Below are 144,179 nucleotides of genomic sequence, written 5' to 3'. Positions count from 1 at the left end.
AGCCGTACACTCCACAGAGCTGGGCTTTACGGAAGAGTGGCCAGAAAAAAGCCATTCCTTAAAGATAAAAATAAGCAAACATGTTTGGTGTTTGCCAAAAGACATGTGGGAGACTCCCCAATCATATGGAAGAAGGTACTCTGGTCAGATAAGACTAAAATTTAGCTTTTTGGCCATCAAGGAAAACGCTATGACTGACGCAAACCCAACACCTCTCATCACCCCGAGAACATGATTTTCATCCGCAGGAACTGGGAAACTGGTCAGAATTGAAGGAATGATGGATGGCGCTAAATACAAGGAAATTCTTGATTGAAACCTGTTTCAATCTTCCAAAAATTTAAGACTGGGACGGAGGTTCACCTTCCAGCAGGACAATGACCCTAAGCATACTGATAAAGCAACACTTGAGTGGTTTAAGGGGAAACATTTAAATGTCTTGGAATGGCCTAGTCAAAGTCCAGGCCTCAATCCAATTGAGAATCTGTGGCATGACTTAAAGATTGCTGTACACCAGCAGAACCCATCCAACTTGAAGGATCTGGAACAGTTTTGCCTTGAAGACTGGGCAAAAATCCCAGTGGCTAGATGTGCCAAGCTTAGAGACATAACCCAAGAGACTTGCAGCTGTAATTGCTGCCAAAGGTGGCTCTATAAAGTATTGATTTTGGGGGGGTGAATAGTTCTGTTTTTTTGTCTTATTTCTGGTTTGTTTCACAATCAAAAATATTTTACATCTTCAAAGTGGTAGGCATGTTGTGTAAATCCAATGATAATAACCCCCAACAAATCTATTTTAATTCCAGGTTGTAAGGCAACAAAATATGAAAAATACCAAGGTGGGGAATACTTTTGCAAGCCACTGTAGCTTCTGCGTGATGGGGTTGTGCAATCAAATGCCTATAACAAGCCTACATACAGAGTGGAATTCACTAATACAACAGTCAAAAGGCCTACTGTCTGTTCTCCCAAATACTGGAAAAAGTGTGTTTCGTTAGGTTACATGATCACCACAGTAGCCCCACGCAGCTATACAAATAAATGATGCAATTATGGCCATTAAATAACACACAGCATGGCATATTTAGATAGCATAATAGGCCTAGCCTACATCATATTTACTTCCTATTTTGCAGCTCATGTGGTTATTCTAGACAAGGCTCTTTATCATTCTCACACAAGTCATTTGCTGAAGGCCCAAGCCTAGACTACGTCATCTACAGGTGTAACGTTGTTATTGAATGCAGTTCTAAAACAAGCTCTAGACTTTTATTTCGGATATGAAACTAACGTCTGGGCTAGAGTTGCTTGATTGACTAGCTACGTTCGCTTTTTATAAAGTAGGTTTGAGATTTAATTTTGGTACTGTGATTCAAATTGTTCACAGATTAATGAAAAGAAGGCACATAGAGCCAATGTCAATTTAGAAGAGTATTTTATTGCATTTGAGAATGTTTTGAGATTTCAAGAACAAGGTTTGGCAGTGAGAGTAGACTTCTGAAGGTGAGGGCTCGAGTCATGGTATATTTACTAGCAAGTGAGGTGATGAGAGGTTAAATGTTAGCTAAGTGTTGAGACAGGGTTATATAGCAAACACCTGAACACATAAAGCCATGATTTTAAATATGTTTTTAGAGAAAATACCTTGTCTGTAAAAAGTAATATGATTATTTACTAATGAGTTGATGGGGTTTTATCTTCTTTTTTTTTAAACCACACGCTATTGCATAAATGCATGTTCTAATTTGTAAATCAGTTAATGCTGTGACTTGCAGTCTAGGATGCAAATGGCCTCATCTACACTCCTGGGGCGGCAGGGTAGCCTAGTGGTTAGAGCGTTGGGCTAGTAACCGGAAGGTTTCGAGTTCAAACCCCCGAGCTGACAAGGTACAAATCTGTCGTTCTGCACCTGAACAGGCAGTTAACCCACTGTTCCCAGGTCGTCATTGAAAATAAGAATTTGTTCTTAACTGACTTGCCTGGTTAAATAAAGGTTAAAAATAAATAAAAAATCTATGGGCAGACCCATGACTGGAGCTGTACAGGTGTGAGCATCAGTATTCAGTTCCTCTGGTTTGCACACTGGTTGAATCAACTTCATTTACACGTCCTTTCTATGACGTTGAACTAATGTGGAATATATGTTGAATTGACGTCCGTCCTCAGTGGGTGGATTCTAATATCTCGTGAACTGGTACCGTAGCGTCAGTCAACAGACTGTGGGATAAGACAACTAACGAGGAACTTTATTCCGGTGCAGCTCGGCCTACAGTATGACTGCAGTCAGAACAGCAGGCTACTCTTCAGCCATGACCAGAGGGGAGTTGACCAGGGAGGGAGAGGGCTGTGTGTTGGTCACATTCACTAGTTTATTGGAGACCACAAGTATAGAACGTGATATCAAAACCTGTTTCTTATATTTTCAGGTTCTGCATTTGACCCACTGGGTCAGTCCAAAGGACCAGCTTCTCCAGGCCAGATAAGAAGGCGAAGGTCCTGAAGAAGAAGGTGAATGACCTGATAGAGGAGAGCTGCCTGGTGCACAGCTGTGGAGTCCTACAGTTGGTCAGTGTACTGTACCCCTGCCTCTTACCTGTACAGAATGACTTAGAGACATCACAGACTCAGGAATGTGTAATGCTTTACCTCTAACATTGTTATTTCTACCATTGTTATTACAGTCCCTAGATCAGCGGTTCCCAAACCAGGGGTCGTGGCCCCATTTGAGAATTTTCAAAATCCTCGTAAAAAAATAAAAATAAATTATAATATCATCTTTGTCTCTCAAAATCATTTAAAATGTGGTTAACCTTAAAAATATAAATTAAAATCTAAAAGTAAAAACCAGAGAGCACTTGACGGTTGGTCGCACTTGACGGTTGGACTTGATTCATTCCCACAGTGAATGGCTGAGCCCAGCACGATATAAAACCACACGCAAATTGCAGAGACTGATATGGTGAAAACAACGTGTGGAAAGGCAGAGGCACAGAAACTCACATCAATACCTTTGTCAGAAAACACAGTGAAACTAAGAATTGATGCTATAGCTTGCAATCAGGAGGAAACTCTTGACTGATGGACTCAAATTCCTCACCTTATGCCCTCTAAATGAACGTTAGCTGTGAGGGCCGAGACCCATTGACTTATGTTCACTACATGTCGGGGGATGCTATTCACGAGGACATATTGTTCTGTCTCAAGATTCTCAACCACACTGCACACTGCCCTAACCCATCTGGACAAGAGGAATACCTATGTGAGAATGCTGTTCATCGACTACAGTTCGGCATTTAACACCATAGTACCCTCCAAGCTCGTCATCAAGCTCGAGACCCTGGGTCTCGACCCCGCCCTGTGCAACTGGGTACTGGACTTTCTGACGGGCCGCCCCCAGATGGTGAGGGTAGGGAACAACACCCCACTGATCCTCAACACTGGGGCCCCACAAGCCTCAGGAGGCTGAAGAAATTCAGCTTGTCACCAAAAGAACTCACAAACTTCTACAGATGCACAATCGAGAGCATCCTGGCGGGCTGTATCACCGCCTGGTATGGCAACTGCTCCGCCCACAACCGTAAGGCTCTCCAGAGGGTAGAGAGGTCTGCACAACGCATCACCGGGGGCAAACTACCTGCCCTCCAGGACACCTACACCACCCGATGTTACAGGAAGGCCATAAAGATCATCAAGGACAACAACCACCCGAGCCACTGCCTGTTCACCACGTTACCATCCAGAAGGCGAGGTCAGTACAGGTGCATCAAAGCTGGGACCGAGAGACTGAAAAACAGCTTCTATCTCAAGGCCATCAGACTGTTAAACAGTAACCACTAACATTGAGTGTCTGCTGCCAACACACTGACTCAACTCCAGCCACTTTAATAATGGGAATTGATGGGAAATTATGTAAAATATATCTCTAGCCACTTTAAACAATGATACCTAATATAATGTTTACATACCCTACATTATTCATCTCATATGTATACGTATATACTGTACTCTATCTCATCTACTGCATCTTTATGTAATACATGTATCACTAGCCACTTTAACTATGCCACTTTGTTTACATACTCATCTCATATGTATATACTGTACTCGATACCATCTACTGTATCTTGCCTATGCTGCTCTGTACCATCACTCATTCATATATCTTTATGTACATATTCTTTATCCCCTTACACTTTTGGAATTGTTAGTTAGATTACTTGTTGGTTATTACTGCATTGTCGGAACTAGAAGCACAAGCATTTCGCTACACTCGCATTAACATCTGCTAACCATGTGTATGTGACAAATAAAGTTTGATTTGAGCATGAAACAGTACAAGGGATGCGTGGCTATTTTGACGAAAAACAGATTCCATGGGATCGAATGGTGGGCTTTTGCACAGGTGCTCCTCCATCCATCACCGGACGGCGGGCAGGCCTCTGCACTCTGGTTATGAATGTGTCTCCCTCTGCCATGTGAACGCATTGTATGATACACCGACTGAGCTATAATAGATACACCGAGAGCAACGGGCGGCAGAAGAGCTGAGCGCAGATCTCGGACATATGCAGTACAGGTAAGTGCGGTTGTAAACTAAATCGGACACGCCTGTTCGCAAAACTATCAGATCGTGTTGGAAAGATTTTTCGAATTGAGAGAGAAACTGTTGTCATTCGCAATGGATACAACTTTAAAAAAAATGTAAACAGACTTACACTTTCTGTGTAATGAAAACAAAATGTGTCTCCTTGCCTATCTAACATATATATTTGGAAAACTGAACGAACTGAACGCAAGCATGCAGCGGAAATAAAAAAAAACAATTCTACAGATGAGTGACCGAATCAGCGAAATCCGTTAGACTGTGATCCTGGCTCAGTTAACATGCCGGTAAATTAAGTCGATCAGCTGCTTGAGCTGTCATGTAATATGGTGCCGTCTCCCCCCGAGCATTAAAACTCATGGTACGCTGATTCAGTGCTCTCGTCTGCATTAAAAACCATTATTGATCAAGTTTGGATGTGACCGGAGAGATGCCCCATGTACTTTGAGAAGCTCCGACGCGATATGCATCAAGGACACCCATCTCATTAATGGTGGTGAGATAAGATAAATTATATATGATGGTGAGTTGAGTATACAATCAGAAATACTGTTAGAATGTTTTGCAAATGATTGCCATGGCCCCAATTAAAAAACGAATCATTGGCTGTTAATTACATAATTATTTTTCCGCATGGTTGGGGTCACGAGAATTTTCAGATATTAAAATGGGGTCATGGGCCAAAAAAGTTTTGGAACCCTTGCCCTAGATAGAGGCAGAGGAAGGACAGAGCATTGGTGAGACAGAGGGAGCAATCAGGCAATGCAGACCACATCAACCTGGACCTCACCTGCTCTGTGAGTACAATAACAACTGTCAATAGAAATACTAATCAGTCCACATCACCTGGACTTCACCTGCTTGTGAGACGCAATGTATTTAAGGTCAATTTTGGTCCGATCATGGGGATCAGAGTTGATATTTTGGTATTTTATTAACTTGGCGACTCAATACACTAACAATGACATGTACGCAGAGGCCCTGAACACTTACCAGGTCATCGTAAAGAACAAGATGTTCAGTAATGCAGGTGGGTGGGAGAAGATGTCTTATTTTAGATTAGCCCCTGAAATGACAGACCAGCACTGATGAGCATTACTAGACCAAAAACCTGTTTGTCAGAAAACTATTTTTTACTTTCTTTCCAGGAAGGTTAAAAGTGAACATGACCAACATCTGCTTCAAGCAGAAGGATAAAGGTCATGCAGAACATCAATGTCGTCATCATCCCCATGGGCAAGTACTACGACGCCCTGAGCGAGAGCCCCAACAGCTTTAACTTGATCATGTGTGTTACCACGCCATTGGAGACATAGAAAGGATGAAGAAGGCTTTTCAGAAGCTCATCTGTGTCTTCTGGGGGATCGATAAGTACATCCCACCCAACATGAGCACTTCTATTCTGTTCTCAAACCGAACAGTCAGCACAGTGAAGTGTACACTACACTAGGAGTCCAGTCTGCACGCTTCACAACATGGTAAGTTCTAGGCTTTATTGTAGTAGCACTTACTGCATGTTATGCTTCTAAAGTCATCCACGTTAGATTTGTTTTCAGGATGACACCCATGCCAACCTGGTGTTTGAAGCCATCAAGAACGACAAGCTTCACCAGATGGAGAGAGAACGGTAACAGTCTTGTTTATACATTATACAAAACATCACTGTTCATCTGTATGAAATGTTTCAGTCATTGTATTTGGCCACTGGAATCTGTTCTCTTGACTGCAGGAAAAAGCCCTGGCTGAGAAGTTCATCATGGCATCAGCCAAGCTCATCTCCCCGACATTCGCTGCTGGATCTGACTAGTGTTTTTCCAAACCTCAACACTAGAGGGCAATACAGGGTAAATGTGGCCTGGCGTCCCCTTGGTACAGTAATGGCAATACTCGGTGTGGTTGTTTCTGTAGGTGTGTGAACATGGTGAAGAGTTTCCAGTAAAACGACCTAGAGATCACCAAAGCCATCACCTACCTGAGACCGAGGGACTTCAATCAGGTTGGTGTGTGTCACCGACTGTGAACAGTCTTCCCTTGTACCACATGAAGGAAATGGCATTTTCCCCCTTTTCACTCCATCCTGGCTGTATGTGTATACGCTGTATTTTCTGTCTATGTATCTGTTTCTCCCTTCGGCTGTTTCACCACAGCTTTTCTCCTCTTCACTCCCTCCATTTTTTTTTGCCTTTATTTTACTAGGCAAGTCAGTTAAGAACAAATTCTTATTTTCAATGACGGCCTAGGAACAGTGGGTTAACTGCCTGTTCAGGGGCAGAACGACAGATTTGTACCTTGTCAGCTCGGGGATTCGAACTTGCAACCTTTCGGTTACTAGTCCAACGCTCTAACCACTAGGCTACCCTGCCACCCCATGGCTCTTAAGCTTGAGGTATGTGTTACAAACAAATGAGTATATGTGTAATGCCCTTGTCAGATGTTGTGAGGTGTGTGTTTGTATGCAATATGAGTGTGTAAATGTTATAGTGATGCTAAGTGATTGGGTTCCTTCCACAGGCTGAGGAGACTCTGAAGACGTTTGAGAAGATAGACAGCAGAGTGAAGAGTGCTGCAGCCACGAAGCTCTCCTTCCTGGCAAGACCCTCTCATTCTGATTATCAATATTATATAGTCATATTAGGGAAATACTCCTATGTTCAATCATCATTAGCGTACTTCCTTGAACTGTATGGCATATGTAGATCTCTTGTTGAGATTAGCTCTGATACATCACAAGAAGGACTATGACCAGGCTGACCACTATACTGACCTGGCCATGACGGCCGACCGCTACAACCCAGCGGCGCTCATCAACAAGGACGATACAGTGTTTGTGAAGGACTATGAGAAGGCTACAGAGTTCTAAAAGGAGGCTCTCCGGAACGACTTGTCCTGCACTGAGGCCCTACTGTATATAACCTGGGTAAATAAAAGAGTCAGGACTCAGCAAGATCATTGGGAGCTCAGGGATCTGTTTAATATGCTATTATTAATCTTGCGCAGTAGCCTTCCTTTTCCCACAGAATGTGCTTTTTCCTCAGGTCTGACCTATAAGCGTCTGGGGCATCTGGAGGAGTCTCTAGACTGTTTCCTGAAGCTCAAAGCCATCCTGAGGAACAGCGCTCAGGTCATGTGGCAGCTTGCCAATCTGTATCCTCACAGAATACTGGGTCTTTGAGCATTGCCTAAAAACAATGTTATTTAAGGAGCGCTTGTCTACAACTTAGAGCGTTATTATAATATATAGAAGGCTACATGTTTTGCGTATAAGTGATCCTTGACTGCAGCTCAGCTTTGAGATGTTGGAGGACCCCCATCAGACCATAGAGTGGCTGCTGCAGCTGATCCGTGTGACACCCACAGACCTCCAGGTGATGGCCGAACTGGGAGAGCTCTACGACAGCGAGGGAGACAAGTTTAAGGCCTTCCAGTACTACTACGAGGTCAGTCTCTCTCAACGCAGTACGGGGACTTTCTATCATCAGATAATCATGATATACTTCTAAGTTTCAAAGCGTATCTGTATTATTTTGATTCACAAGTCTAAATTGTAGGAACTCCTGTAGTTGATTACAAAAATCAGTCGCATGAAGACTGGGTGAAATCTGTACTGTCTCCATGGTCTTTGTTCTTGTTCTATCCTTGAGGTATTCCCCCTCCAACATTGACGTTATTGAGTGGCTGGGGGCCTACTACATTGACACTCAGTTCTGTGAGAAGGCCGTCCAGTACTTTGAGAGAGCCACACTAATCCAGTGAGTCTGTAGTCCTCATCTCACTATAATATTGCTGTGTATGTGTCTTGAGTTTTTACATCATCATTTAACAAGTGATATGCTTTGTTTGTTGTGCCTCTATTCCGGCATATCTGTCCAGTAGCCTGGAGACAAAAGTAATGTTGTATCATGCCCCTGCAGTATTGATAACTTGACAAGTCGTTTCATGCGAACTCAAGTGAAGTGGCAGTTTATGGTGACCAGCTGCTACAGGAGAAATGGTGAGTTTATCATCCACGTCAAAGTGAGTTATTATGTAAATAAAAACATTTAGTCAGAATGAATATCACCCTTACCAAGAGAGAAATAATCCCATGTGCAATAACCTGAACACTGCTGCTCCTTGTTCCTTCATCCCCAGGAAACTACCAGAAAGCCCCGGAGACTTACAAAGACATCCACCGGAAATTCCTGGAAAACGTTGAATGTAATCCACCCAATCCCTTCTTGTCCTCTCAGCATTACTTCTCTAATGTAACGGTTTATAAACAATTATGTATTGATGCTGATCTATGGGTGTGTGTTTTTCCCATGTCCCCCTACAGGCCTGGGTTTTCTGGTGAGGCTGTGCACACACGAGTCTGAAAGAGGTCCAGGACTACGCCACCAAACTGAAGAGGGTGGAGAAGATGAAGGAGATCAGAGATCAGGTACTCTACTTACTCACTACACTCTTGTCTAAGGCTACAGACAGTGACACAACACCATTTGAGGCCACTGGAGACTGGCTTCACTGTGTCTTTCCTACGTAAAACAGACAGAGAATACCGACATCTCACTGAATCAGAACCATCTGCTCCTAAATCGGCACTGAGATTTTCTTGGATCGGAACGGTCCTTCTAAGGAGCGAATCTCTCATTCCTGCTCTGTTGTTAACTGGCCCAGGCTTTGCTGACATGATCAACTCTAATGTCTGTGGCTGTTTTTGCTCTCTGCAAGTCTCTTTGTTTTCACTATAGAAACCAACAAACAGTTGGATAAATCAGAGTGTATGTGTTGTTGTTTTGGTTGATGTTGGATTTGAACAGAGACATCTCTCTCTCTCTCCACTCTAGCGGGTTAAGTCGCCAAGGGAGGGCAGTGCTAGAGGGGCCCGGAGAGAGGGCAGCGCCAGCAGTGGTGATTGACCCGGCTAGAACAGGACCCTGAACACCTCCATATGTCGACACACATTTTCAACCCTGTTTAGTTATATTTGGATTGTAATCACTCACAAAAATTAATTTAACCAATTATCTATGTTCTCTTCACTGCTGTCTTGAAATTGGGAACCCCGAACCCTGTCCGCACCCCCCAAAGAAGGCATTGGTCCGAATAGACATTAGATAGTAAAAGAAAAAGAGCTGTTTGACTTTCAGTATGACATGATGTTTATCTGTCTAATCCCACTGTTGCTAATCCTAACCCAATACATTTCCATTACATCTCTGACCCGGAGTTTCTCTTCTGATGGTAACCCTTTCCTACCTATTCAATTAACCTTTTCTAAATCGCTCTTTGCCCCACTGTTGTACCTGGGTGTGTTTCGACAAGGGGTACTTCTGACCCGGTCTGCACCCCACCTATGAAGGTCATCAGTACACGCCTTCTCTGTGTAGATACAGTATATGCCCCTTTCCAATACTTTTAATCCAGCTGTTACTTTTCTGTACTAACTAGAACAAGTTAAAACAACATTGTTATTCTGGCTTGACCATGTGAAAACAATTATTACTACGAACCCATCATTGTCATTGGCACATAAAGGGTCAAAGGCTTTTGATTTGACTACATACTACTTGCCCAAAGAATCTCTGAAATTTGTCCATGACCAGACTAGTTATTGTGGTTTCCTACACTAGATATGCTCTGCCATTTTATGTTATAATAGTAATTGCTTAGTTCTACAGTATGCAGTATACTTGCTGATGTTTTCAGTGTTGAAGCAATAATTATCATGCCATGTTCTTCAAACAACACAGCTAATCCTCCATCAGCACTCGGTAGTGAAGTGGAATTGTACAAATGTTTACACAAGCTTAGTCTTTCAGTCATTTACTCCTCTTTTTTAATTCTCTCATGGCCCTTCAGTGATGGATAACAAAGCAGATGAGTAGGGCACTGGTACACTTTGTGTGTGGCAGATTGGTCTGGCATTTGGTGTTTTATTAGGATCCTCATTAGATCACACACAGTGTGCTAACCCTTCACACAAAGACACACCACACAATCTCATGGGCTACTTAATTAGCCATATATACTCTAAGCCAAACATCTGTACAGATTTATATATATATATAATATATATATATATATATATATATATATATCCCATTTAGCAGACGCTTTTGTCCAAAGCGACTTACAAGTCGGCTGGGGCCACTACTTTTACATATGTGTGGTCCCAGTGGGTGGTCCCAGTGGGAATCGAACCCACGACGCTTGGCGTTGCAAGCGCCATGCTCTACCGACTGAGCCACACAGGATTTCCTATCTTTTCATTCAAAATCTCTCTCGAGCTGCCAGTACTGGTTATAGACCGCACGTACACGGACTCAGAGATGTATAGAGGACACACTTGCCACTTGCTATCACAGTAGCGATCAATGGCAAAGATCAGAGATGCACCCTCCTATACATTTCTATGGACAGCAGCTGTCATGACATTTCTCTAAACACCCTAATTTCTCTGCTCCCTCGAGCTAAATGAGGAAACAAGTGGAGATGGGATCATGGAAACGCGTTGTTTGACAAAGTAACTGTAATAATGCTACCCAATTTGAAAAAGTCACGCATTACTTTACTCCATTTCTCATGAAAGTAATGACTACATCATTTTTTTTGTTGTTTGTCAAATACACAAAGCCAGGTGACAGTGTTAAGGTATAAAGTAACTGTTTAGGTAAAAGTGAAGGAATTAAACTTTTCCAGTATGTTAGAAAAAGAAACACCAACATTTTAATTCTCAAATTCAATGGCTGAACTACAGTCTAGCTCTACATTCCCAATTCACAGCGTCCAAGAAGTCTTCTAGCAGGCTGCTGTTAGCTATGTATGCCAGGAATGACTCCCTCCTGTAACTCACCACCTCAAGAGAATGTTTGCACTGATCACATTGCAAAGAGAGAGCTGAAAATGCTCTCCAATATGAGAGAACCTCCCTTCTTGCATACACCCCTAAGAGTTTCCCCACTTTTGACCCCCTTGACTACTAACTCTGAATACATAGTGCTTGTACACGCACATTTTGGAGTGGTCGTTATTAAAAACTGGGGTTGTTATTACGGTTATTTTACTTCAGCAAAGTCATCTACTTATGACTACTCTGTAACTGAGGATCCAGTATGATTTAAAAGCACTTCTCAGACACTTCCAAATCAATGGTTCCCTTTGATCTAAACGTGTAAGCTGATCCTCTTCTTGCACAGGGAGGTCTGATCGCACCAACAGTTGACAGCTGACCCTTTGACAGGGAAATACATACCTAGACACTCATGGTATGTGCAGTACATTTTTTTCCCTCCGTTTTGAGGCAGAAAAAGGGGCTGCTTTTCCACTGGAAATCTCACTGAATTTTTTTGGGTGAGTGAGGCCTTTGAAAGGCTGTGATTTGAGGATTGTGAGGGCCAACGGAATATTGGGCCTCCTCCTCTTCCTGTTTTTGTGGTTGGAGTGGTTTCCATGACTACCTGGTTGCCAGATGTGAGTGTCTCTTGCCTGTCCCCCACTTTTCTGGACCGCCATACGGACCTATCATCTGAGCCTAGAGCTGCCACACATTCCCTCTCCCTCCTTTCTCTCAAATACACACAGAGGACAGAGAAGCATGTGGTATTAAACAGCCTCTCATTGTTTATCCCTCTCTAACAGAGTGTAACAATTATTGCTAAATGTGATCCATGCAGTTACAGGGTATTGAAGGGGCCAGTTCCAACAGTAGGCAAGCAGGTTCATCCTGTGCCTGTGTTTTCTCAGACAGTGGGCACCGCAGCCATGGCACCAGAGCCAAGGCTGAGAGCCAAGATGAAGGCACTGGCTGGCACCAATGAACCCTACGAGGTCAGCAGCCAGTGAGACATAGATGAGACACACACACTGCCTCCCACTTTCAACAGTGAAGACTTGCAGTGTAGGTTTTTTGTCTTCCATTTTACAGATCTACCGCAGTCTTTCAATGGTGTTCCAACTCTTTCCTCTTTGCCATCATTTTCACGTCAGGCCCCTGATCCATCTTAACACCTTGTGGACAGAAGCATGACAGAGGCCCAGACTAAACAGACAGACTTATATAGAGAGAAGCAGTATGCCATCCATCTGTCTATAGGCAGTGGACCATAGACCACACACTCTACCTCTCTGTCAGCACTGACACAGCTGTCACCTTCATGAAGTAACTTACCCTCTCTTTCCAAGCATTTATTTTCAGGGGATTGGTCTTGTGTTCCCCTTACAATATTTTTAGTCTGTGCTGCTACGATAGTTTATACATTTCGCTTACAGTGGAGTTCTAACGTGGGTTTCACTGTGGACACCCCACAGTATCTGCAGGGAGTGTGGTACACAGTTGCCAAATATGGCGAGTGATCATGTGTGCAATATGATAATCAATAGTAACTGAATGTGTTTGTGTCCGTGTAGATGCCTCCTATGTGGATCCACCAAAGACTGCACCCAAGAAGCACATAGAGGATGACGACTTTGCTGATGAAGAGTTGGGAGACGACCTACTACCAGAGTAGCCAGTTCCAAATACCCCTGATTTCCTCCTCCCCTCCTTGACAGTAAGGGCGTTTTCACATATGAAATTCGGTACACTCTGGTTCAGTTTCCTGGAGCGTTTTGTGAGAATTCTACAGAACATGTTTTGCTTCACAAGACCTGAAAATAACAGTTTCAGGGTGCGATTAGCAAGCCGCACATTCTACATGATGTTAGTGAGCTAGCTAGGTAGCTTGTTTACAATGGGCAAAAAAGTTCCATGCGACACGCGCTGACTCATTACAATACCTGGTACTCTGGTCCTGGATCTTGGACCCGCTACTATAGCATGGATCCGGATCATATATGTGAACAACAAGTTCAAAGAATCTATACATCGCATTCCACCAGAGTGGTGCAAACTGAGATGATTATTTTCCCATATGCTAGCCTTGATGCATTTTATCACCTGGAAACTTTCTGGGAAAATCCATTGTTATTAACTCTATGGTAACCTCAGGACAGTAATACAGTTTTAACCCGGTTTAGAGGCTCCTCATTTAAATGTATACTTTATAAAAGATGTTTAAATTGCAAAGCACTATTTATTTTTATCCGAAAGTCTTCCCTGGCTTTTTGTGTTCTGACTGAGGCAAAGAAGTACATATATGCATATGATTTGTCTATTTTCAGATAATAAAAAAAAAGTCACCATACCATACATTTGTGCTCTTGTTAATTTTGGATGCATGGATTTGGGTGTTAAAAAGATTAATTATAAACCAGATTGTTCGAGCCCTGAATGCTGATTTTCTGAAAGCTGTGGTATATCAGACTGTATAACACGGATTTGACAAAACATTTATTTTTACTCTTCTAGTTATGTTAACCAGTTTATAATTGCAATAAGGCACCTCTGGGATCTATGGCCAATATACCACAGTTAAGGGCTGTATCCAGGCACTCCGCATTATACAACACAACTCCACCTTTAAAATATTGCATTGTAGATACGGAAAGTTGAAAGTATGAACCTTGCCGAGCGCAGGTGGATGAATTCTTGTCATAATCAACCAAACATTTCCTATTACGGCTATCCATTCTATCCCGAAAATATTTCAGAGTGGGAAATAGCTGTATGAGTACCTGCAGTTCGGCAACCATTCGAGTGACTCAGAGCGCAGTGCAATGTTTTCATCTGCGCAACAAGAATTACATGGGAGGACCCGACAACAGACGGAAGTTTTCGCAGACGTCAAAAACTATATAAGGGGTTCTAAACCAATGCTGTATAGCCCGACGATACATTTTTTCTCTCTTTGCAGTAAAAGTTTACAATTTCGTGTCCAACAGAAGTGCGCAACAATGTTTGGTCGAGTATCTTTCGTGTGTTTGCTTCTGGTGCTGTTATGCGATGTGGCATCGGTAGCCAAGGTGTCCAAGAAGTCCACCCGGGGCCGACAGTGTTTGGACTTACCGGAAGAAATCCTCGAGCAGATGTTTGGGCGGCTTTCGGTGGGCGTCCTGAGTGCGTTCCACCACACTCTGCAGCTTGCACCATTGGAGCGGAAGAATCTCACCTGCCCATCAGGGGGACGCCCTGTCCCCGACAGGAAATCTCGGATTCCCGTCAACCTTCTCAGCCTGTCTCCCTGGGCATACAGGTAGGAATACCTGGGTCTAAATGTCAAGTGGGCCACAGTAATTATGAATGGGTCAATATAATTATATATGGTTCCCCTTCAACAGGATCTCCCACGACCCAGCCAGGTATCCCAGGTTCATACCCGAGGCATATTGCTTGTGTAAAGGCTGTCTGATAGGACCGTTTGGTCAGGAGAGCGACCAGTACCGCAGCACCCCCGTGTACATGCCCTCCGTCATCCTGCGACGCACAGGTTCCTGCGTTGGGGGGCGCCACTCATACACAGAGAGCTACGTATCTGTGGCAGTGGGGTGCACCTGTGTTCCCCTGCTGGAGAAGGATAGGGATGCGCAGAGCAGTAACCAGAGCCTGGAGAGAGAACAGACAAAAGCTGACGAGCTCAGCTCCAACGACAAGAACATATAAAACATACATGGAAAGCAAGGCAATAGAATAAAGGGCTGTATGGAAATGTATGGTTGACTGTATAACACACCACGGTGTACCTAGCAGCAGCAGCAGCAGCTTTAGAACAGTAATATAACTCTACACACACTGCCACCTGCTGGTGAATGGAATTATATTTCATGATCATCTAAGCATGTTTCCAGGCTTTCATAAATGTGTATTTTCTTTGTGTGTATATGAAATATTATTTACACTGAGGTCAAGCATACATGAATACCATTATTCACTTCAGAATTCTGTCATAAGGGACAAGAAATCATTAAAAACCATCCCCCGAGTCTTTGTTATCATGGTCCCCAAAATGAAATGTTGGAAGTCTTGACAGGCAATGGACATTGCCCAACATGTTGGCCTTCCTTGCGACAGTCACAGACAACATCAATCAAGTCCGTTCTGTGGGATGGATGAATGTCAGACATCACCAGCCAGTAAGGACATTTATAAACAAAGGGTTGCAGTAGCAGCCAGCTTGTGGTTAGGGAGGAAGCTGCATATAGTCAGACCCATAAGTGTGTCTGAACCATAATGGTTCCTGATGAGGGAGGGAGAGCGGTGGAGCAGGAGGGATTAGATCAAAAAGCTGCAGAGAACCATTAATATGTATGAATACAATGTGTACTGTTTCAGGTGTGGAGAAGGACACAAGCTAAAGTGCACAGCTATGTGAGGTTCACCAGTGCAGAGCAGCACCCTGCCCTTGGCCAGGTACTTGACAGTCTGGGCGACCTTGGTAAGGCTCGTTCTATAAACCGGAATGCTTTACCAGTAGGGTTGGACATATTACGATAGTATCGTCTATCGACGATGATTGACAGCCATTGTCGATGGTGACGACATCGTGATGTGATAGATGATGGTTTAGCCTATTTGATCTTCACTGGCACAGCGCAGTAAAAAACAGAGTCAGCAGTGCACAGCAGGGCAGCACTCGAGTAATTTTCCTATTCCCGATAGTTTATTTAAATATGTTATATACAGAACGCAAGAGAGGAATGTAGTCGAGAGCGGATGCATGGGCCTCATAGCCTAAACCTATTCCTAACTATATTGTGTCTAGTGGTTATAAAAAAACAAGCTATATTCCCTTCTCTCTCCATTTGATAGGCTTTGTATGACTTTGGGCTATCCACGTTCATCATTTTATGCATGGTTTTCTCCTGATAAAACGATGAATAAAGAATCCCTCTCAAACATTGTTTGAATAGCCTAAAAACATAATGTAGCCAAGGAACTAATAATAAGCTAGAACAAATAACATTAATAGCCTATAGAAACATTGAATGACAACTTTAATAAAGTTTTAGCTTATTAAGAAATAAATTATCCGTGCGGGGCAGGAAAACGTCGACCCTCCATGCGAGGTTTAAAACTAAATGACCAATAACCTATCCTCCTACTAGGCCTATCATAAAAGCTTTAAGACAAGTTAAAATGATCAACAATATCAATCAATTAATCACATGTATTTATAAAGCCCTTTTTACATTATCAGATGTCACAAAGTGCTATACAGAAACCCAGCCTAAAACCCCAAACCGCAAGTTTAAGTTAAGACAAGTTAAAATGATCAACAATATCAATCAATTAATCACATGTATTTATAAAGCCCTTTTTACATCAGCAGATGTCACAAAGTGCTATACAGAAACCCAGCCTAAAACCCCAAACCGCAAGCAATGAAGCACGGTGGCTAGGAAAAACTCTCTAGAAAAGCAGGAACCTAGGAAGAAACCTAGAGAGGAACCAGTCCTCTTCTGGCTGTGCCAGGTAGAGATTATAAGAGTACATGCATTAAGGCCAGATTGTTCTTCAAGATGTTCAAACGTTCATAGATGACCAGCAGGGTTGTAGAGGGTGCAACAGGTCAGTAACTCAGGAGTAAATGTCGGTTGGCTTTTCATAGCCGAGCATTCAGAGGTCGAGACAGCAAGTGCGATAGAGAGAGAGAGAGGGTCGAAAACTGCAGGTCCGGGACAAGGTAGCACGTCCGGTGAAAAGGTCAGGGTTCCATAGCCGCAGGCAGAACAGTTGAAACTGGAGCAGCAGCACAACCAGGTGGACAGGGGACAGCAAAGAGTCATCAGGCCAGGTAATCATGAGGCATGGTCCTAGGGCTCAGGTCCTCTGGGGGAGGGGGGTAGAGAGGAAGAGAGAGAGAATTAGAGGGAACATTCTTAAATTCACACAGGACAACAGATAACACAGGAGAAATACACCAGATATAACAGACTGACCTATTTTGCCAAAGCACAGCCCCAACAACACTAGAGGGATATCAACAGACCATCAACTTACTACCCTGAGACAAGGCTGAGAATAGCCCACGAAAGATCCCCTCCACCACACAAGATCTCCTCCACCAAGGGGGCACAAAACCAGACAGGAAGATCACGTCTGACTCAACCCACTCATGTGACGCACCCCTCCTATTTTATTTATTTCACCTTCATTTAACCAGGTAGGCCAGGTGAGAACAAGTTCTCATTTACAACTGCGACCTGGCCAAGATAAAGCAAAACAGTGTGACAAAAACAACACAGAGTTACACATAAACAAACATACAGTCAATGACACAGAAAAATCTATGTACAGTGTGTGCAAATGTAGAAAGATTAGGGAGTTATGGCAATAAATAGGCTATAGAGGCAAAATATTTACAATTTAGCATTAACACTGGAGTGGTGGATGTGCAGATGATGATGTGCAAGTGAAGATACTGGGTTGCAAAAGAGCAAGAGGATAAATAAGAATATGCGGAGGAGTTAGTTGGGTGTACTATTTACAGATTGGCTTTGTACAGGTACAGTGATCGGTAAGGTGCTCTGACAGCTGATGCTTAAAGTTACAGAGGGAGATATAAGACTCCAGCTTCAGTGATTTTTGCAATTTGTTCCAGTCAATGGCAGCAGAGAACTGGGGCTTTACCTAGCAAAGACTTATAGATGACCTGGGGCCAGTGGATTTGGCGACGAATATGTAGTGAGGGCCAACCAACGAGAGCATACAGGTAGCAGTGGTGGGTGGTATATGGGGTTTTGGTGACAAAACGGGTGGCAGTGTGATAGACTACATCCAGTTTGCTGAGTAGAGTGCCTGTTCACCCCGCTATCATCCAGAAGGCGAGGTCAGTACAGGTGCATCAAAGCTGGAGAGACTGAGAGACTGAAAAACAGCTTCTATCTCAAGGCCATCAGATTGTTAAACAGCCACCACTAACATTGAGTGGCTGCTGCCAACACACTGACTCAACTCCAGCCACTTTAATAATGGGAATTGATGGGAATTGATGTCAAATATATCACTAGCCACTTTAAACAATGCTACTTAATATAATGTTTACATACCCTACATTATTTATCTCATATGTATACATATATACTGTACTCTATATCATCTACTGCATCTTTATGTAATACATGTATCACTAGCCACTTTGAACTATGCCACTTTGTTTACATACTCATCTCATATGTATATACAGTGCCTTGCGAAAGTATTCGGCCCCCTTGAACTTTGCGACCTTTTGCCACATTTCATGCTTCAAACATAAAGATATAAAACTGTATTTTTTTGTGAAGAATCAACAACAAGTGGGACACAATTATGAAGTGGAACGACATTTATTGGATATTTCAAACTTTTTTAAATCAAAAACTGAAAAATTGGGCGTGCAAAATTAATCAGCCCCTTTACTTTCAGTGCAGCAAACTCTCTCCAGAAGTTCAGTGAGGATCTCTGAATGATCCAATGTTGACCTAAATGACTAATGATGATAAATACAATCCACCTGTGTGTAATCAAGTCTCCGTATAAATGCACCTGCACTGTGAAAGTCTCAGAGGTCCGTTAAAAGCGCAGAGAGCATCATGAAGAACAAGGAACACACCAGGCAGGTCCGAGATACTGTTGTGAAGAAGTTTAAAGCCGGATTTGGATACAAAAAGATTTCCCAAGCTTTAAACATCCCAAGGAGAACTGTGCAAGCGATAATATTGAAATGGAAGGAGTATCAGACCACTGCAAATCTACCAAGACCTGGCCGTCACTCTAAACTTTCAGCTCATACAAGGAGAAGACTGATCAGAGATGCAGCCAAGAGGCCCATGATCACTCTGGATGAACTGCAGAGATCTACAGCTGAGGTGGGAGACTGTCCATAGGACAACAATCAGTCGTATATTGCACAAATCTGGCCTTTATGGAAGTGGCAAGAAGAAAGCCATTTCTTAAAGATATCCATAAAAAGTGTCGTTTAAAGTTTGCCACAAGCCACCTGGGAGACACACCAAACATGTGGAAGAAGGTGCTCTGGTCAGATGAAACCAAAATTGAACTTTTTGGCAACAATGCAAAACGTTATGTTTGGCGTAAAAGCAACACAGCTCATCACAATGAACACACCATTCCCACTGTCAAACATGGTGGTGGCAGCATCATGGTTTGGGCCTGCGTTTCTTCAGCAGGGACAGGGAAGATGGTCAAAATTGATGGGAAGATGGATGGAGCCAAATACAGGACCATTCTGGAAGAAAACATGATGGAGTCTGCAAAAAACCTGAGACTGGGACGGAGATTTGTCTTCCAACAAGACGACGATCCAAAACATAAAGCAAAATCTACAATGGAATGGTTCAAAAATAAACATATCCTGGTGTTAGAATGGCCAAGTCAAAGTTCAGACCTGAATCCAATCGAGAATCTGTGGAAAGAACTGAAAACTGCTGTTCAGAAATGCTCTCCATCCAACCTCACTGAGCTCGAGCTGTTTTGCAAGGCGGAATGGGAAAAAATGTCAGTCTCTCGATGTGCAAAACTGATAGAGACATACCCCAAGCGACTTACAGCTGTAATCGCAGCAAAAGGTGGCGCTACAAAGTATTAACTTAAGGGGGCTGAATAATTTTGCACGCCCAATATTTCAGTTTTCCATTTGTTAAAAAAGTTTGAAATATCCAATAAATGTTGTTCCACTTCATGATTGTGTCCCACTTGTTGTTGATTCATCACAAAAAAATACAGTTTTATATCTTTATGTTTGAAGCCTGAAATGTGGCAAAAGGTCGCAAAGTTCAAGGGGGCCGAATACTTTCGCAAGGCACTGTACTGTACTCGATACCATCTACTGCATCTTGCCTATGCCGCTCTGTACCATCACTCATTCATATATCTTTATGTACATATTCTTTATCCCTTTACACTTGTGTGTATAAGGTAGTAGTTTTGGAATTGTTAGCTAGATTACTCGTTGCTTATTACTGTATTGTTGGAACTAGAAGCACAAGCATTTCGCTACACTCACATTAACATTTGCTAACCATGTGTATGTGATAAATAAAATTTGATTTGAGGCTATTTTGTAAATGACATCGCCGTAGTCAAGGATCGGTAGGATAGTCAGTTTTACAAGGGTATGTTTGGCAGCATGAGTAAAGGAGGCTTTGTTTGCGAAATAGGAAGCCAATTCTAGATTTAATTTTGGATTGGAGATGCTTAATGTGAGTCTGGAAGGAGAGTTTACAGTCTAACCAGACACCTAGGTATTTGTAGTTGTCCACATATTCTAAGTCAGAATCATCCAGAGTAGTAATGCTAGTCGAGCGGGCGGGTGCCAGCAACAATTGGTTGAAGAGCATGCATTTAGTTTTACTAGCATTTAAAAGCAGTTGGAGGCCATGGCAGGAGGGTTGTATGGCATTGAAGCTCGTTTGGAGGTTTGTTAACACGGTGTCCAAAGAAAGGCCAGATGTATGCAGAATCGTGTTGTCTGCGTAGAGCTGGATCAGAGAAACAGCAGTAAGAGCGACATCATTAATATAAACAGAGAAAAGAGTCGGCCCGAGAATTGAACCCTGTGGCACCCCATAGAGACTGCCAGAGGTCCGGACAACAGCCCCTCTGATTTGACACACTGAACTCTGCCTGAGAAGTAGTTGGCGAACCAGGCTAGGCAGTCATTTGAGAAACCAAGGCTATTGAGTCTGCCGATAAGAACGCGGTTATTGACAAGAGTCGAAAGCCTTGGCCAGGTCGATGAAGATCTGGGTCCAGAGTAACGCGGAGGTCCTTCACAGTTTTATTTGAGACGACTGTACCATCAAGATTAATTGTCAGATCCAACAGCAGATCACTTTGTTTCTTGGAACCTAGAACTAGCATCTCTGTTTTGTCCGAGTTTAAAAGTAAAACATTTGCCACCATCCACTTCCTTATGTCTGAAACACAGGCTTCTAGTACAGGCGATTTTAAGGCTTCACCATGTTTAATAAAAATGTACAGCTGTGTGTCGTCCACATAGCGGTGAAAGTTCTGTTTCCGAATGACGTCACCAAGAGGTAGAACATATAGTGAAAACCATAGCGGTCCTAAAACTGAACTATCCACAAAGACGAAATATATCTTTCTGACAGATAAGATCTAAACCAGGCAAGAACTTGTAGACCAATTAGGTCTACAAGACCAATTAGGGTTTCCAATCTCTCATTACTGGCTTCCGGGTTTAGCGAGCAGTGTGTCAAGAAGCAGTGTGGCATTGGCAGGATCATGTTTTGGAGGATGCATGGCTCCTTCGCCTCTCCTGAGTCCGTACGGGAGTTGCAGTGATGGGACAAGACTGTAACTACCAATAGGATATCACAAAATTGGGGAGAAAAATAGGTAGAAAAATATATATATATCAAAAATACGCAAGAGTCTATTTGACTGACACTTTACTCCATCATGGCATGTGCTACATATAATATCTGTAGTTGTAGTAGTAGTCTTCTGTGGACTTTATATGTCAGTTGGCAACCAACTTTAAGGCACATTACAACCAACTGGACTGGAGTGTGGACCACAGTTCATCTTTCAATCACCCACGTGGTATATGCTCCTAAAATCCTATGAGATGGGTGTGGCGGGACTTGCAGTGCTTGTTGATGCGCGCAAGCATAATATGGTAAGGGAAGCCAGCGAGCATGAAAGAGAAGAGGATGGCATTGGCGTTTCTATACAAGTAGGTTGAGTCAATATGTTTTTCTACTTGCACGAACGCAAACATATAAATCAGAACCATGGACAGCCACATATTAAGCTTACGTTGATTGGACCAAATTGATTTGGGTATCTTTTAGTTTTCGTTGTATTAGACTCCCTGACTACACCGCTCATGGCGCAAAATACATTTAAGAATCTATGTTATTGAATTATTGCACCACACAGATCGCGAGTGTCTGCGTTGCCAAGGGCTAATATAGAAGTCATTCCTATTTCTGGCGCAGATCGCGCCAGAAGTCCTGCATCTCCCATCTCCTCATTGGTTTATAGAAGCAGGTACCTACGTGCCATCTCCTCATTGGTTATACCCACGTGGGTGATTGAAATACAAACTTTGTTGCTGGTCGTTGTGGTAATACAATTAAAGTTTAGAGGCCAATCACCATATACAGTGGGGCAAAAAAGTATTTAGTCAGCCACCAATTGTGCAAGTTCTCCCACTTAAAAAGATGAGAGGCCTATAAATCTTCATCATAGGTACACTTCAACTATGACAGACAAAATGAGAAGAAAAAAATCCAGAAAATCACATTGTAGGATTTTTAATGAATTTATTTGCAAATTATGGTGGAAAATAAGTATTTGATCAATAACAAAAGTTTATCTCAATACTTTGTTATATACCCTTTGTTGCCAATGACAGAGGTCAAACGTTTTCTGTAAGTCTTCACAAGGTTTTCACACACTGTTGCTGGTATTTTGGCCCATTCCTCCATGCAGATCTCCTCTAGAGCAGTGATGTTTTGGGGCTGTTGCTGGGCAATGCAGACTTTCAACTCCCTCCAAAGATTTTCTATGGGGTTGAGATCTGGAGACTGGCTAGGCCACTCCAGGACCTTGAAATGCTTCTTACGAAGCCACTCCTTCATTGCCCGGGCGGTGTGTTTGGGATAATTGTCATGCTGAAAGACCCAGACACGTTTCATCTTCAATGCCCTTGCTTCACTCAAAATCTAACGATACATGGCCCCATTCATTCTTTCCTTTACACGGCTCAGTCGTCCTGGTCCCTTTGCAGAAAAACAGCCCCAAAGCATGATGTTTCCACCCCCATGCTTCACAGTAGGTATTGTGTTCTTTGGATGCAACTCAGCATTCTTTGTCCTCCAAACACTACGAGTTGAGTTTTTACCAAAAAGTTATATTTTGGTTTCATCTGACCATATGACATTCTCCCAATCTTCTTCTGGATCATCCAAATGCTCTTTAGCAAACTTCAGACGGGCCTGGACATGTACTGGGCTGAAGGGGGAGGGGGGGTTCCCAGTTGGGAACCCCTAGCCCCATCAGGTAGCAGGGGGACACGTCTGGAACTGCAGGATTTGAGTCCCTGGCGGCGTAGTGTTACTGATGGTAGGCTTTGTTACTTTGGTCCCAGCTCTCTGCAGGTCATTCACTAGGTCCCCCCGTGTGGTTCTGGGATTTTTGCTCACTGTTCTTGTGATCATTTTGACCACACGGGGTGAGATCTTGCATGGAGCCCCAGATCGAGGGAGATTATCAGTGGTCTTGTATGTCTTCCATGTCCTAATAATTGCTCCCACAGTTGATTTATTCAAACCAAGCTGCTTACCTATTGCAGATTCAGTCTTCCCAGCCTGGTGCAGGTCTACAATTTTGTTTCTGGTATCCTTTGACAGCTCTTTGGTCTTGGCCATAGTGGAGTTTGGAGTGTGACTGTTTGAGGTTGTGGACAGGTGTCTTTTATACTGATAACAAGTTCAAACAGGTGCCATTAATACAGGTAACGAGTGGAGGACAGAGGAACCTCTTAAAGAAGAAGATTCAGGTCTGTGAGAGCCAGAAATCTTGCTTGTTTGTAGGTGACCAATTACTTATTTTCCACCATAATTTGCAAATAAATTCATTAAAAATCCTACAATGTGATTTTCTGGATTTTATTTCTCATTTTGTCTTTCATAGTTGAAGTGTACCTATGATGAAAATTACAGGCCTCTCACCTTTTTAAGTGGGAGAACTTGCACAATTAGTGGCTGACTAAATACTTTTTTGCCCCACTGTAAGTTCAAAGATGAAAAAGCCTTGAAGGAGGAGAGATGACTAGAAACGATTCGGTTGACCGTTTTATGTGTGGTTTAATTGTCGGAGCAGAGGACCTTGTGCATTTCAGGTAAAATAACAACTCAATGTTTATATCCCAGGACAAATTAGCTAGCAACAGCAAGCTAGCTAAATAGGACAAATTAGCAAGCATGTGCAAGCTAACTAGCTAAATTGCCATACATGTTTTAATGCTTTTCGACCTATCCCCAAATTAATGTAATTGGTTCAGAGTTTGTTTTGATATTTTAACCTGCATGTCGTGATCGCGTTTGGTGTAGGGGGACAAAAGAAATGTACGCACAATGGCGCAGCCGGTTTGGGTTCCATGTTAGACTTAATTATTTGCAAAGAGGGACAGTTTCATTGCAAACAAGACACACTGATTTGGTGTTGGAGATAAGATGAACACAGGCATATCTATGTTGATTCTTAGCCTGTAATTTGTGTGGTATTAAAGTGTAAAATGACTAGAATTGCATGAAATGTTAAGCATTTTTCCACCCTTACTCGTCTGTCCATTGTGGTCTGTGAACCAACAACCTTCTGGCCCACAGCGCTATCAAAATTCCTGCGTTGCCATGTAATGCTTACAGGATGAAGAGATTCTAAAGCTTCATAAGGCTCTGGTCTGTCCAAGAAGTGAGGAAAAATGGTAGGCATTTTCTCAATTCACTTAATTATTGTTTAATATATAGGGGAAGGTCACTTCAGAGTTCAGGGAGGATTAGGTTAAATATATTTTGCTGAAGGGAGGGGCCATACGTTTTCATTTCAGGGAGGTCCGATTTTTTTCCATGTAACAATTATAAATAACTTTCACTTTAAAGGAGTAGTTCTCTATTTTACAACTTGATGTTCGATGGTCCCTCCCCCTGAGAAACTGTAATCCATGGTTCAGTTATCTTTAAACAGCCACTACAAACTAAAGCTAACATTAGCCACCACCTGCTAACAATCAATGGAAGTGATAATGTTCAAATCACTGAAAATCTATTCAATCAAACTCTGTATTTGGTTTGATGTTACTTAAGGTGATTTGGAGACTTTAACAAAAACTAGCTTGTGTTGTGGTGGCTAAAGTTAGCTGAAGTTTGTAGTGGCTGTTTAAAGAACTGAACAATGGATTATGGTTTATCCTGGCCCATAGACTACTTTCAGGGTGAGGAACCATCTAACATCGTTTTAAAATCGCGAACTACACCTTTAACACGTGCAGATGGGAATGGTACTGATGATTGTCAGTGTGCTTTTAAAACATGTTTGGTATACTACTTATACTTTTCACATTATAACCATATTAGAAAACCCAATGCATTTCAGGGGCCATATACTTTAATGGGGAAAACTCTGGTCATCACTAGTCTGTTGGAAGATGGAAATGCCATTTAAACTATAAAACATGCAGACTGGTCTGGAATGGTGTGCTTGTATACAGCTTATATTTTTTTTGTATAAAGCTACATAAGTATTTGGATTCACCACTTGTGTTGAACTGTTAAGGTACAAACTCCAAACCAACTTTGACATGTATAAAACTAACAACTTGCATTGCTTGTCAAAAGATTTGATTCCATTATTGAACTATAACTTTCAAATTAGCATAGAAGCTCCAGACTTCTAAAGGCTAAATTTGTATTCACCATTGACTGTTCTGAAGCATTTCAGCTACAAAGACCACCAATGTTCACATGTGCAGACTGGCTCATCTTAATGGCTTCACAGGTTTTTTACCATTCCTACTTCAAACTAAAACGCGTGTTGTATCCCCATTCATTTCAATGGCAGAATGCAAGCTTTAACATTCTAAACCTAAATCACTGCCACAAATGATTGAGTGCTCAAACTAAAACATTTTGAAAGCTTAAAAACGTATGGTTTTAGTACTCTCTAGCCTACTATAACCACCTTAAAGTAGGTCACTATAACAAACAGCCTACAAAAACTCTATTCCTACCATTTCACAACCATAAACACTTCAACACTAGCAAGCACACCACGTTTACTTCAGTGAATGTCATTTTCTGAAAATAATTTCTAAATTTCAACTATTTTTATTTCAGAGATATTGAAAGCACTTTTGGGTTTTATGTTGACAAGAATGATCAAAACTGGATGTGGAACTTGTTTGCATATTCTGTAGAACAGGACATTGAGATAGAAAAAAAACTTTATACAGAAGAGGAAAAACAACTCCATATTTTATATAATAAGTTTATGTACACTTTTACATTTCAATACAATTCAGTCAGGCATTCCAAAAGAACCAGGGTAGTGGTCTAAACAGAGGGAGGGCAGTGAGTCCACCTCAAATGCCATGGTTACAACAAGTGGCTCTGTTCCTTTTTTGGTTTGTTATTGCTTCCATTCAGTGTGTTTTGAAATGGAGATAGTGGCTGTGACATAGAAAAATATAACTAGAGAGAAGATTGCTAAACTTCAGGGGCCCAAACTTCCTAAGGCCTCCAATTTTCTGGATATCGGCTGTGGGCAGTCAGGACTGAGACAAAAGGGTGGCATAGAATAAAATTACAATCTAGAACAATAAAGAAATCAAAATCCAAAGTTTTCAAACTTGCCCCCTTTTTCTTCAAGTGATCATAACCATAAAAATTCAGCTCCACTGCCATCTTATAAAAACTTTGCAGTCATTGTTTTAAAATTTCCCCCACTTTTTGGGAAAACATATATACACACTTGATGAGGACGAAGTGAATCGTTTTTTGTCATCGGCCCTCCAGTTAACAGGTTCAGCAACCTGAAGGTGGTGGGATCTAGCCTCTCGTGGTCATGGAGATGTGTGTGTGTGTGTGTGTGCTTCCACTGTGTTTTTGGTGTGTGTGACAGGCACAGTTGTTGCTGTAAGACACCTCTCAGCTTGGCCACACAGACACACTGGAGTCGACACACGACACAAACAAGAAAACCAAGGCACTCTGGGAGGGGAGAGAGGGTATGGGCATGGGGAGAGATGGAGGGGCATAGCGTTCTCAGAACAGATTGGCCCCTCCTCCTGTGTTCATCCCAACCCTCCCACTGGCAAACGTAAACAATGATTGGATGATGGGACAGAGGGGTACAGCGGGCAAGTTCATCCCTCTCTGACCCCCCCACCACCAAATCGTAATCCCCGAAGCCACTGTACGTTTGTGCTTGGGGCCTTTGAGGAAAAAGGAGGGGTTAGGGGGAGGAGCGGGTGTGAACCTGCCCAAACCACACCCTAGTCCAGTCCACACCACAGCTCCCGTCAGTGTCTCAACCTCACCTATTTTTTTTCCACACAGTCTAACAGTGCAGCTCATCAGCTCAGTCTGTCTGTCTGTCTTCTCAATGGTTTGGCTTGGTCAGATGTGGTCAAGGTAGGTAGGTAGATCTGTGAGCGGGTTGGATATAGAGGGGCTAGGAGGGAGGGGAGCTAATAGTTATTTGACACAAAGTAGCCCCCCTACATTGGACACAAACTCCTCCAGACTCTTGAGGAAGGCCACCTTCTGCTTGCGGTCCATGCTGGGCGGCGTGCTGCTGGCCGTCAGCTTGTTGAAGGCGTCGGCCAGTCTCTGGTAGATGACGGCGTCTCGCTGGGTGGCGAGCAGAGACTCTACCAGCTCCTGGTACTCCGCCTGGAGAGAGAATAGGAAATTACATCATCATATGAAGCCGACAGGAGGTACAACGTCCAGATCACCAGAGCCAATAAAAAGAATGAGATAGATGTGTGCAGGAAGTTTAAAAACAAAGGATACTCACTTGATGCAGGCACACTAGTGTATAGAGAGCTTCTCCCGCTGCCACTGTGATCTCTGTGTTGTGTTTCTGCAGTACCAGCATGTCAAACACCAACTGGAGAGGGAGAGATTTTCCATTACAAAACATTTCCTCTTTTTGAGTATAATGGAATGAAGTAGACCTTGTAGTTAGGAGGAAAACCCAGGAGGGGGTGTCTCACCTTGAGGAAGTGGCGTGTGGCGATGAAGAGGGGCGTGTCTTTCTCCTGGGTCTTGGCACACTGCTCGGCCAGAGGAGACAGAGCCTCCAGACACAGCTGGCTGACCTCTGAACTCATGGATGTCATGCCCAGCTCTAGGGAGTACATGAGACTCTTAAACAGCTCCTCTGGTAACTGGGGGATCTTCTCAGGGAAGATCTCACAGATGAACGTGATAAGCTTGTAATACTGGTTACACAGAGACGGGAACTGAAAACACAGACAAACCAGTTTAACAATAGTTTGTAGTACAGTGACAATGTACATCAGTGATTACTTCGAGGAAGGAAGAAGCATTGTTTAACAATTGAGACTGGGCCCTGGGTCTTACCTTGAGTAGGTCCTGAGACATGAGAGGCAGAATAATGTTGACTCCAAACAGAACTACGTCTGCAGCTGACACCGACCGACCTGCCGCTCCCGAACCCTGCTCCTGCCCCCGGAAAACCTCATCTGTTCCACCATCAACACACACACAAACCAGAGGATTCTGTAAGTTGACTATAGCTCAGCCTTCAACACCATAGTACCCGCCAAGCTCATCAAGCTCAGGACCTGAAATCCACCCTATGCAACTGGGTCCTGGACTTCCTGATGGGCCGCCCCCCAGGTGCTGAAGGTAGGAAACAACACCTCCACTTCACTTATCCTCAACACAGGCCCGACAAGGGTGCGTGCTCAGCCCCCTTCTGTACTCCCTGTTCACTCTTGACTGCGTGGCCACACACGCCTCCAACTCAAATCATCAAGTTTGCAGAAGACACAACAGTAGTACGCCTGATTACCAACAATGACGAGACGGCCTACAGGGAGGCAGAGTAGTGCCAGGAAAACAACCTCTCCTCAATGTCAAAACAAAGGAGCTGATCGTGGACTTTAAGAAAAAGCAGCGTGAGCACATCCATATAAACATCGACAGGACCGCAGTGGAAGTTCCTCAGTGTATACGTCACTGACAATCTGAAATGGTCCACCCACAGACAATGTGGTGAAGAAGGTGCAACAGTGCCTACGGCTTAGCCACTAAGACCCTCAGAAACTTTTGCAGATGCACAATTGAGAGCATCCTGTTGGGCTGTATCACCACCTGGTATTTGCACTTATCCTACAACCGCAGGGCTCTCCAGAGGGTGGTGCGGTTTGCCCACCGCATCACCGGAGGCACACTGCCTGCTCTCCAGGACACCTACAGGGAGGCCAAAAAGATCATCAAGGACAACAACCACCTGAGACACGGCTTATTTATCCCGCTAACATCCAGAAGGCGAAGTCAGTACAGGTGCATCAAAGCTGGGACTGAGAGACTGAAAAACACCTATCAAGGCCATCAGACTGTTAAATAGCCACCACTAGCCGGCTACCACCCGGTTGGTTACTCAGTTCTGCACCTTAGAGGCTGCTGCTCTATGTACTTATAATCACTGGCCACTTTAATAATGGAACACTAGTCACTTTAATGTTTACATACTGCTTTACTCATCTCATATGGATATATTGTATTTAGTCAATGCCACTTCAACATTGCTTGTCCTAATTTATATATTTCTTAATTCCATTATTTTACTTTTAGATGTGTGTATTGTTAGATATTACTGCACTGCCTAAGAGCTAGAAACACAGGCATTTCGCAACACCCGTAATAACATCTGCTAAATATGTGTATGTGATCAATAAAATTTGATAAGTATTGAAAACTAACTAGGAACTGAAAGTATCATACATAAATGCAGACTAATGTCATTGGGGATGGTGGAGATGTACAAACACCCACCGTCCACACCTGTGTCTGAGAAGTCAATGAACTCCTTAGAGAGCAGGTTGGTGAGCAGCTCCATGATGAGCAGCAGGTCCTGGTACTGGTCCTCCTCAGCAGCCACATCAGCCCTCTTCCTGCCCAGGTTGTTCTTAGAGTAGACCTGTAGCAGCGTCAGGCACACCTCGTACAGCTTCATAGACTTAGACTGGGGGTCAGAGAGGGAGAAGAGGTGTCTGTTAACTCTTTCCAGTGGAAGCCCCGTATCCGATTACATTACTCTACACATAATACAAGTGTAGGGATTTGTAATTCTAAGTGTGTTGTTATTATTAAAGTGATTAAGTGTTTTTGCTATCTTCACCTCTCCAAGGTAGCAGATCTGTTTGTGGGCGACCTCCACGAACACCTCAATGATGAGGTTGATCGTCTCGGGCGTGTTGCGGTACACCTCCATCAGGCCGATGCAACTGGACAGGAAGTCCATGAGGAAGCTGAAGAGAGACGCCACGTTGTCGATCTGCGTTGCCTCGGCGATGCCACATAGAGCCTCCAGGGTGGCAACGATCTCCCGCTTCACACTCTCCTCCTGACAAATCTGAGGAAAGTTCTCCTGGTTGATCAGGTTGAGGAAGCGCTGCTGGAGGGGGTGCAGCACCTGGAGGAAGAGGAAGGGAGGGAGAGAGGTGATCAATCAACATTTGTAACAAAGTGCTTTACAGTAACCTGGCCAAAGATTAGCTGCAGGCTATTTTCATTCCCACTTCTTCTTGAATGGTCTACTGTACTGTACACACTAGTCACAGCAGCTGGAAGGCAAGACAGCTGCCACCTCATTCATAGATCTCTACTAATGGCTTTGGAGTCGTCTTGCATTACTATAGAATGGCCTTCAAGATCATTATGAGGATCATTATCAAACACAGACTCTCGGGAGGTCTAATGGTTTTGGCTAAATCATTTGGCTTCGCCGTATGTTACTACTGAAGTCTATAGGGAGAGTGGTTAAATAGAATCACCATAGTAGGGAAAATACATTTAATCGCACAACTTGTTATCAACTAAAGTCTATGGGAAAGAGAGTCTATATAGAGGAAATCTGAAGGGAAATGACACTTGAGAGCTTTAAGTTATAGCTCTGGGTCCTTGGAAAGGCGTGTGTGTGCAAGTTAGTTCCATTCAGGGATTCAGAGTGTAGGGGTGTGACATTTAAACGAATTTGGGATCTGTAACACTTAGAAGAAATAAATAATGATTTGCCACAGATAGTCGTTAATAGTCGTAAAAATGGAAGAGAGTGAGACAGGGAAGCGACAGCTGCGAAGATCTGTATGGCAGTACTTTGAGAAGTTAAATGAGAAGGTGATGAAATGCAAACTCTGCAAGGTAGAATTGAGCTACAGCAGCAGTACAGGTGCAATGCTGAAAGAGGCACTGTGAGAGCCAAACCATTTCTGTCAGAAGTGCGATTATGGGCGGATCATCAACTAGATTCAGCCGAGGGCCAATTTTTTCTTGAGCGGATGGTCAGGGGGCCAGAACATACAGTTGAAGTCTGGAGTTCACATACACTTAGGTTGGAGTCATTAACTTGTTTTTCAATTTTCAACCACTCCACAAATTTCTTGTTAATAACCTCTTGATGCTCTGGGGACGCTATTTCATTTTTGGATGAAAAACGTTCCCGTTTTAAACAAGATATTTTGTCACAAAAAGATGCTCGACTATGCATATAATTGATAGCTTTCGAAAGAAAACACTCTGACGTGTCCAGAACTACCAAGATATTTTCTGTGCGTGCCCTAGAACGTGAGCTTCAGGCAAAACCAAGATGAGACGGCATCCAGGAAATGAGCAGGATTTGAGGCTCTGTTTTCCATTGTCTCCTTATATGGCTGTGAATGCGAGAGGAGTAAGTCTGCCCTTTCTGTCGTTTCCCCAAGGTGTCTGCAGCATTGTGACGTATTTGTAGGCAGATCATTGGAAGATTGACCATAAGAGACCACATTTACCAGGTGTCCGCCCGGTGTCCTGCGCCGAAATTGGTGCGCAAAAGTCAGCTGCAAGTATTTTTCCATGGGATTCAGAGAGGAAAGCAAGCTTCCACGAACGATATATCAATGAAGAGATATGTGAAAAAACACCTTGAGGATTGATTCCAAACAACGTTTGCCATGTTTCGGTCGATATTATGGAGTTAATTCGGAAAAAGTTTGACGACGTAGGTGACTGAATTTTCGGTTCGTTTCGGTAGCCAGATGCGATGTACAAAACGGAACGATTTCTCCTACACACAGACGCTTTCAGGAAAAACTGCGCATTTGGTATGTAACTGAGAGTCTCCTCATTGAAAACATCCGAAGCTCTTCAAAGGTAAATGATTTTATTTATTTGGTTATCTGGTTTTTGTGAAAATGTTGCGTGCTAAATGCTACTCAAAATGCTAAGCTAGCTTTGCATACTCTTACACAAATTAGTCAATTTCTATGGTTCAAAAGCATATTTTGAAAATCTGAGATGACAGTGTTGTTAAGAAAAGGCTAAGCTTGAGAGCAGACGCATTATTTTCATTTTATTTGCGATTTTCAGAAATCGTTAACGTTGCGTTATGCTAATGAGCCTGAGGCTTTAGTCACGATCCCGGATCCGGGATGGGGAGTTTCAAGAGGTTTTAACAAACTATAGTTTTTGCAAGTCAGTTTGGACATCTAATTTGTGCATGACACAAGTCATTTATCCAACAACTGTTTACAGACATATTATTTAACTTATAATTCACTCTATCACAATTCCAATGGGTCAGAAGTCAACATACAGTAAGTTGACTGTGTCTTTAAACAGCTTGGAAAATTATGTCATGGCTTTAGAAGCTTCTGATAGGCTAATTGACATCCCTTGAGTCAATTGGAGGTGTACCTGTGGATGTATTTCAAGGCCTACCTTCAAACTCAGTGCCTGACATCATGGGAAAATCAAAAGAAATCAGTCAAGGCAAGTATGGTTCATCCTTGGGAGCATTTTCCAAACACCTGGAGGGACCACGTTCATCTGTACAAACAATAGTACGCAAATATAAACACCATGGGACCATGCAGCCTTCATACCGCTCAGAAAGGAGACACATTCTGTCTCCTAGAGATGAACTTTCTTTGGTGCGAAAAGTGCAAATCAATCCCAGAACAACAGCAAAGGACCTTGTGAAGATGCTGGAGGAAACAGGTACAAAAGTATCTATATCCACAGTAAAGTCCTATATCGACATAACCTGAAAGGCCGCTCAGCAAGGAAGAAGCCACTGCTCCAAAACCGCCATAAACAAGCCACACTACGGTTTGCAACTGCACATGGGGACAAAGATCGTACTTTTTGGAGAAATGTCCTCTGGTCTGATGAAACAAAAATAGAACTGTTTGGTCATAATGACCATCATTATGTTTGGAGGAGAAAGGGGGAGGTTTGCAAGCCGAAGAACACCATCCCAACCGTGAAGCACAGGGATGGCAGCATCATGTTGTGGGGGTGCTTTACTGCAGGAGGGACTGGTGCACTTCACAAAATAGATAGCATCATGAGGTAGGAAAATTATGTGGATATAATGAAGCAATATCTTAAGACCTCAGTCAGGAAGTTAAAGCTTGGTCGCAAATGGGTCCTCCAAATGGACAATGACCCCAAGCATACTTCCAAAATTGTGGCAAAATTGCTTAAGGACAACAAAGTCAAGGTATTGGAATGGCCATCACAAAGCCCTGATCTCAATCCTATAGAAGATTTGTGGGCAGAACTGAAAAGGTGTCTGCAAGCAAGGAGGCCTACAAACCTGACTCAGTTACACCTGTCAGGAGGAATGGGCCCAAATTCACCCAACTTATTGTGGGAAGCTTGTGGAAGGCTAGCTGAAACGTTTGACCCAAGTTAAACAATTTAAAGGCAATGCTTTCAAATACTAACTGAGTGTATGTAAACTACTGACCCACTGGGAATGTGATGAAAGAAATAAAAGTTGAAATAAATCACTACTATTATTCTGACATTTCACATTCTTAAAATAAAAGTGGTGATCCTAACTGACCTTAGACAGGACATTTTTACTAGGATTAAATGTCAGGAATTGTGAAAAACTGAGTTTAAATGTATTTGGCTAAGGTGTATGTAAATTTCCGACTAACTGTAATTACATATTGACCACAAGAAGCCCAAACAGAGATGAATTTCAAACCTTGCTTACATTTGTATACAATCACATATCTCTTATGTGTGGGAATACTTTGGAACATAATTCCAAAATGTAAAAAAGTTACTTAGACTAAAAACACCAGCAAATCAGCTCTATGTAAAAAAAAGAAAACATTTACGGGCTAAGAAAACATGGGGGGCCAAATGAAACCACCCGCGGGCCAAATTCGTCCCGCGGGCTACCAGTTGGGGAACCTTGCCCTAATGGCATATCTAGAACCAGAATACAAGATGCCATGTGGAAAAACTGACAGCCCTGATGAAGAAATATTACAATTATTGCTCTGCAAGTACAAAGCGTGAGCTCTCAAACACGATACATGGCGTTAACAACAGATTGTTGGACGTCTATGAACACCCTGTCATACATTACTGCAACAATTGATGAGATGTGGGACATTAAGTACGTACTGACAAGATGGAAGGACACAACAGTACCTAAAACATAATTAGTTAATACCATCGTTGCTGACTGGGTGGGTGACAGCAGTAAGGTGAGCATTGTTTGGTAGGGTTTTCAAGAGGTACCATGGACACAAAATCCAAATTGGCAGATTGTAAAAATTCATGAAAACATTTTTGCATTTTTGGTCTTAATTTAAATGTAAAGTTAGGCTTAAGGTTATCAGTATGGTTAGGTTTAAAATCACATTTTAATAAGATACATTTTAGAAATAGGCAGGCTCTGTGTTCTTTGGGGTTCTATAGGATTCCCTACCTCGGTCCAGTATTGCTGCTTGGTGTCTGAGTCCATGTGTGCGAAGCCCCCCAGAACCAGGGCCTTCATCAGGGTCCTTTGTACTGAGCTGGACAGCAGGTCCAGGGGAGGGCTGCGGCTGGCAAACTGCTTTGCTAAGTTCCACCAGTTCTCACACTGCACCACTATGTTGGCCCTGAGAGAGGAGGGATGGAGAAAGGTTTGTTGGCATGTGATAATCATTGGCGAGATACATTTTCTCATCTACTATCACTCCACCACAAGGGGTAGTTGTTTCAAGCACCAACGTTTAGGCTCATTTGCTAACTAGATGTGTGTGTGCATTGTTCAAGTTGGTATACATAAGTCAGTGTCAGACCTCTCCCTCTTCTCCACCAGACAGACCAGTAGCTCCACCGTGTCGTTAGCCAGTTCAGGTTCAGAGCTCCACACAGACAGGTTGTTGATCACTTTCTCCAGCAGGTATCCCACAATCCACTGGGCCCCCTCTGTGTCGGCCCCGAACGCAGTGCTCAGGGGTATACTGATCTGAAGGAGGAATGAAAAGAGTGAGAAAGATAGGTGTGAAATGGTTTGAGGCATAGATGAAAATCACTGCAACACTTGAACAGATCACATCATAAATAGCCATGGCAGCTGATGTCAGTCAACTGGCTGTACAGTCCAGTCCAGTGGTATACTGCACTGCTCCACACCATGCCACGACCCACAGCAAACCCGGTTTTACAAGACACACTTCCAGAGAGTACACTGGTGTTAAGGTGAAATTACACTGGTGGTGTAAACATAACATAACTCTACAAGGAGGCCTTTACAGGGATACTTTAAGAACACTTAAGAGAGCTCTCAGAGCTTAGCTACTGTAGACAGTGATGGAGGACAATCCCTGGCATTTTCACCTCAAGTGTCCAGTGGCCGCCTCCTCATCAGTTAATGTCACAAAGACTATTTATGAAGTCATCTGTCAAATCCATGCCAAGTCCATTACCATGCCAGTGTTATTGTTATATTTAAACTTTGTTTAACTAGGCAAGTCAGTAAAGAACAAATTCTTATTTACAATGACAGCCTAGGAACAATGGGTTAACTGCCTTGTTCAGGGTCAGAATGACAGGCCCTATAACATGGTGCGGCAGGTAGCCTAGTGGTTAGAGCGTTGGGCCAGTAACCGGAAGGTTGCTCGACCTTGTCAGCTTTGGGATTCGATCGAGCAACCTTCCGGTTACTGGCCCAACGCTCTAACCACTAGGCTACCTGCCGCACCATGTTATAGGGCCTTCACACTCAGGAGGGTTGGAGTGAGAAGTGTTATTATGGACGACCACATTAAGACAAATCAGACAGTGGTGTCTGGTGTATGGGGTGTGAACGTTTCAACAAAATTGTGATCTTTAACGTTCAGAGAAAAAAAAAACTAACTGAATATACACTACCGTCCAAAGGTTTGGGGACACTTAGAAATGTCCTTGTTGTTTTAAGAAAAGCTATTTTTTTGTCCATTAAAATAACATCAAATTGATCAGAAACAGTGTAGATGTTAATGTTGTTAATGTTGTAAATGACTATTGTAGCTGGAAACGGCAGATTTTTTATGGAATATCTACATTGGCGTACAGAGGTCATTTATCATTTATCTGTGTTCCAATGCCACGTTGTGTTAGTGAATCAAAGTTTATCATTTGAAAAGGCTAATTGATCATTAGAAAACCATTTTGCAATTATGTTAGCACAGTTGAAAACTGTTGTTCTGATTAAAGAAGCAATAAAACTGGCCTTCTTTAGACTAGTTGAGTATCTGGAGCATCAGCATTTGTGGGTTCGATTACAGGCTCAAAATGGCCAGAAACAAAGAACTTTCTTCCGAAACTCGTCAGACTATTCTTGTTCTGAGAAATGAAGGCGATGAATTGCCAAGAAACTGAAGATCTCGTACAACGCTGTGTACTACTCCCTTCACAGAACAGTGCAAACTGGCTCAAACCAGAATATAAAGAGTGGGAGGCCCCGGTGCACAACTGAGCAAGAGGACAAGTACATTAGAGTGTCTAGTTTGAGAAACAGACGCTTCACAAATCCTCAACTGGCAGCTTCATTAAATAGTACCTGCAAAACACCCATCTCAACATCAACAGTGAAGAGGCAACTCCGGGATGCTGGCCTTCTAGGCAGAGTTGCAAAGAAAAAGCCATATCTCAGACTGGCCAATAAAAATAAACAATTAAGATGGGCAAAAGAACACCGACACTAGATGGAGCAAGATTGGAAAAAAGTGTTATGGACAGACCAATCTAAGTTTGAGGTGTTCGGATCACAAAGAAGAACATTCGTGAGACGCAGAAAAAATGAAAAGATACAGGAGGACTGCTTGACGCCATCTGTCAAGAATGGTGGAGGCAATATGATGGTCTGGGGGTGATTTGGTGGTGGTAAAGTGCGAGATTTGTACAGGGTTAAAGGGATCTTGAAGAAGGAAGACTATCACTCCATTTTGCAACACCATACCCTGTGGACAGCGCTTAATTGGAGCCAATTTCCTCCTACAACAGGACAATGACCCAAAGCACAGCTCCAAACTATGCAATAACTATTTAAGGAAGAAGCAGTCAGCTGGTATTCTGTCTATAAAGGAGTGGCCAGCACAATCACCGGATCTCAACCATATTGAGCTGTTGTGGGAGCAACTTGACCGTATGGTACGTAAGAAGTGCCCATCAAGCCAATCCAACTTGTGGGGGGTGCTTCAGGACGCATGGGGTGAAATCTCTTCAGATTATCTCAACAAATTGTCAAATAGAATTTCAAAGGTCTGCAAGGCTGTAATTGCTGCAAATGGAAGATTATTTGACAAAAGCAAAGTTTGAAGGACAAAATTATTATTAATTAAAAATGATTTATAACCTTGTCAGTCTTGACTATTTCCTAATAATTTTGCACCTCATTTCATGTATGTTTTCATGAAAAACAAAGACATTTCTTAGTGACCCCAAACTTTTTAATGGTAGTGTATATATTTGTTTATTACAAAATGAATATCACAAAACTACCACTAACAGGTACCGATCATCATCATAAAGTGAAAATAAAAATGTTACAAATACCTAATGAAACAATCATGTAACGTTAGGAGGAAAAAGCTACTTTATTTATTTACCTAGGCAAGTCAGTTAAGAACAAATTCTTATTTACAATGACTGCCTACTACACCGGCCAAACCCGGACAACGCTGTGCCAATTGCCCTATGGGACTCCCAATCACGGCCGGTTGAGATAATGCAGGGTGTCTGTAGTGATGCCTCTAGCAATGAGAATTTACCACAAGTTGTAGAAACATTTCAAGGATGATCAATGGAAACAGGATGCACTGGAGCTCAATTTCAAGTCTCATAGCAAAGGGTCTGAATACTTATAAGATGTTTTTAACTTTTTCTAAATTTGCAAACATTTCTAAACCTGTTTTCACTGTCATTAAGGATTGTTTGTAGATTGAGGGGGAAAAAAACTATTTAATCCATTTTAGGACAAGGCTGTAACGTAACAAAATGTGGATAAAGTTAACAGGTCTGAATACTTTCCGAAAGCACTGTATTTATCATCTCATCTGATTACATAGTATCACTGTCTTGACTGCCTAAAACTGAGATAAGGAGCTCGCTAATGTTAGCTAGGGTGATTGAGACTACATAACTTTCTCCCCTTCCGAATCCTACAGTGAATAACAAAAAATCCATTCAAATTATTACTACCTGTTGGCTCTTGGTGTTGTAGCTGGTCTTTCTCATTTAACTTTTTAACATTTAACTTTTTTAATTCCATCTTCCATTGATTAGCCTAGAAATATCCTAATAACTTGCCACTTGGAGGATCTAGCTCTATGACTGAAGCCTTGTGCCGGTTTGATGACTTGTGATTGGACGACAACAAGCTACACGCGCTACACTCCTGAAAAGAACCAGCAGCATAAATAATGTATTCTGTCAGCGGGAAGCGCGATATAGACCATCTGCATTGTGAATTCACATGGAACTGTGTGAATTTGTCTTATTGTTTCAACGGAAAACCGTTTAAAAAAATGGCAGCTTAAACATTAAGATTTTTTTCTCCATTTGTCACATCCCTAGTCTGGTGGTAGTTGTACCTGTCCATAGAGTTTCTCGTCCACCAGTAGGTAAGTCTTAGCCCAGCGTTTGAGGAACCAGACAATGTCCTTCCCCATCTGAGGGCTGAGCAGCTCTGTCAGACTGGCCCTGGTGGCCCTGGACTCTACCTCTGACGTCCTCAACACCGCTGACAACAACCTGAGAGAGGGGACAGGGAGAGTGAAGGAATGATAGAGGTTAAAGAGAAAGAAATGGCAAAAGAGAGAAGGAAAAAAGGAGAGTGTGATAGCAAGGGAAGTGAGAGGAGGAAAAAGAGGTGGATGAATTGTAATAAGAAGCCAAGGCCAGGATGAGCAAGAGGAGGGAAGGGGAAGAACAAAAGAAAGAGGTAGGGATTTAGTCTGTTCATTTCAGTAATGACCACGTTGACCCACACACACACACACACACGTGACAAAGTCCAGAGAGATAGAGGGCTTAGTGCAGCTTAGTGTTCTGTATGTAAGAGATGGGCCTCAGTACGTGCCCACGCAGCATGACAGTGCACTGTTTCACATTGTTTGCAAAAACAAAAGCCCATTGACATTAACAGAGCCGGGGTCGCACAGTGTTATTAGGAAATCTGATGCCCGGCCTCTTGCCTTTCCATTCCTCTGTGCCCCCTCGCCCCCACAAAGAACAATCCAGAGCCCACTATCACGACCCCCACCACCTCAAATTCCCTATATGATTGCCCATGTACCCCCGACACCAAAAGCACGCGTGCAGACACGCACACACTAGTCTTAGCAGCACCTGGCCATGCCTTAAATTAATGTTGGGGAGTGGTGGTCTGGGGCTGGTGCTGCTCTAAGGCTGGCTCGGCCTCTACACCATCATGTGTGTGTCCAAGATCCTGTGTGTGTGTGTGTGTGTGTGTGTGAGTGGCTAGCATGGCTCGGTCTGTACCAGGGCATTCCCCCTCTGTGGCGCTGGCACCACACCCCCAGGGGGCCACTCCCAAAAGGGTGTGGCCACACCCACGGGTGGCTCATTGGCCCTGCACTGTACGTAATATTCCCCCTACCATTGTACTGTACTGGTGGTGCGAGGAACCAATACCTAGATCTGTTGCCGCTTAAAAAAGCCTTCTGTTGGCTTCAATGGACAGTTTCTGTGCCAGATGGCTTGTGTAGTGATATGTGGACCTTTGTGCCCCGTCTGGAAAATACTATAAGGGAAAGGCTGCTGCCATGCCACGGGACAGTAGGTTTTTACAAGGCACACTCCGGACAGACAGCGCACTGGTGTGAACGTGACAGAGCACTACAACCAGTTAACAAGTACACAACTTAGAGCTCAGCTTCTGTAGACAGTGGGGGGAGCTGTTCATTAGATCACTGACTGAGACAATGAGGGGAGACTGTCCAAGCTGTTCATTAGATCACTGACAGACAATGAGGGGAGACTGTCCAAGCTGTTCATTAGATCAGTGACTGAGACAGTGATGGGAGACTGTCCAAGCTGTTCATTAGATCACTGACTGAGACAGTGATGGGAGACTGTCCAAGCTGTTCATTAGATCACTGACTGAGACAGTGATGGGAGACTGTCCAAGCTGTTCATTAGATCACTGACTGAGACAGTGATGGGAGACTGTCCAAGCTGTTCATTAGATCACTGACTGAGACAGTGCGTTTTTGACCCATTAGTTGATGGATTTATAGCGGAGATGAGCAACTCTGGTCCACTGACGAGGGCCTGAGTGTCTGTTGGTTTTAGTCATTCCTTTCAAACCAGCCATCCAATTTAGATCTGGGAATTTGATACGAAACTAGGTGTTTGCAATTAAGTAGTCCCTCTCTTACCTGATGACAGAGTCTGTCCTGTTGCATCCTGGGATAGAGGAGGCCTTCTCTCCAGGGGAGCCCAGTATCTGCAAGGTGGTGTTGATGTCTACCTCAGTAGAGTGGTTGATAGAATACTCCATCACCTCAGCCGGGATCAGAGGAGTCTCACCCTGAGGGTCATCTGCCAGCAGGTAGCCTGGAACACACACACAAATCACTTGCATTCACAATTACAACTAGGACCAGCCAGAAACAATCCATTATGGAGGCACTGAATAAGAAAACGTTGTCAAACAGAGCAAACATCAAACTCTGAGCACACTAAGAGAGAACCAACTAGGGGTGCAAATTGAGTTATGCACTGAAGGGGAATTCTGTAGCCAATGGGAATGCTAAAATGTACTATACAGCAAAGCAGTTGGTTCGTGGAGGGCCAGGCCACCAGTTGTGCAACATTCCTGCCATGCACTAATACACAAGCGCAGTGTGCCTCCCAGTCTAAATTTAGTCCCCAAAAACAACTTAGGAGATCTAAGGACATAGTTGATGCCCCCCAGAGTGCAGTTAGGTTTCATTTTATGCTAATGGTCAATAAAACGGACTGAATGCTAAAAAGATATGTTACACAATAAATCCATTCTTTAAAACAACAAGGGACCACTGATGGAAATGAGCATGTAAACAACACTAGGTTCTGTTTTAGGACCACTACACACACACACCCTCCCTCTTGAATGTCATCCGGGAAAATAATGTCAACTTTCACTATGTGGACGACACACAGCTGTACATTTGGATGAAACATGGTGAAGCCCCAATATTCCCTACCCTGGATCCCTGTGTTTCAGACATAAGGATGGAGCGGGAGGTAGCCTAGTGTCTAGAGCGTTGGGCCAGTAACCAAAAGGTTGCTCGATCGAATCCCCGAGCTGACAAGGTAAAAATAATCTGTCTGCCCATGAACAAGGCAGTGCACACTGTTCCTAGGCTGTCATTGTAAATCATTGTAAATAATCATTTGTTCTTAACTGACTTGCCTAGTGAAATAAAGGTTTAAAAAACATTTTTAAAAAATAAAGTGGTTGGAGGCAATTTTTCTCTCGTTTAAACTTTGACAAAACAGAGAAGTTAGTTCTAGGCCCCAAAAAATAATGAAATCTGCTGTTGGAGCTGACAAAAATGCAGAACTAAAAACAGATAAAGCACTTGGTTCACTCCAGACCTGACTGCCCTCAACCAGCACAAAAACATCCTGTGGCGGACTGCACTGGCATCGAATAGTCCCCGCGATATGCAACTTTTCAGGGAAGTCAGGAACCAATACACGCAGTCAGTCAGGAAAGCAAAGGCTAGCTTTTTAGAATAGAAATTTGCATCCTGTAGCACTAATTCCAAAAAGTTTTGGGACACAAAAGTCCAAGGAGAATAAGAGCACCTCCACCCAGTTGCCCACTGCATTGAAGCTAGGTAACATTGTCACCACTGATAAATCCACGATAATTGAGAATTTCAATAAGCACTTCTCTACGGCTGGCCATGCGTTCCTCCTGGCTACCCCAACCAACAGTGCCGCACCCCCCGCAGCTACTTGCCCAAGCCTCCCTAGCTTCTCCTTCACCCAAATCCCGAAAGCAGATGTTCTGAAAGAGCTGCAAAACCTGGACCGTACAAATCAGCTGGGCTGGACAATCTGGACCGTCTCTTTCTAAAATTATCCACCGTCATTGTTGCAACTCCTATTACCAGTCTGTTCAACCTCTCTTTCGTATCGTCTGAGATCCCTAAAGATTGGAAAGCTGCCGTGGTCATCCCCCTCTTCAAAGGGGGTGACACTCTAGACCCAAACTGTTACAGACCTATATCCATCCTGCCTTGCCTTTCTAAAGTTTTCGAAAGCCAAGTTAATAAACAGATCACTGACCATTTCGAAATTCACCGTACCTTCTCCGTTGTGCTATCCGGTTTCCGAGCTGGTCACGGGTGCACCTCAGCCACGCGCAAGGTACTAAACGATATCATAACCGCCATCGATAAAAGACAATACTGTGCAGCCGTATTCAACAACCTGGCCAAGGCTTTCGACTCTGTCAATCCCCGCATTCTTATCGGCAGACTCAACAGCCTTGGTTTCTCAAATGGTTGCCTCGCCTGGTTCACCAACTACTTCTCAGGCAGAGTTCAGTGTGTCAAATCGGAGGGCCTGTTGTCCGGACCTCCGCAGTCTCGATGGGGGTACTACAGGGTTCAATTCTCGGGCCGACTCTTTTCTCTGTATATATCAACTATGTCGCTCTTGCTGCGAGTGATTCCCTCTAGTAATCGAGTAATCCACCTCTACGCAGACAACACCATTCTGTATACATCTGGCCCTTCTTTGGACACTGTGTTAACAAACCTCCAAACGAGCTTCAATGCCATACAACAATCCTTCCGTGGCCTCCAACTGCTCTTAAAACGCTAGTAAAACTAAATGCATGCTTTTCAACCGTTCGCTGCCCGCACCCGCCCGCCCGACGAGCATCACAACTCTGGACGGTTCTGAATTAGAATATGTGGAAAACTACAAATACCTAGGTGCCTGGCTAGACTGTAAACTCTCCCTCCAGACTCATATTAAACATCTCCAATCCAAAATTAAATCTAGAATCAGCTTCCTATTTCACAACAAAGCCTCCTTCACTCACGCCGCCAAACATACCCTCGTAAAACTGACTCTCCTACCGATCCTCGACTTCAGCGATGTCATTTACAAAATAGCCTCCAACACCCTACTCAGAAAACTGGATTCAGTCTATCACAGTGACATCCGTTTCGTCATCAAAGCCCCATATACCAACCACCACTGCGACCTGTATGCTCTAGTCGGCAGGCCCTCGCTACATATTCGTTGCCATACCCACTGGCTCCAGGTCATCTATAAGTCTTTGCTAGGTAAAGCTCCGCCTTATCTCAGCTCACTGGTCACGATAACACCCACCCGTAGCACGCGCTCCAGCAGGTATCTCTCACTGGTCATCCCCAAAGCCAATACCTCCTTCGGCCGCCTTTCCTTCCAGTTCTCTGCTGCCAATGACTGGAACGGATTGCAACAATTGCGGAAACTGGAGACTTATATTTCCCACACTAACTTTAAACATCAGCTATCTGAGCATCGAACCGATCGCTGCAGCTGTACATAGCCCATCTGTAAATAGCACATTCAATATACCTACCTCATCCCCATAGTTTTTATGTACTTTTCTGCTTTTTTGCACACCAGTATTTCTACTTGCACATCTATCACTCCAGTGTTAATTTGCTAAATTGTAATTACTTTGCTACTATGGCCAATTTATTGCCTTACCTCCTCACGCCATTTGCACACTGTATATAGACTCTTTTTTTCTATTGTGTTATTGACCGTAGGCTTGTTTATTCCATGTAACTCTGTGCTGTTGTTTGTTGCATTGCTTTGCTTTATCTTGGCCAGGTCGCAGTGTGTGAAATAAATAAGGTGAAATAAAAAAATAATACTCGATGGTGTCGTCTCAAATAAAACTGAAGGACCTCGGCGTTCATCGGGACCCTGATCTCTCTCTTGACGAACATATCAAGAATATTGCAAAAAATCTGAAACATTTTGTCCCAAAATTATGCAGAAAAGCTTTTGTCACTTCTAGATTAGACTAGGGCAATACTCCTAACTAATCTCCGATTTGGTCCTGTCGTACGTACCTATGCGTTTGCTACAGTCACAAGACGCAGGCCTCCTTATTGTCCTTTTCTAAGCAAGCAGCTGGAGGCAGGGCTTTCTCCTATAGAGCTCCATTTTTATGGAATGGTCTGCCTATCCATGTGAGAGATGCAGACTGTCTAAACTTTTAAGTCTTTACTGATGACTCGTCACTTCAATAGGTCCTATGGTTGAGTGTAGTCGAGCCCTGGGGTGTGAAGGTGAATGGCAAGGCACTGGGGAGTGACAAACCACCCTTGCTGTCTCTTCCTTGTTGGCTCCCCTCACTCCACTTGGATCTGCCTCTGACCCTTTTACGTGGGCTGACTCACTAGTGCTCTTCCATACTGTCCTTAGGAGGGGTGTGTAACTTTAGTCACACATTGGATCTTCCCGTCCGGTTTTGTGCCCCCTCGGGCTTGTGTGGTGGAGGAGAACTTCGTAGGCTATACTCAGCCTTGTCTCAGGGTAGTAAGTTCGTGGTCTGTTGATATCCGTCTAGTGGTGTGGGGACTGTGCTTTGGCAAAGTGGGTGGGGTTATGTCCTGCCTGGTTGGCACTGTCCAGGGGTTTCGTGGGACGGGGACACAGTGACCTGACCCCACCCGTCTCAGCCTCCATTATCTATGCTGCAATATCTCTCTCTCACCCAGAGGACCTGGGCCCTATCACCATGCCTCAGGACTACCTAGCCTGATGACTCCTTGCTGTCCCCAGTCCACCTGGTCGTGCTGCTGCTCCAGTTTCAACTGTCCTGCCTGCGGCTATGGAACCCTGACCTGTTCACCGGACGTGCTACCTTATCTTGGACCTGCTGTTTTCGACATGCTCTCTTTCTACCGCACCTGCTGTCTCTAACTCTGAATGCTCAGCTATGAAAAGTCAACTGACATTTATTCCTGAGGTGCTGACCTGTTGCACCCTCTACAACCACTGTGATTTTATTTGACCCTGCTGGTCATCTATGAACGTTTGAAAATCTTGAAGAACAATCTGTCCTTAATGCATGTATTATTATAATCTCCACCCGGCACAGCCAGAAGAGGACAGGCAACCCCTCAGAGCCTGGTTCCACTCTAGGTTCCTGCCTTTCTAGGGAGTTTGTCCTAGCCTCCATGCTTCTACATCTGCATTGCTTGGAGTTCTAGGCTGGGGTTCTGTATAGCACTGTGACATCTGCTGATGTAAAAAAGGCTTTATAAATACATTAGTGATTGATAGTGCCTTATGTTGGGAATCGTGCATAATAAATAAACAAATAAAATATTTTCTGGAATGGACTATTCTGAGTAAATATGATCACAGTGATCCACTGACCTGAGACCAGTATGAGCCAGTGGATGTCTTCGTAGAGGTCATCCAGGACCTTGCGGTCCACTGATTCAGGGTTAGAGGAGTTCATGAGGTGCTGCTGGGTCCTCTGGAGCTGGCCGTGGAGCCGCGTCACCCGCTCCTCCAACAGACTGACCAACCACACACACACACACACACAGGTCAGACTCATGTTTACAGAGCTAGGGGATAGTCTAATAGCAAGAGGTGTGTGTGGAGTTTTTCAACCAATTTGTGTAGTGGTTGAAAAACGAGTTTTAATGACTCCAACTTAAGAAGTGTTTGTAAACTTTCGACTTCAACTGTACATATACATACATATATGTACCGTTGAAGTCGGAAGTTTACATAGGCTGGAGTCATTAAAACTCGTTTTTCAACCACTTCACAAATTTCTTGTTAACAAACTGTAGTTTTGGCAAGTCGGTAAGGACATCTACTTTGTGCATAACAAGTAATTTTTCCAACAATTGTATGCAGACAGATTATTTCACTTATAATTCACTGTATCACAATTCCAGTGGGTCAGAAGTTAACATACACTAAGTTGACTGTGCCTTTAAACTAGAGGTCAACCGAATATGATTTTTCAACGCCGATACCGATTATTGGAGGACCAAAAAAGCCGATGCCGATTAAATCGTCCGATTTATTTATTTTATTCATTTGTAATAATGACAATTACAACAATATTGAATGAACACTTTTATTTTAACTTAATATAATACATCAATAAAATCAATTTAGCCTCAAGTAAATAATGAAACATGTTCAATTTGGTTTAAATAATGCAAAACCAGTTTTGGAGAAGAAAGTAAAAGTGCAATATGTGCCATGTAAAAAAGCTATTGGATGTTCTTATAGGCACTTTAGTATTGCAAGTGTAACAGTATAGCTTCCGCCCCGCTCCTCGCCCCTACCTGGGCTCGAACCAGGAACACATCGACAACAGCCAACCTCGAAGCATCGTTACCCATTGCTCCACAAAAGCCGCGGAGAAGGGGAACAACTACTTCAAGGTCTCAGAGCGAGTGACGTCACCGATTGAAATGCTATTAGCGCGCACCCCGCTAACTAGCTAGCCATTTCACATCGGTTACACCAGTCTAATCTCGGGAGTTGATAGGCTTGAAGTAATAAACAGCTCAATGCTTGAAGCACAGCAAAGAGCTGCTGGCAAACGCATGAAAGTGCTGTTTGAATGAACGCTTACGTGCCTGCTGCTGCCTACCACCGCTCAGTCAGACTACTCTATCAAATCTTAGACTTAATTATAACATAACACACAAAAATATGAGCCTTAGGTCATTAATATGGTAAAATCCGGAAACGATCATTTCGAAAACGTTTATTCTTTCAGTGAAATACGGAACCGTTATGCATTTTATCTAAGGCGTGGCATCCATGAGTCTAAATATTCCAGTTACATTGCACAACCTTCAATGTTATGTCATAATTACGTACAATTCTGGCAAATTAGTTGCGCCAGACAGCCCAAACTGTTGCATATACTCTGACTCTGCGTGCAATGAACGCAAGAGAAGTGACACAATTTCCATAGTTAATATTGCCTGCTAACATGAATTTCTTTTAACTAAATATGCAGGTTTAAATATATATACTTCTGTGTATTGATTTTAAGAAAGACATTGATGTTTATGTACATTCGTGCAACAATTGTGCTTTTTTTCACAAATATGCTTTTGTTAAATCATCCCCCGTTTGGCAAAGTTGGCTGTCTTTGTTAGGAACAAACAGTTTTCACACAGTTTGCAACGAGCCAGGCAACCAAACTGCCGCACATACACTGACTCTGTTGCACAGAACACAAGAGAAGTGACACAATTTCCCTAGTTAAAAGAAATTAATGTTAGCAGGCAGTATTAACTAAATATGCAGGTTTAAAAATATATACTTATGTATTGATTTTAAGAAAGGTGTTGATGTTTATAGTTAGGTACACATTGGTGCAACAAGTGCTTTTTTCACAAATGTGCTTGTTAAATCACCCGTTTGACGAAGTAGGTTATGATTCAATGACAAATTAACAGACACTGCATCGATTATATGCAACGCAGGACAAGCTAGATAAACTAGTAATATCATCAACCATGTGTAGTTAACATAATCACTAGTTAAGATTGATTGTTTTTAATATGATACATTTAATGCTGGCGAGCACCTTACCTTGCTCCTTGCTGCACTCGAATAACAGGTAGTCAGCCTGCCACGCAGTCTCCTCGTGGAGTGCAATGTAATCGGCCATAATCGGTGTCCAAAAATGCAGATTACCGATTGTTATGAAAACTTGAAGTCGGCCCTAATTAAAATCGGCCATTCCGATTAAATCGGTCGTCCTCTACTTTAAAACAGCTTGGGAAATTCCAGAAAATTATGACATGGCTATAGAAGCTTCTGATAGGCTAATTGACATCATTTGAGTCAATTGGAGGTGTACCTGTGGATGTATTTCAAGGCCGACCTTCAAACTCAGTGCCTCTTTGCTTAACATCAAGGGAAAATCAAAAGAAATCAGCCAAGACCTCAAAAAAAATTGTAGACCTCCACAAGTCTGGTTCATCCTTGGGAGCAATTTCCAAACGCCTGAAGGTACCACGTTCATCTGTACAAACAATAGTACGCAAGTATAAACACCATGTGACCACACAGCCGTCATACCGCTCAGGAAGGAGATTCTGTCTCCTGGAGATGAACACACTTTGTTGCGAAAAGTGCAAATCAATCCCAGAACAACAGCAAAGGACCCTGTGAAGATGCTGGAGGAAACAGGTACAAAAGTATCTATATACACAGTAAAACGAGTCCTATATTGACATAACCTGAAAGGCCACTCAGCAAGGAAGAGGCCGCTGCTTCTGCCATAGAAAAGCCAGACTACGGTTTGCAACTGCACATGGGGACAAAGATGGTACTTTTTGTAGAAATGTCCTCTGGTCTGATGAAACAAAAATACAACTGTTTGGTCATAATGAATGTTTGGAGGAGAAAGGGGATGCTTGCAAGCCGAAGAACACCATCCCAACCATGAAGCACGGGGGTGGCAGCATCATGTTGTGGGGGTGCTTTGCTGCAGGAGGGACTGGTGCACTTCACAAAATACATGGCATCATGAGGGATGAAAATTATGTGGATATATTGAAGCAACATCTCAAGACATCATTCAGGAAGTTAAAGCTTGGTCGCAAATGTGTCTTCCAAAATGGACCATGACCCCAAGCATACTTCCAATGTTGTTGCAAATGGCCTAAAGACAACAAAGTCAAGGTATTGGAGTGGTCATCACAAAGCCCTGACCTAAATCCTATAGAACATTTGTGGGCTGAACTGAAAAAGCATGTGCGAGCAAGGATGCCTACAAACCTGACTCAGTTACACCAGCTGTCAGGAGGAATGGGCCAAAATTCACCCAACTTATTGTGGGAAGCTTGTGGAAGGCTACCCAAAACATTTGACCCAAGTTAACTTCGAGGGTAGGGGGCAGCATTCGGAATTTTGGATGAAAAGCAAGCCCAATTTAAAATGTCTGCTACTTGGGCCCAGAAGATATGATATGCATATAACTGGTAGATTTGTATAGAAAACACTCTAAAGTTCCCAAAACTGTTAAATTAGTGTCTGTGAGTATAACAGAACTGATTTGGCAGGCGAAAACCTGAAAAAAATTCATTCAGGAAGTCGTTTTTTGCTGTTTTGTTTTTGTAGTTTTCTATTCAATGCCATTACAGTATCCATTGACTTAGGACTCAAATTGCAGTTCCTATGCCTTCCACTAGATGTCAACAGTCTTTAGAAATGGTTTCAAGCTTGTATTCTGATAAATGAGGGAGTAAGACCAGTCTGAATGGTGTCCAGTCTGAGTGGACCCTGACACGTCACAGAGCTTTTTCATGCGCAATCCCGAGAGAGAGCCTTTCTTGTTTACTTTTTATATTGACAACGTTATTGTCCGGTTGAAATATTATAGATAATTTAGGCTAAAAACAACCTGAGGCTTGAATATAAACATTGTTTAACATGTTTCTATGAACTTTATGGATATAATTTGGATTTTTGTCTGCCTGCGTTTGAGCCTGTGGATTACTGAAGAAAACGCGACCAAAACGGAGGTTTTTGGATATAAAGAGACTTTATCGAACAAAAGGAACATTTATTGTGTAAATGAATGTCTTCTGAGTGCAACCATATGAAGATCAAAGGTAAGGGATTAATTTTCTCTTTCCGAGTTGTGTAACTCTTCTGCTTGGCTGGTTACTGTTTGTAATGATTTGTCTACTGGGCTATGTTCTCAAATAATCGTGAGGTATGCTTTCGCCGTAATGCATTATTTATTTATTTTTTAATTACATTTTTTATTTTTAAATCTGACACCGTGGTTTGATTCACAAGAAATGAATGTAAAATGTGTTTTTTTCCTGAATTTTTATAATGAGCATTTCTGTATTTGAATTTGGCGCTCTGCAATCTCACTGGATGTTACACTAGCGTCCCACATACCCTAGAGAGGTTAGACAATTTAAAAGCAATGCTACCAAATACTAATTGAGTGCATGTAAACTTCTGACCCACTGGGAATGTGATGAAAGAAATAAAAGCTGAAATAAATCACTCTACTATTATTCTGACATTTCACATTCTTAAAATAAAGTGGTGATCCTAACTGACCTAAAACAGGGAATTTCTATTAGGATTAAAGATCAGGAATTGTGAAAAAATGAGTTTAAATGTATTTAGCTAAGGTGTATGTAAACTTCCAACTTCAACTGTACATACACACATTTGAGAGAAACTTTTGTTATTGACCAAATACTTATTTTCCACCATAATTTGCAAATAAATTCATTAAAAATCCTACAAAGTGATTTTCTGGATTTTTTCCCCCTCGTTTTTTCTGTCAAAGTTGAAGTGTACCTATGATGAAAATTACAGGCCTCTCTCATCTTTTTAAGTGGGAGAACTTGCACAATTGGTGGCTGACTAAATACTTTTTTGCCCCACTGTACATGCCCGACTGAAGTTTGCCAATGAACATCTGAATGATTCAGAGGACAACTGGTTGAAAGTGTTGTGGTCAGATGAGACCAACATGGAGCTCTTTGGCATCAACTCAACTCACCGTGTTTGGAGGAGGAGGAATGCTGACTATGACCCCAAGAACACCATCCCCACTGTCAAACACGCAGGTGGAAACATTATGCTTTGGGGTGTTTTTCTGCTATGGGTGACAGGACAACTTCACCGCATCAAAGGGATGATGGACGGGGCCATGTACCGTCAAATCTTGGGTGAGAACCTCCTTCCCTCAGCCAGGGCATTGAAAATGGGTCGTGGATGGGTATTCCAGCATGACAATGACCCAAAACACACAGCCAAGGCAACAAAGGAGTGGCTCAAGAAGAAGCACATTAAGGTCCTGGAGAGGCCTAGCCAGTCTCCAGACCTTAATCTCATAGAAAATCTGTGGAGGGAACTGAAGGTTCGAGTTGCCAAACGTCAGCCTCGAAACCTTAATGACTTGGAGAAGATCTACAAAGAGGAGTGGGACAAAATCCCTCCTGAGATGTGTGCAAACCTGGTGGCCAACTACAAGAAACGTCTGACCTCTGATTGCCAACAAGGGTTTTTTCACCAAGTACTAAGTCATGTTTTGCAGAGGGGTCAAATACTTATTTCCCTCATTAAAATGCAAATCAATTTATAACATTTTTGACATGCGTTTTTCTGGATATTTTTTGTTGTTATTCTGTCTCTCACTGTTCAAATAAACCTACCATTAAAATTATAGACTGATAATTTCTTTGTCAGTAGGCTAATGTACAAAATCAGCAGGGGATCAAATACACACACACACACACACCTGGTAGAGGTCGACCGATTAATTGGAATGGCCGATTAATTAGGACCGATTTCAAGTTTTCATAACAATCGGAAATTGTTATTTTTGGGTGCCGATTTTGCCGATTTTTATATATATTTTTTACACCTTTATTTAATCTTTATTTAACTAGGCAAGTCAGTTAAGAACACATTCTTATTTTCAATGACGGCCTAGGAACGGTGGGTTAACTGCCTTGTTCAGGGGCAGAACGACAGATTTTTACCTTGTCAGCTCAGGGGATTCAATCTTGCAACCTTACAGTTAACTAGTCCAACGCTCTAACCACCTGCCTCACGAGGAGCCTGCCTGTTACGCGAATGCAGTAAGCCAAGATAAGTTGCTAGCTAGCATTAAACTTATCTTATAAAAAACAATCAATCAACGACTGTCGTTGCTTCAATGTGTACCGAACCATAAACATCAATGTCTTTCTTAAAATCAATCCACAAGTATATATTTTTTAAACCTGCATATTTAGCTAAAAGAAATCCAGGTTAGCAGGCAATATTAACCAGGTGAAATTGTGTCATTTCTCTTGCGTTCATTGCACGCAGAGTCAGGGTACATGCAACAGTTTGGGCAGCCTGGCTTGCTGCGAACTAATTTGTCAGAATTTTATGTAATTATGACATAACATTTAAGGTTGTGCAATGTAACAGGAATATTTAGACTGATGGATGCCACCCGTTAGATAAAATACGGAACGGAATAAACTTTTTGTTTTCAAGGTGATAGTTTACGGATTTGACCTAGGGCTCCTATTTCTGTGTTTATTATAGTTAAGTCTATGATTTGATATTTGATAGAGCAGTCTGACTGAGGGGTGGTAGGCAGCAGCAGGCTCGTAATAGTCAAAGCTATATGGTTTAGAGCGAAATAGTCAACGTTATAATTCCTGTAATAACTTGCGGCTGAACTTGATAGGGGTTCCTTCTTTATTTTACCGTTCATGTCTTCCATAGAGAATGTCTCGATCTACTTCAAATAAGGTCTGTGTTTCGTGCAGGCTTAAACCGCCTCAGTGTTTTGATACCGTGTAAATCTCACTAGGATAAGGTAACGTTTGTCAAAATATTTTCATAAATCCACTCTACAATTTTTTTATCTTTGCTTATATTTAGCCAATTGATCAGAGTTACCTTGTCCTATGGATATCTACACAGTTATAAAATTGGCACGGTGGTGTAAGCCTACACGAAACACAGACCTTATTTTAAGTGAATCTAAAAATATCCTATGGAATAAATGAATGAAGGAACCGCTTTTCAGATTTTGCTAGAAGGTGTCATGGGAATTATGACTCGCACTTTGGTAGTCAATTCTTACCATGTCCATTATTAAAATAGGATTTCCTGCATATAGAAATTACAGTTTTTGTTTTCAACATTCATCACAGGTAACTTAAACTCTTTATTTTTATTCAAACAGCTGCGAGTATTTGTCTCCGTATCACTCTTCAGTATCGTTGTCACTTCAGAGCTGTGTGTGTTTTACAGATGGCAGAGAAAAGCAGAGCACCAGTGTGGGACTATTACATGGAATTGGCACCAGGGAAAGCAAGGTGTCTTATTTGTGATAAAGATGTAAACATGGGGTCAGCAAAGGCTAAATAAAAAAATACCACCAACCTGTGGAATCACCTTGAGAACACCCATCCAAAAGCCCATATGTATTATATTAAGTTAAAATAAAAGTGTTCATTGTTCATTCAGTATTGTTGCAATTGTCATTATTACAAAAATCTGTAAATTTCAAAAAAATGCGTACATTTCAAAAAAATTGGCCGATTAATCGGTATCGGCTGTTTTTGTCCTCAAATAATCGGTATCGGTATTGAAAAATCATAATCGGTCGACCTCTAATACCTGGTCAGTAGGGGGATACAGTGGTTGGCTGCTATGCGTCCTAACATGCCGATGCTGGCCAGCTGATCTGAGAACAGCTCTCTGTCATCCTCCTGTAACTCGTTAATCTCATCCTCCTCATGAGATGCCACGCCGTTCACCGTCTGGAGGGAGGGAGAGAGACCATGACATTAAAGAGGGACCGAGACTAAGGACAGAGAAGAGTCAGATGAAGAGAGAGTGAGCGAGGAAGAAAGAAAACAGAAAGAAAGAGTGATGAATGTATGACAAAGGAGTGAGGAGATGTGGATCATGGTGGATTGACTGTTGAAAGTGCTGACATATCATTTACCCATAAAAACAATTGACTGACTGCTTCTTTTTTGTTGTTTTTTGTTAGCTTTTTTTATTTTATTTTACCCCCCTTTTTCTCCCCAATTTCTTGGTATCCAATTGTTAGTAGCTACTATCTTGTCTCATCGCTACAACTACCGTACGGGCTTGGGAGAGACGAAGGTTGAAAGTCATGCGTCCTCCGATACACAACCCAACCAAGCCAAGGATATCCCTACCGGCCAAACCCTCCCTAACCCGGACGACGCTAGGCCAATTGTGCGTCGCCCCACGGACCTCCCGGCTGCGGCTAGTTACGACAGAGCCTGGGCGCAAACCCAGAGTCTCTGGTGGCACAGCTGGCGCTGCAGTACAGCACCCTTAACTACTGTGCCACCTGGGAGGCCGACTGACTGCTTATTTGAGACTAGATTGAAGCGTGTGTGTGTCTCACCAGATTGCGGGTGCCGTCAGGTGCAGCCAGGTGACACTGGATGTAGGAATTGAAGACCTGAACAGCGGGCTGGACGAAGCAGCCGCGGGGGAAATGTTCATCATCCTGAACCAGGGTCAGCCATGACTCTAACAGCTTGTCATACGCCTCCATGTATACCATGTCATCCTTATCCAGCTGGAGGAGAGAGACAAAAAGAGAGCGAGAGAAGGGGGAGAGTAGAGAGACTCATTGAATGTGTGTTTTCAAAGCAACAGAACGAAAAATAAAATGGATCAACTATGTAATGTTCCTGCAGTAAGGATTGAGTGCAATGCTGACCACTTCCTCCAGGGCGGCGCTGCGTCCGAAGGAGCAGGTGAGGAGGGTGAGACAGTTGATGAAGGAGGTGAAGAGCTCGCTGGGCAGGGCAGTCAGGATGACACGGGGAAATGTGCTGATCAGGTTGGAGATGATGTTAGAGATGCCCACCGCCTCAGAGTCCTCAATCTCTATCCTGGTGGAGGGACACAAACAAAACACAACCTTAAAGGAATGTTGGCTAATTTCATTCAAAATCTGGAAAAGTATTTTTAATATAAAAAATAAAAAAGTATTTTAGAAATATATATGTTTGAAACAGGCATGGTATGAAACCAGACGCAGTGCTGCCCAGTGTGTGAGCACTGAGCAGTACCTGTTGCCCGGGTAGGGCCATGTTTCCACAGCCCCAGTTAGAGTACTGTCTTTGAGGCCTGCCTGTCGTAGCTAGCCTACTGCCTAGAACAGTGCGGCTCGCTAAACCTTATCAGATAGATTTCAATAGCAAGCAGAGCTGTTCAACCACTGCAGATTGGCCATCCTGCCTGCATGGTTTTCCGATGATGCAACTGGAAAAAAGCTCCAGGAATAGGTGATTACGGAGAGATAGAGCGAGCCCCTAACTCACTCCGCCTACTGAGTCACGAGTTCCGAGCACAAGTGTGGGTGTGTGTGTTTTATTTATACATTCGAGCAGAGCCCTGTTTATTCAGTTAAGTACTACTTCAACTGAGAGGACACACAAGTCGATTACATACAAATCACATCCTTCATGCTACCAGCCTCCAGTCCAAATAATCCGACTAACACACATACAGGCCGTCATAATAATCATGCAGTACATGATATAAAGGCCCAAGTATCAAATTCAATTAGAGCTTCTTGCATGCAGAGGGCAGCAGTGTTTCTAGCCCTGGATTGGGTCCATTGAAACCAACCAGAATTAGTTTAACGCTCTGACAGACTCACCCATTGATCATGCTGAGAAGCCCCTCCACCAGGTGGGCCAGGTAGGAGACCTGGGCACTCTCATCAGGGAAGATTGGGCCGTGCATGGAGGCCAGCTGGGCCAGGCACTGCAGGGAGTCCTGGGCCATGTCTGAGTCCTCACGGATCTTTATGTGGACCTGAGTGGAGGGGAGCATGGAAGGTTATAACTAAATAGTTGTTCTTTTGAGCAAGGGAGATATAATAACATACAAGCTCTTGCCCATGTTAGTTTTAAAGGACAGAATATATTTTTTCTGATGACGATTATGATGATTGTGTGAGACCATGAATGTAAAATGAGCAGAGCGGTGAAAGCATCTGGATGAAAATCTATCCAGGTTATTTATCTACAAAGACTGTGCTGTAATGGAATAGACCCCAAACAGGATTTGTACCTCCCGTACGACATTGTGCATCTCAGACAAAGTAACACGGCTCATACACACACCTGAACAGGGCCGGTTATGCCACGGGTACAACTGACTGAGCCACAACTCTCAATGCAGTTTCAGTAGTTTCTGTTTACATCCAGAAAAAGACAGCATTATGAGACAAACTGAAGTGACAGACTCACCGTGTTCTGAAGCAAAGGGAACAGAGAATGAATGCTCAAAATGCCAGCCACTGGACCCAGACACAGTAACTCTGGATGTCAACACAGACAATACCAATCGATCACAGAGCCAGTCTGAAACTTGCTGAGGCCGTCTCAATCAAACCCAGAGTCAGTCAGTAGTCAGAGAGAACCTGTAATTCTCTGTCAGAGAAGTTGTATGGTGAATCGGATGTGAAATAACCGGGCAGTGAGGCAGTTTCAGCTCCACTGTGGAGCAACGTGTGCTTTCACTGACAGGCAGCGCAATGAGGACTCCTGGCTCTGAATGCTCACTCAGAGCTCTGTCTATTCTCTCAGTCTGCTTTTTCTCCCATTCTCTTACTGTTATCGACCCTGAAAAAGCCTGGGTGCTAGCCACACAATCCCTACGCAACCCCAAACAGCTCTAGAACACTCTCCCCACCTCAAGTATCCTTTTTTCCTCTGAGAAACTCCTTCTCTCAACCTCCCTGTCTCACTCCCTTTCTGGCTTTCCCTCCCTCCCTCAGCTGTAGTGGTTGGTTGTCGGCCACGGTGTTCCAAGGACTCTGATGCTAATGTAGCGTAGCAAAGAGATCTCTGCTGTTGGTGAGTGCTGCTACTGCCCTCTCCAGAGTCTGAAGTCATTCTCTGGAGGAGTAGAGTGGAGGGAAGGAAAGGAAAGAGGGAGGGAGGGAGAGAAAAAGAACGCAAGGCCAAAGATCGCACACCGCACACGCTCTAAAAACAGCTGCACCAACGAACATCCGCGCAGCGCTAGCTATGCCAATTGCCTTGAGTACGACTATAGTTAGAGACAGGCAGGGGGTAGAGGGGGGATTCAAAACAAGACTGGGTACTCCTCTGCGGAGAGAGAATGAATCTCCTATTTATAGCAGGAGACAAAGCCTGGTGTCTGTTTCCTCAGGGGGATTGAAGGCTCCCCTTTCTGTTTTTTTAAATTAACTGAGCGCTTCCGTATGATTGTCTCCCCCCTCTCCTTTTCTCACTCCCTCGTTTGTCAGACTCAGTTACTGCCGCCCAGGGTAGAATCAGCCATCATCACATCATCATAGACTCAGCTCTACAGACGCAGCCCTGATTGGGTTTACTGGGCAAACAGAGCTGGAGTGTACGTGTGAGAATGACAAATTAAAGGCACTCTCACAAGCCAAAACCAACGCAAACCACAAACAAAAACAGTCGTAGACCCAAATTACAGCTGGTGGGGAAAATGTTAACTTAGAGCTCATTTCGCTAGGTGTCAAAAGAACAGAGGGGATGGATACGATGTATTTTGAGGGTGGCGTCATTCCCATCGCTGATTTATCCTCCCTGGCCTAGACCAATGTCTCAAGAGTGGAACTGAGAACGCTATTCATTCAAATTACCTCGAACATTTGTTATTTCTTTCAGATCTGTTAGTCACTGAACTGAAGCTTCAATTTCGCAATGTAAAGGACATAGGTGATTCTATGTACCTGGAGGGAGACCTCTTTTGCCAAATTCTGCCCCTCTCCAAACCTCCTAGACCACTTCACCTCCAGAGTAGGGTCATTTAAAGGGAGATTGACACATACAAAAGGGGAGATGGACCCCCTCAAGGTCCTTACAGTATGCGAGGGGTGTTAACGGGGCCCCGTAATCTAGGGCCCTATAAAATCAGTCTTATTTTCCCCCAAAATTCTGTTTTCTCCTGGGTTTCCATTTCTACCTGTTTTTGCCTCTCAAAATCATACGTTTTAAATAGAAAAACAACAGAATTGGATGTTCTAAATCCACAACCATGCTTAAACCACATAAGGAGACCACTTTTTAGGTCTGGGGAAAAACGAAGACATCAGAATTTTGGGTGTAGTTGAAAGTGGGCACCAGCCAGATACCGTTGTTTGGTTAGCAATGTTTCTGTAGCGCTCATGTGATTGCAGAATCATGATACAATTTTGCCAGGTAGGCATAGGCTACTGTGTATTTAACATTTAATTGAGAAGGTTTTTGGGAAAGCCTTTCCATCTACCAGAAGGTTATCATTAGCATCATTGGTAAAGGATACACAAAGTGTAGCCATGCGCGGGCACAGGCACGCACACATTCCTGTGTCGTTTCAGAAAGTTGCAGGAAAATACAAATCACTGATGCATTTTGTTCATGTCTTATGACTTAAAAAATAAAATGCTTGAATTCCACTTGTCTGGATTCCATGATCCCGTCCGCAACATCGATTTTATAAGGCCCTAATAATGCCAAGGTTAGCGTGTAATCCTGCCATCGCTCTGTTTGAACTCTGACCCTGGCGGCACGTGTCTGGACGGCCCCTTCCATGGGCCTTCACCCTCACAGCTGAGGATTGAGGAGCAGCAGCTGAGCACCCACCAAAACACACACACACACAACGAACAGTTGCACTACAGCAGTCTTACAATAACAAACACCCCATCCACCACAAATACCACAGAGTGAGGTAAGAGACACTAGCCCTCTGTTAGAACAATATACTGGTCAGTGGTCAGACAATACGATAGATCTTCTGGTCTCAAACCACTCCATAAAACGAGAGGGGGTTACACATAACTTTGCAGAGATGCTGAACAAAAAAAGACCATAATACAAAAGATATCTTCCAGGGCCAAACCACTCAACCTCAGTCATCCAACAACATATTTCATGTCAATTGTAGAAATTGAGAGATGCAGAATAGAGAGAAGCCTCCAGGTTGGGGATATTGCCTGGAGGAGAAGGGATCAGTATTTGGCAGAGAGAGCCTGGATGCTGAGGGAGAGTTGACTGATTTGTTCCACACTCAGACACAGACACAAACACTTTATAAAAACAAGTTTCACTACTATATCTACACGTCACCTAGGAAAAATACTACTACATTGCAATAAAGATAATTTTTAATACATGCCTCACTATAAAATGTCATATGTTTCACATGCCTCATAAAATACACAGTTCAAACCCTCCCTCTCCAAATCTGTGGTAAGAACTACAAGAGAAGACAAATGGTCAAAGAACAGTCAGCAGGACACAAGGATATTCTAGCTACAGAGAGACGAAGAGGAGAGAAAGCTAAGACTCACGGTGAAGAAGAGGTCCATGACGCGGGTGTCAAGCAGGGCTTCTCTCCAGGTCTCTGTGGGCTTCAGCATCACGTTCTGGGTGGACTCAAACATGGCGATGTAGTGGCGCCCCAGTGACCCCCAGGTTAAGGCCAACAACATAAGGAACGCTGACTCTCTCACACGGAGTACCTGTCACTAGGGCCCTCTCTGTCAGTCACAGTGGAATCTGGTCTCTCAGCCCTCTCTTTCTCCTCTCTGAGGTCTGAGTGCAGTGGAAACTTGTGGTTCCTAACTCACTAGTTCTCGCTCATCAAGTCTGCCACGCTCTCCCTCCCCAACCCTCTTGCCCTCTTTTTTACACTCAAGGCTGTCTCTCTCTTTCCTTCACTCTGTCGTTTTCTCTCCCTGTCTGTGCTGAGGCCCAGTGAGGAAACTCCCACAGAAAAGCCAGTCACTGGCACAGACCAAGCATTCCACTGGGCAGGACCAACAGTCACTCCCAAACACACCCTACACAATCGTGCTACCGAGACAGGTGCATTTTTGTGCCCCTCACCCCACAGCAGCCTTGCCTTTTTGCCCATTTAAACAGCTCTGGTTCACAAGAACGTTAAATGAACAGACCGAGAGAGAGAGAGCGTGTGAGAAGCCTCTTGGGAAAAGTGTGGAAACATGAGTATTAACTCTAGAGCCCAACCACCACAGTGTTCATATGTGTGAGAGATTTACCTTACTTACTGACAACCTTATATGTATCAATCAAATAAAAATATGATTTTGGGGTATATACTCAAGCAATTTGGAATGGATCCTAGATCAAATAATGGATACTCTTCACTTTACGTAGTGTAAAGTAAAGAAGGTCATATGTCTGTATGAGCATGAAAGTACATGCTTGTGGACGGATGGATGTGCACAGTCAGGAGACTTTTTCCACATATCACCCATCTCTATCATCACACTGTCCAACCTTCCAGCACGCTCCAGAATAAGCAACAGTACTCTGTTACCTCGCCGACAGAGACAAAGGAAGAGGAGACGTAGAGACAGAGACCTCCTGTTGGGCTCTAAACCCTGCTGCACTAAAACGGGTCTGGATGACAGGTCAAACATCCAGCAACACTTTTAGAGCGTTGTTTTAGTATCAAACAGTTACAGTTGTCCATCAACTGTCTCTCAATTTACAGTTATCTGTCAACAGTGTTGCAACTCATATGACAACTGTGACATCAGTAGAAGTTAGATGACTGTTTAAGTATCTTAACACTATTGGTGTAAACACACTGATGAATAATATTTGAAGTCTATATAAAAGTGTTTACTTATAGTGAAAGCCTATATTGAACTCATCTAGGTATTTTCTGTCCAGATGACTTGAGGCCATTGTATTTAGATACTGTACGTCGACAGTGGACGTGTTAAGAGTGCAAAGCTATGTTAAGGAGTGGTAGGGTTTAAGTGATACATCCTCCACTAAGACTTGCTTGCAGCCTTGCCATGTGAAATAACACTGGAGGAATGCCCATCGCCCCCAACCTCTTCTGCCCTAATGCTCTTCCCAATAGGGTTGGCCCGATAAATTATTAAATCGAATATCGTGATATTTAAACATTGACGATATACAGGGCTCAAAAAAATAAAAGGGAACACTAAAATAACACATCCTAGATCTGAATGAATGAAATATTCTTATTAAAATACTTTTTTCTTTACATAGTTGAATGTGCTGACAACAAAATCATACAAAAATTAGCAATGGAAAATTGATCAACCCATGGAGGTCTGGATTTGGAGTCACACTCAAAATTAAAGTGGAAAACCACACTACAGGCTGATCCAACTTTGATGTAATGTCCTTAAAACAAGTCAAAATGAGGCTCAGTAGTGTGTGTGGCCTCCACGTGCCTGTATGACCTCCCTACAATGCCTGGGCATGCTCCTGATGAGGTGATGGATGGTCTCCTGAGGGATCTCCTCCCAGACCTGGACTAAAGCATCCGCCAACTCCTGGACAGTCTGTGGTGCAACGTGGCGTTGGTGGATGGAGCGAGACATGATGTCCCAGATGTGCTCAATTGGATTCAGGTCTGGGGAACGGGCGGGCCAGTCCATAGCATCAATGCCTTCCCCTTGCAGGAACTGCTGACACTCCAGCCACATGAGGTCTAGCATTGTCTTGCATTAGGAGGAACCCAGGGCCAACAGCACCAGCATATGGTCTCACAAGGGGTCTGAGGATCTCATCTCGGTACCTAATGGCAGTCAGGCTACCTCTGGTGAGCACATGGAGGCATGTGCGGCCCCCCAAAGAAATGCCACCCCCACACCATGACTGACCCACTGCCAAACCGGTCATGCTGGAAGATGTTGCAGCCAGCAGAACATTCTCCACGGCTTCTCCAGACTCTGTCACGTGCTCAGTGTGAACCTGCTTTCATCTGCAAAGAGCACAGGGTGCCAGTGGTGAACTTGCCAATCTGGTGTTCTCTGGTGTTCTCTGGCAAATGCCAAACATCCTGCACGGTGTTGGGCTGTAAGCCGCACCTGTGGACGTCGGGCCCTCATACCACCCTGATGGAGTCTGCTTCTGACCGTTTGAGCAGACACATGCACATTTGTGGCCTGCTGGAGGTCATTTTGCAGGGCTCAGGGCTCTGGCAGTGCTCCTCCTTGCACAAGGGCGGAGGTAGCGGTCCTGCTGCTGTGTTGTTGCCCTCCTACGGCCTCCTCCACATCTCCTGATGTACTGGCCTGTCTCCTGGTAGCGCCTCCATGCTCTGGACACTACGCTGACAGACACAGCCAACCTTCTTGCCACAGCTCGCATTGATGTGCCATCCTGGATGAGCTGCACTACCTGAGCCACTTGTGTGGGTTGTAGACTCCATCTCATGCTACCACTAGAGTGAAAGCACCGCCAGCATTCAAAAGTGATCAAAACATCAGCCAGGAAGCATAGGAACTGAGAAGTGGTCTGTGGTCACCCCCTGCAGAACCACTCCTTTTGGGAGTGTCTTGCTAATTGCCTATAATTTCCACCTGTTGTCTATTCCATTTGCACAACAGCATGTGAAATGTATTGTCAATCAGTGTTGCTTCCTAAGTGGACAGTTTGATTTCAAAGAAGTGTGATTGACTTGGAGTTACATTGTGTTGTTTCAGTGTTCCCTTTATCTTTTTGAGCAGTGAACTTATCTTGAAGAGCAAGATGATTTATTGTGATGTGCAAGACTATACTCTACTTGACTTTACAAATCAAAAATATGCAGTTTTATCATTTAAGACTATATCAATATGTTGAAAATAAAGCCTAAATCAAGGGTTCTCAAATGTTTTCGGGCTGGGGACGCCTTTTGTGACAGCAAATTCATCAGGTACCCTCTCATAAAATCGGGAGGGAGATCAAAATAGCACACAAGGACTTTACTAAAACTTTGGCAGTGCATAACAGGACGAACCAAGTCTTGGGACCTGGGACATTTTAATTCTACATATTTCATGCGTTTTGTTGTTGCAGTTTTAAAGCTAATACCCTGCAATTCTACAAATATTTCCACGAGGCAGAGAAAACGTTGCAGTTCTAAATTGGTGCATTTATGTAAAACAAATAAAAATAAGTATTGCGTGTGGCTGCGGTCCGGATTTTCTGGAACCCAAATTGCGCATGTACAGGAATAAAAAAATTGTGTAGCTGCCCACTCCGCTCCCTACGTAGTTTATACTCAAGTGTTCCCACCACTCCACTGCCTATACATTCACATGGGAGGGGGAAACTCAATGTTGTACACTAAAGACACGATCGACATGTTCGAACTATGCATTCATGCCTCAAGCGTGATTTCATGTTATTTATTCATGTTGTACACTACACAAAAGACACGATCGACATGTTCAGACAAACTGTTGTCTGTTGTAAAAGTATATTTAGGCAAGCAAAACACACAGGCAGTCAACATAGCAATTACTTTCTCATCATTACAAACATTGGCTAGTTCTTTTTTCATCAACTCTGGCTACGATATGGCAGCATGAGGAATAATCGTGTGCTGGGCAATGCAAAACAAACTTGCCCATTGACAGACTGATTACCGGTCCGAGTACACAGCTAGGTAGCCTACTCGTGTGTTACTTGCATGATCTTAAGGTGGTGAAAACGCAGATAGTTTTTTGCCCCAATGCAAAACTCAAGTGGGGAGTTACATTCCTTTCAGTGACTCTGGCTAGTGGCTATGATATGGCAGCAACTATAAAGATTAGCCTACATTATCACACAAAACATTGATTGGTTTTACTCCAATGCAATGTGTGTGCGCTGCTTGTAGTTTTGATGTCTTCACTATTATGCAACAATGTAAAAAATAATTAAAATAAAGAAATCTTTGAATGAGCAGGTGAGTCCAAACTGTGTGTGTGAGAGAGAGAGAGATACATAAAAAGAAAACTGGCCGCGGACCACTTGCAGTACCTCTGCGGACCCCTAGCCGGTCCATGGATCCCACTTTGAGAACCCCTGGTCTCTAAATGATGATTAGAAATGTATAAAACAAAGATGTTTTATTGTCACATACACCGGATAGGTGCAGTGAAATGTGTTGTTTTACAGGGTCAGCCATAAACTAAGCTCAATTTTTTTTTCACTAGACAATTTATTTATGAGAATGTGACTATAATATTGGAAATAAGCACAGAAATGGGCCAAAACGATTATATCGAATATCGCAATATTTGGAGTAGCATACGGTAGACGCGGTCTCCCCAAATATTACCCGATTCCCCCTCACCTGTGCATGAGTTGGGACAGCCATCCCCAAGACAGCCGTATTCCCTGTTTAGTGTGTGTGTGTTTATGTCAAGGTCCCCAGTGGCTCAAGGCAAGGGGCAGGACATAGGGGTTGTGTCATCCACAGTAGCCATTCAGAGCACCTGACCAGCCTTGACCACGTCTCCATCCCTACTCTGGGGTTAACATCAGCGTGGAGAGACGTGCTGTCTTACTAACGCAGGGGCCACATGCTGGGCCCAGAGGGGGGAGTGTGGCGCAGACAGATGAAACACATGCCACACGGTTGGTTTGTGAAGGATGGAGCCACTGTGATGTTTTAAAAAGAGTCTTTAAAAAGGAGAGGGGAGGGGCTAACAGGCTACAGCTGCCAGGCATGCAATTAAGGAGTGGCCCCCTGATACACACACGGTCACGGACACACACACTCAAATTCAGACAGAGAGACATGTCTGATACACATGGACAGAAGGCCACACCGCTTTACCTTCCCAGAAGTCTTCAGAAATCTGTTCTCCGATCTAACAAGCATCCAGACAGCACACACACCAGGGTTTCCGTTAGGAAAATGTGGCGCCGGACAAGTGACCGGGAAGATTTTAATTTATCGGACATTTGAGAAATGTATCGGTCATCCAAATGCATTGCATGTCCACCCACGCAGCCAGAGCCATCAATAAACAAGGGATGTTGGCCAAATGAGCCACAATGACAAAAACACAATTCCTCGAGTTTCATTTAGCAGACAATCTTCGGCAAAGAGACTTACAGGAGCAATTAGGGTTAAGTGCCTTGATCAAGGGAACAGAGATTTTTCACCTTGTCAACTTAGGGATTCGAACCAGCAACCTTTCGGTTACTGGCCCAACGCTCTTACCGCAAGGCCACTTGTGTAAAAGTTCATAGCCTACTGTTGTATAGGTTTTACTTTCTTAAAAACAATAATTGTCCATCTCACAGTTCAGTTGTCAGAGATTTGAGCACTAAATACATCGGTATTGCATGCATAGGCGTGCAATGTAGGATTTTAAATATATAAGAAGAAAGAGAAGCTTAAGGCCTAGCCCCAGAGAGAGAGCGCGCGAGAGAGATGCCGGTGGCATGCTACAACAATGACACGCATTTCTTTAACCTTGTCAGACAGGCTACTGCGTCTGCCGACACAGATATAGACGTACAGAAAGAGGCTAATTCATTCCTTTTCTGTCCCAATATTTATTCTAAAGATAAGCATTATATTGTTCGATTATAGGAAAAACTATGGTAGGCCTAAAACATTCTTCCTCACCTCAAGTTCAACTGTTAGGGTCAGTAGGAGCGCCGTTGCCTGCAGTATAATAAGCTAATAGCCAAATCAACAGCCTAATAATTGTCTGCTCTGTATTAGGTTTAAGATGGGTTATAAGCAGGCATGTCTTAAAATAAATATCATTAGCCTATTGCTATCATTTGTTGGGTATGTTAGGTAGTAGTCTTTGTTGGTAATTGCTGCAATATAGACTATTCAAAACTTTTGTGAAGGTTTAAACCAGTTCGCCAGTGTTTTGTTTCATTCTGTTGAGTCATTTTCTTTGGCCAAATTAAGTCTCAACTGTAACGTTGTGTTTGCCACAATATACACTGAAGAAAAAAATAAACACAACATATAACAATTTAAAAGATTTTACAGAGTTAATGTTCATATAAGGACGTCAATTGAAATGAATTCATTAGGCCCTAATCTATGGATTTCACATGACCGGGAATATAGATATGCATCCGTTAGTCACAGATACCTTAAAAAAAAGGTGACCACCATTTGCCTCATGCAGCGCGACATCTCCTTCACAGGCTGTTGATTGTGGCCTGTGGAAATATGTCCCACTCCTCTTCAATGGCTGAGTGAAGTTGTTGGATATTGGCGGGAACTGGAATACGCTGTCGTACACGTCGATCCATAGCATCCCAAACATGTTCAATGGGTGACATGGCTGGTGAGTATGCAGCCCATGGAAGAACTGGGACATTTTCAGCTTCCAGGTATTGTGTACAGATCCTTGCGACATGAACTTCGGATGAATGGCACGACGATGGGTCTCAGGATCTCATCACGTTATCTCTGTGCATTCAAATTGCCATTGATAAAATGCAATTGTGTTCATTGTCCGTAGCTTATGCCTGCACATACCAAAACCCCACCACCACGGGGAACTCTGTTCACAATCTTGACATAAGGAAATTGCTCGCCCACACGACGCCATACACGCTTAGTGCCATCTGCCAGGTACCGTTGAAACCAAAACTCATCTGCCAAGAGCACACTTTTACAGCGTGCCAGTGCCATAAAAGGTGAGCATTTGCCCACTGAAGTTGGTTACGACGCCGAACTGCAGTCAGGTCAAAACCCGGGTGAGGTCGACGAGCACGCTGATGTGCTTCCCTGAGACGGCTTCTGACAGTTTGTCCAGAAATTTTTTGGTTGTGCAAACCCAGTTTCATTAGCTGTCCAAGTGGCTATTCTCAGACAATCCCACAGGTGAAAAAGCCAGATGTGGAGGTCCTGGGCTGGTGTGGTTACACATGGTCTGCGGTTGTAAGGCCGGTTGGACATACTGCCAAATTCTCTAAAATTACATTGACCTCCAATGTCTTATAGTAGAGAAATGACATTCAATTCTCTGGCAACAGCTCTGGTGGGCATACCTGCAGTCAGCATGACAAGTGCACACTCCCTCAAAACTTGACACATCTGTGGCATTGTGTTGTCTGACAAGACTGCACATTTTAGAGTAGCCTTCTATTGTCCCCAGCACAAGGTGCACCTGTGTAGTCATTTAATCCGTTTCTTGATATGCCACACCTGTCAGGTGGATGAATTATCTTGGAAAATTATAAATGCTCACCAACAGGGTTGTACACAAAGTAGTGCACAAAATGTGAGAGAAATAAGCTTTTTGTGCATATGGATAATTTCTGGGATCTTCCATTTCAGCTCATGATACATGGGACCAACACTTTACATTTTGCGTTTATATTTTTGTTCAGTGTAATAGCCTGCTCGTATTTCCCTATAAACAAAGGCTTGATTTACTTTTGATATTACCCTAACAAGGTTTAGAAACCTTTGATGTGGTGTAGCTATTATTAAGCTTTAGCTACTGACAGTTGAACTTGAGGTAAGGAAGAATGTGAGGTGGACAATTATTGTTTTAGGAAAGTAAAAAAAATATTGGTTATAAAGTTTTACATATGCTACTGGCTGGCAGGTAGTCTAGCGGTTAAGAGCGTTGGGCCAGTAACTGAAATGACTAGGTGAATAATATGTGCCCTTGAGCAAATACTACATATCGAAACACAAGGAATAGTGTTTATGTAATTTGTTATATGGCTGTTTTGAGAACACATACATTTAGCTCATTTGGCCAATATCCCTCGTTTATTGATGGCGCTAGCTGCGCCAGGTCGGAGGTTTCTTTCTCACTCTCTTTCTACTCACGGATATGAATGCATATGGCCTCCCGAGTGGCGCAGCGGCCTAAGGCACTGCATCTCATTGCAAGAGACATCACAATACCCCATAAAGCATGTCCCTGGTTCGAATCCAGGCTGTTTGACATCCGGCGGCGCACAATTGGCTATCATTGTAGAAAATAATTTGTTCTTTACTGACTTGCCCAGTTAAAAAAATATATATAGACAGATAAATGTCTTGTAAATTTCTCAAATGTCTGGTAAATTAAAATCTTCCCGGTCACGTTGTACAGAGGCATATTTTCCTAACAGAAACCCTAACACACATACAGACACAGGACCATGTCTGGCATTCCAGACGGACACTCAACAAGCTGTGGGGTTTAAAGAGGCCGGCGGCAATCCACCCCCTCGCCTGTCCCCCATTAAAGAGGCCTGGTTATCAGGCTGCTATCTGGTATGGGCACAGACACACAGGGCCTCTTTGAAAGTGATACATAACCCTGGTTTGCAGCGACGCCACCTCAGATCCCTTTAAACACAGAGCCGGGAGAGAGAGGCTGCTCGTCTGAGTAGGATTAACGCTCCAATGAGCTCAACAGGCCAATGACACACACGTGTGCGCACCCACACAAACGCAGCTAAATGAGCACAAACGCAGCCAAATGAGGGTAACAAATGAAAACATAAGTGGTACGACCATATGCCACACCCCAAACCTTTTGCACTGTACCCAAGACAGCCACATTTTTATATGACGCACCTAACATACAAGACCAATGTTTATGATCAAACCAATCTACAGTGTTTTCTCTAGGGTTTTCAGCAGTGGTGGTAAAGTTAGGGTGGCCAATGGCGCGGTTTTAAAGGCCCCCCTTTCGGCCGCAAAGACAATATTTTACCGTTTTAAAGCTAGTTTCTGCAATTCTACACATTTTCCATGGGGCTCCATTAAAAAGTATTTAGAAAAGATATCTGCTTTTAGTCATTTAAGACCACACGGAAAATGTTTTACCATCCCTAAAATTACAGTGCATTCGGAAAGTATTCAGACCCCTTGACTTAATCTACATTTTGTTATGTTACAGCCTTATTCTAAAATTGATTAAAAAAAAAAAAAACATTCCCTCAATCTACACACAATACCCCATAAAGCGAAAACAGGTTTAGACAAGGCACACACCAGTCTATATAAGGAACTACAGTTCACAGTGCATGTCAGAGCAAAAGCCAAGGGTACAAAACATTTCTGCAGCATTGAAGGTTCCCAAGAACATTGTGGCCTCCATCATTCTTAAATGGAAGTTTGGAAACTCCAAGACTTCCTAGAGCTGCCCACCCCGGCCAAACTGAGAAATTATGGGAGAAGGCCTTGGTCAGGGAGGTGACCAAGAACCCAATGGTCACTGACAGAGCTACAGAGTTCTACTGTGGAGATGGGAGAACCTTACAGAAGAACAACCATCTCTGCAGCACTCCACCAATCAGGCCTTTATGGTAGAGTGGCCAGACGGAAGCAACTCCTCAGTAAAGGAACATGACAGTCTGTTTGGAGTTTGCCAAAAGGCACCCAAAGGAATCCGACTATGAGAAACATGATTCTCTGGTCTGATGAAACCAAGATTAAACTCTTTGGCCTGAATGCCAAGTGTCACATCTGGAGAAAACCTGGCACCATCCCTATGGTGAAGCATGGTGGTGGCATCAGCATGCTATGGGGATGTTTTTCAGCGGCAGGGACTGAGAGACTAGTCACGATCGAGGCAAAGATGAATGGAGCAAAGTCAGAGATCCTTGATGAAAACCTGCTCCAGAGCGCTCAGGCTGGGGTGAAGGTTCACCTTCCAACAGGACAATGACCCTAAGCACACAGTCAAGACAACGCCGGAATGCCTTCGAGACAAGTCTCTGAATGTCCTTGAGTGGCCCAGCCAGAGCCCGGACTTGAACCTGATCGAACATCCCTGCAGACCTAAAAATATCTGTGCAGAGACGCTCCCCATCCAACCTGACAGAGCTTGAGAGGATCCGCAGAGTAAAATCGGAGAAACTCACCAAATACAAGTGTGCCAAGCTTGTAGCATTATATCCAAGAAGACTTGAGGCTGTAATCGCTGCCAAAGGTGCTTCAATAAAGTACTGAGTAAAGGGTCTAAATATTTAAGTAAATGTGATTTCATTTTTTTTATATACATTTGCAAAAATTTCAAACAATCTGTTTTTGATTTTTCATTATGGGGTATTGTGTGTAGATTGATGAGAAAAAAAACAATTGTATCCATTTTAGAAAAAGGCTGTAACGTAAGAAAATGTGTAAATAGTCAAGAGGTCTGAATACTTTCGGAATGCACTGCATTTTCAAAAACAATATTTAATACAATTCTTCCATGACCCAAAGAGAATAAACTGCTACCCACCAGTGGGTCCTAACCCACTAATAGGGAAACACTGCGGACGCAAGAAAGGATATGATTGGGCGGCAGGAAGTTCCAGCTAAGGACCTGATTGGCCAGAGCCAGGTATCTCTGGAACACAGAGGACATCTGAGCGTTGAGGTTCTCTCTGCGACTGAACTCCTGCAGCACCTCCATGGTCAATACGAAGATCTGACGCAGGTTGTCCTCCTGAACGTGAACACACATCAGAACAAAAACACACAAAAGGTGTCAACACAAACACACACTACTACCAAGCCAGAGAGAGCATAGCATTCAGTTAGATGAACAGAGGAGAAAGGAGGAAAAAGGAGCGGGAGGAAAAAGGAGCGGGAGGAAAAAGGAGCGGGAGGAAAAAGGAGCGGGAGGAACGGAAGTCTGACCTGAAAGATGCGTTTGCAGCTGCCGTGGAACTCCATGTTGAGGCCGATATTACTGGTCTTACTGGAGCTGGAGAACTCACTGATGAGGGCAGTCAGGATGGAGCAGGCCAGTGTCTGCTGCAGGGGCACACACAGGTCTGAGGTCACACACACCGTCTGATGTCATATGTCACATTGAGGATAGCTGACAGAGGACAGCAGCCGGCTTACTAAAGAGGACAGATCTAAATAGACCAATGCCATGAAAACCTCCATGGCCTCCTGAAGAATGACTGCCATCTAGTGGAGACAGTTATACTACTGGGAGAGCTCATATCAGGTTGGTGAGGCCAGAAATCTCAAAGGAACGGTGGGTACCGCATTGGCATTTAACTCCCCTGTTTTGGGGACCTGTGTGGTTCTGGTACCGGCTCCAACCAACATTTTAGCTTATGACTCTGACATCACATTAAGCTGGGATGTCCCTCCTACCATTTCATTCGCTCTTCCGACTGTCCAACTCCTGGCTGAATCCTACGTCACAGCCCCTAACAACATATGCCTGGAATCCTTACATCATAATGCAGCAGGAGTGGTTTCGTCACTGTGGCACATTCAGAGATATTTTAGATTACTAGCTATAAATCATCCATAAATTTTAAACAAAAACACTGTCATAAATGGGCAAGATTAATATAAGATGAAAGGCGAGTTCCTTACAAGTTCAGGAAGACAAGCTAGAGTTCTGTGAGACATTCACAGAAATGGGGGCAGACATTTTGATCAAGAAAGACAATTTGCATTTTAACACTAAACATACAAATATGTATTTTACAGTTATAAGGAAGGTGAAATCTTATAGTTAGTTGTTTTATAAGTTGATTATAGTATTTTTAGAAAGCATATAATTAATTTCAAGCCTTATTCATACAGCTGTGTTGAATAGTAAATACAGTTTGGAAAGTACTCCGACCGCTACATTTTGTTAAGTTACAGCCTCATTCTAAAAGGATAAAATAAAATCCTCAATCTACACACAATAACCCATAATGACAAAGTGAAAAAAGGTTTTAAGACCTTCAAAATAAAAAAACAAATACCTTACTTACATAAGTATTCAAACCCTTTGCTATGAGACTTGAAATTGAGCTCAGGTGCATCCTATTTCCATTGATCATCCTTGAGATGTTTCTACAACTTGGAGTCCACCTGTGGTCAATTCAATTGATTGGACATGAAAATGCAAATACCTGTCTATATAAGGTCCCACAGTTGACAGTGCATGTCAGAGCAAAAACCAAGCCATGAGGTCAAAGGAATTTTCTGTAGAGACCTGAGACAGGATTGTGTCGAGGCACAGATCTGTGGAAAAGTAATAAAAAATATCTGCAGCATTGAAGGTTCCCAAGAACACAGTGGCCTCAATCATTATTTAATGGAAGAAGTTTGGAACCACCAAGACTCTTCCTAGAGCTGGCTGCACATCCAAACTGAACAATCGGGAGAGAAGTGCATTGGTCAGGGAGGTGACCAAGAACCCGAACCTCAGAGTTCTACTGTAAAGATGGGAGAACCTTCCAGAAGAACAACCATCTCTGCAGCACTCCACCAATCAGGCTTTATGGTAGCGTGGCCAGACGGAAGCAACTCCTCAGTAAAGGAATATGACAGTCTGCTTGGAGTTTGCCAAAAGGCACCTAAAGGACTCAAACATGATACTCTGGTCGGGTGAAACCAAGACTGAAGTATTTTGCCTGAATATCAAATGTCACATCTGGAGGAAACCTGGCACCATCACTACGGTGAAGCATGGTGGTGGCAGCATCATGCTATGGGGATGTTTTTCAGCGGCAGGGACTGGGAGACTAGTCAGGATTGAGGGAAAGATGAGCGGTGCAAAGTACAGAGAGAACCTTGATGAAAACCTGCTCCAGAGCGTTCAGGATCTCAGACTGGGGTAAAAGTTCACCTTCTAACAGGACAATGACTGCCCACACAGCCAAGACAATGCAGGAGTGACTTCGGAACAAGTCTCTGAATATTCTTGAGTGGCCCAGCCAGAGCCCAGACTTGAACCTGATTGAATATCCCTGGAGAGACCTGAAAATAGCTGTGCAGTGACGCTCCCCATCCAACCGTACAGAGCTTGAGAGGATCTGTAGGGAAGAATGGGAGAAACTCCCCAAATACAGGTGTGCCAAGCTTGCGGCATCATAACCAAGAAGACTCATTTCTGTAATCGCTGCCAAAGGCACTTCAACAAAGTACTGAGAAAATAGTCTGAATACTTATGTAAATATATTATTTCAGGTGTTTCATTTTTAATTACATTTGCAAAAAAAAAACACAACTGAATCAACTGTAGAATAAGGCTGTAACGTAGGAAAATGTGGAAAAAGTCAAGGTGTAAATACTTTCCGAAGGCACTGTACATCATAAAATATTTGTACTGTGTACTTGAGCTTGTGTCCTCAAAAGTGACTACTCCTCAGCAATGTATAGCTATTTTTACCAGAAAGGTGATATTTTAACCTTTTTTTTTGGAGTATGCGGCATTACTAGTTATTGTTTATGGCCCTCTCGTGATAACTGATTACTTTTGGGGATAATGTAGATTACATACATTACATTTAACTTGTTTTAAAGCCAGAAGCAGAGTGAACATCTATGACTGTGGGATTTGAAGGAGTGGACTTGTGGAGCTCTTTTCCCATATCTCTAACGAGTGTACTCCTTTCACATCTTTGATAATTATGACATTCCGATGTTTTTTCCATGAATTGATCATTTGCCCAATCACATCGGATCTTTTCACATCAGATCTTTTTCAGAGTGGACTTGTTGATCTGAAAAAAGATCAGAAGAATTGGGCTGCGGAGTCAAGTAGGCTGCGTTTACCTAGGAAGCCCAATTCTTTTGACCAATAAGATCAGCTCTGAAAAATATATTACATGAAAAGATAGGATGTAATTGGTTAAAATACCATTTAGTGAGAAAAATATAAGAATTGGGCTGCCTGTGTAAACACTGCCTTATACATGTGTCTCGTGTCTGTGATAAGTGTAAGAATTAGACCGGTGTTTCTTACCACTGTGGGGTTGCCGCTGCTGATAAGCTGGCTGACTTCGTGGAAGATACCTTTACAGTTAATGGACTTGTCCAAAGAGCCTCTCTTCACTATGACCGCTACAGCGAGCAGGATCTGCTCCCGGACATACTTCTGTAGACTGGGGGGGAGAGAGGAGAGACTTATTTTTAAACTGCATTAGAGGCCTGCATGAAGTGAGATTGATAGATCATTGGGAATCTAATTCATGCTGCCGCAACACACACGCCTACTTGGGTCTCTGTAAAACGTAGGTGAGGAGGAATGTCCGGAGCGACTCGATGCTGGCCTTCTCCAGCAGGATCCACTCCCGTACCACCGCCTCCATGACGGCCGTGGCTGCCTGGAACAGCACATAGTCCACCTTACTGGTCTCTGTGGAGGGTGACAGATGCACATTAATCACAGAGTAGCGTTAAGATTTTCCTTCACTGGAACTCAGGGGCCTAGCCCAAACCCAGAACATTATTCTTCCTCCACCAAACTTTCCAGTTGGCACTATGCTTTGGGGTAGGTAGCGTTCTCCTGGCATCCACCACACTCAGATTTGTCTGTCGGACTTGCCAGATGGTGAAGTGTGGTTCATCACTCCAGCGAACACATTTCCACTGCTCCAGAGTCCATTGGCGGAGAGCTTTACACCACTCCAGTCCAGTCGACGCTTAGCATTCATTGCACATGCCGATCTTAGGCTTGATGTGCGGCTGTTTCCGATTATGGAAACCCATTTCAGGAAGCTCCCTCCAAACAGTTATTGTGATGACGTTGCTTCCAGAGGCAGTTTGAAACTCGGTAGTGAGTGTTGCAAACGAGGACAGGCAATTTTTACTTGCTATGCTCTTTAGCACTTGGCGTCCCATTTTGTGAGCTTGTGTGGCCTACCACTTTGTGGCTGAGACGTTGTTACTCCTAGATATTTCCACCTCAAAATAACAGCACTTAAAGGGCATACATTTTACAAACTGACTTGTTGGAAAGGTGGCATCCTATGTCAATGCCACATTGAAAGTCACTAAGCTCTTCAGTCAGGCCATTCGATTTTATACACCGGTCAGGGTGTGGCTGAAAAAGCCGCATCCACTAATGTGTGTCCACATACTTTTGCGTATATATAGTGTATTTCCATCAATTAATAGGCTAAAACACATTATTTCACAATGGGATTTTTTTATTTCTTCTCAAATCAAATCAAATTTTATTTGTCACATACACATGGTTAGCAGATGTTAATGCGAGTGTAGCGAAATGCTTGTGCTTCTAGTTCCGACAATGCAGTAATAACCAACAAGTAATCTAACTAACAATTCCAAAACTACTGTCTTATACACAAGTGTAAGGGGATAAAGAATATGTACATAAAGATAAATGAATGAGTGATGGTACAGAGCAGCATAGGCAAGATACAGTAGATGGTATCGAGTACAGTATATACATATGAGATGAGTATGTAAACAAAGTGGCATAGTTAGTGGCTAGTGACACATGTATTACATAAAGATGCAGTAGATGATATAGAGTACAGTATATACATATACATATGAGATGAATAATGTAGGGTATGTAAACATCATATTAGGTAGCATTGTTTAAACTGGCTAGTGATATATTTTACATCCTTTCCCATCAATTCCCATTATTGAAGTGGCTGGAGTTGAGTCAGTGTGTTGGCAGCAGCCACTCAATGTTAGTGGTTGCTGTTTAACAGTCTGATGGCCTTGAGATAGAAGCTGTTTTTCAGTCTCTCTGTCCCAGCTTTGATGCACCTGTACTGACCTCGCCTTCTGGATGATAGAGGGGTGAACAGGCAGTGGCTCGGGTGGTTGTTGTCCTTGATGATCTTTATGGCCTTCCTGTGACATTGGGTGGTGTAGGTGTCCTGGAAGGCAGGTAGTTTGCCCCCGGTGATGCGTTGTGCAGACCTCACTACCCTCTGGAGAACCTTACGGTTGTGGGCGGAGCAGTTGCCGTACCAGGCGGTGATACAGCCCACCAGGATGCTCTCGATTGTGCATCTGTAGAAGTTTGTGAGTGCTTTTGGTGACAAGCCGAATTTCTTCAGCCTCCTGAGGTTGAAGAGGCGCTGCTGCGCCTTCTTCACGATGATGTCTGTGTGGGTGGACCAATTCAGTTTGTCTGTGATGTGTATGCCGAGGAACTTAACTTACTACCCTCTCCACTACTGTTCCATCGATGTGGATAGGGGGGTGTTCCCTCTGCTGTTTCCTGAAGTCCACAATCATCTCCTTAGTTTTGTTGACGTTGAGTGTGAGGTTATTTTCCTGGCACCACACTCCGAGGGCCCTCACCTCCTCCCTGTAGGCCGTCTCGTCGTTGTTGGTAATCAAGCCTACCACTGTTGTGTCGTCCACAAACTTGATGATTGAGTTGGAGGCGTGCGTGGCCACGCAGTCGTGGGTGAACAGGGAGTACAGGAGAGGGCTCAGAACGCACCCTTGTGGGGCCCCAGTGTTGAGGATCAGCGGGGTGGAGATGCTGTTGCCTACCCTCACCACCTGGGGGCGGCCCGTCAGGAAGTCCAGTACCCAGTTGCACAGGGCGGGGTCGAGACCCAGGGTCTCGAGCTTGATGACGAGCTTGGAGGGTACTATGGTGTTAAATGCTGAGCTGCAGTCGATGAACAGCATTCTCACATAGGTATTCCTCTTGTCCAGATGGGTTAGGGCAGTGTGCAGTGTGGTTGAGATTGCATCGTCTGTGGATCTATTTGGGCGGTAAGCAAATTGGAGTGGGTCTAGGGTGTCAGGTAGGGTGGAGGTGATATGGTCCTTGACTTGTCTCTCAAAGCACTTCATGATGACGGAAGTGAGTGCTACGGGGCGGTAGTCATTTAGCTCAGTTACCTTAGCTTTCTTGGGAACAGGAACAATGGTGGCCCTTTTTTTGCATGTTGGTTAGGGATTGATTGAATATGTCTGTAAACACACAAGCCAGCTGGTCTGCGCATGCTCTGAGGTTTGCATTACCTGCAGCCTTGCGAGGGTTAACACGAAATGTTTTACTACCTGAATGCAGTGAAGGAGAGTCTGCATGTTTTCTTGCAGGCCGTGTCAGTGGCACTGTATTGTCCTCAAAGAAAATGATTTAGCCTGCCTGTGAGCAAGACATCCTGTTCCTTGACTGGGCTGGTTTTCCCAGGACGCCGTGATTGACTGTAGACCCTGCCACATACCTCGTGTCTGAGCCGTTGAATTGAGATTCTACTTTGTCTCTATAAAGAGAAATTAGCTTGTTTGATAGTCTTGCTGCACTGTTTGTAATCGGTCATGTTTCCAGTCACCTTGCCCATTAAAAGCAGTGGTTCTTTCAGTTTCACGCAATGTCAATCCACGGTTTCTGGTTTGACAATGTTTTAATCGTTGATGGGAAACATCTTCAACGCAAGGGTAATGAACTCGCAGAGAATCAGCGATTGTAACGTTCTGTTGTTGTCTGACGGAAACATATCTCAACGTGATGGAAGCAGTCTTGGAGTGTGGAGTCAGGTCGGACAGCGTTGAACAGACCTCAGCGTGGGAGCTTTTGTTTTAGTTTCTGTCTGTAGGCAGGGATCAGCAAAAACATCTTTTCTGGTAAGGAGGGCGGGGCATGGCCTTATGGCTAACGAGACGTGTTAGAATAAAAATGATCCAAGGTTTTGCCAGCCCCGAATGCGCAATCGATATGCTGATACACAATTAGGGAGCCTTGTTTTCAGATTAGAGAATTCTTTTGATTAAAATCCCCAGCTACAATGAATGCAGCCTCAGGATGTTGATTCCAGTTTGCAAAGAGTGGAATCCATACATCCTGAGCTGCATCGATGTGTCTGCTGGGGGATTTTATACAAGGCTAATTATAATCAAAGGCTCCCTAATTTGTATCGGCATATTTGATCGTCCGGGGCTTCAAATCAGGTGAACAGAAGGATTTGAGTTCCTGTATTCACACCACGTCTCGTTAGCCATAAGGCATACGCCCCCGCCCCTCTTCTTACCAGAAAGATGTTTGTTTCTGTCGGCGCGACCGTGGACGAAACCCATTTTGCACCGACTGATCCCTCTCCAGTGAGCCATGTTTCCGTGAAGCAAAGAACGTTACAGTCTCTGATGTCCCTCTGGAATGCTACCCTTGCTCGGATTTCATCAACCTTGTTGTCAAGAGACTGGACATTGGCGAGAAGAATGCTAGGGAGTGGTGCACGCTGTGCCCGTCTCCAGAGTCTGACCAGAAGACCGCTTCCATCATTTCCCTCTTTTACTGAGTCGTTTTTTTGGGTCGCCAGACAACAACATTGGATCCATTCCGTTGTCCTGGGTGAAAGGCAGAACACAGGATCCGTTGAAAAGTCATATTCTTGGTCGTACTGATGGTGAGTTGACGCTGATCTTATATTCATTTCTTCTCGACTGTATGTAATGAAACCTAAGATGACCTGGGGTACTAATGTAAGAAATAACACGTAAAAAAAAAAAATGCATAGTTTCCTAGGAACCACTGCGGCCATCTCTGTCGGGCCAGACAATTGGTGACTTTGAATTAAATCAGCTTTTCTCTCAGTTACAAAAACAGTGCAGCAAAGAAAAACTATCAAACCTGCTGTGTGTACATTATCATATATCACCCCACAAACTTTTACAGATGCACAATTGAGAGTAGAGGTCGACCGATTATAATTTTTCAACGCCGATACTGATTATTGGAGGACCAAAAAAAAACCAGCCCATGAATCAGCCGAATATATATGTAATAATGACAATTACAACAATACTGAATGAACAATGAACACTTTTATTTTAACTTAATATAATACATCAATAAAATCAATTTAGTCTCAAATAAATAATGAAACATGTTCAATTTGGTTTAAATAATGCAAAAACAAAGTGTTGGAGAAGAAAGTAAAAGTGCAAATGTGCCATGTAAAAAATTTAAACGTGTTAATGTCCCTTGCAAGAACATGAGAACCACGGCATCCCCAGCCGCGCCCTCAGAGCATGCGCAGACCAGCTGGCTGGTGTGTTTACGGACATATTCAATCAATCCTTATCCCAGTCTGCTGTTCCCACATGCTTTAAGATGGCCACCATTGTTCCTGTTCCCAAGAAAGCTAAGGTAACTGAGCTAAACGACTACCGCCCCGTAGCACTCACTTCCGTCATCATGAGAGAGACTAGTCAAAGACCATATCACCTCCATCCTACCTGACACCCTAGACCCACTCCAATTTGCTTACCGCCCAAATAGGTCCACAGACGATGCAATCTCAACCACACTGCCCTAACCAATCTGGACAAGAGGAATACCTATGTGAGAATGCTGTTCATCGACTACAGCTCAGCATTTAACATCATAGTACCCTCCAAACTCGTCACCAACCTCGAGACCCTGGGTCAGGGAGGAGGTGAGGGCCCTCGGAGTGTGGTGTCAGGACAATAACCTCACACTCAACGTCAACAAAACTAAGGAGATGATTGTGGACTTCAGGAAACAGCAGAGGGAAGACCCCCCTATCCACATCGAAGAGACAGTAGTGGAGAGGGTAGTAAGTTTTAAGTTCCTTGGCGTACACATCACAGACAAACTGAATTGGTCCACCCACAGACAGCATTGTGAAGAAGGCGCAGCAGCGCCTCTTCAACCTCAGGAGGCTGAAGAAATTCAGCTTGTCACCAAAAGCACTTACAAACTTCTACAGATGCACAATCGAGAGCATCCTGTCGTGCTGTATCACCGCCTGGTACGGCAACTGCTCCGCCCACAACCGTAAGGCTCTCCTGAGGGTAGTGAGGTCTGCACAGCGCATCACCGGGGGCAAACTACCTGCCCTCCAGGACACCTACACCACCCAATGTCACAGGAAGGCCATAAAGATCATCAAGGACAACAACCACCCGAGCTACTGCCTGTTCACCCCGCTATCATCCAGAAGGCGAGGTCAGTACAGGTGCATCAAAGCTGGGACCGAGAGACTGAAAAACAGCTTCTATCTCAAGGCCATCAGACTGTTAAACAGCAACCACTAACATTGAGTGGCTGCTGCCAACACACTGACTCAACTCCAGCCACTTCAATAGTGGGAATTGATGTAAAATATCACTAGCCACATTAAACAATGCTACTTAATATAATGTTTACATACCCTACATTATTCATCTCATATGTATACGTATATACTGTACTCGATACCATCTACTGCATCTTGCCTATGCCGCTCTGTACCATCACTCATTCATATATCTTTATGTACATATTCTTTATCCCTTTACACTTGTGTGTATAAGGTAGTAGTTTTGGAATTGTTAGTTAGATTACTCGTTGGTTATTACTGCATTGTCGGAACTAGAATCACAAGCATTTCACTACACTCGCATTAACATCTGCTAACCGTGTGTATGTGACAAATAAATTTGACTTGATTTCATATGAAAGCTGGTGGTTCCTTTTAACATGAGCCTTCAATAGTCCCAGGTAAGAAGTTTTAGGTTGTAGTTATTATAGGGCTATTTCTCTCTATACCATTTGTATTTAATATACCTTTGACTATTGGATGTTCTAATAGGTACTTTAGTATTGCCAGCCTAATCTCGGGAGTTGATAGGCTTGAAGTCCTAAATGGCTCAATGCTTAAAACACAGCGAAGATCTGCTGGCAAACGCAGTAAAGTGCTGTTTGAATGAATGCTTACGAGCCTGCTGCTGCCTACCACCGCTCAGTCAGACTGCTCTATCAAATCATAGACTTAATTATAACATAATAGCACACAGAAATACGACCCGTAGGTCATTAATATGGTCAACAATCATTTCAAAAACAAAACGTTTATTCTTTCAGTAAAATGCGGAACCGTTACCTATTATATCTAACGGGTGGCATCCATAAGTCTAAATATTCCAGTTACATTGCACAACCTTCAATGTTATGTAATAATTACCTACAATTCTGGCAAATTAGTTGAGCCAGACAGCCCAAACTGTTGCATATACTCTGACTCTGCGTGCAATGAACGCAAGAGAAGTGACAATTTCCATAGTTGATATTGCCTGCTAACATGAATTTCTTTTAACTAAATATGCAGGTATAAAAATATATACCTCTGTGTATTGATTTTAAGAAAGGCATTGATGTTTATAGTTAGGTACACATTGGTGCAACGACAGTGCTTTTATCGCGAATGTGCTTGTTAAATCACCCGTTTGGCTAAGTAGGCTGTGATTCAATGATAAATTAACAGGCACAGCGTCGATTATATGCAACGCAGGACAAGCTAGATAAACTAGTAATACCATCAACCATGTGTAGTTAACTAGTGATTATGTTAAGATTGATGTTTTTTTATAAGATAAGTTTAATGCTAGCTTGCACCTTACCGAACACATACCATTTGTGTACAGTCAATTACAACATATCTCAACAGGAAGTCAGCCTGCCACGCAGTCTACTCGTGGAGTACAATGTAATCGGCCATAATCGGTGTCCAAAAATGCAGATTACCGATTGTTGTGAAAACTTGAAATCTGCCCCAATAAAATCGGCCATTCTGATTGATTGGTCGACCTCGGAGAGCATCCTGTCGGGCTGTATCACCGCCTGATATGGCAACTGCACCGCCCTCAACCGCAAGGCTCTCCAGAGGGTGGTGCGGTCTGCACAACGCATCACCAGGGGCAAACTACCTGCCCTCCAGGAGACTTACAGCACCCGATGTCACAGGAAGGACAAAATAATCATCAAGGACAACAACCTCCCAAGCCAATGCCTGCTCACCCAGCTGCCACCCAGGAGACGAGGTCAGTACAGGTGCATCAAAGCTGGGACCGAGACTGAAAAACAGCTTCTATCTCAAGGCCTACAGAATGTTAAACAGCAATCACTAACACAGAGATGCTGCTTCCTACATACAGACCAAATCATAAGCCACTTTAATAAATGGATCACTAGTCACTTGAAAAAAATGCCACTCTAATAATCTCATATGTATATACTGTATTTTATACCATCTATTGCATCTTGCCTACGCCGCTTGCCCATCGCTCATCCATATATGTATATGTACATATTCTTATTCCATCCCTTCACTTGTGTGTATTAGGTAGTTGTTATAAATTTGTTAGATATTACTGCACCGTTGTAACTAGAAGCACAAGCATTTCGCTACACTCACATTAACATCTGCTAACCATGTGTATGTGACCAATAACATTTGATTTGATTTAGGCCTAACACACACAAACAAACATTATTGAGGAGTGTGTTGAAGCTTTTTTGTTAGAGGGACACTTACCTAATATGTGCTTACAGACAGCGAAGGGTGATTTAGACTTCCGGAAGGAGAGGAATATGTGTTCTGCGTGCTGCCTCTGTTCTGTATTGACCATGGACGGCGGTGCCTAAACACACATACCATTTGTGTACAGTCAATTACACCATATCTCAACTAGGTAAAGTCACACACACACCTTAAAAGACCCCTAAAATATACACAACTAAACACACACATACGCGGTAAACCAAGGAGTGAGGCTAGAATGGGGCTCGGCAGGAAAATCCCAATCCAGGTCTAATTGCAGTAAATTAAGATCTCTGACTCACGTCACGGTGGACAGGAATGAGGCGAGAAATACCATTTTATCTCTCCTGACCACAGGCACGACAGGGGCTTCCTTCCCATGCCCACCCCTCCCCTTAACATACACGTCACACACGTTTAGAAACTATTGGACCATATTATGTTAACTTGCTAACCTCTTATTCAACACAGTTACATAATTAAGTGGCTAAAACAATAGCACGGATAGAATAAACTCAAACATGAATAATGTTATTCGAAGTAACTGGCACGAGCTCCCAAGAGTACTTCAATTACCAAGCATGGTGCTTAATCAAGTGTGTGATCGATAACTTTTAGCCAACTACTGTACTAGCAAGCCAACCCTTCCCGATGGATAAACTAATTGTTTCCAATATATCACTTTTCCTTTACTAAAAGCTGTGCTTTGTAATATATTCAGGGAATTGAGACAGTGTCCTCATTGACTTGCATAACGTTGGTGACAAATAGACGGTAAAGTCAATAGCTAGCTAGCTAACGTTAGGTGGAACATGGTGAATCAACAGCGTGGCTAACGACGCGGGCTGCAATGGGGATGTTCACCGAACTGTCTAGCGTTGAAGAAATACAACTTGAGTATTGAATCAAACGAACTAGCTAAACCAGTGTGTGGTTCCCTGTAAACATGAGTGTTCTACTAGTGAAGTGTTTTGGAAACATCGTCACAACAGACACTGTCACACATAGCTAGCGGCTTTTGGGGGTGATGGCTATGCTAGATTTTTGCAGGATGGAGACAACACTGCGCCACGCATCAGTATCCTTTACGATAAAAAACTGTGCCCGATAGATCGCTCGCCGTCACATAACCCTCAATAAAACCAAGAACTAAACAAATACCAAAAAACTTTAACAAAAAAAATATTATATTTCTCACCATTAAAACTTTGGCAGCGCTTTCCAGCTGTGAAATCACTTCTGGTGCACCAACCGCCGCCATCATTGTCTCTCTTCAATGACGCGCCATGCGTTGAATTATGGGATTAGGGGTACTCTGGCCAATTTGATTGTGGAGACTTTTTGCAGGGAGTTTCAGGACACCGCGTCGCTCTATGGAGGATACGTAATAAAAAACAGCAATAAAATATTGAACATAAGGTCTTAATTTTTACAAGCCAAGACGCTTGCAAACGTCATATGTTGTGATACCTTAACGTTTATAGATGATTCCTACCACCAGGAGAGCGCACCAAAAAAGTCAGAAAATCATTTGAATCCTTTTGTCAAAATGGTTTATTGAAAGATTTGCACTGAAGTGGGACTTTCTGGAAAGTGTTTTTTTAACAATATTGATAAAGGTGGTCATTTTTACTTCTAAAATAAACCCCCATTATGCCTATTTATATGTGTTCTAAATGACATATTACCAGAGATCTATGTTATTACCTTTATTTTATCATAACCCCCAGAGGACCTATTCTGTTCATAATGTTATGGTTGTCATAACATAGGACACAAATTATACCTATTAAAAAAGTGATGTTGCTCTCATGAAATGTAATTCCTTGCCCCACTAGCCTATTATAGAAAATATATTGTTTTACGTGTGATTTTATAGCTTCAAATGATGATGTAAATTACTTTAAAGAGATATGTCAGTTATGAAAACATATGCAGCCACATTTCTTAGAACTCTGTGACAGATTAAAAAAAACTACCAGTTATGTCTAAATGGTGTGTGCGTGTCCTTCAAATCTGAGCCCACAACATCATCTGTTGTCATTTGATTTCATCTGTTGTATGTTGTACTTCTGATTGTTCTATCTCATTGGTTACATTTACATTTAAGTCATTTAAGTCATTTAGCAGACGCTCTTATCCAGAGCGACTTACAAATTGGTGAATTCACCTTCTGACATCCAGTGGAACAGCCACTTTACAATAGTGCATCTAAATCATTAAGGGGGGGGGGTGGTGAGAAGGATTACTTATCCTATCCTAGGTATTCCTTGAAGAGGTGGGGTTTCAGGTGTCTCCGGAAGGTGGTGATTGACTCCGCTGTCCTGGCGTCGTGAGGGAGTTTGTTCCACCATTGGGGGGCCAGAGCAGCGAACAGTTTTGACTGGGCTGAGCGGGAACTGTACTTCCTCAATGGTAGGGAGGCGAGCAGGCCAGAGGTGGATGAACGCAGTGCCCTTGCTTGGGTGTAGGGCCTGATCAGAGCCTGGAGGTACTGCGGTGCCGTTCCCCTCACAGCTCCGTTGGTCTTGTAGCGGATGCGAGCTAACTGGAAGCCAGTGGAGAGAGCGGAGGAGCGGGGTGACGTGAGAGAACTTGGGAAGGTTGAACACCAGACGGGCTGCGGCGTTCTGGATGAGTTGTAGGGGTTTAATGGCACAGGCAGGGAGCCCAGCCAACAGCGAGTTGCAGTAATCCAGACGGGAGATGACAAGTGCCTGGATTAGGACCTGCGCCGCTTCCTGTGTGAGGCAGGGTCGTACTCTGCGGATGTTGTAGAGCATGAACCTACAGGAACGGGCCACCGCCATGATGTTGGTTGAGAACGACAGGGTGTTGTCCAGGATCACGCCAAGGTTCTTAGCGCTCTGGGAGGAGGACACAATGGAGTTGTCAACCGTGATGGCGAGATCATGGAACGGGCAGTCCTTCCCCGGGAGGAAGAGCAGCTCCGTCTTGCCGAGGTTCAGCTTGAGGTGGTGATCCGTCATCCACACTGATATGTCTGCCAGACATGCAGAGATGCGATTCGCCACCTGGTCATCAGAAGGGGGAAAGGAGAAGATTAATTGTGTGTCGTCTGCATAGCAATGATAGGAGAGACCATGTGAGGTTATGACAGAGCCAAGTGACTTGGTGTATAGCGAGAATAGGAGAGGGCCTAGAACAGAGCCCTGGGGGACACCAGTGGTGAGAGCGCGTGGCGAGGAGACAGATTTCGCCACGCCACCTGGTAGGAGCGACCTGTCAGGTAGGACGCAATCCAAGCGTGGGCCGCGCCGGAGATGCCCAACTCGGAGAGGGTGGAGAGGAGGATCTGATGGTTCACAGTATCGAAGGCAGCCGATAGGTCTAGAAGGATGAGAGCAGAGGAGAGAGAGTTAGCTTTAGCAGTGCGGAGCGCCTCCGTGATGCAGAGAAGAGCAGTCTCAGTTGAATGACTAGTCTTGTAACCTGACTGATTTGGATCAAGAAGGTCATTCTGAGAGAGATAGCGGGAGAGCTGGCCAAGGACGGCACGTTCAAGAGTTTTGGAGAGAAAAGAAAGAAGGGATACTGGTCTGTAGTTGTTGACATCGGAGGGATCGAGTGTAGGTTTTTTCAGAAGGGGTGCAACTCTCGCTCTCTTGAAGACGGAAGGGACGTAGCCAGCGGTCAGGGATGAGTTGATGAGCGAGGTGAGGTAAGGGAGAAGGTCCCCGGAAATGGTCTGGAGAAGAGAGGAGGGGATAGGGTCAAGCGGGCAGGTTGTTGGGCGGCCGGCCGTCACAAGAAGCGAGATTTCATCTGGAGAGAGAGGGAGAAAGTGGTCAGAGCACAGGGTAGGGCAGTGTGAGCAGAACCAGCGGTGTCGTTTGACTTAGCAAACGAGGATCGGATGTCGTCGACCTTCTTTTCAAAATGGTTGACGAAGTCATCTGCAGAGAGGGAGGAGGGGGGGGGGGAGGAGGATTCAGGAGGGAGGAGAAGGTGGCAAAGAGCTTCCTAGGGTTAGAGGCAGATGCTTGGAATTTAGAGTGGTAGAAAGTGGCTTTAGCAGCAGAGACAGAGGAGGAAAATGTAGAGAGGAGGGAGTGAAAGGATGCCAGGTCCGCAGGGAGGCGAGTTTTCCTCCATTTCCGCTCGGCTGCCCGGAGCTCTGTTCTGTGAGCTCGCAATGAGTCATCGAGCCACGGAGCGGGAGGGGAGGACCGAGCCGGCCTGGAGGATAGGGGACATAGAGAGTCAAAGGATGCAGAAAGGGAAGAGAGGAGGGTTGAGGAGGCAGAATCAGGAGAAAGGTTGGAGAAGGCATGAGCAGAGGGAAGAGATGATAGGATGGAAGAGGAGAGAGTAGCGGGGGAGAGAGAGCGAAGGTTGGGACGATATTGATAAAGGTGGTTCCTTCTGTAAGATAAATATTTGACACTTCATGGTAGGGTTAACATATTTACTTTTGAAAATGTCATCAATTCGTACATAGTTATTGGTGATGTGATAACTAGTTCTTCCTGAATACATACAATGCCTGTGCTGTGTAGGATAGATGGTGTGCTGGACTTCCTCCACTGGTAAAAAGTTTATCATAATCTACATGTTCATCCATCAACCACACATAAACCTCTTTCAACCAAGATGAATAACCTGCATAGATTTAAGTTGTAATCAACCCCCCCATTTGAATATTTCACTGTATTGCTCATCTTACCATTGATTAAATGGAACCCATGTTTCAGTTCACGTGTGCATCAAAAAATATCCTGCAACCCTTTTAACACCTTCAGAGAGGTAGCCCACACAGTGAAATGACAGACTTGAGAAAAATGTCAATTTATGTCAAAACACCTTCTAAGTGTTCTCTGTGTGTCTTGTTGCATTTCAATAGAATACTGAATAAAAAGATGTTCAGGTCTATATATGAACACCCTCGTCCTTATACTGCTTTCTAAATCAATATTATGGTAAGACAAACTTGACACCAAACTCAAAGTCTTGATGTTGTAGGCAAAACGTGTGGATAATGAAGGGGGATTTTTAACAGATTGGTTCTCCTATGTGTCTTTCTCACTAAAATACACACATGGACAGCCACACACAGCCCCCGAGCACCGCCCCCTACCAACACAACTGTTGGATTTTTAAATCCAAAGGACAGGTCAAACCCCCTGGGGAAAAAAGAGAGAACTAAACAAAGCTCAAGCAACTTTTGTGTGAATATTGCACCAAGAACGGACTCTTATCCAGGCCAATGTTTCACAGCTCTCCCTCGCTGTGTACCATATGAGTCGTGTCAGCCAGGCTACTACAAAACCCCAAACTCTTCACTTTAAAGGTATGGGGTTAAGATCTGACTACAACCTACTCTGAATATTGTCCTCTTTTCTTTTGCACATATGGCCTTTTGATCTTGCTGATGTGTGTGGACCTGTCAGATTCTGCAGGAACTGCATAACTAGTCCTAGTTTCCCTATGTTCACAGCTAGTACAAACAGCACTCTGAAATATTTTGTTTGCAGAAGCATTAAAATGCTTAACATGCACTTAGCAGTTTAAAGAAGCCTGTGATTAAAAGCAGAGTCCTGTGGACATGGTGACGTTGCACTGTATTAATGATGATCATGTATTTTGCAATAACTATTCTTTTCACTGTATTTATCATGTGCTATAACATATAAACCCATAGCTTCTGTTACAGTTGAAGTCGGAAGTTGACATACACCTTAGCCAAATACATTTAAACTCAGTTATTCACAATTCATGACATTTAATCCTAGGGAATTTTTACTGTCTAAGGTCATTTAGGATCACCACTTTTATTTTAAGAATGTGAAATGTCAGAATAATAGTAGAGAGAATTATTTATTTAAGCTTTTATATCTTTCATGACATTCCCAGTGGGTCAGAAGTATACATGCACTCAATTAGTATTTGGTAGCATTGCCTTTAAATTGTTTAACTTGGGTCAAATGTTTCAGGTAGCCTTCCATAAGCTTCCCACAATAAGTTGGGTGAATTTTGGCCCATTCCTCCTGACAGAGCTGGTGTAACTGAGTCAGGTTTGTAGACCTCCTTGCTCGCACACGCCTTTTCAGTTCTGCCCACAAATGTTCTATAGGATTGAGGTCAGGGCTTTGTGATGGCCACTCCAATATCTTGACTTTGTTGTCCTTAAGCCATTTTGCCACAATTTTGGAAGTATGCTTGGGGTCATGGTCCATTTGGAAGACCCATTTGCGACCAAGCTTTAACTTCCTGAATGATGTCTTGAGATGTTGCTTCAATATATCCACATCATTTTCCTACCTCATGATGCCATCTATTTTGTGAAGTGCACCAATCCCTCCTTCAGCAAAGCACCCCCACAACATGATGCTGCCACCCCCTGTGCTTCACAGTTAGGATGGGGTTCTTCGGCTTGCAAGCCTCCCCGTTTCCTCCAAACATAACTATGGTCATTATGGCCAAAGAGTTATATTTTTGTTTCATCCGACCAGAGGATATTTCTCCAAAAAGTACCATCTTTGTCCCCATGTGCAGTTGCAAACCGTAGTCTGGCTTGTTTATGGCGGTTTTGGAGCAGTTGCTTCTTCCTTGCTGAGCGGCCTTTCAAGTTATGTCGATATAAGACTTGTTTTCCTGTGGATATAGATACTTTTGTGCCTGTTTCCTCCAGCATCTTCACAAGGTCATTTGCTGTTGTTCTGGGATTGATTTGCACTTTTTGCACCAAAGTACATTCATCTCTAGGAGACAGAACTCATCTCCTTCCTGAGCGGTATGACAGCTGCGTGGTCCCATGGTGTTTATACTTGCATACTATTGTTTGTACAGATGAACGTGGTACCTTCAGGAATTTGGAAATTGCTCCCAAGGATGAACCAAACTTGTGGAGGTCTACAATTTTGTTTCTGAGGTCTTGGTTGATTTCTTTTGATTTTCCCATGGTCAAGCAAAGAGGCACTGAGTTTGAAGGTAGGCCTTGAAATACATCCACAGGTACACCTCCAACTGACTCAAATTATGTCAATTAGCCTATCAGAAGCTTCTAAAGCCATGACATCATTTTCTGGAATTTTCCAAGCTGTTTAAAGGCACAGTCAACTTTGTGTATGTAAACTTCTGACCCATTGGAATTGTGGTAAAGTGAATTATAAGTGAAATAATCTGTCTGTAAACAATTGTTGGAAAAATTACTTGTCATGCATAAAGTCGTAACCTACTTGCCAAAACTATAGTTTGTTAACAAGAAATTTGTGGAGTGGTTGAAAAATGAGTTTTAATGACTCCAACATAAGTGTATGTAAACTTCCGACTTCAACTGTATACACAGTGTGTATCAGAAAGTATGCAGACCCATTCACTTTCTCCACATTGTTGCTTTACAACCTTATTGTAAAATGGATTAAATAGTCCCCCCCCCTCAAGCTACACACAATACCCCATAACGACAAAGCAAAAACAGTTTTATTAAAAATAAACTGAAATATCACATTTACATAAGTATTCAGACCCTTACTCAGTACTTTGTTGAAGCACCTAAGGTAGGAATTACAACCTCGAGTCTTCTTGGGTATGAAGCTACAAGTTTGGCACACCTGTATTTGGGGAGTTTCTCCCATTCTTCTCTGAAGATGCTCTCAAGCTCTGTCAGGTTCAATGGGGAGCGTTGCTGCATAACTATTTCATGTCTCTCCAGAGATGTTAGATTGGATTCAAGTCCGGGCTCTGGCTGGGCCACTCAATTACATTCAGAGACTTGTCCTGAAGTCACTCGCACATTGTCTTGGCTGTGTGCTTAGGGTCATTGCCCTGTTGGAAGGTAAAGCCTTGCCCCAGTCCAAGGTCATGAGCGCTCTGGAGCAGGTTTTCATCAAGGATCTCTCTGTACTTTGGTCTGTTCATCTTTCCCTCAATCCTGTTAGTCTCCTAGCCCCCGCTGCTGAAAAACATCCCCACAGCATTATGCTGCCACCACCATGCTTCACCGTAGGGATGGTGCCAGGTTTCCTCCAGACGTGACGCTTGGCATTCAGGCCAAATAGTTCAACTTGGTTTCATCAGACCAGAGAATCTTGTTTCTTATGATCTGAGTCTTTTGGCTGTTGAATGCCCTGTACTGAGGAGTGGCTTCTGAACTCTGTCAGACTTACCATTGGATTATTGGTCACCTCCCTGACCAAGGCCCTTCTCCCCCGACTGCTCTGTTTGGCCAGGCAGCCAGCTCTAGAAAGAGTATTGGTGCTTCCATTCTTCAATGCTGCAGAATTTTTTTGGTACCCTTCTGTCCCTCGACACAATCCTGTCTCGGCGCTCTACGGAACAATTATTTTGAGTTTGTGGCTTGGTTTTTTGCTCTGACATGCATTGTCAACTGTGGGACCTTATATGGACATGTGTGCCTTTCCAAATGTCCTGTCAATTGAATTTACCACAGGTGGATCCAATCAAGTTGTAGAAACATCTCAAGGATGATCAATGGAAACAGGATGCACCTGAGCTCAATTTAAAGTCTCATAGCAAAAGGTCTGAATAATTCTGTAAATAAGGTATCTTTAAAAAAATATGTTTTTTATACATTTGCATACATTTCTACAACCTGCTTTTGCTTGTCATCATGGGGTAATATGTGACATTTTTCATAAATCCATTTTAGAATAAGGCTGTAACGTAACAACATTTGGAAAACGTTTAAGGGTCTGAATATTTTCCAAATGCACTGTAGCTCTGTGTTTGTGGTTGTCATCTGTCATGTCTGTAAATTATGATGATTTAATGTTGTCTAAACTCAGTGCTCTTCAATGCCAGACAAGTTCCTGTAGAAGTCCAAATAAATTAACTGAATTGATCACTATCTTTCACCTTTCTCACATCAACAGTTCTCACAATTTTCTGCTAAAATTGGTTAAGTCTAATATTCAAAGCCAACAAGAGTCAATCATATTATTCATCCAGACATAACATTGTTTGAGGCTTTGGAATTACAACACAAGTCAACGCTGGTTAATTTAAATTTATACATATATTTTACACGTGAGGACAGTGAAGGCATTTTTTCAAATTCATTACATATGTAAAAAAGGTGATATGCTGTCCAAATTATATTGTCTATAATACTGTAGACAAAGCGGTTCGAACATTAGCTCAGAGGAAATTAAAAAGAATATAGATACAAAAAAATATGTATATCTGTATAAATATATATTCAAGAGTAACAAAATTGTACTATACATTAAGGAGGATCAAAGACATGAGAAACTGCCGAGAGTAAAAATACAAAAAGGTACATAGATTTAAAAAATCCCATCATGAGTCATTACATAAGATCTCAAATCAGTCAAAGATTGTCAGTCATCACTTTCAAAACTCAGATACAGGGAAACCACACATCATCCACAGCACACCTAATACAAAACACTCATACACACGAGAAAACTGACTCGGTGAGCAGTTTCTTTTTAAAGCTATTTTTCACTGAGTAGTCCATCCTGGTGGATTGGCAATCCCACTTGCACTGACAACGATGATCAAATTAAGTGAATTTGATGCCCAATCCTGAAGACATGAGGCATATTATGAAAAACATGTACATTTCAAATAATTTTGTCATGCAAGTGAGCAAAAACATTAATGGCATGTTTAAACAATTGTCATTGTTTAAAACATTTCCCTCATATTATGTCACAAATCTGATCTTTGAGATACATAATGGTGCACTTAGAATGTTTGGGAATTGACTTACGGCAGAACTTGCAACTTCTTGACCCTTCCGTCAGTATGCAATCACATATGGAATACTGGTATTCAGTTGGGCATACAAGACTGCGTCAATGGTTGATTGTCAATAAGCATATGGAGATATTGGAGAAAATAAAGCATTTCCTGCTTTGAGCAGTGCTCCACTACATAACAACAATTCTGTAACACAAGCATAATATTAATGGTCAAACTAACCTGTGGTCATTAGGATGCATTAAAATGTACCAATAATAGTCTGTCATTTACCATACTTGGGCTTGTAATACAAAGGAGGCTATTTATTCATATATTTGACACTTTACAACCAATCCTGCCCAGCTTTCCTTGCCTCTGAAACACATCTTTCTCTATCACTGTCTGTCTCTCTCCCTCTTCCATCCCTACTCTCCTACACACAGGGCCAGCCCAGTTGCAGAGAGCAGGAACGCTGCTGTCGTTATTCTGCACAAACACTGATCATCAACATCATCTTGTGGTGGATAGACATGCACCAAAATTCATTGAAAAAAGCACTTTCAAACTCAAACACACTGGCAATCAAACCCACACTTTTCTTTTTACACAAAAAGGAAAGAAGTACGTATACATGAAATAATGATAAAAATGCAAATAATAATATTAATCACAATAATAAGCAGCATTGGGTCATGTAACTATACGGAAAATATATAAACCAATATAATATATATTTGTACATAGCGTGTTTCAGTATTAAAAAAATCAAAAGGATAATTGTAAGTGTTTACAAAAGGATATATTGTATTTTCTGTATTGCACATAGTCATACTATCACATGTTTCTGCCATGTCTCCATATGGACCGAGGAGACTGTGGGGACACTTGGATGTGTTAACTCTATAATACTGCGCGTGTGGAAGTGGTGCACTAGCAGGTTGGACTTTGAAATGTCAATGTGGCTAAAACGCATGGCATCAGTAATGTCACAGTACATGACAGTCTTAGAGCAGGTGTACTGTATGTGTTGTGTTGAGACATGGATAGGCGTGACTGCTTACCAAACATGTATGTAATCACAAGATCCATATCCACAACAATGCAATGATTCACACTTGTAGTTCACCTTCCTCAAAACTAGCTCAATAAAACATAGTCATCATAATAATACCGAGAAAGGAATTGATTGACTCAAATAACAATGTCATCCATGTATCTGGCAGCTGGCACTTCAACCAAAGGAATTTGTTGTTGTTCCTACGAGTATTTCCCCATCACATCCATTCCCCTGGGTCTGACACTCAAAACAGAATCATTTAGGGGTGGTAAGGGAACAACATAGTGGCTCTCTAACCACAAGATGGCGGCATCCCACATCACCTATTTGGAGAAAAAAAAAAACGTGTGTGAAGTTGAAGGAAGGAGACACACAGCTAGTTAACCTTGGGGGAATCTCTAGACTGCCATGTCAGACCGTCTACCTTTGAAAAACATTCAAACAACATTGATAAAATGTGTAAGATAACCCTGTGGTTTTAGAGGACTTCAGGTGGTTAGCTGCAGAGGACAACCTCCTTGCCCCCTCCTAGATTGTGTTGTTCAACCATCCTGCAAAGTGTGCATGTGTATGTGTATTTTGGTAGCTTATTTTGTCACAGCTGTGTGAGAAGTGTTGCATTTTGATTCTTCCCGCTAGTTAATTCAGTCCAGTCCAACCTAACGTCCAGCTCAGTCTCCAAAGCACACACTGGTTCTAGTCCCTAAGTCTCAGAAAGGAAGAGACAAGCAACCCGTGAAACAGCAAGTGTTTGTGTTTACTTCATGGGGTAAGGTCAACCTGGAAGAAGTGATCTCTGTAAGATCCAGGGCGGAAGGAATGGGATAGAGCACTGTGACCACTAGAAACACGCATGGTCACGGTCCCAGCGTCAAACTCTTATCTGAACACTTTTGTAAACCTCCACAGTGCAGTGGGAGCCTTTTAGAATAACTACCTGTTCTGATGAGTCTTTTTTCATAACAGTCCTCTGGCATCATTATCCCATGCCAAGCCCTTGTACAGTTAGTTGTTTCTTGGTCCCAGATCAGGGGTTCTTACTGTAGTCTCTGCTCACGCTGTAGATTCCACACAGTAGTGCTTGAATTGTTGAACAGATGTCAGGCCATCCTGTTCTCAATATCTCACTCGCTCTCAGTCTCTTCAAAACCACATATACAGAGGCACGCACACACATATGAACATACATTCACAGTGGGAGATAGGAGGTTGGCAGACATGGTCCCAGGTGCTGAGTGTTGATTTGCTGGAGAGAGAGAGCGAGAGAGAAAGAGAGAGGGGGGCATGGTTTAGAAAGCCAACAGTTTGGGCTCTTCTACACATACACAGGCTCACAGCCCTCCCCCTGCTCTTCCTCCTCATCCTCTTCCTCCTCAGGGCCCATGCTGCTGGCTCCACTGTGGCTGGGAGGCCCCTGGCTGTGGCTGGTCTCTGGGGGCTTGGGATAGCGGAAGGGGCAGCCGTTGTCATCAAAGAACCTGCGGAAGGTGAACTCGTAGAAGGCGTGCTCCGGGTGTTTCCCGTGTGGGGTGCAGAGGGTCTCCCAGGCCCGGGTGCTGTCTCCGCTATCACTCCATGCCCCGGGACCCCCATCCTCCTCCACTGGGTCGAAGTTGGAAGTGTCCATGGGGTGGGCAATCTTGGGCCGGTAGGGGGCGGGCTGGGTGCGCAGGTTGCTGGAGAAGTCCATGTGGTCGAAGAAGGGATGAGTTTTGATCTCGCCGGCGCCGTTGCTCCCAAGACGTTCCTCTGGGGAGCAGCAGAGACGGCCGATGATGTCGACAGCCTCGGGGCTGAGCTTGATCTGCGGGGGCACATGCAACGTGCTCTCCCAGTTTATCACCTGAAGAGGAAAGGGAAGGGGGAGACCGTGAGGATACAGTATGTTTCAGAGCTGCAATTGAGGAGTGATATGGTATTTCCACATTCTGTAGTTTTACTGAGCCGTGAGTCGACTGACTACTAACCTTAATCTGTGTCTCGGTGGGTGTCGGGGCCAGGAAGGGGGGCTGTCCCACCAGCATCTCAAACAAGATCACTCCCACACTCCACCAGTCACACAGCTGGGTGTACCCTGCAAGGACAACACCACAACTGCTCACTAACAAGATCATAATAGGCTTCTTTATTTCATATATCAAACATACAACTACTCCACCATGCCCGGTCTTGCCCTCACCTTTGCGCAACAACACCTCAGGGGCGATGTAGTTGGGCGTGCCCACCAGGGAGTGTGCCAGGCAGCGCTGGTGTTGCCGTGTCGCCCGCTGCTCTAGGGTCTGCAGCCGGTCGCCACAACGACAGTTGGACACGTCGTCCCAGAAGTCACTGGGCTCCATGCTGTCCTGTCTGATGTGGCTCCCTGGAGAGAGGAGAGGATATTACATATAGATCATATCAAGGGGAAGCCAGGGCAACAAAAGCATCTACGCAGTGAAAGAACTTGGCCTTTGTCTTGTCCCCTGCTCACCTTTCTGATAGTACTTGGAGTTGTGCGTCCAGCGGAAGCCAGTGCAGAGGCCAAAGTCGGTCAACTTGATGTGTCCGTCCAGGTCGATGAGGATGTTGTCCGGCTTGATGTCGCGGTGGATGAAGCCCATCTTGTGGACACTCTCGATGGCCAGCGTCAGCTCAGCCACGTAGAAGCATGCCAGCGGCTCGGGGAAGATGCCCATGCGGATCAGCAGGCTCATCATGTCTCCTCCGGGGATGTAGTCCATGACGAAGTAGAGGCTGTCCCGGTCCTGGAACGAGTAGTACAGACGCACCACCCACTCGTTGTCTGCCTCCGCCAGGATGTCACGCTCAGCCTTAGGGTTAGAAACAATAAGAAAAAACTTTATTGTCCATTCCACACCAAACGCTGAAATGTGCTTTTGGCATCACAATTACATGGAAACATCACCAGGAGTAACGCGTCATCATGATAATTTGCCTTCAGCTTTACCTTGACGTGGGCCACCTGGTTGCGGTTGAGCACGTCCTTCTTGCGCAGCGTCTTCATGGCGTACAGGGCCCCCGTGTCCACCTTGCGGGTCAGGCACACCTCACCGAAGGCCCCGATCCCCAACGTCTTGATCTTGATAAACATGGCCTTGTCCATCTTGGCACGGCGCAGCCGGTTGTAGTTGGACTCCTTCTGGTTCAGCATCTTCCTCATCTGCTCCTGCTCCGCCTCTGAGAGGCCAGCCTGGAGGAAGGGGGAGGGGAAGAATAAAAAAAGTTAAGTTGCCTTGGTAAAATACTGTATACCTTACTACAATTATATTATATTTTATATTTGATGTTGCTAATGTCTCAATCAACTGTGAATGTAGGGGGAAAAAATATCTAATGTATTACTTGACTAGTAAAAGCCATTTTTTGTATGATTTCATAACATTCTATCAAAAGGACTGAACCCTGAGTTTTTCTAAATGTTTTGGACAAGCTGTTACATATAAAGCCATGAACTCATTGACTCCCATTCTAGGCATGTAGGGTTTGAGGTGTAGGGTCTTGAGGACAACACAGGTCCTCAAAACCTTTAGGTCTCTCTCTGTCTCACCTTGGACATCTCCTGCTCTAGCTGCAGCCTGCGGTTCAGTTTCTGCTGGTGGGTCTTCATCACATTCTCCACATGCTGCTCCATGTAGAACTTGAAGGCGAAGGGCGAGTAGCTTTTAATGCGCGACTCCCTCTTCTCCTGATCACGTCCATTCTTCCTCACCGGCACCGGCGATGTCTGGATCTGCTTCTTGTTTTTCACTGCCTTCTCTCCTTTCCCAGACTTGGTCTTCTCTTTCATCTGGCTCTCCTCTGCCTTTCCTCCTCCACTACCACCATGTGGCCTAGAAGGAGTGTTGAGGTCTGGGGCTCCACACATAGCTCCTCCTGGTCCCTCCAGGGGCCCTGCCTCTGAAGCAGTCCCAGACATGTGCAGGGTTTTGGGGTAGGGAGGTGGTGGACAGCGGGTCTCCTGGGCATGCTCCAGAGAGTAGGCCTCTTCAGGCATGTAGGCGAGGGGCTCAGATGCTTCCTGAGCAGCCAACCAGCCAGGGTGACATGGCCCCACAGCAGTCTTCGGCTCGGGCCTCATTACTCGGATGCTCTTCACTGGCTGCTGGATGGGGGGCGAAGTCACCGCTGTGATGGTGTTGGGTTGTCCCAGGGATGGGTCCTGCTTGCCGGGAGCTGGGGTGACCAGGGTGGGTCGGACATTGTTTGGGGGCACTGACCGGTTGTTGAAGGAGCTGGTCCTACTGGGGACCCGCACCTCTCCCCGGAAGGGCCCCTGAGGCTGGGGCTGCCTGGCTGGAGGGGCCCCCTCAGGCCCCTGGGGACCAGCCCAGTGGTGCTGGTGCTGCTCGTACAGGTCCAGGTTAAGGCTGGCTCTAGAGGGTGTGAGCAGGTCAGAGAAATCTGGACCCAGGGCAGCAGCGGCTCCACCGGGTGAGCGGGACATCATGTGGACCTGGTGTGAGGTTGGGCTGGACTGCTGGGGGTGGGGCGGTATGTACATGTTAGGAGGGTACCCTCCCCCATTCTGGCCCATGACCCCTTTCCCCTGCATGTTGACGTAGTTGTCGGGTGCCAGCGGCGGCATCTTGTTCTGGAAGGAGGCACTCCTCTGCACGCCGTAGCTTGAGGGCTCCAACATGTGAGGCCGGACGTGGCCATAGTCGTAGTGGGGACCTGGGACAGGGCCTCCTGGTGCCTGGGGCTGGAGCTGCAGGGGCTGGCTGGGGACGCTGTAGCCCATCATGGCCTGCTCCATACTGCCTGGATAGGCATTCTGCGTGGTGCCTGGGGTATACATGGGGTTCCCTGGATTGGCTGAAGGGTAGGCTGCCATGGCTGGAGTGTAGGCTCCCATGCTGAGAGGGCGTCCCATGGGGTTACCTATGGCAGGGCCCTGTACCGCGACCGAGGGGGGCATCATGTAGTTCATGACAGGAGGGGTGCCCATGTAGGCGCCCTCTGGCTCATAACCAGCACCCTCATACATCGGCGCCCCCATCTGGTGGTAGGGAGGCATGGCGCCCTCACTTGTTCCCTCCAATGGTGGTCTGTGGTCCATTGAGTTTGGAATGCCCCCTTTGCCTGTGGACAGAAATCATAGTGGGGAGTGAGTTCATATCCTTACTGCATTTCAAACTTTATGTGCATATATTTAGAATGTACCGTGCATTCGGATACTATTCAGACCCCTTCACTTTTCCCACATTTTGCTACATTACAGCCTTATTCTAAAATGGATTAAATAAAACATTTTCCTCATTAATCAACACACAATAGCCCATAAAGACAAAGTGAAATCAGGTTTTTAGACATTTTTGCAAATGTATTACAAATAAAACCTGGAAATTTCTTATTTAGATAAGTATTGCTATGAGATTTGAAAATGAGCTCAGGTGCATCCTGTTTCCATTTATCATCCTTGAGATGTTTCTGCAGTCCACTTGTGGTAAATACAATTGACTGGACATAATTTGGAAAGGCACACACCTGTCTATATAAGGTCCCACAGTTGACAATGCATGTCAGAGCAAATACCAAGGCATGAGGTCGAAGGAATTGTCCGTAGAGCTCCGAGACAGGATTGTGTCGAGGCACAGATTTTTATTTTTTATTTTACCTTTATTTAAGATCTGGGGTAGGGTACCAAAAATGTCTGCAGCATTGAAGGTCCCCAATAACACAGTGGCCTCCATCATTCTTAAATGGAAGAAGTTTGGAACCACCAAGACTCTTCCAAGAGCTGGACGCCCTGCCAAACTGAGCAATCGGGTAGAAGGGCCTTGGTCATGGTCAGGGAGATGGTCACTCCGACAGACATCCAGAGTTCCTCTGTGGAAATGAGAGAATCTTCCAGAAGGACCAACATCACTGCAGCACTCCACCAATCAGGCCTTTATGGTAGTGGCCAAACAAAAGCCACACCTCAGTAAAAGGCACATGACAGCCTGCTTGGAGTTTGCAAAAGGCACCTAAAGGACTCTCAGACCATGAGAAACAAGATTCTCTGCTCTGATTAAACCAAGTTGAACTATTTGGCCTGAATGCCAAGCGTCACATCTGGAGGAAACCTGGCACCATCCCTACGGTGAAGCATGGTGGTGGCAGCATTATGCTGTGGGGATGTTTTTAAGCTGCAGGGACTGGGAGACTCGTCAGGATCGAGGGAAAGATGAACGGAGCAAAGTACAGAGTGATCCTTGATGAGGTCCTGAGCTCTCTGGAGCAGGTTTTCATACTGGGATGAAGGTTCACCTTCCAACAGGACAACAATCCTAAGCACACAGCCAAGACCACATAGCAGTGGCTTCGGGACAAGTCTCTGAATGTCCTTGAGCAGCCCTGCCAGAGCCCGGACTTGAACCCGATCGAACATCTCTGGAGACAGATCTTGAGAATATCTGCAGAGATGAATGGGATAAACTCCCCAAATACAGGTGTGCCAAGCTTGTTAAGTCATACCCAAGAAGGTTCGTGGCTGTAATCGCTGCCAAAGGTGTTTCAACAAAGTACTGAGTAAAGGGTATGAATACTTATGTAAATGTCATATTTCCGTTTTTTACTTTTAATAAATTTGCAAACAATTCTATCAACCTGTTGTAGCTTTGTCACCAATTTAATCCTTTTTAGAATAAGACTGTACATTTATGAAATGTTGAACAAGTAAAGGGGTCTGAATACTTCCCGAATGCACTGTATGTGCATGAGTTGTATTACCTGGTGAGGTCTGTTTGATGACCTGGACGATGAGTTCATTGCGGGGGTCCAGGTATCCCATCTTACTGATGTACTCCAGAGCAGCCTCAATGTTTCTGCTGCCCGTCTGCTTCAGAGCCCGCACTGCCATTTCCTGGTGGCAAAACAACGGTGTTGAAAAGACACTGATAAATCATTGAGAGACTTGACTGATGACACTCATCCATCTCATTTTGTGGAACAGATTGCATTATTTTAGTGCCAGATAGTGTATAGCCTCTTCTGTTGTCATTGTCTCTTCTATTGTCAACCATGCACACATAAGGACATGATGATTTAAACAGCCCCTCAGCAGGCCTTGCACCTGCATCCTCTTCTCCTGGGGTCATGCACCAGCCACTTCCTGAGCCACACACACACACACAACAACAACAGAGAACCTTCCCTTTTACATTCTTTCAACATTTCAACAGCATGCTATTTTTATGACAAGGACCTCTACGGTGACAGTCCTGTACCATACTGTAGTACATATTTTAGGATTTATATAAAGATCATGCAGGTTATCCTACTATTTTCATACTGGCTGATAGGCAGCGTACAAACAACAACAGCCATTAAACATCAGTGAGTGAGACGTGAAAATAAACACGACATAAGCTGTGACTGTTCTTTAACTAGCCGACCCACACCTACATGAGGAAATACCCCTTAATGTCATATGACCTCACTCTAAAGACATTGAACCCATACCTCAGTGTGGCCCTCAGTCAACACAGGCATTCAGCCCCACACTGCCTCCGCTGGTAAGTTAGAGAACTTCAACCAAATCCTACGGCTTATCTGAAAGAACCACTGGAGGTTGTTGTTTAAAACATAGAATCAAGACTAATCTTGATGATGTTGAATATGAATATTACATTTGACAGAAAATAAACTAGAGCTAGGGTTGTGGTTGTGGCGGTCATTCATTTTTGTCAGACGGTTATTGTCATGCATAAGACTGCCGGTCTCAAGGTAATTGACCGTTAATTAACATAAACATGTTTAGCATCTCCAAACCTCCACGCATACAAGCTGCTGATGTGTGCCTTTGGAACATCTGCATGAAAGAAAAGTTATAAATCAATTTAATATATTCCATCACCAATGAATGTATTTTCAGCAGGTCTAAAGAAACATTATTATTTGAAGAAAATGTATTTCAGAAGAACAAAATGTGAGTTGGCCTACTGTATGTTATCTGGCTATGTGCCATGCCATAGGCTGTAGGCTTGTTCATTTAGTAGACAAAATATGCTTATGAGTCATGTTCCATTAGTTGATATTATTTTATAGTAATAAGAATATAATTGAACAGCTGAATAAAATAGAAAGTATATTTTTCAAATTCCTGTCGTGAGAGTGCACATATGAAGTGGCTATGCTGAGCGTAAAAGTAATCATTTGAAACAGGTCCTATTCACTAGATTTAGACTTATTTGTCAACTGTAGTTGAGAATGATACAAACCTTAAAATGTCTTAGAAATCAAAAGATATATGGGCTGCATGATGAAAGTATAGGATAGAGGACTTTAGAAAGTCGCAAAAATATGTTCTAATTTTAACCCAACAGACTATTCTAAGTTTAATCTTGTCTTTACTAATATGTAAAATTAGTTTTGATTTACAATGTCCCATTATTAAATGGGCAGAAATTGAGGCCACTTTCCCACTGGTTTGTTTAGGCTACTCCGGTTACTTCACCACGCGCAACTGGTGATATTCTGCCCAAACTGTATGCCATGGGCTCTGTTCCCACCCTGTTTCTACAGCTACTCAGTGCTTCAGTTGGGAAACCAAGTGAAATCTGTTTGGGAACATCAATAGTAACATGTTTTCACACCTAAACATTTCATTAAACTGTTGCCACCCCCTCTCTCTGTATGCTGGAGAAAGGAAAGAAGAAGAGAGGGGAGGAGATGGAAATGCACAGTAGTGAGATATTCTCTAGCTATAAGGTCATGTGTCAGCCTATTAACTATGAAAATAAATTAAATGCCCTATTACTAGGCTATTCAAAATCAAATTCACTACAAACTGAAGAATAACTCAACTTAGGATAGACCAATTATATACCAAAGATATCTTAAAATCTGTATTTTTGTGTAATATGCAGAAGGCTATGTATCGTATAACAGCACAATAATTTTAATTACGTTTTTTTGGGGGGGGGGTGTCTTCGACTCATTACGGCGTGGGCCTATGAATATGCATAAGTTCTAATATGCATATGGATGTTTTGAATGAATCATTACCTTAGAAAGTGCTGTCTATTTCTTTGTATTAGACTTTGAAGCAATATCCACAACAACCATGTTTTCCACTCAGTTTCAACCCGTTGTTGAATTTCTTTCTTCAAATTGATCATCACAGTGAGGTGAGTTTTAGAAGCAGATTTGTTTTAGTTTTAGATTGCGTTTATATCAGAGTGGTTAGAGGGTCAATAGAGCCCTGACTACCAGGCCATTTGCGACCTGATGATCGTTAGCGAGTTGGGTACTACTAACACATATACAGAGTGCATAAGAGGAGGTTACAGATGACTCAACGGTCACTTAGAATTTGACTGCAGTCATGGCAGTCACCACAACAACCCTAACTAGGGCTAAACACATTTTAAGGACTGAAGTGGACTTTAAACTAGTTTAAAGAGACTAATGCAGCCATTGTGTGTCCACAGGTTCTGACACAGACTGGGTGCTTCCATTTGCAGGGAGGAAACTTAAGGGTTTAAAAACAGGGCTGCAATCAGCTCTCAGAACCAGGAAACAACGGAGCCACAGATATTCTACACAATGTGTGTGTACATCAGAGTGGGCCTGCCCATATAACTGAACCAAAACACACTCTTTCCCTCCCTCTCCCTCACGCATAACACACACACATACTAGCGTACAGGCACAGGAAACCGAAAATAAACACTCACTTCCACAGGCCAGGAAGTAAAGAATTCCAGCTATTTGGAAATCTGTATTTTTGGGTGTCTTTTCCTCCCATTGCTCTCCCTCCCTCTCACATACTCTCATCTTCTCCCTCTGTTTGTCTACTAGACTCATGTGCCTAAAATATCCTCAACCACATTTGCACCCTTGTTATAATGGTTACAGCAACAAGCCAGGGAGTTATCCCAAACACACACACAAGGCCTCTGTCACATCCTGTTAACCTCATCATTACATAAAGGCAGCGACCACATCATTTCATATGTCAGAGGTTTAATATGCTTAGTGTGCATAAGATTCCTGTCTCCCCTCCACTCCGCCTGGCCCGCCCCTCGTACAGTAATAGTGCAGCCGCTGTACACATGAAGGAAGGCGGAGGAGAGGAAAAGAGCTCCTCCACACTCCACCCCTCCTCGCTCCCCACCAAAACATTTCCTCTTTTACTGTGATTATGTAACTTGCCGCAGCGCTGTGTAATTTGTGGCTGGAGGAGGAGAGCCTGCTGATAAGAATAAGGCCAGAGGGCCCTTGGGGATGGAGGGGGGTTGAGACTAGAGAGGCCACTCACTACAGTGGCCATTATGGCTGTGGAATGTGTAGGAAAATACGGGCCCGGGCACACACTCAATGGTCTGTTCAGTGGCCCCTCGGTTACAGTCGACCAGGACCATCCATCATATGACACGCCTGGTGGCTGGTCCAGAAAACTAAAAGCATTTATGTAAAGGGCGGAGGACTGATGAAGTTGCTAAATGGTCATAATGTTGTTGTTAATGTCTTTACTGGACCCGTTCCTCGGTCCGACTGGGTTAACTTGAGGAGGCCGTCCTAGGACAAACACAGGGACAGGCGACCGCAGCTTCACTCACTGAGACACCATATCTACAATCCATCACTATGATGGTGAAAGCCAGACGACAGACAGTCAAAGTCAGTAGGCAGGAAAAGAGTTGCATCTATCTGGCTTGTGTCTTTCTTCCCTCCCTCTCGCCCCACTATCTCGAATTCTACTGTGCCGAGGTCTGAGGAGCATTTTTTCCCTGGCACAGACTTGAGTTAAGCATTCTTTAAAATGAGAGTGCTGCCATCACAGGGCCTGTCCTCAGGCCTGTCCTGAAGACTTCAACCACAGTACTGAGTCTGATTATAGTAACTGGTATCTGGCCAGTCCAAGTGCTTGGAACACACAGAGCCCTTTAAAATGCCCTGATCTTCGGCCAGTTATTGGTGTTTAAAGAGACTGAACTCTGCTGAACAGCCTGACCCTTATTACTTAGAAATACTCAGAGAAATTTCATCCCTGTAATAAGGCTATCCATATCTGAAATATAGTAGGCTTTATTTCTTTAGGCGAAAGGTGAGCATGTGTGAGCAGACAATTTCCTGCAGAAACCTTCGCTCTCCTCTTCTATCTCTCTCTGGAGTGGACAAGACATTCACTCGTTCCAAAAGAGGATGAAGAAACCAACTGATATTTTGACATTTCTGCGTTCCACATTATGTAACCATTGTACTGTACTCTGGATATTATGACAATGAATGGCGCTTTCAACATCCACATTTGTGAGTTATGTTAGGCACTTACAGGACATGATTATAGAACCAGCATTTAAGCTGAGACAATGATACAGACGAGAGCAGATTCTCCCACTTGAAAGCGCACAGACACTCACTCACTCTCCAGTCCTCACCTGGTCACAGCCAGCATTGACCAACTCCTGCAGCATCTGTCGGTTGACATCTCCAGCAGGGTGGGTGGAGCCAGAGGGGCCAGACTCATTGGCAAAGGGCATGAGGGACCTGCGGATCTCTCTCAAAGCGTTCTGGTAGTTGTTGAACTTCTGAGGGGGCCGGAGCTGCTGCTGGCGACTCCCGGGGTCTTTGCCCTTGCTTTCGGTCCCGCGGCCCCCCTCACCCCAGGAGCTGCCCCCATGGAGGGCCTGGCTCACCAGCTTGGCTGGCTGCTTCAGCCCCTCCTTGATCTCCTGGAGGCGCTGGCGCGTGTTGCCCACATACGGAGCAGCGGGGAACGTCTTGGGCCTCATGACACTCCCCTGTTTTAGTATCTAGCCTAGGGAACTCACACCCAAACAGACACCCACAACTCACACTGACACAACACTCGTAAGCTTGCTCTGGAACTCTGTGACCTAAATAGATAAGGCCCTCCAGTAGGAGAGATTATGTTTCCTCCTCTCTTTCTCTTGGTCAAGGTTTTAGTTTGTCTCTGTGTTGCTGGCTCCTACTGATAGGATTCCAACTGGCGTTCCATGTTGTGTGTTTTAGGGATCACACTCATTCCTATTCCAAGTCATGTGAGGGGTCACAAGGATGCCCTTGGCCCAAACCACTCTGGCTCCCTTCTGTACCTGTGGAGCAAGACCAGAGCAGAAAACGTTACTAAAATGTCACTGTATGGGTATGGTCAAGATGTGTGTGTGTGTGTGTGGTCGGGTTGTGGTCATGGTGGCCTAGGGTTACATTAGTCACACACATCTCATCAACTGTGTGTGAACTTCTCCTGTGTGATCCAATATTAACACCCCTTTGCAGTTTTATCTCCAAGAACATCGTCTACATTCTATTGTGGCAGTGCTACTCTCTGGGTCATAATAGGTGTGAAGGAAGCATATTTATCTGTGCACACGTGGAATAGTCACATAGCAACAACAATGTATTATTGCAGTGTAATATGTGTAACATAGCTTTTGTGGTGTAAAACCCTATTATTCATGTTTGATCGTGTATAACATTTTATTAATGTATTGGACCTGTGTAACTTAGGCATGTTCAATTATGACAATTATTAAAATATAGGTGGTTAGCTTAGAGTGTTTGAGGCATTTTCTGACACAAACACAGCACTCACTGTGAGTGTAGTTTTTCTGAACAAACACATATTTAGGATGGTAGTGCCAAGCACCATAGCAATCTCCAGAATATTTAACCTCAGCTCCCATTCTTGCTTTGCGTGCCACATCTGACCCATAGCATTCCATTCCACAAGTGACGACAAGAAAACTCATACCATTGCATCACGGGGCAGAGCTGACCAAAATAAACAACAGAAAAATAGATTTCCACTGAAAAACAGAGAGGAGAGTAGAGACAGGGTCTCCTACTTACAAGGCTCATACATGTTTTAAACCCACTAGTAGGAACAGTGGGCAGGCCTGCAGTTGACAGAGTGTACTCATGTGTATAGTGTACAGATGAATCAGTGATTGCTTTTCACACTTGTATAATGTCATTTTCTATGTTTGATTGTGTGTTTTTATGTATACACTGAGCCACAACCAACATTTTCCCACGGGATAATAAAGTAATTATCTTATCAACCTATCTGATCTCGGCAAAAGATCTAATTGTGATTTTTTTCTCTCCAAATATTGAGATTTGACATGCAAAAAATATAAAAGAACTGGAATGATTTTTATTAAGATGCAAAGTGGAACACAGCATCATGCTTGTTTGGAACAATCTGTTGACTGCATTTGACCCAACAGAACATCATGCACACTTATAATGAATCTAACAGCAAGGAGGAAGTGAGCCCGGCCATTTGAGCAAAAAAACAAACAAAAAAAACACCCTTTTTTGGCTTGTTATTTTGGCATTAATTCGTGTCACATCTCAGTTTGAAAACAATGCCCCCCCCCCAAATTCCTTGATTTAAAAAAGCTGCATAAAAACATGGTCTCTTTATTGAGTAAGGCAGCTCCAAAATGCAGGTGTTTCAGCCTAGCTCAGTGCTTTCTGTGGTGGAGGGACAGGCAGCGGAAATACAGAGTGTAGGTGTTGGTAATCGACTCCAGTTGCGCCGTGATTGGCTCAGTGTTGTGTCATTCATGGGGACACTACGTCACCACCAAATCTACAGGGACAGCTAGACAGTTCAGGCCCCCTTGGATGCTGCCATAGATTTACATGAGAAGTGCCTGTCCAAGAACACTCAAGGTCATTGGCCACAGATAAAATGGCTTCAAATCACGTTATATCTACTGTAGCTTTGATTGGACTGATCATGTCAACATCATACTTTCACAATCTTAGCTAGCAAGCAGTCATCTTCATGAATTATATCCTGGCAAATCCATTTCAATCCTTGTCATATGAAGAGAAATGATAGATTAAACCTATCAGTGCTCATTGGGCTTTGGACAAAACATTGCTCAACAAGTCTGAAATAGCATATTCAACAATGAGTGGTTTGGAAGGAATCGATGGCTAACTGCAAGAGTTGAGAAGCAATCACTATTTTGCTTCCCCTGCCTGCTATTAGGTGGAGAGGGTGTGTGGTCCAAGTCTGGATTTATGGATTCAAAAAAAATCGATCTGAAAGGGTCTCTTTTCCAAGTTTAAAAGGATGAACATTCACAAGCAACACCATGGGCCAAAACAGGTTGAATTACATTGGTGTGTTCAAGACAACTCGGAACTTGGAACTCTGGCCTCTTTCTAGAGCTCCGACCTTAAGATCACTGACATCATGACTCTGAGTTACCAGTTGTCTTGAAAGCACCATAAATCGAGAGATTGCCAGACTTTGATGACAAAGTTTGCCCACAAGAAGCACTGGCATGTTCAAGTGATCACAGCAATGGTGAGTCCAAAAATATGTCTTGTATACTGCTGCATAAGTGTAATATGCCTGGAAGATCCACTACATGACCAAAAGTATGTGGAAACCTCGTCAAACATCTCATTCCAAAATCAAGAGCATTCAAATGTAGTTGGTCCCTCTTTGCTGCTATAACAGTTTCTACTCTTCTGTGAAGGCTTTCCACTAGATGATGATGGAACATTGCTGCGGGGACTTGCTTCTATTCAGCCACAAAAGCATTAGTGAGGTCGGGCATGGATGTTGGGCGATTAGGCCTGGCTCGCATTCGGCGATCCAATTCATCCTAAAGGTGTTCGATTGGGTTGAGGTCTGGGCTCTGTGCAGGCCAGTCAAGTTCTTCCACACCGATCGACAAACCATTCCTGTATGGACATTGCTTTGTGCACAGGGGCATTGTCATGCTGAAACAGGAAAGGGCCTTCCCTAAACTGTTGCCACAAAGTTAGAGGCACAGAATCCTGTAGTGTGTCATTGTATGCTATAGCGTTAAGATTTCCCTACACTGAAACTAAGGGGCCTAGCCTGAACCATGGAAAAACAACTACAGACCATTATTTCTCATTCACCAAACTTTACAGTTAGCACTATGCAGTCGGGAAGGTAGCGTTCTCCTGGCATCCACCAAACCGGTCCCATTTTGTGAGCTTGTGTGGACTACCATTTCACGGCCTTTGCTCCTAGACAATTCCACTTCACAATAACAGCCCATACAGTTGACCAGGCCAGCTCTAGACTTGTTGGAAAGGTGGCATCCTATGACGGTGGCATGTTGAAAGTCACAGAGCTCTTCAATAAGGCCACTCTACTGACAATGCTTGTCTATGGAGATTGCATGGCTGTGTGCTCGATTTTATACACTTGTCAGCAACGGGTGTGGCTGAAATAACCAAATCCAGTCATTTGAAGGGGTGTTGTTGCCTCTACATTCTTAACCTTTGTGCTGTTGTCTGTGCCCAATAATGTCTGTACCATGTTTTATGCCGCTACCATGTTGTACAGCGACAGAATTCAGAATGTTGCTACCATGCTGTGTTGTCAAGTGTTTATGCCTTTCTCTGTTGTTGTCTATGTAGTGTTGTCTCTCTTTATGTAGTGTTGTCTCTCTTGTCGTGATGTGTGTATTGTCCTATTTTTATATTCATTTTTAATCCCAGCCCCTGTCCCCGCAGGAGGCCTTTTGCCTTTTGGTAGGCCGTCATTGTAAATAAGAATTTGTTCTTAACTGACTTGCTTAGTTAAATAAAGTTGAAATATATATTATATATTTTTTAAATCCACATACTTTTGTATATATAGTGTATGTCAGTAGCTAATAACGTTATCTTAAGCGTATGATGTGTAGTAAGCTGCTTATTTGGTCCTTCTCCCCCTCAATACTTAACCTACTGTTCTGACTTGGTGGTGCACATGTAGCCTATTGCCTGTTGTAGAGAAATGTCATCATTGAATATTGTAAGAGCTTTCCTTGTCTTCTTATTTATCCTATGGTTCTGACTTGGTGTACTGGGAGCATATTGTAATAATGGCCCATATTCTAAATTCTGACGCTGTACATTTCAAAAGTGCTGAACAAATAGTTATGACTACTTGTTCATTGTCTTAATCGAAATTATGGCTTGCCTTTTATATGCTCATCCTTCTATTATGCGATAGTTTGTACATTCAATTGTTGTATTGCTTATATAGGTCTCAGTATCTTATTCATAATTTTTGGCAATGACGGAATGATTTCATTGTTTTGCTTACTTTGTGTATTATAATGAGCTGATGTGTTTTTCTTCACGATGACAGGATACTATATAATGTTGTTGGGTCTGTAACCATGTTTGTCAGTGACAGTCTCTTCCCGTTCAAATATATATATTTTTAACAATAAATTCAGTAATAGACCCATGTAATTCCAGCTGATATTGCGAGGGTTGTTTTGTTTGCGCAATGCGTTGTCTGCGCGTCGGTATAGTCTATAAAAGTGGATCCTCCTGGTTGTATTTCCCTTACTTTTTAGACCACATAGGCATTATAAAATGTTGTGTAGTGGCTTTGCTGGCATACATCTAAAAAAATAATTGGTCGAGTTTGTCCCACCAAGCTTTACATGCAAAAATCGCCACTATATGAACCCCGTCCATCACAGTGAAAAGTAAAAAATGGTTGTTTCAATATTCTTACCATATTGATCACTTCGTGGGTTTTCTTGTCGAGGTTGTGATTAGTTTAACATTTCGAGAGTGAAAGAACGTGGGGCCTTCTCAATTTAGCGCTGGAAGCAACGCAACTCCACAGCCTGGAGCAGCCCGACATTCCAATGAAGGGAGAATTTCAGTCCCAGCAGTCTTTCTCTGGCCGAAAGCTGGTCGCGTTGGAAGAAATCCGAGGCTTTATCTTCAGTTTAAATAAAATGCAGTACTAATAATAACTTTTATTTCTGTGTCTTCATCAAAATAGTTAGGCTTTCCCAAAATATAAAGTTGTTAACTTACCATGAGATAGATGTATCATTCAGATTTAATCCGATAAAGAATCCAACCAAATACACTTTTCGGGAAACTTTAAATCCAATCATTTGTTGCACAACACATACGATAATTTATCGAACTTTCTCTTAAGGGTAGGCCCGAGTAAATATCATGAAGAGACTCCATTTTCTCCCAACTCCAGGCAGAATTAGAATTCAGTACAAAATTGGACGACACTTACTGCATTGTTAACATTCCAGGAGTCACGTGAGGGACAAATGCACGTCAGCGCCACACATATTATAGGCGGTGCTTCCTACATGCATTTAGCTATATAATAATACAACTTGGAAATTGATTCTTGCATTTAGCAAAACTAACTAAATGTGTTCTGTACAAGAATAATATGAACCACACTCAATATATTAATATTTGGTTTATATTCATAGGCAAATAATGAACACAACAAATAACCCTTGACATCAAAAGGAGGCTGATAATCATTTGCATCATGGAATAGGGCAGGCTATGGGTCTTACATGCTTTTCATACACAAGAACATTGCACAGGTAAATAACAATCAAGAGTAGTGCAATAACTTAATATTTTGAAATTAATTGTAAAGAATGAAATACCAAGAATCTCACTGCCGATCGGTACACATAACAACAGTAGGATGTCGTTCTTTATGTTTACAGAAGAAAAGCTGTACCTGCTGCATGCCGACCCGGTCTAATGATTGTACTTGTAGAATAGATAAACTTGTCAGTGGCCAACAACTTCACTTTGAGCCAAGTAGAGATCATGAACCCCCAAGTGTGCGAGCCCAAAAAAGGGGGTGAAACAGGGCATTTTCTCCTTACATCCATGGACGAGCCAGTCACACTTCATATGCAATGTAGGCTATGGGAATGTAGTGTAGCTAGCTAGCTAACTAAATGCACACAACACTAAATACTTCCAAGATCTCTAACCACTAACTAGTATTGACATAATTCTATCACAATTGATTAGCTAACTGCAGAGTTAGTTAGTCCAGCGTCCTTAGCTAGCTAGCTCGTTGTGCTAGCTGGTGAATATGCCAAGGTTAACTAGCAAAACAATTTGGCTATGGGATTATGGAGAGGGAAATAAATTGTTTTTTCGTCATCTAGCTCGTATCAACAAGGGCTTTCTACAAATTAGCAACATTAGTGCAGATAGCGAGACCATAAGCAATATGCACGGATAAGCATCACCAACTTCTGGTTTGGAGTATTTTAATATGATTGAGTGGCTGACAACTTTCAAGGTCTTTGCTGCGTGAACACAAAAAAGAGATTGACTGCTGACACCATTCTGAGGTGCTAAATACTGTCCGCAGGAAAATGGTTGACAATCCTACCAGTGTGTCAGAGCTTTAATGCATGAATAGCAAATTAATTAAAAATATACATGCCTATGCTGTGTGCATCCATGGGTCTGTTACTGAACTTTTTGTTTAAAAAAATAATATTTGAATTGGGAAGAGACTGTCACTGGCAAACATGGTTATAGACACAACAACATTATATAGCATCCCGTCATTGTGAAGAAAAGCACATCAGCTTATTATAATACACAAAGTAAGCAAAACAATGAAATGTGCATTTAAGCAATGAGAAGTAAACATGTTGTGCTATAGCATCTCTCTGACACCTAGGTAGGGAGTCGACTCCTATTTTTGGGTGTCAAGCTTCGAAATCGACTCAAGATTCAGTATTTTTGCAACGGGGGAAACTATTTTCCGTATTCTATTTCGAGAACAAACTCTCACATCTTTCACAGAAAATAAAGAAAGAGCGAGCGAGCATGAGAGCGAATGGTGGAGGTGCACAGCCAGACATCTCGGCCAATAGGCAAACCGTCAGATCCGTAATCAAACGATTTAGGCTATCGCAATGCTGTATTTCGCAATTTCTTGGCTTGCGCATGTTCATTATAGTAGGGGATATCAATTAGTAGATAAACTATTCTACATGCAACAGACAGAAGACCAAACACTGGCGTTGTTCATTGTGAAGAGAAAGAGGCGCAGGCGAGGGAGAGAATCTGGGCAGACAGAAACGGTCAGAACCGTGCGAGGAAGCTATATTTACCAATGCCTCGTAAATTCAAAAGTAGAATGAAGTTTATATTAGGCTCAGAGTATGGCACTATGAAGAATAGTTTAGCCAGTGAATTGAAGTTGAACATAGCCAAATGCATCAGTTTAAATTAGGCCTAAATGTGCAATACAAAGTATTGTCTATCGCTCATTTAATACAACCCTGCCTGGCTATTGATGTCCATGGACAGGGCTCTCCAAATCTGTTCCTGGAGAACTACCGTCCTGTAGGTTCTCTCCAACCCTGTTCCTGGAGAGCTACCGTCCTGTAGGTTCTCTCCAACCCCAGTTGCAACTAACCTGATCCAGTTTATCAACCAGCTAAGTATTGAATCGGATGCGCTAGATTATGGTTGGAGTGAAAACCTACAGAATGGTAGCTCTCCATGAACAGGGTTGGAGAGAACCTACAGGATGGTAGCTCTCCATGAACAGGGTTGGAGAGAACCTACAGAATGGTAGCTCTCCACGAACAGGGTTGGAGAGAACCTACAGAATGGTAGCTCTCCACGAACAGGATTGGAGAGCCCTGTCCTAGGCAATAGATCGCAAAGCAGCATCCCCATTAAACTTTTTGGGAAATGGCAACTTCACTCTCATCCATAAATAGTCAAGTGCAAATACGGTCCAGCATCTCAAATCAGCTAGATGTGGGGCATTAGTAAGGACGTCTACCATGGATGGATCGCTAAAATAATGATTATGATCACACTTCATCCATGTAAATTTATGGGGAGACCTATACATTTAGCAGCCAATCACGTGTCGCATATCTATCATGTTGACATTCTCGCCTACAATAAAAACCTACTGGCTTTGGAAAAAAATTAAGAATTACAGGGGACAATTTGGAAAAACTAATCCTGTGTGAATCGTTCTCTGGAATAATGCACATGCTTGGATAATTACAAAACCAACGTCTCTAGTAATACCCGTCCGAATAGGGCTGTAACATGGCAAAGAATAGGTTTATCAGCGTAGAGTGCGCCGCATCATCCCAAGGATGCACACAGCAGAAATAACACTCAAATATTCAAGTTCCTACACATCACCTTCTATATTCAAACAAAATAGGTACTTTATAGGCAAATGGGCAGCATCATGCTCATGGCAGTCCTCTTGAACGTTAATGTAGTCTTCCTAGTAGGACTCCGCAATGAGGTGGTGTATGTGCGCGCATCCGTTTTAGCGTATTTTGGGAGTCGGAGGGGTGGTGGTAGGGTATCCACAGTAGTGTTGTTTACGCGATTTAAAAAAAAAAATCTCTCGATGCATTGCATGTGATGCACAATATGTAAACAATAGCCTACTGTAACCAAATATAGGAGTCCGAAGCACGTTTCTTCGCAATCTGCGGTAAGTGTTCGCCACCATATTGTCCAAACGTTTGTCACATGCGAATTGCATCGGTATTAAAAATTCAACCGATATACAGACCAGCGTGCTGAAGGTCGGGTTTATAACACTTCCCTCTGGATTTTGTATCAGATTACCTTAGACACACGTAAAGTAAATTTAAGTTAAGTTTGTTCAACATTCTGATGTAATGGGACTTTTCGGGAATGCTGAGCCTACATGTTAGAGACAAGTGGAAAAGTATTTATCTCTCAGATTCTACAAAGAGGCACCTAAACTGCACCATTAAATTCCCAGCACCTCTCAATCAACAGAACCAAAGACCATACACAGACTGTCCTTGCAGATTGACATCCGTCAGCACTATTAACATGAACAAACTGGACGTGAAAAAAGAAGAAACACACTTAACTCATGCTCAGAGAATGCATAAACCACAACATAAGTGACAAAGTTTTAGCCTACATTCCAGTGCTTTTTGAGGACAGTTGACATTATCTATATTTCTATCCAATTGGCGACAGATTGTCATACGAATACTCTAGAATCTAGAACTAAAATATACACATTTTCCCACCAAATGTACTTTTTCCGGATAAAAATCAGTGCGTGATGTACACACAATGTACTTTTTCGCTTATGTTTTCATGTACTGAATACAAATCTAAAGTTCAATATGTTTCCATCGCATTGTCAACTCTGGCAAAAATTGTGTCACAAAAACTGTGGCTTTAAATAGCAAATGTGCCTATTCTGGCCTTGACACGTGCGCTCTAGACAACAGCTCGCAGATAAAGTGTGGGTATGCTGTGATGAGATTATTATGGATAAGAGCAGGAAAAATATATTTGTCAAGCCTCGGCTATCATGTCACCAGAATAAGACTCGATATTTATTGGAAAGGAGCATCAAGATCACAGTGCACTTCCACTACCGTGTGAAGTTCATAATTGATTTAATCTGTAGCCTAATAAACGGCAAGGTTTCCCGAATCGTAGTGGGAGGACCACACACCATATCACGTGACTCCAAATTTACTTCAATTTGATGTTTATTATATCAATATTTGAGCACAAAGGCGTTTCCGCCGCCATTTCTCACATAATTAATTTTACCGACACTACAAGATCCCACCATGTCGAACTAACAAATTATCTGTCAGCATTTATAAAATTGTACCGAAACTTCGTTTCCATCAAAACTGTCATAAATTTTTTTAGACTGTATGACTTTACTCGCATAAAAACTGGATGGAAACGTGGTTATTCATATGAAATGGAAGGCATTGTGTCATGTAAAAACATCTGTTTTGTTACAGCAGTACCAGCATTTCAAACTAAAGCACTAACACCTGAGGAAAACGGTAGGCTACTGTTCGATCCATTGTAAGTAACGCAATGGTCTCTGAGAACCAAGTAATGGTCGAAAACCAAAGTACATTCAATCATAGAATACTTGGAACTGTTGGAATGTCCTTCTGAAATATATCCACATTTAAAAAATGTCGATGAGCTCAGTAATTCAAATTCTCACTCAGTTACATCCAGAGGGGCAAAAATAGTAATACAGTGAAAATATTGTGATAAATGGATCCAAATACCCTCTGAAAAAATACAAATAAAAAGTTCCCCTCTCCAGCATCTACGAGTGGAATTGTAGAATGGAGCTAGGATGTTTGAAGAAAAAGTTCACTTTTTTTAAACTAAATCTATATTTTGGATGCATATGGCCAAATGTCCAGACACTTGTTTTTGAGGACCTTACCCCAACCAGTGATAACCTACCTCATATTCGTTCTGCAGTGCCAGTGTGTGGATAAAAGTAACAAATGCATTCAGATGCAGGTCTTTAGATGTTGTACACATGCAATTGTGCCATTTCAAACTTTAACCACAACGTTGTATTCCATAGGATGTGGTAAACCTATCCATTTGGCTGCTCAATGTTAGCCATCACATGCACACACAGAAGTATCTCTCGTGCCGTACAAAACGAAATTAAACGTTGCGGATAAAGTTCTGAAGTACATAAATTACAAAACAAGTAAAAGGACGTATTTGGGTGATGTTGGGGCTTTTGTTCATGTTTTCTTTTCACGCACTGGCACTGCAGAATGAGCATGAGAACGTCTATCGCTGGTTGGGGTAAGTTTTGCAAGAAATGTGTCTGGACACTTCTCAACATGCCATTTACATCCAAAATATAGATTCTTTAAGTGTTCAAGCATTAAAGTGGCTATCAATGCTCGTATGGAGCAGCACTAGTGAGAGTCACTCTAGGGGTGTAGCAGATATACACAGGTTGTTTAAGGCACAGGCAACCTGCACAATCTTATCAAAAGTGAAAATGTTGGATGACCGCTCAGCGGCCGTGAAGGGGACCTCCACTGGGCCAGTCAGCATGGAGTACCTTAGTTTCACCATGGACACAACCGTCTCCACATGCCTCCGCACACTCAGCCTCTCTGGGGAAATGTCTGTCAGCGAGACACCTTCGCTCCCTTCAGACCCCTCTCCGCCATCGCAGCCAGTGATTTTCAGCAGGGCACCATGAGCCGCCACCGACTCACCAATGTCCAAATCCTTATCGGCCAGGACCACGTCTCCTGGAAGGAGCTTGCCCAGGAAGCCACACCCCTCTGCCAGGCTCTTGTCGCTGACACTCCCCGGCGACCCCCTGGAGACGAAAGTGACCACGCCCTGCGGGGCCATGCCTATCATGTATTTCAGAGTGTTGCTCCCTGCTGGCGCCCCCTGCTGGTTCAAGTAAATTCAAGGAGCAATTGTTTCTGGGTTTAAATTATGGCAGGCAGTACCAGTCAAAGGGTTGGACACTTATTTATTCAAGGGTTTTTCTTTATTTGTACTATTTTCTACATTGTAGAATAATAGTGAAGACATGTGAAATAACACATATGGAGTCATGTAGTAACCAAAAAAGTGTTTAACAAATCTAAATACATTTTATATTTACATTTCTTCAAAGTAGCCACCCTTTGCTGTGATGACAGCTTTTGCACACTCTTCAGCTTCACCTGGAATGCTTTTCCAACAGTCTTGAAGGACTTCCCACATATGCTGAGCACTTGGCTGCTTTTCCTTCACTCTGTGGTCCAACTCATCGCAAACCATCTCAATTGGGTTGGGGTCAGGTGAATGTGGACGCCAGGCATCTGATGCAGCACTCCATCTTGGTCAAATAGCCTTTACACAGCCTGGATGTGTGTTTTGGGTCATTGTCCTGTTGAAGAACAAATTACAGTCCCACTAAGCGCAAACTAGATGAGATGGCGTTTCGCTGCAGAGAGCTGTGGTAGCCTTGCTGGTTAAGTGTGCCTTGAATTCTATATAAATCACAGACATTGTCAACAGCAAAGCACCCCCACGCTTCACGGTGGGAACCACACATGCGGAGATCATGTGTTCACCTACTCTGTGTCTCACAAAGACACTGCGGTTGGAAGCAAAAATCAAAATTTTGGACTCAAATGTCCATTGCTCGTGGTTTCTTTGCAGCATTTCAATCACAAAGGCCTGATTCACGCAGTCTCATCTGAACAGTCGATATTGAGATGTCGGTTACTTGAACTCTGAATCATTTATTTGGGCTGCAATTTCTGAGTCTGGTAACTCTAATGAACTTATCCTCTGCAGCAGAGGTAACTCTGGCTCTTCCTTTCCTGTGGCGGTCCTCATGAGAGCATAGCACTTTCATCATAGCACTTGCAACTTTGAAAGTTCTTGAACATTTCCAGACTGACTGATCTTCATGACTTAAAGTAATGATGGACTGTCTCTTTGCTTATTTGAGCAGTTCTTGCCATAATATGTACTTGGTCTTTTACCAATTAGGGCCATCTTCTGTCTACCACCCCTACCTTGTTACTACACAACTGATTGCCTCAAACGCATTAAGGAAAGAAATTCCACACCTGTTAATTGAAATTCATTCCAGGTGTCTACCTCATGAAGCTGGTTGAGAGAATGCCAAGGGTGTGCAACGCTACCAAGGCAAAGGGTGGCTACTTTGAAGAATCTCAAATATAAAATGGTTAATACATGATTCCATATGTATCATTTCATAGTTTGTCTTCACTATTATGCTACAATTTAGAAAATAGTAAAAACAACTTTTTTTTAAAATTGAATGAGTAGGTGTGTCCAAACTTTTGACTGGTACTGTATAACAGCATATATTTACCACAGCATATATCATATATACCAAATTAGACAGGACAGATACTCACACACAACAAGTTTACTTCTGACCCGGGTTTCTCCAGGGTCACCCTGAAGCAGTCTATGATCACGGCACAGTCAGGGTACGTCGAGTGGAGAGCTGCCGGGAGGTTCTTGCGGAGCTCAGCCCTGGAGGGCCAGAAGACAGCCGTGGGTACCAGCGTGGTGGACATGACGTTAACCATTCTGAGCACTGTCCTGGTCACTGTGCCAACCTTCACGCCGAAGCGGTAGGCCAAGTCCTGGTTCTTGAGGTCAAGCCGGAGACGCATTAGTGTCAGCAGCAGCTGCTGAAACATGGAGAGCTTGACCATGTTCTTGGTCCCGTTCATGTGTGGTGCGAGGAGCCACATGACTGTCTCAAATACAAAGTAGTTGGGCAAGCCAGTGTAAAACCTGACCTTCTCTGGGTCGTTCCGGAATGAGGTCTCTGAGAGTGACATTTTATCCACAGACTCCCGGAGAGCCCGGTTCTCCTTCTTCAAGATCTTCAGCACATCCTCATAGTTGTCGGGCTCTGCGGCTGACCTTTTGCCGGGCTTCCCTCCCCTGTCTTTGCTGTCGCTTGACACGGGTTCAGATTCCTCACCATTGTCACTGGTAGAGGATGAGGATGCACTCTGGGCCACCTGGCTCGGCCTCTGGTCGACCACAGACCTGCCCTGGCCCTGCAGGAAGAGCAAGGCGTTGGCAGCCTCCACTTGGGCTTCCTGCTTGTCTGAGATTTCAAAGGCAGCAGTCTCTTCCTTAATTTCTGACTCCGGGGATAGGGGAGCTGATGTAAATACAGAGGGAACATAGTCCGGCGAGCGTGGATTCTTCACCTGTTTACCTGGAGTTGAAGAAAAAGGGAGAAACTTTAGTGAGGCATCATGCACAATCACATTAGAACATACAGCTGCAGTGATTTCTAGTAAAAAAAAAAGTAAAGAATAGCAGTAGCGTTTAATATGGTGGTCAGGTGCTGGTTGGGAAAACTTCAAAAGTGAATTGAATGGCACATTGCTCATTTATGGACTGTTTTATTGACAACGTTGGCTGCGCACCTGATATGAAATGAGTACTACACAACCTGCTCCCGTCGTTTGGCAGCCAGCCTTCTCTGTTCACAGCAGCTATCCAACGCTGCTTTCTGTCGGGATCGCGTGGGAAACGGTAAAAAGACAATGATGTGCCTGGTATTCTTCTATTCCGACAGCCAGCCACCACGCACGTGTGTACCATAATAAGGCCCAAAGGGTGGTGGTTTTCCAATACAATTCTGACTCCCAAAATGGTGGCTGTTGGCAAATTAGTAAAGGGACTTTTTGTGGCCTCGTTGTAATTTTCCAGTGGCGTGATTCGTCGAGGAGGCTCTGTTTTATACAGTTTCTCCGATGTCATCAGCACGCGACTAGTATTTATTTTCTGCTGCTACTCGTTGACAGTTCCACTTACAATTTAGCTAGATTATCAAACGCTGTCAAAAATGGCTGTGGAATCAAGAGTAACACAATAAGAACTTAAGAAAGAACCTGAAAAACCTGTTGACAGAGAGAAGGTAGCTACTAGCTAACCAACTGCATTTGGATAATGTTAGTTCGGAACGCTAGCTACAGCTAGCTGGCTGGTTAGCTAGGTTTTGAGCAGTGGTTTATATACACTAGAATACCGATAGGGGCCGCTAGATTGAAGCCACGGTGCCACCATCTTGGTGCTCCCCCACAATTGTAAAACATATTTTGGAACCTATAGAAATTGATTTATTCATGCGTACATTCGTTTTTGCCACATTTATTATATTAGACACCCGAATGCATCATTTGACATGGTAAATAAAAACATCTACATCTATAAAATGTTCCTTAAAGTATACGTTTTAATACTTACTGTCCCCACTATAACAAAGATACATGTAATTGTACTTATAACATTAATTGAAATAATGTAGAATTCCATTAATCCCTATGGAGGACTGCTCCCACTGGGGAGTGACAATATGGCCTCTCAATGGCCAATACATAGCATCAGCAATCCATGGTTTATATACATTATTGGTTTTGAGGCACTCATGCTATGCTGTTGTTGGCTAGACCAGGTTTTCCCAATCTGGGGTACGCGAAGCCAGTGAATTCTATGTGGTACATCTGGATGAGTCAACAGACGTGGTGGGCCTGACACAGCTCCTGGTATAGGTCCGTTACATTTATGGGGGGTGAATTAAGGAAGACATCCTCCCCCACGGGTACGCCAAATAAAATTGTGATTAACTTTTTTAAAATCATTTTATTAAAAAAAATCAAAAAATGTTTCTTCACATTTCCAAACAGTCCATTTATATTTTCCAAGGGGGCTATACATTTGGGTGAGGGTTTTTTGTCACCTGACTAGCCATGTTTCACTGCCAAAAATAAAATGAAACCATCTAGTGTTCAGTGAAATAACAACACTGTCAAATACAGGTAGCCTCGTCAAATAATGAACATCCAATCACCTTAACCGTTACTCTCTCGTGGGTGAAACCTTCAGTCTTGTGCAGACATTTAGAAACGAAACATGCCAATGAAAAAAAATAAGCCACAAGTCTTTTGAGCGAGAGTAAGACATGTATAAAAGCAACAGATACCATTAAAAAGAAGGGGCTAGGTGGAAGATTGGTCACCCGTGAGTTTTTCAAACAGTGGGAGGCATAAAGACATGCCTACGGCTTTGTACGCAGCGGCAGGCTTGCATGTATTGGAGTTCTGATGATTGTGTCGGAATCAACGTGTGTAAAAAAGATTGCCTACAGACGTGTCCACTTCTGCTGAGAGTATTCACCACCACTAGTGGCAGGCATCACTCAAACAGTGGTGGTAATGCACGTAATTTATGAAAGTTGCCAGATCTGGGGAGAGTTACCAAAAAATCTTTGCAGCATTGAAGGTCCCCAAGAACAGTGGCCTCCATCATTCTTAAATGGAGGAAGTTTGGAACCACCAAGACTCTCCCTAGAGGTGGCCGCCCAGCCAAACTGAGCAATCGGGGGAGAAGGGCCTTGGTCAGGGAGGTGACCAAGAACCTGATGGTAATGCTGACAGAGCTCCAGAGTTCATCTGTGGAGATGGGAGAACCTTCCAGAAGGACCAACATCGCTACAGCTCTCCGCCAATCAGGCCTTTATGGTAGTGGCCAGACGGGAGACACTCCTCAGTAAAAAGGCACATGATGGCCAGCTTGGACTTTTGGCACCTGAAGGACTCAGACTATGAGAAACAAGATTTTATGGTCTGAAGAAACCAAGATTGAACTCTTTGGCCTGAATGCCAAGTGTCACATCTGAAGGAAACCTGGCACCATCCCTACGGTGAAGCATGGTGGTGGCAGCATCATGCTATGGGGGTGTTTTCAGCAGCAGGGACTGGGAGACTAGTCAGGATTGAGGGAAAGATGAATGGAGCAGAGAGATCCTTGATGAAGTCCTGAGCACTCTGGGGCAGGTTCTCAGACTGGGGCGAAGGTTCACCTTCCAACAAGACAATGACCCTAAGCACACAGCCAAGACAACGCACGACTGGCTTCGGGACAAGCTTCTGAATGTCCTTTAGTGGCCCAGACAGAGCCCGGACTTCTCTGTAGAGACCTGAAAATAGCTGTGCAGCGATGCTCCATATCCAACCTGACAGAGCTTGAGAGGATCTATAGAGAATAATAAAAATTAACTCCCCAAATACAGGTGTGCCAAGCTTGAAGCGTCATAACCAAGAAGACTCGAGGCTGTAATCGCTGCCAAAAGTGCTTCAACAAAGTACTGAGTAAAGGGTCTGAATATTTATGTAAAGAAGGTATTTCAGTGTTTTATTTTAACCAGTTTTCGCTTTGTCATTGTGGGGTATTGTGTGTTGATGAGGAAAACAAATCATTTAATCAATTTTATAATAAGGCTGTAATGTAACAACAAAAAGTCAAGGCCTACTCAAATGATGGTCAGTAAATGGGACCTCACTCAGTAGTGTCGAGTCATTTGGGAGGTTTAAGAAGGTAGGGAATGTCATTTTAATTCCGATCAGGTATGCGTCTGTGACAGAATTTTATACATGGCGCTGGTACCTACTCCCTGCACATGCTACAACCTCTTCAGCTCAGTCAGACACCTAAAGTACATGGGGGCTTTGATGCCCACCCCCGTGATCCTCTTCAGCTCCTCCATCAGAAACCCTGCATGACCACCTGAGGCAACCGAGTCCCAAAATACTCTTCTGAATGGCCTGGTTGAGGCTGGACAGAGGAATCTGTCTCACGTAGCTTGGAATACTTTCTGACACCATGGCCAGACACCGCCCTGGAGGGAAGACTTTCTGACACCATGGCCTGACACCGCCCTGGAGGGAAGATTTGGGGCCTGGAGGAATGACAAAAAGAGAGCAGAGGTTTGACTAGTAAGTAAATCTATTGGAATTGGTAATGGTGTAACTCTTTTTAAGGATATGTTATTAATAAATATATTCTACTTTCTTGTTGGTATTATCAGAGTGGACCTGTTCTTCCCTGTTGCTGTGTGGAGGATTGAAGGTATGTAGTGTGGCTGAACTACTGCTGTGGGGAGTTTCTTGCTCTGGGAAATGAGCTGTGAGATGAAAGACAAAACCCATCATCAGAACCAGTCAGCACAGAAGGTAAAATAACACATCTCTAAAAGCCCACTTGGTAGTACAGACACTGAAGCCCTTTCACCCCTATCTGTGCACAGGAAAGGCAGTTCCCACATCTTCTACTCCACAAATCTCCAGTGCAATCACCTTAAGAGGTCCTGTGTGACAGAGCTTAGGTCCGGCATCTCGGGACCGAATGGCTCGGGGTAATCCCCTCACCCGCAGGGTACCCAGGTTGGATGCCTGGGTGGAACCGTCTGGCTCCAGGATTGAGAGGGGGGCTTTCCTGCCCCATGCTCTGCTCCCCACGGCCTCCACCACCACCCGTCTACAGTCAGGGAGAGAAGGGACAGCGAGGCAAAATAGATACTCCAACTTAACTATTACTATAAGTAAGCACTCAAGTGACTTTATAGCAGTTTCAGCTTACAAAGGGCAAAGTTGCCCAGAAAGGACTCTGCTTGGCATCTCTGGTGTAGATTTTTTCCACTGTACATCCAATGATCGAGATCTCCAGCACATTATATAACCAGGCTTGATTGGCGCCTCTATTGGAGGTTGGAAGTTCCAAGTGATCTTGTTCTTCATCTGCCTGTGTGTGTCTCACCCTGCAACATAACATATTTTTTTCCAGCAATTGTTTACAGACAGATTATTTCACTTATCATTCACTGTATCACAATTCCAGAGGGTCAGAAGTTTACATACCTTAAATTGACTGTACTTTTAAACAGCTTGGGAAATTCCAGAAAATGATGTCATGGCTATAGAAGCTTCTGATAGGCTAATTGACATCATTTGAGTCAATTGGAGGTGTTCCTGTGGATGTATTTCAAAGCCTACTTTCAAACTCAGTTCCTCTTTGCTTGACATCATGGGAAAATCAAAAGAAATCAACCAAAACCTCAGAAAAAAATTGGACCTCCACAAGTCTGGTTCATCATTGGGAGCAATTTCCAAACGCCTGAAGGTACCACGTTCATCTGTACAAACAATATTACGCAAGTATAAACACCATGGGACCACGCAGCCGTCATACCGCTCAGGAAGGAGATGCGTTCCGTCTCCTAGAGATGAACGTACTTTGGTGCGAAAAGTGCAAATCAGTCCCATAACAACAGCAAAGGACATTGTGAAGATGCTGGAGGAAACATGTACAAAAGTATCTATATCCACAGTAAAACGAGTCCTATGTCGACATAACCTGAAAGGTTGAGAGTGGTGCTGATGGTATTGTTGGTCTAGTCGGAGTCGCACTTTTGACCTCTTTTTCCGCAGCAACCAGTGATCCGGGTCAACAGCATCAATTTAACAGTATAGCTTTCGTCGCCCCGGGCTCGAACCAGATACCCTCTGCACACACAGACAACTGACACCCCTGAAGCATCGTGCCACAAAAGCCGCGGCCCTTGCAGAGCAAGGGGAACTACTTCAGGTCTCAGCGAGTGACGTCAACGATTGAAACGCTTTTAGCCCCGCACCACCGTTAACTTGCTAGCCATTTCACATCGGCTACACTAGGAACAGTGGGCTAACTGCCTTGTTCAGGGGCAGAACGACATTTTTACCTGGTCAGTTCGGGGATTCGATCTTGCAACCTTCCGGTAACAAGACCAACGCTCTAGGCTTCCTGCCTGTTGGCGCATTAGCTGCTCCTTCACAACAAGCCAGTTATGTAAATCATTCTCTAAATATGTATACTAATGAGTCACATGGCTATTATTAACTACAAGCAGCTCATCAGGTACCACATTGAGGCCGCTGACCTCCGAGTGCAGCTCATGCAGAAATCGCACTGCACCCTCAGTGCTATGATCGTGGCCTCACCTCTACCCAGTGGAACATTCAATTCATATAAATGACATCTAGTTTCAAAGGTATTTTGGCAGACCGCCAGCTTATCGGAGACCAATCTCGTCATTATATAGCTACTGTATCTCTGGTGGAAGTATGTTTCATACATTCTTCGTCGTATTTCTGGTGTGCCTGCTAAAGACCGGCAGTTTCAATCTTCATCGCTAGGTTTCGCAGCGAAACAAGTGCCTACGAGTCCATTTGTTAGCAGATGTGTTTCTAAAAGTAGTATCGTTATCTTGAACTGCAATTTAAACAACTTTCGCTGTCTGTTTAAATTCATACAAGTTGGCACAGGAATTTTGCGCCACTTCCGGAAATAGTTTTAGAATTTACTATTCAGGACTTTCACCACCGAAGAAGAGAATGCATCTCGAGCTAAATGCAAAACTGCCACCTACCGGCTTCACGATTAAATACATTTAGTTACAGAATCAAATCAACGTTTATTTGTCACGTGCGCCGAATACAACAGGTGTAGTAGACCTGACAGTGAAATGCTTACTTAGAGGCTCTAACCAATAGTGCAAAACAGGTATTAGGTGAACAATAAGTAAAGAAATAAAAACTGTAAAAAGAGTGAGAAATGAGCAAGATACTTTTTGAAGAATTCTGTGGTGGACTGACAATATCATCATGAAGAAAAACTTCAAAGGCAAGAGTTCATAACACACTTCAGTATGAACATTTGTAACATTCATGACAAAAAAAATGTCTATCCATCTATTCATTTGCAATAAGCTCACTTCCTTTACTTATAACCCTCTTTAGCATGAGGACGATTAATAGAGCTAGGAGGTGGAGGAACCTTATCAGATCGCTGATTATGCTGGAGAGTGTATAAATACTGAGGAAACAGTGAAGGTCACCACAGACCTGACGAAGAAACATTCTGACTGGTGAGTAATGGAGTAACATGTAAACTTTCTATAATCTGAATAGCATAAGTATTTACAGAAGATTATGGTTGGTAGATATTGGCCTTCTGTATTGACTACACTGGCGTATTGGCCTATAATTAGATCTATTTCTCTTGATTCCTCAGCACCAGAATCAGCAGGCTATTTCACACTTAACAGATATTTCGTAAATAAAACCATTTAGTTGTAGCGATGGCAATGTTCGGCAAGGTGCTGGAGCCGGTGGGCTACATGCAGACCATGAGGACTCTGGTGGAGGGCATCTGTACCTACCTGGGTGGCAGTGCCTCAGCTGAAGAGACAGACCTTGCCAGGAAGAACCTGGACTACATAGACCAGGAGCTGGCTGCTGCAGGGCCGGGTCTGCTGACCGACCAGGAGGTCCATCGGCTGGAGGATGACCTGGCCGTGGTCTATTACCAGCTGGGCGCGGTCGTCAGGGCCCAGTCTGAGTTCACCAAACGGGAGACAGAGGTGTTTCTCCAGTATGTTCAGGAGCACCGGCTGGAGAGGCAGCTGACGGCCCTCCACAGCCGGCTGATGGGGGTGTCGGTCCTGACAGACCAGCCGACCCTGCTGGAAGAGCTTGTCCAGAACCGCAAGCCCAAACGCTGGGAGATGAGGGAGTTCTGTGTCAAGGTCAGTGGGGGTCAGGGAGTGGTCAGCCATCAACACACAATTCTCAACAGGCAATAGAGGTCATCATGTTACATTCTAAATTTCTCTAACCAATTAATGTGTAAATCACATTCTTTGGTTTACCAAAATTATCCACGAAGTTCAAAGAACGAAGTTGCTTGCCTGGGCACCATGCCTTATCTGACTGTCAGACTAAAACAGTTAGTAAATAGACATGAAGCTAATGCTTTTCTACACTCTTAGAAAAAAGGGTTCTTCGCCTGTCCCCATAGGATAACCATTTTTGGTTCCAGGCAGGACTATTTTGGGTTCCATGTGGAACCCTCCGTGTAAAGGGTTCAACATGGGACTGAAGAGTTCTACCTGGAACCAAAAAGGGTTATTTAAAGGGTTTTCCTATGGGGACAGATGAAGAACCCTTTTAGGTTCTAGATGGCACCTTTTTTTCTAAGAGTGTAGCCTACTTCCAGATCTGGCACTCAGCCAAATTATTTTACCCCTAAACATTTTACACAAAAATAGTCAAAGTTACTGGTTGTGTGTTTTATTCAAAATTGATAGTGTTAATTGTAATGCAGTTGCATATACAAAGTTCACCCCTATGTTTTCCAACACTTGGTACGTCACACTGAAAAATGTATTCCTCTGCTAGTGAGCAGAAAATGTATGTGGAGAGACAACCTTATTTCACCTTGCGAGAAATACAAACACATCTGTTATGTTAACCTTGGATAACTTATCAGTCACAAAGATTGCATCAAAATGTTTGAGACTGATTACATACAAGCTATTTTGGGCACTGTGTGATCTTGAAGAATCGTCCCAGCCCCTGCTGCTGAAGCAGATTGTTTTCAATCATATACATAATCGTGAATATTGATGAGTGAGAAAGTTAGACACAAAAATATCATATCCCCCCCCCCCCCGCCCCCCAGTATAGCCTCCCATTTTATTGTAATGGTGAAAAGGTCTTGGGGAATGATGTGTTTATCTACCTTTCTCACTCAACATGATTCACATTCATTCAGAATTATCTGTAATCATGGTAGCATCCACATTAATGTACAAGTCTTTAGAAACATTGTATTCTTCTTTACAATAAAAGTAAAGAAGAATACATTATTTACTGTTAATTTCTATTGGGCACAAAATCATCTGAAACACAATCAAATCAAACTGCAAATGCGTCCAACAAATTGAGTCACAAGCTTGAAGTGGTCATTGCGGTCTCTGAATATGGGATCAAACACTTAAAGTAGTGAAAAGTTAATACACAAGTGAATTTGTCCCAATATCTTTGGTCCCCTAAAATGGGGTGACTATGTACAAAAAGTGCTGTAATTTCTAAATGGTTCACCTGATATGGATAAAAATACCCTCAAATTAAAGCTGTCAGTCTGCACTTTAACCCCAGTCAGTGTATGATGTCAAATCCAAAGTGCTAGAGTAGAGAGCAACACAAATGTGTCTCTGTCCCAATATTTTTGGAGCTCACTGTGTATGCTATGCCTCTCCAAATGCTGATTCTTCAAGATGCAGTCTGTTCAGTAAAGTAGACCACCAGTTAACTAAGGGGGGCAACACTACTATTATTTAATCTCCTGAACATGAGTCACATAGTCATAGCATAGAACTTTTTTTTTATCAGCCTCTCTTCCTTCCTCTTGCAGGTGAATTTTGTCCTAGGCACGGGTCTGCTGTGCCTCTTCACCCAGGCCTTCCTTACGGGCAGAGATCAGGCCCTGCTGATGAAGACCTGGTCTGAGCGCATGGGTGCCCTCTACAGGAAGATGAAGACCACTGGGGGTCGCTGTTCAGGCTACTTCCTACAGCAGGCGGAGGAGGACGTCCGTCAGCAGCTGCAGGAGGCCATGCAAAGCCGTTCAGCTCCCGAGGAGGCGGCAGCCGGCATTCTAAAGACCCTGGAGAAGAACTACGACTGGCTGCGCTGGGCCGTCATGGTGCACCCTGCCATGGGGCCCTTGGAGGAGGATGGGGGGGAGGGCCGGGGAACACACTACAGCCCAACCACTTCTTGTCCGTGTCATCTGAGGCACCATGCCCTCATGTGGTGGCCTGCTACCGTGACACGCCCACCTCGCTGGACAAGAACCACATCCACCAGCTGATCGTGGACCTGGAGTGGAAGATCCCCAACCCACCTCCAGAGGTGTACACTGCCATCGAGGAGGACCCAGGGAAGGCCCGACACTACCTGGCCTCTCGCATGCTGAAGAAGCTGCAGGAGGGGCTGGGCTCAGCGGTGGCTGTCCATGTGGTGCCGGGCAAGATGGAGATGAAGTGTAACTTCCCCCAAGCCTCCTACTACCTGTACGAGTACAAACATAGGCTGGCCTCGGGCACCTTGTGTGTGTTTGGATAAGAGAGAGGGGGGCTGGCTAGTCTTGCAGGCTTAGGTTCAGCTGCTGCATCTGCTGGGGCTGGGCACACATGAATGAATACACTACTTCAGATGTTCAGTCAACTGAAACTATGTTTCCCTTTTTATTTCAGCTGTTTTCATAACCAAATAGACCTTGTTTTATGTAACTGACATTTCTTCACAATAAACGATTAGAAAAACAAAACAACAATTTTAATCATTGCCTGTCCTGATATACATTCTCAGTTAAAGCAACATTATTGTGTGGTGTTTGGGATCCACCCAGATCTAGAGTATAACTATTAGTAATCCAGACTATGGGTTGTATGATGCACAGCTAAACATGTATTGTGGATTTGCTAAATTTGAAGAAATAAATATTCATAAAATCTTTATACATAAAGTATAATACAATTTTAGACCAGTCTACACAGTACCAAGTCTGAACTACACTGCACTAGAGATGTATCACATCTTCCTTGTCCTGTTGTGCACACTTTTCCATGTCCCTCCTTATGTCAGGGAAGCTCTGTAGAACCCGCTGGAAGCGATCTGAGGACAGGGAGAAGAGCTGGCACGTGGTCAGAGCTCGCACTGTGGCCAAGCGCTTTCCTTTGGTCATGAGGCAGGTCTCTGTAAACCAGTAAGGCACAGAACACAATATACATTTATTAAAATGCACATCAGATATACCCACTGTTCCTTGTCATATCCTGCATAGTCCCAGGGATGTAATCAGCACAACCATGTAGAACAGGAGAATAAGAATAACTTGTTGGGGGTTGGGTCTTTTTCAATTATGTTAGAAATGGATGAAGGATGAGGTTTGACTATCAGAATTTCAAGATTACCCAATCTCTTGTGTGATGGCCTGAATAGAATGATAGTCTGAACAAATGAATGAATGATGCTGAAATGAGCTACTCGAATGTGAGCCTGACCTCCAAAGTAGTCGCCGTCAGCCAGCTCCTGCGGGAAGGAGTCTGTTTCCACCAGGACCTGGCCGTGCTCGATGAAGAACATGCGGTCGCCGGGCGCGTTCTGGTGGAAGATGACATCATCCTCCTGGAAGACCTCGTGCTGAAACTGGAGGAGGACGGTGTTCAGGAAGTTGACATCTCGGTTCTGGAACATGGGTACGTTGTTCAGCAGGCTCGAACACATCACCGTCAGAATCTCCTGTATAACACACACAAAGCTTTTCTTCAGATTGTTTCATAATAAAGTTTCACAACTAGACAGACAGATTCCAGTATTAAACACAGCTGTAATAACCTAAGGAAATCACAGGTGGGTAGAATGTAGCTATGTACTTCATGTAGTTACGTGCAACATGCATCAAGATTTTACTAAGTTACAGTTCATATAAGGTAATCAGTCAATTGAAATAAATAAATCAATAAATTAGGCCCTAATCAATGGATTTCACTGGGAATACAGATATGCATCAGTTGATCACAGATACCTTTTTTTTTTAAAGGTAGGGGCGTGGTTCTGAAAACCAGTCCGTATCTGGCGTGACCACCATTTGCCTCATGCAGTGCGACACATCTCTTTTGCATAGAGTTGATCAGGTTGTTGATTGTGGCCTGTGGAATGTTGTCCTACTCCTCTTCAATGGCTGTGTGAAGTTTCTGGATATTGGTGGGAACTGGAACACTCTGTGGTACGCGGCGATCCAGAGCATCTCAAACACGCTCAATGGTTGACATGTCTGGTGAGAATTTTGACCATGGAAGAACTGGGAAATGTTTTAGCTTCCAGGAATTGTGTACAGATCCTTGCGATATGGGGCTGTGCATTATCATGCTGAAACATGAAGTGATGGTGGCGGATGAATGGCATGACAAGGGGCCTCGGGATGCATTGAAAGTGCCATTGATAAAATGCAATTGTGTTCGTTATCCGTAGCTTATGCCTGCCCATACCATAACCCACCACCACCATGGGGCATTCTATTCACAACGTTGACATCAGAAAGCCGCTCACCCACAGACACCGTTGTCTGACATCATACCAGGTACAGTTGAAACCGGGATTAATCCATGAAGAGCACACTTCTCCAGCGTGTCAGTAGCCATCGAAGGGGAGAATTTGCCCACTGAAGTCCCTTACAACACCGACACTGCAACACTGCAGTCAGGTCAAGACCCTGATGAGGACAATGAGCACGCCGATGTGCTTCCCTGAGATGGTTTCTGACAGTTTGTGCAGAAATTCTTTGGTTGTGCAAATCCACAGTTTCAACAGCTGTCTGGGTGGCTGGTCTCAGATGATCCCGCAGGTAAAGAAGCTGGATGTGGAGATCAAGGGCTGGCGTGGTTACAAGTGGTCTGTGGTTGTGAGTCCGTTGGGTGTACTGCCAAATTCTCTAAAACAACGTTGGTGGTGACTTACGAGAAATTAATATTACATTATCTGGAAACAGCTCTGGTGGACATTCCTAGAGTCAGCATGCCAATTGCATGCTCCCTCAAGTTGAGACATCTGTGGCATTGTGTTGTGCGACAAAACTGCACACTTTATAGTGGCCTTTTATTGTCCCTAGCACAATGTACACATGTGTAATGATCATGCTGTTTAATCAGCTTCTTGATATGCCACACCTGTTGGGTGGATGGATTATCTTGGCAAAGGAGAAATTATCAATAACCGGGATGTAAACAAATCTGTGTACAAAATTTGAGAGAGATACGTTTTTTGTGCATATGGAACATTTCCGAGACTTTTATTTCAGCTCATGAAACATGGGACCAAAACTTTACATGTTGTGTTCATATTTTTGTTCAGTGTATATTTTTTTACATTTGTACATTATTATATAAGGTCTGCCTAATGTAAAGTGGGACCTAAAGACACAGTGAATACAGAGAAGTTGTATAAAATAGAATATGACTGAAGTACCTCTCTCAAAGCTGAGGAGACTGAAATTAGAAAATTCTTCTCGTCAAACCATCTCCCCCCATAGCGGGCCCCGTAGTACTTGTTGATGCGAAGCCGAAGGTCATTAGGAAGCTTCAAGAAAGTCATGTAGTCATCAAGATGATTCATCTGTAGATTATCAGACATGATGGCCTTTGAATGACATGTCATTACAGTTAAGTGACATATTAATAGAGTTCCTTTCTTATGTGATCAATTTTCAACCTGAATCATCTGTGTTAGCTTTATGAGCAAAAGCCCAGGCATTAAATCTCCATTACACTTAGAATACCTTGTTCTTGTAGGCCTTTGCTGCTTGGTCTACGTTGGTTATTATGGCAGCAGCGTTGGCCACCAGTACAGTGTACATTAGAGCCCCAGACAGCATACTGGTCATGACCACCCACAGCTCCACCTCATCTATGGAGCAGAAAACCCAGTACACACAAATACAGTGTAATAATTTGCGATTAAACTCCACGCACTCCAGTCTTGGAGTAGCATCAGTCTAATAGAATATCACCAGATTATGAACAGTCCTTACTTGTTGGTGACTCCGTGGAGCCATAGGATATTTGGATCATATGAGAGAGAGCCCGAAACACTCCAAATGAATACTTCTCACCAACTGTGGCATTCTGGAAAATACCACATTGTTTATATAGGGTGAATTAACCATTTCAATGCAGCTGAGACCTACATTTCAGTATATGTGGGGCTTACCATCAGTTTCTCTCGTCTGACCCAGCAGTCTGATGGGAACTCCTCCAGCATCGGGACAAAGTACTGGATACAGCCGTTCCAGTGGCACAGCAGGAACATCATCATAAACAAAGACAGTATGCGGAAGAACAGTTGAACATACTCCAAGTTGGCATTTGAAACCTATCAGGAAAGAAACAAAGGCAAATTATTAAACATGATGCCACTAAAAATATTGATTGGACTGCAAAGATAACCTAGATGTGTATGCCAATCAAAAGCACTACCCCTGTACATGTTTGTATTGCTTATTGGCCAAATGTATTTGTAGTACAAGGTTTGACTTTGTGGGGATGTGCAGCATACATATCAGAACTTACCTTCTCAACTTCGTTGAAGAAGCGGACAAGCCTGGAGACTCTGAGGAGCCTGACGAGGCTGATGATTCGGACAAACATGAGAATCCGGACCATTCTACTGGCTTTGGAACCTGAGGTGGAGGTGTCACTGTGGGATTGTAACTCCTGTCACAATAAAAAATACACAAATACAAATGCATATTTTAATTCCATGATCTTACATTAGACTGGAACTACTGTATAACAGCGTGACGCTGGAACAGTTGGAGTGATTTATCATTACCGCAATTAATAATATGTAGCCAATTGGGAATGCTGCAATCACATCTGGTATGAACCAACTCTTTAGGTAAATCACACTGATCTTTTTGATATCCAGGATAGCCACCTGCGGAATTGAATAACAGACAGTAGATGTTCAGATGATTGATATTAATGATTGGCAGCATGCTTCAGACAAATTAATCATTCAACCATTCAACGGAAGCTAAATGTTTTGGGATTCTGGCCAAAATGAAACGAGACAGTGATGCCATCCAGAATGTACGTCATAAGCTATTAATAGAAAAGTGCATTAATATAAACTTGACAGGGTAGTCAATTGGCCAAACTTTCACATTAATATTTTAAACCATCTTGGCCTGAAACTGAAACAGCATAAAGCACTAACTTGTTCTTGATTAGCCCCCTAATTTTCCCATTTCTTTTTTTATCAAATAACAATGATCCACAGCCATGTTTCATTATGTTTCATTACCGGTGCACTTCAGGACATATTTACTAAGCATCTTGGTCCTAGGTAAAGTTTGTGCCTGTTATTTTCATGAGAGAATTTAAGATAAAAGGAAACCTAATCTATAAATAGTTATCTGTAAATGAATCTACTTCTCAGAATCTTTATCTTCCAAATTTGGAAAATTCCCTCTTGCAAATAACAGCTGCAGGCTTAGCACATGCGCCAGGGGTTCAGTTAATCTGGCCCCTTCTGTGTATTGAAACTAATACAGAAAGGGCGAATTGGGATTGCATGCTCGTGGAAGGGGATTATAAAACTATCACAGATTGGGACTGGTCTGAAAATACAGTAAAATCAGAGCCACATTACCTCACTGTCCTCAGAGATGATACCCATTCGAAAATTCAGAGCCACATCCATCAGAAACAAAGTGTCCGAGAAGACATTGAAACCTTCCCAGCCCACTCCACTGTACCCGTCTAAGAAAGCTATCTCCATGGGGATCCCAATCAAATTCAGGAATGTGATGGCAACCATACACATGATGTAGTAACTCCTACAAGACACAATAACAAAGGGTTTGCATATTAAAGACATGCAGACACGCAGTTCTTAGAAACACTGTTTTAAACACCCTTTAGTGTTTTCTTTGGCATATACCTAAGCTCTTTGCTGTCTTTGCAAACTTGCTGTGTTGTGCTTTGACAGGCAAACAAAATGCCAAGACATCCCCAAGGTCTAACTTGTTGTTCTAGGACAGACAAAATGCCAAGGCAGCACAAACAGTAGTTAGAGAAGAATACCTTATGGGGCTGAATGGGTGGATGACCCAGACTCCACTCTGCAGCTGGCGTATACATTCCTTCTCCACAGCTATCTCGCTACCGTACACAGATAGAGACTGCCTGTTCAGCTGAGGCAGAAAGACACCTCTCCAACCACAGGTGCTGGCTGTGCGTCTGCCGACAGGGGCTTGGGAGTTCTCCATCCCAGAAGGAGCACGCAGTTCCTCTGTTCAGCCGACCGAGCTGGCCATCCTTCCCTGGGCTGCTGAAGAGTCGCTTCTAACTCAGTCTTTTTGGTCACAGGGTAATTTTCCATCACAGCTCCTGTGGCCAGGGCTTATTGAGGTGGTGTAGTGGGAGGGGAGTGGATGCCAGACCTCTCTCTCTCTCCCTCCCTCCTTCCATGGGAAACATTAGTTTATATTGCCAAAGCAAGTGAAATAGATAAAAGTGAAATGTTTTTTTACAGAAAACATTACACTTACAAAAGTTCCAAAATAATACAATTATTTAAAATGTCATATTATGTCTATATGCAGTGTTGTAATGATGTACAAATAGTTAAAGTATAAAAAGGGAAAATAAATAAATATTGGTTGTATTTACAATGGTTTGTTCTTCAGTGGTTGCTCTTTTCTTGTGGCAATAGGTCACACATCTTGCTGCTGTGATTGCACACTGTGGTATTTCACTCAATAGCTATGGGAGTTCATAAACATTGGATTTGTTTTGGAATTCTTTGTGGGTCTGTGTAATCTGAGGGAAATATCTCTCTCTCCCTCCCTCCCGGCTGATAAACTATTGAATATCTCCACCATGCAAGCATGAATTAAGCCCAATCAAAAGACGAGTCTGGATGACATTAATACTAAATACAATAGCTGGTTTTGAATATCACAATTATTATCATCTGAACTAGACAACTAGGAGGGCACAGGATGAGAAGTTTAGTAATTGTAACAGTTGACCATTGACTATGAAAAATAACGACTCTCCTTTTGGTCTGATCTGTTACCCACCAGCACCTCCTCCAGTAAGATGGGAATGAGGGAATCGAGTTACACACAAGGGAACTTTATTGCCATACACAGTGCCGGCTCCAGGCATAAGTGACATAAGGAATCATGGAGTAAGCATAAAAGTGTTAAACAAATCAACAGACCACTTCTCAGTTGCTATGCATCCTGGCTGATGTTTTGGTCACTTTTGAATGCTTTTGAATAACAAGGGAGAGGGTGTTTTGAGCAAGATTGGTGTCAAGTTCAAACAGAGTGAGCCGGACACCAGTTCGAGTTCTGGAGGTGAAATGGAGGGGTAGAAGGTGTTTTGTGGAGCTTTGAGCCTTGCATTGATGGACATGGTTATGATAAAGATACGTTTAGTCCAGAGATTAATGAAGAGGGTGGAACCATGTCTTCTGGCTCATTCATGGGTGATTTCAGGTTGGTTGGAAAATATGGTGGGTGCTTTTGCGTTGGTGAAGGTAACCCAAAGTGGTTTGTTTGTGTTTCTTCAGATCAGAGGGCGCAGCAACTTGGGAAAATACCTGTATCTTTCTTTGCACTTAGATACAGGGCACTGTTAAAGGGAGTGATTTCTGGGGTAGTGTGGAGGTGGAGCAATTGAAAAGGAAGATGCCTGGGGTTTGTGATGCCCACGGGTACTAGGGTCTTAGAGGCCACCCACTTGGCAGCCAGGCCCATCCACTGGGGAGGCAGGCCCAGGAAATCCGAATGAGTTTATCCCCACAAAAGAACTACAGACAGAAATACTCCTCCGCAACCCCACCCCCCATCAGATGATCCCACAGGTGAAGAAACTGGATATGGAGATCAAGGGCTGGCATGGTTACATGTGGTCTGTGGTTGTGAGACTGGTTGGATGTACTACAAAATTCCTTAAAATGATGTGGGAGGCAGCTTTTGGTAGAAAAATGTACATTATACTCTCTGGCAACAGCTCTGATGGACATTCCTGCAGTCAGCATGTGAATTGCACGCTCCACCAAAACTTGAGACATCTGTGGCATTGTATTGTGTGACAAAACTGCACATTTTAAATTGGCCTTTTATTGTCCCCAGCACAAGGTGCACCTGTGTAATGACCATGCTGTTTAATCAGCTTCTTGATATGCCACACCTGTCAGATGATTATCTTGGCAAAGGAGAAATGCTCACTTATAGGGATGTAAACAAATTTAGAGAGCATTGATATAAAATGCATGCTCCACTTTCAAGTTGAATTTTCACTTGTTGACTGATGCTCTGGCAGTGGCTGCTAGGAAGGGAGAAACAGCAGACCAGAAGACTGAAGCCAAGTACATGTTATATTTGAGATTCTTCAAAGTAGCCATCCTTTGCCTTGACGACAGCTTTGCTCACTCTTGGCATTCTCTCAACCAGCTTCATGAGGTGGTCACCTGGAAAGCATTTTTTAACAGGTGTGCCTCAACATTGGGATTAGACACCTATAAAAAATGTATATACTGTAGCATACAGTGATGGGGTAAAGAACTACATGCAGTTCAACTAGTAATTCAATTACATTTTGATGTAGCTTGTGTAACAGTATAACTTTAGACCGTCCCTCGGCCATACCCGGGAGCGAACCAGGGACCCTCTGCACACATCAACAACAGTCACCCATGAAGCATCGTTACCCATCGCTCCACAAAAGCCACGGCCCTTGCAGAGCAAGGGTACCACTACTTCAAGGTCTCAGAGCAAGTGACGTCACCGATTGAAACGCTATTTAGCGCGCACCGCTAACTAAGCTAGCCGTTTCACATCCGTTACAATTGATGGTAGTTGAACAAAATGTAATTATTGGTAGTGTACACCATGTAGTGGTGTAGCTAACTATTGGAACTATACATTACTTATTTTTTAAAGAACAGAAAATATGGGTAAAGTAGGCAAGATTTCCTTTTTTGGCATCAGACCTGCCTAGTTCTTACTTGAAACATAGTCTTTGTGTTTAATAGGCTACATTACACATCTGACTCCAGAGTGATCTGTTCTTGCAATTTGTAGTCCATGACATTTCAGATATGATAATTTTTCACAATGTAGTGAACTACTTTTTCAAAGCAACTTTAGTTAAGTCAATTATACTGTATGTTTTAATAGGGTAGCTCTAGCTTAACTTCTTCCAGTGTGAAGTAATTGGTAGCTTGGTAAACTATATTTTCAATGTAGCTTTAAATAACTGAAATGCTTTCTAAGTAGTAACAATCAAATTAGTAAAAATCTAATTTTAAAACAGCTTACTATAAGATTTCACCTTTCTTATAACTGTAAAATACGTTGCTCAAAAAAATAAAGGGAACACTTAACACTTAAATAACACAATGTAACTCCAAGTCATTCACACTTCTGAAATCAAACTGTCCACTTAGGAAGCAACACTGATTGACAATACATTTCACATGCTGTTGTGCAAATGGAATAGACAACAGGTGGAAATTATAGGCAATTAGCAAGACACTCCCAATAAAGGAGTGGTTCTGCAGGTGGTGACTACAGACCACTTCTCAGTTGCTATGCATCCTGGCTGATGTTTTGGTCACTTTTGAATGCTGGCAGTGCTTTCACTCTAGTGGTAGCATGAGAGTCTACAACCCACACAAGTGGCTCAGGTTGTGCAGCTCATCCAGGATGGCACATCAATGCGAGCTGTGGCAAGAAGGTTTGCTGTGTCTGTCAGCGTAGTGTCCAGAGCATGGAGGCGCTACCAGGAGACAGGCCAGTACATCAGGAGACATGGAGGAGGCCGTAGGAGGGCAACAACCCAGCAGCAGGACCGCTACCTCCGCCTTTGTGCAAGAAGGAGCACTGCCAGAGCCCTGCAAAATGACCTCCAGCAGGCCACAAATGTGCATGTGTCTGCTCAAACGGTCAGAAATAGACTCCATGAGGATGGTATGAGGGCCCGACGTCCACAGGTGGGGGTTGTGCTTACAGCCCAACACCGTGCAGGATGTTTGGCATTTGCCAGAGAACACCAAGATTGGCAAATTTGCCACTAGCGCCCTGTGCTCTTCACAGATGAAAGCAGGTTCACACTGAGCACATGTGACAGACGTGACAGTCTGGAGACGCCGTGGAGAATGTTCTGCTGCCTGCAACATCCTCCAGCATGACCGGTTTGGCGGTGGGTCAGTCATGGTGTGGGGTGGCATTTCTTTGGGGGCCGCACAGCCCTCCATGTGCTTGCCAGAGGTAGCCTGACTGCCATTAGGTACCGAGATGAGCTCCTCAGAGCCCTTGTGAGTCCATATGCTGGTGCGGTTGGCCCTGGGTTTCTCCTAATGCAAGACAATGCTAGACCTCATGTGGCTGGAGTGTGTCAGCAGTTCCTGCAAGAGGAAGGCATTGATGCTATGGACTGGCCCGCCCATTCCCCAGACCTGAATCCAGTTGAGCACATCTGGGACATCATGTCTCGCTCCATCCACCAACGCCACGTTGCACCATAGACTGTACAGGAGTTGGCGGATGCTTTAGTCCAGGTCTGGGAGGAGATCCCTCAGGAGACCATCCGCCACCTCATCAGGAGCATGCCCAGGCGTTGTAGGGAGGTCATACCGTCACGTGGAGGCCACACACACTACTGAGCCTCATTTTGACTTGTTTTAAGGACATTACATCAAAGTTGGATCAGCCTGTAGTGTGGTTTTTCACTTTAATTTTGAGTGTGACTCCAAATCCAGACCTCCATGGGTTGATAAATTTGATTTCCATTGATAATTTGTGTGATTTTGTTGTCAGCACATTCAACTATGTAAAGAAAAAAGTATTTAATAAAACAATTTCATTCAGATCTAGGATGTGTTATTTTAGTGTTCCCTTCTTATATTTAGTGACAGTACAAATTTGGCCCCATTTCATATAACTGACGACAGAGCATTTTCTGCCCACAATTCTAATGTCTGCAGACATCAACTAAGAACAGGGTGTCTGAGAATACGTTCAACTTTTAAGCACACCCGGATGAGCAAGGGCTCAGGGTCTTCGGAAAAGGCCATTGCTACTGGAATGGAAATGAGGTTCACGAATGTGATAAACACCATGTATATGACATAATAATGCCTGTAAAGATAAACACAAATAGGTTAGCCAACATTTTGAAGACAAATCACAACCAACCACCTGTCTTTCTTGCCAAACCATACAAAAAAAGATTGCAGTTAGAGTGCAGTATAACTGCAGTTATTCTACAATTACTGTGTCCAAAATACCACAATCTTTTTGTATGAGCATTCAAACTTACAATGAACATGTTGTTAGGTGCCTCCTTGAAGGAGGGAGGTGCAGGAATCAGGAGCAGGAGAGCAAGGGACTTCCAGTGGCACAATAGTTTATTCCGAAAGTCCCAACTCAACAACAACAACATGGGGGGTAATACGCCCAAACGAGGTCGCCACACACAGGGAAAATAAACGATACACACGGGGGAGAAACCTCTACTCTTACACACATACCAAACCGGTACAACTGCTGTGTGAAAGAAAAACCCTGTGGCGCAGACACGCGCCCCTAACACAGTAACCACAACAAAACAATCCCGCACAAAGACTAACAGGCAGCGGAGATAAATAAACCCACCGAAATCAACTAATAGGACACAGGTGTAAACAATACAGACAAACGAAAAATGGATCGATAGCAGCTAGTAGGCCGGCAACGACGACCGCCGAGCACCGCCCGAACAGGGAGAGGAGCCACCTTCGGTGGAAGTCGAGACATTTTTTATTCAACTGTTAACATGCCCATTGGTGCAAAAGTATCTTTTAACAAACAAAAATAAGCATGTAGCTAGATAATCATTATGTGATTTATTATACGTTTATTTCAGAGGGGTCCTTGATCTCAGCCTGTAAAAACCAACCAGAAACAAGGTCTTCCGGCGCCGACAGAGATGGCCGCTTCGCTTTATGCTTCCTAGGAAACTATGCAGTTTTTTTTTTTTTTTTACGTGTTATTTCTTACATTAGCACCCCAGGTCATCTTAGGTTTCATTACATACAGTCGAGAAGAACTACTGTATATAAGATCAGCGTCAACTCACCATCAGTACGACCAAGAATATGTTTTTCGCGACGCGGATCCTGTGTTATGCCTTACAAACAGGACAACGGAATGGATCGCATGCAGCGACCCAAAAAACGACTCCGAAAAGAGGGAAACGAGGCGGTCTTCTGGTCAGACTACGGAGACGGGCACATCGTGCCCCACTTCCTAGCATTCTTCTTGCCAATGTCCAGTCTCTTGACAACAAGGTTGATGAAATCCGAGCAAGGGTAGCATTCCAGAGGGACATCAGAGGCTGTAACGTTCTGTGCTTCACGGAAACATGGCTCACTGGAGAGACACTATCCGAAGCGGTGCAGCCAACAGGTTTCTCCACGCATCGCGCAGACAGAAACAAACACCTTTCTGGTAAGAAGAGGGGTGGGGGTGTATGCCTTATGGCTAACGAGGCATGGTGCGATGAAAGAAACATACAGGAACTCAAATCCTTCTGTTCACCTGATTTAGAATTCCTCACAATCAAATGTAGACCGCATTATCTACCAAGAGAATTCTCTTTGATTATAATCACAGCCGTATATATCCCCCCAAGCAGACACATCGATGGCTCTGAACGAACTTTATTTAACTCTTTGCAAACTGGAAACCATTTATCCGGAGGCTGCATTCATTGTTGCTGGGGATTTTAACAAGGCTAATCTGAAAACAAGACTCCCTAAATTTTATCAGCATATCGATTGCGAAACCAGGGGCGGAAAAACCTTGGATCACTGTTACTCTAACTTCCGCGACGCATATAAGGCCCTGCCCCGCCCCCTTTTGGAAAAGCTGACCACGACTCCATTTTGCTGATACCTGCCTACAGACAAAAACTAAAAAAAGAAGCTCCCACGCTGAGGTCTGTCCAACGCTGGTCCGACCAAGCTGACTCCACACTCCAAGACTGCTTCCATCATGTGGACTGGGACATGTTTCGTATTGCGTCAGATAACAACATTGACGAATACGCTGATTCGGTGTGCGAGTTCATTAGAACGTGCGTTGAAGATGTCATTCCCATAGCAACGATTAAAACATTCCCTAACCAGAAACCGTGGATTGATGGCAGCATTCGCGTGAAACTGAAAGCGCGAACCACTGCTTTCAATCAGGGCAAGGTGTCTGGTAACATGACTGAATACAAACAGTGCAGCTATTCCCTCCGTAAGGCTATCAAACAAGCTAAGCGTCAGTACAGAGACAAAGTAGAATCTCAATTCAACGGCTCAGACACAAGAGGCATGTGGCAGGGTCTACTGTCAATCACGGACTACAGGAAGAAATCCAGCCCAGTCACGGATCAGGATGTCTTGCTCCCAGGCAGACTAAATAACTTTTTGTCCGCTTTGAGGACAATACAGTGCCACTGACACGGCCTGCAACGGAAACATGCGGTCTCTCCTTCACTGCAGCCGAGGTGAGTAAAACATTTAAACGTGTTAACCCTCGCAAGGCTGCAGGCCCAGACGGCATCCCCAGCCGCGCCCTCAGAGCATGCGCAGACCAGCTGGCTGGTGTGTTTACGGACATATTCAATCAATCCCTATACCAGTCTGCTGTTCCCACATGCTTCAAGAGGGCCACCATTGTTCCTGTTCCCAAGAAAGCTAAGGTAACTGAGCTAAACGACTACCGCCCGTAGCACTCACTTCCGTCATCATGAAGTGCTTTGAGAGACTAGTCAAGGACCATATCACCTCCACCCTACCTGACACCCTAGACCCACTCCAATTTGCTTACCGCCCAAATAGGTCCACAGACGATGCAATCTCAACCACACTGCACACTGCCCTAACCCATCTGGACAAGAGGAATACCTATGTGAGAATGCTGTTCATCGACTACTGCTCGGCATTCAACACCATAGTACCCTCCAAGCTCGTCATCAAGCTCGAGACCCTGGGTCTCGACCCCGCCCTGTGCAACTGGGTACTGGACTTCCTGACGGGCCGCCCCAGGTGGTGAGGGTAGGTAACAACATCTCCTCCCCGCTGATCCTCAACACTGGGGCCCCACAAGGGTGCGTTCTGAGCCCTCTCCTGTACTCCCTGTTCACCCCCGACTGCGTGGCCACGCACGCCTCCAACTCAATCATCAAGTTTGCGGACGACACAACAGTGGTAGGCTTGATTACCAACAACGACGAGACGGCCTACAGGGAGGAGGTGAGGGCCCTCGGAGTGTGGTGTCAGGAAAATAACCTCACACTCAACGTCAACAAAACTAAGGAGATGATTGTGGACTTCAGGAAACAGCAGAGGGAACACCCCCTATCCACATCGATGGAACAGTAGTGGAGAGAGTAGCAAGTTTTAAGTTCCTCGGCATACACATCACAGACAAACTGAATTGGTCCACTCACACAGACAGCATCGTGAAGAAGGCGCAGCAGTGCCTCTTTTTTAATTTTTTTAATTTTACCTTTATTTAACCAGGCAAGTCAGTTAAGAACAAATTCTTATTTTCAATGACAGCCTGGGAACAGTCGGTTAACTGCCTGTTCAGGGGCAGAACGACAGATTTGTACCTTGTCAGCTCGGGGGTTTGAACTCGCAACCTTCCGGTTACTTCAACCTCAGGAGGCTGAAGAAATTCGCTTGTCACCAAAAGCACTCACAAACTTCTACAGATGCACAATCGAGAGCATCCTGGCGGGCTGTATCACCGCCTGGTACGGCAACTGCTCCGCCCTCAACCGTAAGGCTCTCCAGAGGGTAGTGAGGTCTGCACAACGCATCACCGGGGCAAACTACCTGCCCTCCAGGACACCTACACCACCCGATGTTACAGGAAGGCCATAAAGATCATCAAGGACATCAACCACCCGAGCCACTGCCTGTTCACCCCGCTATCATCCAGAAGGCGAGGTCTGCTATCTGGTCAATAAATAATCTTTGGTATGGGTAACTGCATACTTGGAGTGTGTCTGAAAGTGGGCGTTGCAAAAGAAGTGGGTGGATCAACAGCAATGGGTGTAACACCAGTGGGTGGATCAACAGTGATGAGTGTAACATCAGAGTGGTATAATACAAAGAAAGTTAGATCTACTCAGGCTTTTATAAAGCTAGCCAGCTTCAGTTAGCTTTACATTCCAGCTCAGGCTTCATCCGTACTACGATGGTGGATATTACTTGTCTGCCCCACTAACTCACAGGCTTGTAACTGTGAGTGCAAGTAGCTAGTCAAATGCCAAACTCTTCATTGAGACAATGGGTTAAGGGAGGAGGACTGGAGGGAAAGAGAAGAGGTTGAAATGAGTGAGGAAGGCAGAGGATGGGTGTGAATCTGTTGAAGCTAGCAATAACAAGGGAGAGGGTGTTTTGAGCAAGATTGGTGTCAAGTTCAAACAGAGTGAGCCGGACACCAGTTCGAGTTCTGGAGGTGAAATGGAGGGGTAGAAGGTGTTTTGTGGAGCTTTGAGCCTTGCATTGATGGACATGGTTATGATAAAGATACGTTTAGTCCAGAGATTAATGAAGAGGGTGGAACCATGTCTTCTGGCTCATTCATGGGTGATTTCAGGTTGGTTGGAAAATATGGTGGGTGCTTTTGCGTCGGTGAAGGTAACCCAAAGTGGTTTGTTTGTGTTTCTTCAGATCAGAGGGCGCAGCAACTTGGGAAAATACCTGTATCTTTCTTTGCACTTAGATACAGGGCACTGTTAAAGGGAGTGATTTCTGGGGTAGTGTGGAGGTGGAGCAATTGAAAAGGAAGATGCCTGGGGTTTGTGATGCCCACGGGTATTAGGGTCTTAGAGGCCACCCACTTGGCAGCCAGGCCCATCCACTGGGGAGGCAGGCCCAGGAAATCCGAATGAGTTTATCCCCACAAAAGAACTACAGACAGAAATACTCCTCCGCAACCCCACCCCCCATCAGATGATCCCACAGGTGAAGAAACTGGATATGGAGATCAAGGGCTGGCATGGTTACATGTGGTCTGTGGTTGTGAGACTGGTTGGATGTACTACAAAATTCCTTAAAATGATGTGGGAGGCAGCTTTTGGTAGAAAAATTTACATTATACTCTCTGGCAACAGCTCTGATGGACATTCCTGCAGTCAGCATGTGAATTGCACGCTCCACCAAAACTTGAGACATCTGTGGCATTGTATTGTGTGACAAAACTGCACATTTTAAATTGGCCTTTTATTGTCCCCAGCACAAGGTGCACCTGTGTAATGACCATGCTGTTTAATCAGCTTCTTGATATGCCACACCTGTCAGATGATTATCTTGGCAAAGGAGAAATGCTCACTTATAGGGATGTAAACAAATTTAGAGAGCATTGATATAAAATGCATGCTCCACTTTCAAGTTGAATTTTCACTTGTTGACTGATGCTCTGGCAGTGGCTGCTAGGAAGGGAGAAACAGCAGACCAGAAGACTGAAGCCAAGGCAGCACTGGTCCACACCTGCCCAGTCTGTCGGATGAGTAGTATTGGTTGATACTGTATGTGCCTTTAGGTTCCTTTCCATGTGTAGGCTATTGTACTGGGCCCCGTTTCTCGATAGTCATGGAACAGTCTTGTTTTAACATGCATCTTTCCTACAATGGCAAAAGATGTAACATGCGTATCCCAAAACACCATGCAGAGAGAACATTTGCTAAGTGCATCGTTGAGGCATGTGTCGATACTGATATGATCAAAAGAAAGGCAGCACTGCTCTCGGATCAGCTTTCTCCATTCAGATCTTACCTTAAAATTTGAATTATTCCACAATACTGACGATGGATTAGCTCCTAGAACGATATATTATCAACTATGGCTGCAAATATTGAGGCAGCTTATTCTGATAATTAGGTTACTGAGTATACCAAGCATTAGGAACACCATCCTCATATTGTGTTGCACCGCACCTTTTGCACTCAGAACAGCCTCAAGTCGTCGGGGCATGGACTCTACAAGGTGTCGAAAGGGTTCCACAGGGATGCTGGCCCATGCTTCCCACTGTTGTCAAATTTGCAGGATGTACTTTTGGTGGTTGACCATTCTTGATACACGTGGGAAACTGTTGAGTGTGAAAAACCCAGCATTCTTGCCATTCTTGACACAAACCTGGTTAAATAAAGGTAAAATTAAAAAATTAAATGTACATGTGGATGTGGTTGGCGGCGGGACACAATGCAGATGGCCCGGTTGGCCAATGTGCTAACCGGGCTATCTGATTGGTC

General features: G+C 43.7%; 5 protein-coding genes, 1 long non-coding RNA gene and 1 pseudogene across 10 annotated transcripts; 2 read left to right on the top strand and 5 right to left on the bottom strand.

Annotated features, from left to right (window-relative positions):
- Nucleotides 1-5,328: 5,328 nt before the first annotated feature.
- LOC135546967 (intraflagellar transport protein 88 homolog) lies at nt 5,329-13,092 on the top strand (annotated as a pseudogene).
- A 1,132-nt stretch (nt 13,093-14,224) lies between these two features.
- Nucleotides 14,225-15,441, top strand: il17d (interleukin 17d). Its single transcript, XM_064975528.1, has 2 exons — nt 14,225-14,715; nt 14,801-15,441. Exons 1-2 carry the CDS (start codon nt 14,240-14,242, stop codon nt 15,120-15,122), a joined length of 798 nt encoding a protein of 265 aa, XP_064831600.1. The 5' UTR covers nt 14,225-14,239; the 3' UTR covers nt 15,123-15,441.
- A 10,853-nt stretch (nt 15,442-26,294) lies between these two features.
- Nucleotides 26,295-83,086, bottom strand: LOC135547472 (exportin-4-like). The gene is given in 22 exon segments (XM_064976513.1): nt 26,295-27,880; nt 28,008-28,100; nt 28,207-28,455; nt 28,577-28,698; nt 30,026-30,206; nt 30,363-30,656; nt 34,953-35,127; nt 35,311-35,480; nt 39,088-39,247; nt 40,897-41,074; nt 45,908-46,053; nt 53,684-53,826; nt 54,450-54,626; nt 54,771-54,945; nt 55,719-55,876; nt 59,397-59,510; nt 70,080-70,232; nt 70,427-70,543; nt 73,494-73,632; nt 73,745-73,886; nt 81,793-81,898; nt 82,997-83,086. Coding segments are annotated over 22 exon segments (3,480 nt in total). The 3' UTR covers nt 26,295-27,682.
- A 7,687-nt stretch (nt 83,087-90,773) lies between these two features.
- Nucleotides 90,774-109,565, bottom strand: LOC135547471 (serine/threonine-protein kinase LATS2-like). Of its 3 annotated transcripts, none has more exons than XM_064976512.1 (10): nt 109,328-109,565; nt 109,017-109,229; nt 103,915-104,592; nt 99,260-99,392; nt 96,093-97,627; nt 95,493-95,735; nt 95,016-95,355; nt 94,725-94,907; nt 94,513-94,619; nt 90,774-94,388 (listed from the first exon to the last, which is right to left on the bottom strand). In XM_064976512.1, the coding sequence occupies exons 3-10, from the start codon at nt 104,266-104,268 to the stop codon at nt 93,861-93,863; spliced, it is 3,423 nt and encodes a 1,140-aa protein (XP_064832584.1). In that variant the 5' UTR covers nt 104,269-104,592; nt 109,017-109,229; nt 109,328-109,565; the 3' UTR covers nt 90,774-93,860. The 3 variants fall into 3 exon arrangements, with proteins under 3 accessions (XP_064832584.1, XP_064832583.1, XP_064832582.1); XM_064976511.1 differs by having other exon boundaries at nt 109,017-109,197; XM_064976510.1 differs by lacking the exon at nt 109,017-109,229.
- Nucleotides 109,566-109,726: 161 nt separating this feature from the next.
- LOC135547469 (uncharacterized) lies at nt 109,727-118,619 on the bottom strand. Of its 2 annotated transcripts, none has more exons than XM_064976508.1 (3): nt 118,069-118,619; nt 117,031-117,854; nt 109,727-115,540 (listed from the first exon to the last, which is right to left on the bottom strand). In XM_064976508.1, exons 1-3 carry the CDS (start codon nt 118,403-118,405, stop codon nt 115,055-115,057), a joined length of 1,647 nt encoding a protein of 548 aa, XP_064832580.1. In that variant the 5' UTR covers nt 118,406-118,619; the 3' UTR covers nt 109,727-115,054. The 2 variants fall into 2 exon arrangements, with proteins under 2 accessions (XP_064832580.1, XP_064832581.1); XM_064976509.1 differs by having other exon boundaries at nt 109,727-115,537.
- Nucleotides 118,620-118,779: 160 nt separating this feature from the next.
- Nucleotides 118,780-123,825, bottom strand: LOC135547468 (uncharacterized). Of its 2 annotated transcripts, XR_010456716.1 has the most exons (5): nt 122,341-123,825; nt 122,063-122,240; nt 121,780-121,960; nt 121,492-121,607; nt 118,780-121,382 (listed from the first exon to the last, which is right to left on the bottom strand). It is a non-coding gene; the product is annotated as an uncharacterized LOC135547468 (long non-coding RNA). The 2 variants fall into 2 exon arrangements; XR_010456715.1 differs by having other exon boundaries at nt 118,780-121,607.
- Nucleotides 123,826-127,521: 3,696 nt separating this feature from the next.
- On the bottom strand, nt 127,522-133,258 carry LOC135546965 (potassium/sodium hyperpolarization-activated cyclic nucleotide-gated channel 1-like). Its single transcript, XM_064975526.1, has 10 exons — nt 132,951-133,258; nt 132,517-132,703; nt 131,695-131,799; nt 131,433-131,576; nt 131,074-131,235; nt 130,895-130,988; nt 130,643-130,770; nt 130,333-130,479; nt 128,370-128,607; nt 127,522-128,061 (listed from the first exon to the last, which is right to left on the bottom strand). The coding sequence occupies exons 1-10, from the start codon at nt 133,133-133,135 to the stop codon at nt 127,886-127,888; spliced, it is 1,566 nt and encodes a 521-aa protein (XP_064831598.1). The 5' UTR covers nt 133,136-133,258; the 3' UTR covers nt 127,522-127,885.
- Nucleotides 133,259-144,179: the final 10,921 nt, after the last annotated feature.

The sequence above is a fragment of the Oncorhynchus masou genome, chromosome 10, assembly GCF_036934945.1.
Source record: "Oncorhynchus masou masou isolate Uvic2021 chromosome 10, UVic_Omas_1.1, whole genome shotgun sequence".
NCBI lineage: Eukaryota > Metazoa > Chordata > Actinopteri > Salmoniformes > Salmonidae > Oncorhynchus > Oncorhynchus masou.
Note: the sequence above shows the minus strand (reverse complement) of the source record. Positions and strands in the feature narration are given on the sequence as shown.

Excerpts from the sequence above, each read along its gene's own strand:
- il17d (XM_064975528.1), top strand. The coding sequence starts at position 14,240 with ATGTTTTCATCTGCGCAACAAGAATTACATGGGAGGACCCGACAACAG. Across the intron at positions 14,716-14,800 it reads CTGTCTCCCTGGGCATACAG|GATCTCCCACGACCCAGCCA; the intron begins GTAGGAATACCT and ends CCCCTTCAACAG.
- LOC135547471 (XM_064976512.1), bottom strand. The coding sequence starts at position 104,268 with ATGAGGCCCAAGACGTTCCCCGCTGCTCCGTATGTGGGCAACACGCGC. Across the intron at positions 95,736-96,092 it reads TAGAGCAGGAGATGTCCAAG|GCTGGCCTCTCAGAGGCGGA; the intron begins GTGAGACAGAGA and ends CCCTTCCTCCAG. Across the intron at positions 95,356-95,492 it reads ACCAGGTGGCCCACGTCAAG|GCTGAGCGTGACATCCTGGC; the intron begins GTAAAGCTGAAG and ends TCTAACCCTAAG.
- LOC135547469 (XM_064976508.1), bottom strand. The coding sequence starts at position 118,405 with ATGACATCGGAGAAACTGTATAAAACAGAGCCTCCTCGACGAATCACG. Across the intron at positions 117,855-118,068 it reads TAGTACTCATTTCATATCAG|GTAAACAGGTGAAGAATCCA; the intron begins GTGCGCAGCCAA and ends CTTCAACTCCAG. Across the intron at positions 115,541-117,030 it reads CAGAAGTAAACTTGTTGTGT|CAGGGGGCGCCAGCAGGGAG; the intron begins GTGAGTATCTGT and ends TACTTGAACCAG.
- LOC135546965 (XM_064975526.1), bottom strand. The coding sequence starts at position 133,135 with ATGGAGAACTCCCAAGCCCCTGTCGGCAGACGCACAGCCAGCACCTGT. Across the intron at positions 131,800-132,516 it reads TCATCTCTGAGGACAGTGAG|GTGGCTATCCTGGATATCAA; the intron begins GTAATGTGGCTC and ends TCAATTCCGCAG. Across the intron at positions 128,608-130,332 it reads TCTCCTCAGCTTTGAGAGAG|GAGATTCTGACGGTGATGTG; the intron begins GTACTTCAGTCA and ends TGTGTTATACAG.